At 42.3% G+C, this 117082-nt stretch overlaps 3 protein-coding genes across 5 annotated transcripts; 2 read left to right on the top strand and 1 right to left on the bottom strand.

Moving 5' to 3' along the window:
• The first annotated feature begins 40904 nt into the window (after nucleotides 1-40904).
• tcta (T cell leukemia translocation altered) lies at nucleotides 40905-61788 on the top strand. The gene is made up of 3 exons (XM_068052077.1): nucleotides 40905-41407; nucleotides 55749-55803; nucleotides 57193-61788. Exons 1-3 carry the CDS (start codon nucleotides 41197-41199, stop codon nucleotides 57233-57235), a joined length of 309 nt encoding a protein of 102 aa, XP_067908178.1. The 5' UTR covers nucleotides 40905-41196; the 3' UTR covers nucleotides 57236-61788.
• A 7280-nt stretch (nucleotides 61789-69068) lies between these two features.
• Nucleotides 69069-88621, bottom strand: glyctk (glycerate kinase). Of its 3 annotated transcripts, none has more exons than XM_068052065.1 (6): nucleotides 88504-88621; nucleotides 82918-82995; nucleotides 79103-79533; nucleotides 74720-74871; nucleotides 73231-73406; nucleotides 69069-70051 (listed from the first exon to the last, which is right to left on the bottom strand). In XM_068052065.1, the coding sequence occupies exons 3-6, from the start codon at nucleotides 79489-79491 to the stop codon at nucleotides 69137-69139; spliced, it is 1632 nt and encodes a 543-aa protein (XP_067908166.1). In that variant the 5' UTR covers nucleotides 79492-79533; nucleotides 82918-82995; nucleotides 88504-88621; the 3' UTR covers nucleotides 69069-69136. The 3 variants fall into 3 exon arrangements, with proteins under 3 accessions (XP_067908166.1, XP_067908164.1, XP_067908165.1); XM_068052063.1 differs by lacking the exon at nucleotides 88504-88621 and adding an exon at nucleotides 85034-85173; XM_068052064.1 differs by lacking the exon at nucleotides 88504-88621 and adding an exon at nucleotides 84766-85027.
• Nucleotides 87828-115463, top strand: wdr82 (WD repeat domain 82). The gene is made up of 9 exons (XM_068052071.1): nucleotides 87828-88182; nucleotides 90918-91015; nucleotides 99952-100018; nucleotides 101132-101231; nucleotides 102882-102998; nucleotides 103999-104154; nucleotides 105639-105708; nucleotides 110796-110938; nucleotides 111837-115463. The coding sequence occupies exons 1-9, from the start codon at nucleotides 88022-88024 to the stop codon at nucleotides 111864-111866; spliced, it is 942 nt and encodes a 313-aa protein (XP_067908172.1). The 5' UTR covers nucleotides 87828-88021; the 3' UTR covers nucleotides 111867-115463.
• The last annotated feature ends 1619 nt before the right edge of the window (nucleotides 115464-117082 follow it).

Raw genomic sequence — 117082 nt, 5'->3', positions numbered from 1 at the left:
AGCGTAAAACTGAGTCATACACACTTGGAAGGTTCCAGGTTCAATCCGCCAGTCTAGAGAATTTTATTCAGCTCAGTGAGTGCTCCAAGAACATTTTCAAATACTCCAATGGAGTGACACCGTGCCAACCCAATGCCAGCAAACTAAAATACAAGCTCGAAGTGCCCCCTCTCAAGCGGACAGTGAAACTAATATGAGTAGTCTATCTGAACTAAAATTGTATATGAATTAAAATTAGATCTTCCAGGTTAACGATACAACCATTATTCTGTAGTGCAGGTCGCAGGAAACTTTGGGCACTGTGTGATCTCTTTCCAGGGTCACCTGGGCATGGACAAGAGTAAGAGTGGCAAACTGTTGGAGTGACCCGTTCAGTGGTCCCTGGACCTGTGGATGGTGATTTTAGTCAGGCGCAGGGGCAGACCCATCAGGAGGTCCCTTCTTGCTCCACTTTGCCCCAGGTGATCGCAGATAAGGAGTGTGCGGCTGAAAATCGGCCAATTATTGAAGAGCACCCCCTCAATGGGAGAGGAGCTGTAAACTGTGTCACTGCATATATATGCGGAAGATAGCCTCATCCAAGCTGCAAAATGTACAGGTGGCCTGGGTATCTGCAAAATAGATCACATAGGGATAGGAGGCCAGCACCTTCGTCCACAGTGTTTCCAGGGAGGATCCTTCAACTGAGGATGCTCACCTCTGTTGCCTAGCAAGATATAAAGGCCAACATTCCATTTGCCTTCGTAATTACTTTCTGTACCTGTATGCTGACTTTTTGTGATTCATGTAAAAGGTCCCTCTGTACTGCAGCATTCTGCAGTCTGTCTCCATGAAAATAATATTCTGCTTTTCTACCTGCCAAAGTGGATAACCTCACATTTTCCCACATTATACTCCATCTCCCAAATTTTTGCCCGTTCATTCATCCTATCTATATCCCTTTGCAGACACTTTGTATCTTCCTCACAATTTGCTTTCCTACCTATCTTCAAATCATCAGCAAATTTGGCTACAATACAATCGGTCCCTTCACCCAACTCATTAATATAGATCGTAAATAGTTGAGGCCCCAGCACTGATCCCTGTGGCATTCCACTAGTTACAGTTTGCCATCCTGAAAATGACCCATTTATCCTGACTCTCTGTTTCCTGTTAGTTAGTCAATCCTCTATCCATGATAATATATCACCCTCAACATCATGAGCTCTTATCTTGTGTAGATAAAGAGTGCACAGCACAGAAGGACCTGGGGGTTCATGTACATAGATCTTTGAAGGTGGCAGGACATATTAGAGAGTAGTTAGAAAAGCTTATGGCATTTTGGGCTTCATAAATAGAGGTATTGACTACAAAAACCGGGAAGTTTTTCTGAATGTTTATAAAGCTCTGGTTTGGCTCAACTAGAGTTAAAGGCCAGCTACCCGACCCGAGCCTGACGGGACCCGACGACATGTGTCGGGTTCGGGTCGGGCCGGGTCGCACTTCTGGGTCCGGCATTCAGGCTCGGGCCGGATCGGACACACTCTATCACCACCTCAGGTAAGTGACTCTAATGTCAGTTTATTTTTGGACTTTAAAGGTGGTTTTGCTACAGTTATTTTAAGCTTGTGCAGGTAAGGAACAAAGTGAAAAACGGAAGTTAGGTTAACTGATGGTCAGGTTGGGTCGGATCGGGTGCCGGATAAAATGGAAGGACTCGTGCTGGGTGGGGCTTGGGCTCGGATGGAGTTCTGTTGGGCTTGGCTTGGGTCTCATTTGCAGACCCGAGCAGGCCTTTAACTAAAGCATTGCATCCAGTTCTGGTCACCACACTTTAGGAAGAATGTGAGGATCCTTGAGAGGGTGCAGAGGAGATTTACCAGAATAGTTCCCAGAGATAAGGGATTTTAGCTACAAGGTTAGGTTGGAGAAGCTGGAGTTGTTCTCCTTGGAGCAAAGGAGATTGAGGGGAGATTTGATTGAGCTGTACAAGATTATGACAGGTTTAGATAAGGTAGACAAAGAAAAGCTGTTCCGTTTAGCTGAGCGTACAAGGATTATGGGACACAGCTTTAAGGTTTTGGGCAAGAGATGCAGAGGGATGTGAGGAAGAACTTTTTTATGCAGCGAGTGGTAATGACCTGGAACTCACTGCCGACAAGGGTGGTAGGAGTGAAGATGATGAATGATTTTAAAAGGAAATTGGATGAGAATTGGAGGGAAATAAACTTGCAGGGCTATGGGAATAGAGTGGGGGAATGGGACTGATTGGATTGCTCTATAGAGAGCCAGCATGGACTCAATGGGCCAAAAGGCCTCCTTCTGTGCCATAATGACTCTATGACTTGACTATGCCAACATTCTCCTTGCCAGCCTCCCATGTTCGATCCTCTGTAAACTCAATGTCATCCAAACTCTGCTGCCTGTCTCCTAACCTGCACCAAATTTCATTCATCCATTCTCCCTGTCTTCGCTGACCTACTTTGGCTTTTCATTCGGCAACACCTCGATTTTAAATTCTCATCCTTGTTTTCAAATCACTTCATATTCTTGACTCACAGATATCTGCACTCCTTTAATTCTGGCCTCTTGAGCATCTCCAATTTTAATCACTTTCCCGTTGGTGGCTCTGCCTTCAGCTGCCAGGGCCCTAAACTCTAGAATTTCCTCCCTAAACCTCTCCGCCTCTCTACTTCTCTTTCCTCCCTTAAGATGCTCAATAAAACCAAGTTTTTGGTCATATGGCCCAATATCTCCTTAAGTGGCTCAGTGTCAAATTTTGTTTCATCACACTCCTGTGAACTCCTTGGTTAAAGGCGCTATATAAATACTTTGTTGTTGTCATTGAGAGAAAGCTCAAGTTGTGAGACACAGATTCCTGAGGGATGTTTCAGGGCCTGAGTGTCCCTAGGCTAGGGAGCAAAAGAAATTTAGCCAGAAACCCCTGTTCCCATTGCCAGTCCCTGACCCATGTTCAAAAATGATAGCATGTGGCCATCAGTTGATGACAAAGGTGAAGCAAACTGGTTTTACCATAGGCAACCAGTAATTTTAATAATTGAAAGCTGGACAGGAATGTCCAGTTTTAATTTATTTTATTTTAGAAAAATGTTGATCAGTTTTCCTTCTGAGTATGCATGGCAGTTGTAAAGTGCTGGCTCTTTTCTTTCTTTGCATGCTATGCATCCTTTCACCAATGGAGCAAGGTTGGGACATGTCATAGGACAGCTCTGCCTTAAGAAACACAGCAGAAATCACCTGCTCACAAGTATCTCAATGGATCTTTGTGAAGCTCAGCTCTCCAACTGATAAAAGTACGCACGTATTGATGGCTCCTGTTTATTTTTCACAAGGTGCTGTTTTCAATTGGACTAAGATTCTGTCCACTGTCCCAAGCCTTGCTGCTTCCAGCTTGGAACTCAGCAAAAGATAACAGCTCTGCTGATGATGTGATGCCCACAGACATGTGATACACACTTGAGTGAGAGGCCAGGGGACGGCAAGTTGAATGGAATTATGCCAAGGCTGAACCTTGCCTACAGGATAAACGAGGACAAAAATAAAAGGAACAGAAATTATGATGTTAGCAGATCCAGCAAACAATACATTTTGGAAGTAGATTTGGATTAATTTAAATATGTCACTTGTGTGCACCAATGGACTCAGTTCCCCTAACATGCCTGTTCAGCTCTACCTCACCACCACTTCTCTCGACTCCTCCACTGTTGCTAAATTATCAGACTGCTTATCGAATATCCAGTACTGGATGAGCAGAGATTTCCTCCAGTTAAATATCGGGAAGGCTGAAGCCATTGTTTTCGGTCCCCGCTCCAAACTCCATTCCCTAGCTACCGACCCCATCCCTCTCCCTGGCAACAGTCTGCGATTAAGCCAGTCTGTTCGCAACCCTGGTGTCACATTTGACCCTGAGACAAGCTTCCGACCTTATATTTGTGCCATCACTAAGACTGCCTATTTCCACCTCTGTAACATCACCCAACTTTGCCCCCGTCTCTGCTCATCTGCTGCTGAAATCCTCATTCGTTACCTCTAGACTTGACTATTCCAACACACTCCTGTCTGGTCTCCCACATTCTACTCTCCCTAAACTTGAGGTTATCCAAAACTCTGCTGCACGTGTCTTAACTCGCACCAAGTCCCGTTCCCCTATCACTCCTGTGCTTTCTGACCTATATTGGCTCCCAGTCAAGCAACATCTTAATTAAAAAATTCTCATCATTGTTTTCAAATCCCTCCATGCCCTCGCCCCACCCTATCTCTGTAATCTCCTCCAGCCCCACAATCCTCCAAGACTTTTTTTATTCGTTTCATGGGATGTGGGCGTCACAGACTAGGCCAGCATTTGTTGCCCATCCCTAATTGCTGTTGAGAAGGTGGTGGAGAGCTGCCTTCTTGAACCACTGCAGTCCTTGGGGTGTAGGTACACTCACAGTGCTGTTAGGAAGGGAGTTCCAGGATCTTGATCCAGTGGCAGTGAAGGAACGGCGATATAGTTCCAAGTCAGGCTGGTGTGTGGCTTGGAGGGGAACTTGCAGATGGTGGTGTTCCCATGCCTCTGCTGCACTTGTCCTTCTTGGAGGAGACATGGTGAGTTGCTGCAGTGCATCTTGTATATGGTACACACTGCTGCCACTATGTGACGGTGGTGGAGGGAGTGAATGTCTACGGTGGTGGGTGGAGTGCCGATCAAGCGGGTTGCTTTGTCCTGGGTGGTGTCGAGCTTCCCGAGTATTGTTACAGTTGCACTCATCCAGACAAGTAGAGAGTATTCCATCACACTCCTGACTTGTGCCTTGTAGATGGTGGACAGACTTTGGTGAGTCAGGAGGTGGGTTACTCGCAACAGAATTTCCAGCCTCTGACCTTGTAGTCACAGTATTTATGTGGCTGGTTCAGTTCAGTTTCTGGTCAATGGTAACCCCCAGGATGTTGATGGGGTGGGAAAGTGGAGTTGAGATAGAAGATCAGCCAGGATCATACTGAAAGGAGGAGGCTCAAGGGACTTTTTTCCCTATTCCTGCTCCCATTTCTTACGTTCTTATTCCTGGGTGATATAAATTGCATCTGAAGTTGCCAATCTGTACAAAAGGCACCAACACCTTCTCCACTTCCTGCCCCATCAACCTATTTGCCCAGCTATATAACACAATAAAGATGTTATATTGCCTGACTTGGGCATATACCACTGTACTTTCATTGTCGCTGCATGAAAATCATGGAACTCTCTACCTAACACTCCTTTGAGAACTCTATCATCAAAAGAGCTGCAGCGGTTCAAGGAGAAGGCCCACCACAACCTGCCGAGGGCAATTAGGGTTGAGCAATAAATGCTGTCTTGCCAGCATTTACAAGTTAGCCAATATACTAATTTGGGCACCACAATTATCTATATGTGCATATGAGTGGACACCAGGTTAGAACAGGTTTGGGTTACTGATGAAAGGTCACCAACCTGAAACAGAAACTTTGCTTCTCTCTTCACAGATGATGTCAGACCTGCTGAGTATTTCCAGCACTTTTTTGTTTTTATTTTAGGTTTAACTTTGATAGCTTCAACATTTGGATAGACAGTGAAGACACTCGAGTGACCAATAGCCAATTTGGTACCAGAGGGTTAACTGTAGGTCACAGAGCCCAGTAAAGAAGTCAACATCTTCAGGAGAGAGGTAAAAAGAGAAAATTGAAGGGAAGCATTGTTGAAATGAGGAAGACAGGAAAAGTGAACATTGTGACTGTGACAATGGACTTCTCATTCACTGGGATATTAATTGTATCTTTTTAAGTTGTTCTCTTAGTTCTTTTCAAATACACATGGTCTCCATAACAAATTTCATTTATATAACTGTTTCTCCCCGATGGCTCAGGTACTGAATACACTTCCCAACAATGCAAATGAGATCAAAACTGAGAATGGACTCATCCACTTTTTCCCCTTTATTCCTCTGTGAAACGTCTTGGGACATTTTTCTGTGTTAAAGGCAATACAGAAAAGTAAGTTTTGTTGTTTTCTACATGTTGCTCCTTCCTTGACATCATCAAAGGCATAATGTTAACTTTTGCATGTATGCTGATGATAACTAGCTCTCCCTCTGCTTCTTCCAGCTCAACAATTGGAAAACCAAAGCTGTTGTCTACACCTCCACAAAGTCCGCTGATTCCATCACCCCTCTCCAGCTACATTGTTAGGCTGAACAAAACTATTTGTAATTGTGTCATTTTATTTGACTCTCAATTGAAATTTAAACCCACATGCCATCCATCACCGCGTCTGTGTTCTTCTACCTCTGCCACATTGACCGCTTTTGCCCCAACCTCCACCTCTCTGCCACTCTCTTGTACATATCTATCTCACCTCCAGAATCAATTATTCAAATGCTCTCCTTGATTGCTTCACATCCTCCATGATCCATCACCCCCAACTTACCCAAAACACTGCAACACATACTATCCTGCACTAAGCACATTACCTCCCAGCCTCTCTGACTTACACTGACTCCTCATTCACCAATGAATTAAATTTAAGATCCTCATCCTCATCTAAACTTCCCTCATGGCCTTGCCTCATTTTGTCCCTGTAATTTCTACCAGCCCTAAATGCTCTCTTGAATGTTCCATTCCACTAATTCCCTCCTGATCCATAGACCCTCCCCTCCCCCCCCAACTTTTCCCACCATTGGTGAAGAGCCTTCAGTCTTCTCAGCCCCATTCTCCTTACTCCCTCCCTAAATTTCTCTGCCTCTGCACCTCTTGCTCCACTTTAAAAAATGTCACCAAAGCACATCTTTTTATCCAGCTTTCAGTTATCCCTCCCTTAATCTTGTGCTTCCTGTCTCAGTGTCTGTTTTATTATTTGTGAGTTGCCTTGGGATTTTTCTTTATGTGAAAGGTGTTCTACAAAAGCAAGTCGTTCTTGTTGATGTTATGCTGCAGAGATCTGCTAAGTGGAAGATCCCAGTGCTGAGCCCTACTGTTTCTGATCAATGTGGATTCAGAAACATAATAGAAGTTGGCCCTAGTTGTAAATTATATAAAGTGAGAAGGACAGAAGCAACCAAGGAGCTACAAAAGGACGAATTATACAGATGCAAATGTAAGGTGTTACCCATTATGGAAATATGGAGGATGTGCTTAATGAGAAAAGAAAAACTTGCTTTTATACAGCATGTTTCAAAATCTCAGGATGTCCCAAAGTAGCTTACAGCCAATTAAGGAGTTTTGAAGTGTAGTCACTGTTGTAATATAGAAAACACAGCAGCTAATCTGCGCACAGCAATCTCCCAAAAACAGCAATGTGATAATAACCAGATAGTTCATTTTTAATGATGTCGATTCAGGGGTAAATATGGGCCAGAACACCAGTGAGAACTCCCCTGCTTTTCTTCGAAACAATGACAAAGGATCTTTTACATCCACCTGAAAGGGCAGATGGGGCCTTGGTTTAACTTCTTATCCGAAATCATCTTCTTCTTTGGCCTCCTTGTCTCGAGAGACAATGGGTAAGCGCCTGGAGGTGGTCAGTGGTTTAAGCGCCTGGAGTGGCTATAAAGGCCAATTCTAGAGTGACAGACTCTTCCACAGGTGCTGCAGAAGAAATTGTTTGTCGGGGCTGTTACACAGTTGGCCCTCCCTTTGCGCTTCTGTCTTTTTTCCTACCAACTGCTAAGTCTCTTCAACTTGCCACACTTTAGCCCCGCCTTTATGGCTGCCCGCCAGCTCTGGCGATCGCTGGCAACTGACTCCCACGACTTGTGATCAATGTCACAGGACTTCATGTCGCGTTTGCAGACGTCTTTAAAGCGGAGACATGGACGACAGGTGGGTCTGATACCAGTGGCAAGCTCACTGTACAATGTGTCTTTGGGGATCCTGCCATCTTCCATGCGGCTCACATGGCCAAGCCATCTCAAGCGCCGCTGACTCAGTAGTGTGTATAAGCTGGGGATGTTGGCCGCCTCAAGGACTTCTGTGTTGGAGATATGGTCCTGCCACCTGATGCCAAGGATTCTCCAGAGGCAGCGAAGATGGAATGAAATGAGACGTCACTCTTGGCTGACATACGTTGTCCAGGCCTCGCTGCCATAGAGCAAGGTACTGAGGACACAGGCTTGATACACTCGAACTTTTGTGTTCCGTGTCAGTGCACCATTTTCCCACACTCTCTTGACCAGGCTGGACATAGCAGTGGAAGCCTTTCCCATGCGCTTGTTGATTTCTGCATCGAGAGACAGGTTACTGGTGATAGTTGAGCCTAGGTAGGTGAACTCTTGAACCACTTCCAAAGCGTGGTCGCCGATATTGATGGATGGAGCATTTCTGACGTCCTGTTCCATGATGTTTGTTTTCTTGAGGCTGATGGTTAGGCCAAATTCGTTGCAGGCAGCCGCAAACCTGTCGATGAGACTCTGCAGACACTCTTCAGTGTGAGATGTTAAAGCAGCATTGTCAGCAAAGAGGAGTTCCCTGATGAGGACTTTCCGTACTTTGGTCTTCGCTCTTAGACAGGCAAGGTTGAACAACCTGCCCCCTGATCTTGTGTGGAGGAAAATTCCTTCTTCTGAAGACTTGAACGCATGTGAGAGCGCAGGGAGAAGAAAATCCCAAACAGTGTGTGTGCGAGAACACAGCCCCGTTTCACGCCACTCAGGATAGGAAAGGGCTCTGATGAGGTGCCGCTATGCTGAATTGTGCCTTTCATATTGTCATGGAATGAGGTGATGATACTTAGTAGCTTTGGTGGACATCCGATCTTTTCTAGTAGTCTGAAGAGACCACGTCTGCTGACGAGGTCAAAGGCTTTGGTGAGATCAATGAAAGCAACGTAGAGGGGCATCTGTTCGCGGCATTTCTCCTGTATCGACGAAGGGAAAACAGCATGTCAATGGTCGATCTCTCTGCATGAAAGCCACACTGTGCCTCAGGGTAGACGCGCTCGGCCAGCTTCTGGAGCCTGTTTAAAGCGACTCGAGCAAAGACTTTCCCCACTATGCTGAGCAGGGAGATTCCACGGTAGTTGTTGCAGTCACCGTGGTCACCTTTGTTTTTATAGAGGGTGATGATATTGGCATCGCGCATGTCCTGAGGTACTGCTCCCTCGTCCCAGCACAGGCAAAGCAGTTCATGGAGTGCTGAGAGTATAGCAGGCTTGGCACTCTTGATTATTTCAGGCGTAATGCCGTCCTTCCCAGGGGCTTTTCCGCTGGCTAGAGAATCAATGGCATCACTGAGTTCCGATTTTGTTGGCCTAACGTCCAGCTCATCCATGACTGGTAGAGGCTGGGCTGCATTGAGGGCGGTCTCAGTGACAACATTCTCCCTGGAGTACAGTTCTAGGTAGTTCTCAACCCAGCGGTCCATTTGATTGCGTTGGTCAGTGATTGTGTCCCCTGATTTAGATTTGAAGGGGGCGATCTTCTTGATGGTTGGCCCAAAAGCTCTCTTAATGCCATCATACATTCCTCTGATGTTTCCGGTGTCTGAGGCCAGCTGAGCACCTCAAGCACCTCAAACTGGAGCTCAAGCCTCAGAAGTGGAACTTGAGCCAACAACCTCCTGGCTTAGAGTCTAGAGTGCTACCAGCTGAGCCATGGCTGACATATCAATGAATAATGTTTAACTGGCTATGGGAAAAACCTAAAAGAGATCTGAGAATGTTTGTGGTCTCAATATTCAACATGTCCAGCCATTGCAGAGCAATTTCAACAAATCAAACTGAATGCAGAGTTATATTGCCAAATAAATAGATTGCAAGTCTTGGATTGCCACGTTTAGAGCTCCGGTCAAGCCACAACTTGAGTATTGAGATCAGTTCTGGTCACTCAAGCCCTGGAAGTCATGAAAAGAATGATCACATAGCTTTAGGTCAAAGGAGCACAGGTACAAGTAAGTTCAGGACTAATGTCAGGAAGCACTATTTGCACTGAGAGTAATTAACACTTAGAATATATTTCTGGGTAAGAAAGTGGCAGCAAAATCTTTGGACTCAATCAAGAGACAATTGGATCCTGTGATCCAATTTGGATCTCTACAGCATAACATCAACAAGAGCACCTATAACACAAAGAACAATCCAAAGGCATCTCAGAAATAGGTGGTAGTAAAACAGATCACAGGACGTTACAGCAAATAAATAGGAAGGCAAGTGGTACGTTAACCTTTATTGCAAGGGGATTGGAGTATAACAGTAAGGAAATAGGGACTAAAATGGAGATCTGTTGGTTGAGGCAGAAGGCAGGGCTAAGATACTAAATGAATCCTTTGCATTAGTGTTTACCAAGGAAGAGGACTTTGCAACGCTATGGTAAACAAGAAAGTTACCAGAATACTGAATGAGATAAAAATAGAGGAGATACTAAAGAGACGGACAATACTCAAAATGGATAAATCACCCAGTCTGGATGGGATGCATCCTAGTTCACTGAAAGAAGTAAGGCTGCGTAGGTATTGGCCACAATCTTCCACTTCTCCTTAGGTACAGGGGTGGTACCAGAAGACTGGAGGATTGCAAAAAAGGAGAAGGGTAAATCTGGCAATTAAAGGCCAGTCAGTTTAATGTCAGTGGTGGGAAGCTTTTAGATACAATAATCCGAGAGAAAATTAATGGTGTTACGACCAGGTGAGCAAGGTGTCTAGGGATTCTCTTGCTGTCCTCACCTGGTCTTAGTTTTAGGTTTAATTTAAAAAACGTTGCGTTTGAAGCTCCCCTTTTTGTGAATCTGTGTTCACAGTTTCCAATTATCAGGAAATAACTGAGCACAAACAGGCTTTCTTTGGTTTAAAGCAGATAAAATTTATTAAACCTTAAACTTAACTTTAATACGGTTCACGCCTGTGGAAATTCGGCGCACTCAAGCTAGCATGCGCATACGACATAACATGCAAGATAGGGACAGAAAAGAGTAGAAGAAGAGATAAGTAGAACAGTTTGAGGCAATATATTATTACTGTTTCTTGAGCTTGTTGTAGTCCTTGATTGAAGTTATATTCTTATGTTTCGTTGGGGCCCAGTAATCTTCTTAAAACTTTGTTCACGTGGCAAATCTTTCTCTCTTTGAGTTTCATGGTTTCAGTTCCCTAAGAGATAACAGGCAGACAGACAGGCAGAGGAGATGTTCTTAGTTCCAGGAGAGCACACGGCGTTCCGCCTGCCAATTCCTTTGTTTGTGAGTTCAAATTCAAAAAGCTCCCAGGCTGCTCAGCAGGTTAGTCGTGTGACTAGTTCCTTATATGGAACAGTCTCTTCACATCCCTTGTTGGAGGCTCAAATTTCTCTGCCCCAGCCAGCTAGTCAGGTGACTAAAACTAGTTTGACCACTTCTGTGTATTGGAGAGCAACTGCAGAGTCTCCATTGTTTCAACATGGTCTGTTACCATGGAAATGTCTTTCCAGTCGGAGATTGCACGTTTTAAGGTTTTAATGTTCATGTGGCAAAATAATGTGTGCCTCAGTCTTGGCACGTGAGGGTTTGCCTGACAACGGCCACTTTATCCTCAATCTCCTTTGCTCCAGGGAGAACAATTCCAACATTTCCAACCTACCTTGTTCCTAAAATCCCCTTCCTTGAAGCATTCTGGTAAATCTCCTCTGCACCTTCTTCAGTACCACATATTAGGTGTGTTAGCAATATTGAAGCCCATGGGATAAAAGGGGCAGTAGCAGCATAGATACAAGATTGGCTAAGGGATAAAAAACAGAGTTGTGCTGAATATTTTTCAGACTGGAGGTGGGTATACAGTGGTGTTCCCCAAGGTTCAATACAAGAGTTCTATTCCAGATAGTCAGGTGGTGGAGGATAGAACTGGAGCCTAATCGTTACACACTTATAACCTGTAATTTACAGAGACACACATTACAAACATGCATCTCCAAACCCAACAACCACAGTTTCAGTCTGCTCCTATTTATAGCAGAAGGTTGTTAATAAAGAGGAATAAAGTACCCCTTTTGAAAGGCTTGCTTGGCCATTTCAGAGGGCTGTTTCAGAGTCAAGCAGATTGCTGTGGGCCTAGAGTCATATGTAGGCCAGACCAGGTAAGGATGGCAGATTTCCTTCCCTAAGGGACATTAGTGAACCAGATGGGTTTTTACGACAATTGACTAGCCCGTTTGAATGGGGCACCACTGATATACTGTAATAAAAATAGCCCAAAACCCTTAAAAGAAACTTAGCTAATCAAATTAACGTGACATTTCCAGGGGTGATGATGCACTTCAGTTCCCCCCACCCACCCCAATCCAGTGCCCACCAGTTGCAGAAGGCCTCAAGCGTACTGGCAGACACCATGTGCTACGTCTCCAGTGTTACCCAGGCATGAACATAGCCGTGGAAGAGAGTCTGGCAGTTGGGCCGAATGACCCCCTTGACCGTCCACTGCCTGGATCTGTTGATGGCCACCTTGGCCAGGCCCAAGAGCAGTTCCACGAGGAGGTCCTCCGAATTGCTTGCTCCCCTCTGCACCGGCTGGCCAAAGATCAGGGACAATGGTGTAGTGGTAATGTTGCTAGTAATCCAGAGGCCCAGGCTAATGCCCTATGGCATAGGTTCAAATCCCATCACAGTAGCTTGTGGAATTTAAATTCAATTAATTAATAAAAATTCAATTAATTAATAACAAATCTAGAATTGAAAGCTAGTCTCAGTAACCAGGCATCCTCGACAGGGCTAAGATAGACTCCCAGGTAGAGGAGTGGGTGGTGCTAGAAGCAAAAGGCCTGAGCTCCTCCGGCAGGGAGTCCATCTGCCACTGACCCATGAAGCATCCATGTTAGTGTCTAATAAGTTCTGTTAATGGATGTTAACAATCTAGTAGTTGAAGGTAATAGGGTGAACAGGTGTTGATTAGTTAATTGTAGTCAGGTGTACATATAAAGAAGAGCCAGCCAGCACTGGCTGGATGTTGTTAGGAGTGGGGAAGTAAGTTTTGTGGCAAGCAATAAACAGTCTCCACCAAAGCATCCTAGTCTCAGTTTTTTCTTCACAAACAGGCTTGGAAGTTTCTCTAACATTGGTAGCAGAGAATGGTTGCCTGAAAGTGAAGATTGGCCACTAATATTTGTTTTCAGACAGGAGATTAGAATTGGAGTTTTGTTTTTTGAGAAGGTTGTAATTGGAGTTTTTTTGAAGATGACGGAAACCAGGTGTAAGGTGTCAGGATATGAGTTTCCACTGCTGTTTTGTGAAGTTGAACCTTACGATCAATGGAAGAATGAAGTTATGTCTTTACCAAAAAGGAAGCAAGGAATAGCCCTTGCACTTCCTGCCAGAAACAAGATCCGGGGCAAAGTGTTCTCTGAACTAGAGGCTCATCATTTGGACAATGAGGAAGGTTTGGACAATCTCTTAATTTCTGGATAAAATTTATATGAAAGATGACTTATTGAGTGCCCATGAGGTGTGGCCAGACTTTGATAAATTTAGAAAAATGGATGGTTCTTCCACAGAAGAATATATTGTGGAGTTTAACCTACTATCTGCAAGGCTGCAGTGATTCTACTTGGAAATTCCTAAATCAGTACTTGCCTTCAAATTGTTGGATTGTGCTAGGATATCGAACATGGATAGGCTCTTGCTATTAACCGGAGTTAGATTCAAAGAAAGAGATGCTTTTGATCAGATGTCTGACGCCCTTAAACTTTTGGGAAAACATTCCTTTCCGGCCGCTTTCATAGTGCAAATAGGCTCTTCAGCCGTGACGCTGAAGGTGGAGGATACAACGCTAGCAACATTTCGAGGTCGTTCAAATATGGGGCCCAAATGTCGGTACAAAAGGAGAATCACAAAGCGAATGAGGAAAGCGACCCTTTTGGCAGCTATAACAGATGGCAGGAATTGGGCAATTATAGCAGAAGGATGAACCCCAGGAATAACTAAGGGGTGGTCAACAGGTGTTTTTAATGTGACTCAAAGTATCATTGTGTTGCATTGTCCAAAAAGGAATAGCAGGGTTTTTGAGATGACGCATGATGTGGAAGGTTCGGTAGGCAAGGATGACGCTACTGATCAATCAGAAGGAATTGTATTGGTCACGAAAAGCTTCATTTTATAAGTATGGATGTAGTATCCACTGAAATACCTTTGCTGTTAAGTAAACCATCTATAAAAAGGCTCAGATGAAATTGGATATGGAACATGATAAGGCGATTGTCTTTGTGAAATCTGTAGCTTTGCAGTTTACATGGTCAGGACGTTATTGTACTCCTATAGTGAGACCTAACATCTCCTAAGCAGGATGTTAGAGGTATTAATGGCATCCAGGGGTAGGGATTTAAAGGAGAAAGGGCAGATTATTTCAAAACTATATCAACAGTTTGCACATCCATCTTGTCATAGGTTGAAGATTCTGTTAAATGATGCAGGGGTAATAGATGATAACGACACTAAACTTATCGAGGATATCCGTGAAAAATGAGATCGGTTTAAAAAAAAAACCACAGGATGCCATTGCGATCTGTAGTGAGTCTCCCATTAGCAAGGAACTTTAATGAAAGTGTAGCGATGGACTTGAAGGTTTGGGATAAAGACAACAAACATTTTTCTTCTACGACTAGATTCAGTCTGTCAACGGTAATTTATAGTAAAGACAAATAAGTAATAGTGGACAAGATAATGGAAAGGTGGATAGGAACGGGACTGGGAGCACCGTCTAGATTTCTAACTGACAATGCAGCAGAATTTGCCAATGATGAGTTCAGGAGTATGTGTGAAAATATGAATATTGTAGCAATGCACACAGCAGCAGAAAGCCCTTTTAGTAATGGGATTTGAGAGAGAAATCCCGCTGTGATTGACAATGCTCCAAAAAATTTTTAGCTGACCAGCTAAATTGTAAATTGACGACTGCTCTGGCATGGGCAGTATGATGCAAAAAAACATGCTTCAAATGGTTAGGGGCTGTAGCCTCTTATCAATTAGTTTATGGCAGGAATCTGAAAATCCCTTCGGTGAAGTGGGATCGTCCCTTGGCTTTAGAGGGTCCTCTGCTTTTTGTGGTACATATTAACGATTTGGACGTAAATGTAGGGGGCACGATCAAGAAGTTTGCAGATGAGACAAAGATTGGCCGTGTGGTAGATAGTGAGGAGGATTGCTGCAGGATGATATTGATGGTCTGGACAGATGGGCAGAAGAGTGGCAAATGGAATTCAACTTGGAGAAGTGTGAGGTGATGCATTTGGGGAGGTCAAACAAGGCAAAGGAATACAGGATAAATGGTAAAATACTGAGGCGTAGAGGAAGTGAGGGACCTTGGAGTGAATGTCCACAGATCCCTGAAGGTAGCGGGACAGGTTGATAAGGTGGGAAAGAAGGCACGTAGAATCCTTTCCTTTATTAGCCGAGGTATAGAATACAAGAGTAGGGAGGTTATGCTGGAACTGTATAACTCATTGGTTAGGCCACAACTTGAGTACTGTGTGCAGTTCTGGTCACCTCCTTACAGAGAGGATGTAATTGCACTAGAGAGGGTACAGAGGAGATTTACGAGGATGTTGCCAGGACTGGAAAAATGTAGCTATGAGGAAATATTGGATAGGCTGGAGTTGTTCTCTTTGAAACAGAGAAGGCTGAGGGGAGATCGGATTGAAATGTCCAACATTTTGAAGGGCCTATTCACCTTAGCAGAGAGGTCAGTGACTCGGGGCCATAGATTTAAAGTGATTGGTAGAAAAAGTAGAGGGGAGATGTGGAAAGATTTTTCACCCAGAGGGCGGTGGGGGTCTGGAACTCACTGCCTGAAAGGATGGTTGAGGCAGAAACTTTCAACTCATTCAAAGGAGTCTGGATATCTGTAATCTGCAGGGCTACGAACCAAATGCTGGAAGTTGGGATTAGAATGGGTGGATCGTTTTCCAGCTGGCACAGACACAATGGGTCAAGTGGCCTCTGTCTGTGCCTTCAACTTTCTATGATTCGATACAATTAGTTCAATTTTTGCGGAACATTTGAATGCCTTGCATGCAGGGAGAGGTGCATTTATTAAGGCAGAGGTTACAGGAAAAAATCAAGAGAGCTTTGAGGTATCGAATCAGGCCATCGGAAAAGAATTTTAATACCGGGGTCATGGTGTATTACAAAACAGAAGGGCAGAAAGAATGGAGAGGCCCAGGAAAAATTATAGGCAGTGATGGCAAAACGGTAATTTTGCAACATGGCAACCAAGCCATTGGTGGACATTCCTCGTGGCATATTGGCACTGATTATACATTGACAGAATCTGAACAAATGATGGACACAGATGATGCACCATGAACTTTGCATGCACATATATCGGAGCTTTGCAAGCAACAGATTGTGGCAGATAACGGGCGAACTGAGAGTGGACCAAGTGATAGTGAAGATCAAGATAAGGCCATTTATCTCAAAGTTCAACTACTGAAAGTTGGGACTGGAGTGACATATATGCCAGAAGGGACTAGTGAATGGAGGGAAGCTACCATTATAGGAAGGGCAGGAAAGGCCAGAGGGAAATACAAACATTGGCTGAATGTGCAAGGCAAGGGACAGGATATCAGACTGATAGATTGGCAGAAGGAAGTGAAAATGTGGAAAGCCAGAAAACAGGATAAGTTCAGACAGTGGGCCTGAAGATGATCATAGTCCAAGGAAAAGGTCACGCACTTGTGAAAGGAAGTCTGGTTGTAGGAGGGACAGGTTGAGTAGTAGCAGCCCAAAAAGGGATAGGAAATCTAGTAGGGGACGTGGTTTCACAAAAGCAAGGACCAGAGAGCAGGCGAGGAGCGCCACAAGAAGTAGGAGCCCTTACGATAGAGAAGCTCTAGTGGCTACTAATAAGTTAGATGGTAAGTTGGTAAAGGATGTAAAACAAAGAACTTGAGAGTTTGGTGTATACACGGAGGTGCTAGATAGAGGACAACCAGCATTGTCCATAGATGGATCTGTACAGAGACAGTACTGATGGTACATATAAAGTGAAGGCCAGACTTGTAGCTCGGGGATTTGAGGAACGACTAGGTGACCGAGAAATTATTGGTCTCCCAACAGCAGGAAAAGCAAGTTTGAGGATTTTCCGAGCCCTTTTAGTGACACACTTGTGGGAATGTAAGTCCATTGACATCAAAGCAGCATTTTTGCAAGGGGAGAAATTTCAAAGGGAAGTATTTTTAAAGCCACCAAAAGAAGCTGGAGATATAGAGGGAAATTATGGAAGCGAAACAAGTGTGTTTATGGGCTAAACGATGCATCCTGGGTGTGGTATTTTCCAGTTAGGTCAGTCCTACTAAAAGCTGGTTGTATTCAGCTAAAAGCGGATCCGGCAATGTTTTATTGGTGCTATGAAGAAAAACTAGCAGGCATTTTCTTGATGCATGTGGATGATTGTCTGGGGAGGATCCATGGCATTCGAGAAATTTGTGGTAGATAAAGTTCTACAGGAATTTAAAATTGGAAGTTGAGCTTCTGGAGCTTTTAAATATATAGGGTTTAAATATATAGGCAGACGAAGTTTGGGGTTAACCCTAAATCAACAATCTTACCTAGGGAATGTTAATAGGATCCCAATAAATCGGGCCAGATCCTCACAAAAGAAAGCCTCTGCAACCAAGGAAGAAGCAGACCAGTTAAGGAGCTTAATCGGGCAATTAAACTGGTTGTGCACACAAACGAGGCCGGATGTTTGCTATGATGTATTAGAATTGAGCACCATGCTGAAACATGCTACTGTTGGGGAAGTGCTGAAGGCAAATAAGACCTTGAACAATTGAGTTTAGACAAATGTACACTCAAGTTTCCAGCATTAGGTGACCCAGAAGCAATGAAATTAGTTATTTTTAGTGTCACCTCACATGTTAATCTTCCTGATAGTTATTCGAGCGCAGCAGGATTCACTATATTTTTGGTGGGAAGAAATGATAAATGTTTTCCATTAGCCTGGGAATCGAAGAAAATAAAGAGGATAGTTAAAAGCACCTTAGCTACTGAGTCACTTGCACTGATAGAAGTGATAGATATGGGTATGTATTTATCGAGTATTTTAAAGGAACTCTTTTTTTTATATGTAAGAGGCAATCAGAAAAGTTTTGCTATAGAATGCTATACAGATAACCATTCTCTCTGGGACAATGTCCATTCGACAAAAAGTGTCACGAAAAAGAGGTTGAGGCTTGATCTTGCGAGTATAAAAGAAATGTTGGAAAGAAAAGAAATTTCCAAAATAAAATGGGTTGATGCAAGTCAGCAGTTGTCGTATTGTTTTACGAAGAGAGGCGCTTGTTCAAAGAAAGTGGATGCCCTCGAAGAGGGCCATCTTGTATTATGATGAGTTAGGAAAACGTGGAAATTTTTTAATGTTAAAATCACTTTGTAATTCTTTAAAGTTTTTTTGGTTTTTAAAAAAACAGTATGCTGATGCCTGGTGCTGTTGAAGGTATATTCTTCTTCTTCTTTGGCCTCCTTGTCTCGGGAGACAATGGGTAAGCGCCTGGAGGTGGTCAGTGGTTTGTGGAGCAGCGCCTGGAGTGGCTATAAAGGCCAATTCAAGAGTGACAGACTCTTCCACAGGTGCTGCAGAAAAAAATGGTTGTCGGGGCTGTTGCACAGTTGGCTCTCTCCTTGCGCCTCTGTCTTTTTTTCCTGCCAACTGCTAAGTCTCTTCGACTCGCCACACTTTAGCCCCGCCTTTATGGCTGCCCGCCAGCTCTGGCGACCGCTGGCAACTGACTCCCACGACTTGTGATCAATGTTACAGGACTTCATGTCGCATTTGCAGACGTCTTTAAAGCGGAGACAAAGAACAAAGAAAATTACAGCACAGGAACAGGCCCTTCGGCCCTCCAAGCCTGCGCCGATCCAGATCCTCTATCTAAACATGTCGCCTATTTTCTAAGGGTCTGTATCTCTTTGCTTCCTGCCCATTCATGTATCTGTCTAGATACATCTTAAAAGATACATCGTGCCCGCGTCTACCACCTCCGCTGGCAACGCGTTCCAGGCACCCACCACCCTCTGCGTAAAGAAATTTCCACGCATATCCCCCCTAAACTTTCCCCTCTCACTTTGAACTCGTGACCCCTAGTAATTGAATCCCCCACTCTGGGGGGGAAAAAGCTTCTTGCTATCCACTCTGTCTATACCCCTCATGATTTTGTACACCTCAATCAGGTCCCCCCTCAACCTCCACCTTTCTAATGAAAATAATCCTAATCTACTCAATCTCTCTTCATAGCTAGCGCCCTCCATACCAGGCAACATCCTGGTGAACCTCCTCTGCACCCTCTCCAAAGCATCCACATCCTTTTGGTAATGTGGCGACCAGAACTGCACGCAGTATTCCAAATGTGGCCGAACCAAAGTCCTATACAACTGTAACATGACCTACCAACTCTTGTACTCAATACCCCGTCCGATGAAGGAAAGTATGCCGTATGCCTTCTTGACCACTCTATTGACCTGCGTTGCCACCTTCAGGGAACAATGGACCTGAACACCCAAATCTCTCTGTACATCAATTTTCCCCAGGACTTTTCCATTTACTGTATAGTTCACTCTTGAATTGGATCTTCCAAAATGCATCACCTCGCATTTGCCCTGATTGAACTCCATCTGCCATTTCTCTGCCCAACTCTCCAGTCTATCTATATTCTGCTGTATTCTCTGACAGTCCCCTCCACTATCTGCTACTCCACCAATCTTAGTGTCGTCTGCAAACTTGCTAATCAGACCACCTATACTTTCCTCCAAATCATTTATGTATATCACAAACAACAGTGGTCCCAGCACGGATCCCTGTGGAACACCACTGGTCACACGTCTCCATTTTGAGAAACTCCCTTCCACTGCTACTGTCTCCTGTTGCCCAGCCAGTTCTTTATCCATCTAGCTAGTACACCCTGGATCCCATGCGACTTCACTTTCTCCATCAGCCTACCATGGGGAACCTTATCAAACGCCTTACTGAAGTCCATGTATATGACATCTACAGCCCTTCCCTCATCAATCAACTTTGTCACTTCCTCAAAGAATTCTATTAAGTTGGTAAGACATGACCTTCCCTGCACAAAACCATGTTGCCTATCACTGATAAGCCCATTTTCTTCCAAATGGGAATAGATCCTATCCCTCAGTATCTTCTCCAGCAGCTTCCCTACCACTGACGTCAGGCTCACCGGTCTATAATTACCTGGATTATCCCTGCTACCCTTCTTAAACAAGGGGACAACATTAGCAATTCTCCAGTCCTCCGGGACCTCACCCGTGTTTAAGGATGCTGCAAAGATATCTGTTAAGGCCCCAGCTATTTCCTCTCTCGCTTCCCTCAGTAACCTGGGATAGATCCCATCCGGACCTGGGGACTTGTCCACCTTAATGCCTTTTAGAATACCCAACACTTCCTCCCTCCTTATGCTGACTTGACCTAGAGTAATCAAACATCTGTTCCTAACCTCAACATCCGTCATGTCCCTCTCCTCGGTGAATACCGATGCAAAGTACTCGTTTAGAATCTCACCCATTTTCTCTGACTCCACGCATAACTTTCCTCCTTTGTCCTTGAGTGGGCCAATCCTTTCTCTAGTTACCCTCTTGCTCCTTTATATATGAATAAAAGGCTTTGGGATTTTCCTTAACCCTGTTTGCTAAAGATATTTCATGACCCCTTTTAGCCCTCTTAATTCCTCATTTCAGATTGGTCCTACATTCCCGATATTCTTTCAAAGCTTCGTCTTTCTTCAGCCTCCTAGACCTTATGTATGCTTCCTTTTTCCTCTTAGCTAGTCTCACAATTTCACCTGTCATCCATGGTTCCCTAATCTTGCCATTTCTATCCCTCATTTTCACAGGAACATGTCTCTCCTGCACGCTAATCAACCTCTCTTTAAAAGCCTCCCACATATCAAATGTGGATTTACCTTCAAACAGCTGCTCCCAATCTACATTCCCCAGCTCCTGCCGAATTTTGGTATAGTTGGCCTTCCCCCAATTTAGCACTCTTCCTTTAGGACCACTCTCGTCTTTGTCCATGAGTATTCTAAAACTTACGGAATTGTGATCACTATTCCCAAAGTAGTCCCCTACTGAAACTTCAACCACCTGGCCGGGCTCATTCCCCAACACCAGGTCCAGTATGGCCCCTTCCCGAGTTGGACTATTTACATACTGCTCTAGAAAACCCTCCTGGATGCTCCTTACAAATTCTGCTCCATCTAGACCTCTAACACTAAGTGAATCCCAGTCAATGTTGGGAAAATTAAAATCTCCTATCACCACCACCCTGTTGCTCCTACATCTTTGCATAATCTGTTTACATATTTGCACCTCTATCTCACGCTCGCTGTTGGGAGGCCTGTAGTACAGCCTCAACATTGTTACCGCACCCTTCCTATTTCTGAGTTCTGCCCATATTGCCTCACTGCTCGAGTCCTCCATAGTGCCCTCCTTCAGCACAGCTGTGATATCCTCTTTGACAGTAATGCAACTCCTCCACCCCTTTTACCTCCCTCTCTATCCCGCCTGAAGCACCGATATCCTGGGATATTTAGTTGCCAATCGTGCCCTTCCCTCAACCAAGTCTCAGCAATAGCAATAACATCATACTCCCAGGTACTAATCCAAGCCCTAAGTTCATCTGCCTTACCTACTACACCTTGCATTAAAAACAAATGCACCTCAGACCACCAGTCCCTTTGCTTTCATCATCTGCTCCCTGCCTACTCTTTCCCTTAGTCACGCTGACTTCATTATCTAGTTCCTTACAGGCTTTAGTTACTACCTCCTTACTGTCCACTGACCTCATTTGGTTCCCATCCCCCTGCCACATTAGTTTAAACCCTCCCCAACAGCGTTAGCAAAAGCACCCCCAAGGACATTGGTTCCAGTCCGGCCCAGGTGTAGACCGTCCAATTTGTAATAGTCCCACCTCCCCCAGAACCGGTCCCAATGTCCCAAAAATCTGAATCCCTCCCTCCTGCACCATCTCAAGCCATGCATTCATCCTGACTATTCTTTCATTTCTACTCTGACTATCACGTGGCACTGGTAGCAATCCTGAGATTACTACCTCCTGAGGTCCTACTTTTTAACTTGGCTCCTAACTCCCTACTTTCTGCTTGTAGGACCTCATCCCGTTTTTTACCTATATCATTGGTGCCTATGTGCACAACGACAACTGGCTGTTCACCCTCCCCCTTCAGAATGTTCTGCAGCCGATCTGAGACATCCCTGACCTGTGCACCTGGGAGGCAACATACCATTCGGGAGTCTCCTTTTCGACCACAGAACCGCCTATCTACTCACCTTCCAATCGAATCCCCTTTGACTATAGCCCTTCCACTCTTTTTCTCGCCCTTCTGAACAGCAGAGCCAGCCACGGTGCCATGAACCTGGCTACTGCTGCCTTCCCCTGGTAAGCCATCTCCCTCAACAGTATCCGACATGGACGGCCGGTTGGTCTGATACCAGTGGCGAGCTCGCTGTACAATGTGTCCTTGGGGATCCTGCCGTCTTCCATGCGGCTCACATGGCCAAGCCATCTCAAGCGCAGCTGACTCAGTAGTGTGTATAAGCTGGGGATGTTGGCCGCCTCGAGGACTACTGTGTTGGAGATGCGGTCCTGCCACCTGATGCCAAGGATTCTCTGGAGGCAGCGAAGATGGAATGAATTGAGACGTTGCTCTTGGCTGACATACATTGTCCAGGCCTCACTGCCGTAGAGCAAGGTACCGAGGACACGGGCTTGATACACTCGGACTTTTGTGTTCCGTGTCAGTGTGCCATTTTCCCACACTCTCTTGGCCAGTCTGGACATAGCAGTGGAAGCCTTTCCCATGCGCTTGTTGATTTCTGCATCGAGAGACAGATTACTGGTGATCGTTGAGCCTAGGTAGGTGAACTCTTGAACCACTTCCAGAGCATGGACGCCGATATTGATGGAGCATTTCTGACGTCCTGTCCCATGATGTTCGTTTTCTTGAGGCTGATGGTTAGGCCAAATTCGTTGCAGGCAGCCGCAAACCTGTCGATGAGACTCTGCAGACACTCTTCAGCGTGAGATGTTAATGCAGCATCATCAGCGAAGAGGAGTTCCCTGATGAGGACTTTCCGTACTTTTGGTCTTCGCTCTTAGGCGGGCAAGGTTGAACAATCTGCCACTTGATCTTATGTGGAGTAAAATTCCTTCTTCTGAAGACTTGACCGCGTGTGAGAGCAGCAGGGAGAAGCAAATCCCAAACAGTGTAGGTGCGTGAACACAGCCCTGTTTCACGCCACTCAGGATAGGAAAGGGGTCTGATGAGGCGCCGCTATGCTGAATTATGCCTTTCATATTGTCATGGAATGAGGTGAATGAAGGTATATTAACATAAGATAAAGAAAAATGTATCATTATTTTCACTTATTTTTCATTTCATATGTATTTAATTTTAAAGAAAAGAGGGAATCTGTTAGTGTCAATTAAATTCTGTTTATGGATGTTAACAACCTAGTAGTTGAAGGTACTAGGGTTCACAGGTGTTGGGTGTTTAGTTAATTGTACTCAGGTGCTTCTTCACAAACCACTGACCACCTCCAGGCGCTTACCCATTGTGTCTCGAGACAAGGAGGCCAAAGAACTCAGATGTGTATATAAAGAAGTGTCAGCCAGCACTAGCTGGGTGTTAGGAGTGGAGAGGTAAGCTCTGTGGCAAGCAAGAAACACTCCCCACCAAAGCATCCTAGTCTTACTGTCTTCTTCACAAACAGGCTTGGAAGTATCTCTAACAGTCCAGAACATTTCTCCCAGTTGATCCTGGCAGAGGACACTACAGAGAAGATCTGCTGGCACTCGCGCATCCTCTGCAGGTCAACAGGATCCATGACCAAGAGGAGCATGTCATTGGCAGAAGCCAAGAGGACCACCTTCACACCTGGCCTGCGCAGAACCAGTACTGTCAACTTCCTCTGCAAGAGGTGTAGGAAAGGCTGCATGCAGATGGCATGTAATGGGCTGGACAGGGGGCACCCCTGATGCACTCCTCTCCCAAAGTGAAAGGGTGTGGTCAAAGACCTGATAACCCTAAGCAGACACTCAGTGGCAGCGTACAGGAAGCTGGATCTGTGCGACAAAATGCATCCTGATCCCATGCCTGCAGACTCTTGGATCAAATGGATATTGTCGTGGACTGTCGGCCCAGGATCATGTAGGTCTGGTCAGAGTGGATCATGTCTGTGCTGAGGAGGGAGACTAGGCACCAGTCCTTAGGCAGGCTGACATTATCCTTCTTGGGCAGCAGGACAATGACAGCCCTGCGCCAAGAGAGGGTCATCTTCCCAGGCGCCAGACCTTTCTCTGCAGGACCTGCATGTAGTCATTGAGGACCCATGAGGTCCCATAACGTCCCATGGAACTCCACAGTCAGCCATCCAGGCTGGGGACTTGCCCCCTCCAAGCCAATTGAGGGCACTGGTCAGCTCTGCAGCTGAGCAGAACATCGGCACCACCTGCCCTTTCAGGTCCTCACACAAAATTCTGCAAGCATCCTCACTGGACAGATCAGGACAAAAACTCGGGCCTGGGCACTGATGCTTTCCAGTTTAGACACCAGGGATATGTCGTCAGCCAGCAGTCCCAAGAACTGCTTACGGACCCACTGCCTCTTTTCCAGTGAGTAGAAGAGGGGGGCCATGGTCTAGGTCCTGGAGGAACCAGATTCACGACCAAATGAACGCGCCAAGCTGCAGGTCCTTCAGTGCTCCCTTCTTCTCTTGGTACACCTTATGCAAAGTTGGGTCTTCAGCCTGACCAAGATGGGACTCCAGGTCAAGCACCTCCTGCTCCAACTGCTCAACCCTGGCATTCCGCCTCTGGGCGACCCCCTCATGTACACCTGACAAGATGCAGATGTGAGCCTTGCTCATGTCACACAATAGCTTCAAGGAGGGAAAGCCCACCCGCTTCCTTCTCCAGTCAGCCCAGAATGGATTGAATGAGTTCCAGAACTGCTCATCCGCCAGCAGCAGGTTGTTAAAATGCCAGTACACTGACCCCACCCACACAGAGCGGAGCCAACTCCACCCACACCAGGAGGTAGTCCAAGCATGGCACTGGCCACATGGAAATTGCCGGAACGCAGGAGACGTAGGCCCGAGAAATGTAAAGGTGGCCAATTCTGGACCCTTCCCCTCCAGAACTCTCAGAAGTGGAAGCACTGAAGTCGGGGTGGAGATTTTTGCCAGACATCCACCAAGTCAAAGGATCTGACCAGCTCCCTCAACTTCTCCATCGCTGTTCAGCCATGCCCGAGCGGACCCTCGCCTTGAGAGTACATTTGAAATTCCACCCCCTCCTGCCACTGAGAATGCTGCACCCGCCAGAGTCAATGGATCAAAAATGAGTGGACACTTTTTCAAAGAAGTGCGTTTGCTGTGCACCAGCCTGGGGAGTGTACACATTCACTAGGTGAACCAGCACATCCCCCAGGTGGACTGAGATGAAGCAAGCGGCCTGGGACGGGCTCCTTGAACCCCAAGATTTCTGCCTGAAAATGTGGGGGCACCAAGATAACTACCCCGCTAGAATTGGAGGTGAGGTGGTTCAGCTTTGTCTCCTGGAACAGTGTGAGTTTCCTGCAGGAAGCGCACTGCATGCCTTCCTTTACTTAAGGAGCGAGAGGTTGAGAAATCTACGGCATGCCTTTCTGCTGCTGTGAATGTTGAGGCTGGCAAGAGTCTCGTGCAACCACCACCTACACCCTACAGTGGAGAGGGAGTGGAGGGTGTAGGTGGTGAGAGTGGAGACACTTGTGATCCTCCAGTCCCTCAGTAGCCGAGTGAGGAATGCCTTGAGCCAACGCAGCCTGAGGTCGGACGGACCGGAGGAGCAGCGCCACCTCTGACCTTGGGTCAAGGGCCAGCTGGATCTTGTAACTGCGACCCAGGTTATTAGCCAGGAATTCCGCAAGGGGGATGAGGTGAGACTTGGTAGGGGGCACAAGGGCATCAACCACCTCACTGGCAATGGGCAGAAACCATCCCCAGTGCCCTCCATCAAGTCACTGTCCTCCTCCAGGTGATCACTGCTAGTAACCAATTTGCACAGGGTGCAGCAAGTGACCCAGCTGCACTAGCCGGCCCTATATCTGACACCATCCCACTCCCAGGATCGACAGCAGAGGGGTCCTCCCTGGGCTCCTTTGGGAAGGGGGCTCAGTGGCAGCAGTTCAGGGCCGCACTCCAGCTCAGGCACCAGGCTGCATGGCAACAGAGGGAAAAGCTCAACACCAGTACCCCCAACTTGTCGCCAGAAGACAACGTGCCAGAGGCTAGGCTCTCTGAAGCTGAGCAGGATTGGTATTATCCCAGACCTCACCTCCCCATTTGGCGTAGATGGGGGAGAAGGAGCTCACCTGGGATAAAGGGCGGGATTATTGAGATGACTAATCACTGAATGGTGGCCTCGAGGGTACACCAGCAGGAATGTCTGCCCAGCGTGAGCCCCCTCTCTAGGACCAGGTGCACCACCCGAACATGGCCTTCCTGTTCTTTTTGAGGCAAGCTATGATGGCTGAAGGACCGACAATCATAGCCATGGCTTTGACGCATGCCTTAGTCATCATATTGGGATGACGGTAGCTTTTCACCCCGTGATTTTTAGTAATTAGCGTAAATGGTGACAGGGCTGCAGGAGCAGCAGAGGCAGCCACTCCCATGTAGGTCCTTGCAGACTCCTCCACTGGTGAAGATGGAATTGCCATTGAAACTTTGAGCTACACCCACTCCCGAGTCTCAGGCCTGGTGACAGCCTTCATCTGCATGGAAGGACAGTGAAAAGGGAAAACCATCCCTCTCTTAGATTGGGATGGGAGAGTGGCTTTCTCCCTTCTGTGCAGCTCTAAAATATAACCATAATACTTTGTGAAGAGACCGAAGATCAGTTGCCTTTCAAAGAGAAAAAGGAGGGAAAGAGAAAGGTTACAGGGTAGGGTCACACTCAAAGTTGGGCACAGTGGGTGGGTGTTGTAATAATCCAGAGATTATTAAAGTCTCTGATAATGATCGTCCTGGTAGTGGGGGGAAGATATCTTCACCTGGGACAGCCAGAACTGCCCAGACACAGTCGTCCACCAGGTCCTATTGTCTCTCCCTCTCTCTCGCTTTCTCACTCTGTCACTCTCTCCAGCAGCAAGATTAGCAGCAATACCTCTCATCATCCAGCAATTACTGTTCTCTTCCAGAAAGCCAGCTGATGAACAGTAGAACTGTCACCAACATTCACACACTTTTTTATACGCATTTATTTACAGAGATACACATTACATGCATACACCTCCTAACCCTACAACCACAGTTTCAATCTACTCCTATATATAGAAGAACAAGAGAAGCCCCAGTTAATGCCCACCATCTGAAAACAATTAAACAGTCAATTAATATACAATTAGCAACTAGGACCACTGCTGTTTTGGATATACATTAATGATTTGGACTTTAGGGTACAGGGCACAATTTCTAAATTTGGAAGAGTAGTAAACAGTGAGGAAGATAGTAATAGACTTCAAGAGGACACAGACAGTCTGGCCAAGAACGGGCGGACACATGACATGAAATTCAATGCAGAGAGGTGTGAGGTGATACATTTTGGTAGGAAGAATGAGGAGAGACAATACATGCTAAATGGTACAATTTTAAAGAGGGTGCAAGATGAGAGAGACCTTAGTGGAGGTGTTTGTGTACAAATCTTTGAAGGCGGCAGGACAGGTTAATAAAGCAATTAATAAAGCATATGGGATCCTGGGCTTTATGAATAGAGGCATAGAGTACAAAAGCCAGGAAGTTATGCCAAACATATATAAAACACTAGTTCGGCCCCTGCTGGGGTATTGTCTAATACTGGGCACCAGACTTTAGGAAGGTCATGAAGGCTTTGTAGAGGATACAGAAGAGATAATGGTTCCAAGGATGAGGGGTTACCGCTACGTAGATGGGAAGATGAAGTTGTTCTCTTTCGGGGAGTGAAAGCTAAGAAGAGATTTAATAGAGGTGTTTAAAATCATGAAGAGTTTGGATAGACTAAATATGGAGAAACTATTTCCAATGGCTGAAGAGTCGATACCCAGAGGGCACAGATTTAAGGTGATTGGCAAAAGAACCAGAGACGACACGAAGAAAAACTTTTTTACGCAATGTGTGTTTGGGAATTGGAATTCACTGCCTGATAGGGTCATGGATACAGATTCAATAATAGACTTCAAAAGAGAAGTGGATAAATACTTGAAGGAAGAAAATTGCAGTGATATGAGGGAAGAATTGGGACTAACTGGATTTCTCTTCGAAAGAGCCGGTGCAGACTCGATGGACCGAATGGCCTTGTTATGACCATGTGAGCAATGTGTCTAGGGGGTGTCTGTTGCTGTCTCCACCTGGTCTTATTGTAACAGGGTTTAATTTTAGACACAATGTGTTTTGAACCCCCCCTTTTTTGTGAATCCGTGTTCAGTTTCCAATTATCAGGAAATAACTGAGCACAAACAGGCTTTCTTTGGTTTAAAGCAGAAAGATGAAATTTATTAAACCTTAATTCTAATACGGTTCATGCCTGCGGATATACAATGCGCTCATGCTAGCATGCACACATGATATAAACATGCAAGATAGAATAGTTTGAGGCAATATCTTGTTACTATATCTTGAGCTCACTGTAATCCTTGATTGTAGTTATATTCTTGCATTTCGTTGGGGCCCAGTAATCGTCTTAAAACTTTGTTCACATGGCAAACCTTTTTCTCTTTGAGTTTCACATGTCTTCAATGGTTTCAGTTCCCTGAGAGATGAGCAGGCAGACAAGCAGGAGAGATGTTCTTCCTTCAGTTTCCAGAGCACACTGCGTTCTGCCTGGCAATCCCTTTGTTTGGGAGTTCAAATTCAAAAAGCTCCCAGGGTGCTCAGCAGGTTAGTCATGTGACTAGTTCTGTATATGGAACAGTCTCTTCACATCCCTTGTTTGCGGCTCAAATTTCTCTGCCCCAGCCAGCTAACCATGTGACCAAAACTAGTCTGATCACCTCTGTGTATTGGAGATCCACTGTAGAGTCTCCATTGTTTCAACATGGTCTGTTACCATGGAAATGTCTCTCCAATCAGAGATTGCAATTCTTAAAGCTCCAATGTCCATGTGGCGAAATGATGTGTGCCTCAGTCTTGGCAGGTGGGGGTTTGCCTGACAGCCTCCTTCAGTGCTGTACTATTCTGAGTCACTGCAATTATACAGGAATTTGCTGAGACCAGAACTGTGCATAGTTTTGGTCTTCATACCTCAGGAAGGATATACTTGCCTTTGAATGAGCAGACATATGACAGATGACATTCAATGCAGAAACATGTGAGATGATATATTTTTGTAGGAAGAACCAGCAAAGAGAATACATGCTAAATAAATGGTACAATTTTAAAGGAGGTGCAAGAATAGAGACCAAGCCTTAAGTCATCCACGTGGGCTATACATCAATAGAACCACAGCTTGTTACTATAACAACAATAACTTGCATTTATATCGTGCCTTTAACATAGAAAAATATCCCAAGGCACTGCACAGAGGTATCTGGGGAAAAAACATAGACTGAGCCAAAGAAACAGAGAGAAAGAAAGGTTAACTCTGTTTCTCTCCCCATTTTTGCTGCCAAACCTGCTGAGTATTTCCAGCATTCTGTTTTTATTAACAAGAAATTAGGAGCAGGTTACTAGAGGTTTAGTTCAAAGTTGGTTTTCAGGAGGAGAGAGAGGTGGAAAGGCAGAGATATTTTGGGAGAGTTCCAAAGAATTGGGACCTAGCTGGCTTAATGCACAGCTGCCAATGTTGGGCGAAAGTGTGAGGAGTACAAGACACTGGAGTGGAATGGTGAATTTGGAAGACACTGAAGGACTGGACAAAATTATTGTGCTAGCAAGGGATGAGGCTATAGAGGCATTTAAACACAAGAATGAGAACTTTAAATCTGAGGAGCCAATGTTGGTCAGTGACGAAGTGGGGGATGGGCAAGTGAGACTTGGTGTGGGACAGTATATGGGCAACTAAGTTTTGGATAAATTTTATGGAGGGTGGGTGATGGGAGGTTAGCAGGAGAACATTGGAGTCTCGAGGTGAAAAAGGGCATGTATGGTTTCTGCAGTAGGGAAACGGAGGTGGAAGCAGAGATAGGCAATATCACGGAGCTGGCGCCCCCTTCCCACAAACCATGCACCAACAAGGAAGCTCAAAGAAGCAAAAACAAGAAATGCTGGAATCACTCAGCAGGTCTGGCAGCATCTGTGGAAAGAGAAGCAGAGTTAATGTTTCGTGTCAGTGACCCTTCTTCGGAACTCCGAAGAAGGGTCACTGACCCGAAACGTTAACTCTGCTTCTCTTTCCACAGCTGCTGCCAGACCTGCTGAGTGATTCCAGCATTTCTTGTTTTTGTTTCAGATTTCCAGCATCTGCAGTATTTTGCTTTTATTTTAGAGCTCAAAGAAGCAGTTTGGATGCCTTGAAGGTTGAGCCATCTTATTTTCCCATTGCACATAAGTGCTTTCCCACTGATATCAGAAATATAGTGGAGTGGGAGTAATTGACTACTCTGTGGTGCTTTATTGCACCATTGTGGTATCCTTCACAACAGCTCTGAACAAAGTCAATTGGGATATTTCACGCTTCTGTTTTCATTCCTATCACCAGGTCTTTACCATAATGTTCAGCGTTTTCAGGTGAAACGCTAAATATGTACGCAATTCCCAGCATGCCCATTTTTGGAAAGGTACTGATGAGAGAAAGCCTTTTATGAAGTATAAATTCAGTTTCCAAGGGGAAATAAATGTGGAAAGCTTTCTGATTCATTGGAGGATGACATTGTAAATGTACAGAGTCATCAGGCCGAAGGCACAGATGGACCTCCGATAGATTGTTTACTGCTCTATAATAGAAATACTGCTGTCTGTGGGAGAGCTACTTTTCTGCTTCAGACAAGCTGCTATTTAGAGTCACAGCATGGAATCTGGTCCCCTTTTAAAAATGAGCAGTGGATCATTTCTCAGTTCGGACCCTGCACTTGCTGGCAACGTGCGCATCAGTGTGATCTTCTGGGTGGCAGGAGGGAAACCCCTCTACAAGATGGCCAGCAACCACTGCTGTGGCTTACTGATCAATGCTGTTCTGGTGGGGGTGTAACAACAGGAGGGTTGTGAGGCACCTGGCCAGTCACTTGCCAGCGGCTTCCAGCCATCTGCCGGGCGTTGGCCTCAGTAGGGGGCCCATCCGCAACTGGGAATATCCTAGTGGCATCCCCAATCAGCCCACAAATGGGCATTCAATTATTCAAATTGGCTACCCACTGCTCCCCAACCATTGACACACAGATACGTGAATTTCCTCCTGGTGTTGCCTTCAAACCCACCTCCGCGGATCTGGAAAGATTGTGCCATAGAGTCATAACAGCACAGAAGGAGGCTATTTGGCCCATTAAGTCCATGCCAGCTCTCAGAGCAATACAGTCATTCCCATTCCCATACTCTATCCTGGTAGTCCTGCAAGTTTACTTCCCTCAAGTCCCTATCCAATGTCCTTTTTGAAATCATTGATCGTCTCCCCTTCCACCAGCTTTGAAAAAGGCAAATACTTTTAGCTCTCTGCCTGCTACTGCCTATTGATCTTGTCAGTGCAGACCTACAGATCTTGACAAAAGTGTTGGCCAGATGATTAGAAAGAATTATTCCCTTAACTGCCAATCTGGCTTAGTTTAAGCCTGTCTCATTGACCAAGCTTTCTGGTCTCCTGTCCTCATGTGGCTCATTGTCAAACTTTGATAACTATCTTGTGAAGTGCATTTGGACCGTGTTAAAGGTGCTATATAAATGCAAATTATTGTTGTTGGTCAGCGTTCCAAAGACAACATTCCTGTTTTGGTCATCTGTAAATTCTCATCAGCTATTTTGCTGGGGTTTTTAATCGGCTTCTAGATTTTAAGTCATTTACTTGACGGTTTACATATTATTTAGTCAGGTAAATGACATAAAACCTATAAGCTGATTAAAAGGCTAGGGGAGATAGCCTGTGCTAATTAGCGGATGATGAAAGTAGAAATGTGGTCTTTGATGAATGCACTGCAAACATACAGTCCTTGGCTCACCCAGGTGCCTTATGAGCTTAAGTCACTTTTGAGAAACCTAATAAGTAATTTTTCAGTTACTGAGTCAGTGTTTATGGACATATTTGTTCACATATGGTTTCCAGTGTGCTCAGTTATGAAAGAAAGGTATTGTTTCATGGAAGGAAATCATTTACGACATCCAGCTAAAGTCATATATCACTGGGCACCTGTGCAGGGTCATGCAATCAGAATCAATGCTGTAGTACACCCCTTCACCAATGAAATAGCTCAGCTTGAACTCAGGCTCTTGCTTAAACACTGGAGCTAACATGAGGAAATCAAGATGTTTAGTCAAGGAACAAATCAGCCAAAGTTCACTTGTGAAAGATACCCATTTAATCTGTCATTCAAGCTTTTATAAAAAGAAGTCTTTACTGTCACAGTCTGAACATTTACTGTTGGTGGACATTTCAATAATTTGTGCTTTGAAAGTAAATTAATTCTACTTTGTGCTGACTGAGCCCAGACTTAAGAAAGGGAGAAACTTAACTACATGTAAACCCAGAGTAACAGTTTAACTTGCCTCCGATCAGAGTTCATACTTTAATCCCCTGAAACTGTAAACAATAAATGAGGACCTCATTATAATGCCTATATAATGCACTTAATAATTACACTGTTATAACTATTTATTCTGTGCTATGGCTAGTGCTGCCTTTATTTCAGAAGCTTTTGCTAAACTTGAAATCCAAGAAATACAAACAGCACAAGTATCCACTGCTGATTTTGTTTGTGACTCACAACACAATCTTCGCACCCAATTCAGATTTCTCTCCTGGACTTCCGGTGCCATCTAAATAGTTCAAACAAATTAAAAGCATCCATTGCACTCTCAGCTCCCATCCCTCGTTCTCCATCTGCTCATCATTGGCCTACCTCTTTCACCAAGCTTTTGGTCTGCTCTAATATGTCCTTATGTGGTTTGTTGTCAAGTTTTTCTTGGAAGATCCTGTGAAGTGCCTTGGGATGTTTTACTATTCAAAGTCACTATATAAATGCAAGTATTTATTGTTGACTTCCTTACTCTCTCCTTTTTAAAAAAAAACAAACTCTGTTCTTCCTACCAAAATGGATAATTTTACACTTTTCCACATTATACTCCATCTGCTACCTCCTCATCCAATCACTTAGAGTCATAGAGAGATACAGCACTGAAACAGGCCCTTTGGCCCACCAAGTCTGTGCCGACCAACAGCCACCCATTTATACTAACACTACAGTAATCCCATATTCCGTACCACATCCCCATCTTCCCTCAATTATCCTACCACCTACCTACACTAGGGGCAATTTACAATGGCCAATTTACCTATCAACCTGCAAGTCTTTGGCTGTGGGAGGAAACTGGAGCACCCGGCGGAAACCCACGCGGTCACAGGGAGAACTTGCAAGCTCCGCACAGGCAGTAGCTAGAACCAAACCCGGGTTGCTGGAGCTGTGAGGCTGCGGTGCTAACCACTGTACCACCCCAGTCTATATCAGTCTATATTTCTTTACATCCTCCTCACAACTGACTTTCCCACCTGGATATATTATACTTGATCCCCTCATCTAAGTCATTGATACTGTTTACAACCTTAGCTTTCTAACTGACCCTGAGCTGAGTTTCTCGCGAAGACCACCCATTTCCAGCTCCCTAAAAATCAACTGTCTCCACCCCTGCCTCAGCCCATCTGCTTCTGAAGTTCTCTTCCATGTTTTTGTTACCACAAGACTCAATCCTCTCTTGGCCAGTCTCCACTCTTGTCCCTTTCATAAACTTGAGCTCATCCAAAACTCTGTTGCCCCTATCAGAACTTGTACCAAGTCCTGTTCACCCATCACCCTGTATTCACTGATCTACATTGGCTCTCGGTGCCTCAATTTAACCTTTCTTGTGTTCAAAGCTGTCCATGGCCTCGCCCCTCCATATCTCTAAACTTCTGTTCTACAACCCTCCCAAGAATTGTGAATTCCTTCAACTCTTGTCTGTCCTTTGCCCTTCCATTAGCAGCCACGCCTTTTGCTGTTTAGGCCTCTAAAGTTGTCTCCCTAAACCTTTGTATGTATCTCTCTTTCATCCTTTAAGATGTTCCTTAAAATTATGTCTAACCAAGCTTTTGGTCACTTGTCCTAAAATTATTTTTGGCTTGACGTCAGTTGTTCTTGTCAGATTACCCACTCCTGTGAAATGCTTTACTAGATTAAAAGTGTTGTACAAAGGCAAGGTTGTTGCACTGAATTATCAAAAACAAGGAAATGAAGGTTGTTGTCATCCTAATCTTCATCAAGCAGGATCTGCCAAACCACGAAGCTTCATGAGATCCAGGCAAAGCAGGAACTAACCTAGATCAGAAACAAGTATGGGTAGGTGGACCCCTCCTGTAACACTTCAGGGGACAGAATAAGAGACTCACTTAGCTAGATCCACATAAATCCTAACTTCACAAACACAAGGATAATTCTTTTCCAAATTGATGCAGTTAGATTAATTTTAGAAAATGGAAAGATCAGGTGGGTTCTATTAACAGCATACAATCTTTTCCATCTGATTTTCCTCTCTGCATTCCAACCAGTGATATTTATTTGTTCCCTATTCACCCACCAGTGGAAACAATCTTTCACTGTTTATCCACAGTATGTTCCCCAGGTTTCACTCACCCTCTACTGACGACTCCTCTTCAGATGCTGCTCCCATTCATCACCTTCCGTCTGCAACTGTATCCAGCACTGCAGAAAATGCTTCTCCCCTTGGTCCCCTTATTTAAGGAATAATGTAAATGTGTTAGAAGCAGTTCAGAGAAGGTTTACTAGACTAATACCTGGAATGAGCGGGGTTTTTTTTATTCATTCATGGATAGTGGGCGTCGCTGGCTAGGCCAGCATTTATTGCCCATCCTTAGTTGCCCTTGAGAAGGTGGTGGTGAGCTGCCTTCTTGAAGCGCTGCAGTCCATGTGAGGTAGGCACACCCACAGAGCTGTTAGGGAGTTCCAGGATTTTGACCCAGCGACAGTGAAGGAACGGCGATACAGTTCCAAGTCAGGATGGTGTGTGACTTGGAGGGGAACTTGCAGGTGGTGGTGTTCCCATGCATTTGCTGCCCTTGTCCTTCTAGTTGGTAGAGGTCATGGGTTTGGAAGGTGCTGTCTAAGGAGCTTTGGTGCATTGCTGCAGTGCATCTTGTAGATGGTACACACTGCTGCCACTGTGCGTCGGTGGTGGAGGGAGTGAATGTTTGTGGATGAGGTGTTGATCAAGCCGGCTGCTTTGTCCTGGATGGTGTCGAGCTTCTTGAGTGTTGTTGGAGCTGCACCCATCCAGGAAAGTAGAGACTTGTTCCTCGTAGATGGTGGACAGGCTTTGGGGAGTCAGGAGGTGAGTTACTTGCTGCAGGATTCCTAGCCTCTAATCTGCTCGTGTAGCCACGGTATTTATATGGCTACTCCAGTTCAGTTTCTGGTCAATGGTAACCCCCAGGATGTTGATAGTGGGGGATTCAGCAATGGTAATGCATTGAATGTCAAGGGGAGATGGTTAGATTCTCTCTCGTTGGAGATGGTCATTGCCTGGCACTTATGTGGCGCGAATGTTACTTGCCACTTATCAGCCCAAGCCTGGATATTGTCCAGGTCTTGTTGCATTTCTGCACGGACTGCTTCAGTATCTGAGTAGACGCAAATGGTGCTGAACATTGTGCAATCATCAGCGAACATCCTCACTTCTGACCTTATGATTGAAGGAAGGTCATTGATGAAGCAGCTGAAGATGGTTGGGCCTAGGACACTATCCTGAGGAACTCCTGCAGTGATGTCCTGGAGCTCAGATGATTGACCTCCAACAACCACAACCACCTTCCTTTGCACTAGGTATGACTCCAACCAGTGGAGAGTTTTCCCCACTGATTCCCATTGACTCCAGTTTTGCTCGGGCTCCTTGATGCCATACTCTCTCAAATGCTGCCTTGATGTCAAGCACAGTCACTCTCACCTCACCTTTTGAGTTCAGCTCTTTTGTCCATGTTTGAACCAAGGCTGTAATGAGGTCAGGAGCTGAGTGGCCCTGGCGGAACCCAAACTGAGCGTCACAGAGCAGGTTATTGCTGGATGGTCTGGTAGTAGCACACATGATGCATCTGGATATAATTTCTTCAATATCTTTTGATATACCATGCCACCATACTGAGTTGCATGCTCTTGCTCTACATTTGTTGATTCCCAAATGACCTTGGTGTAATTTCTCCAAGATATCCAATCTTAAAGCTCTTGGGATGACCAATCTTTCGTTGTAGACTAGCAAATCATCCACAGTACTTAGGTGACTCCTTTGCTCATGATATTTCCTCAAAACCGGGTTATGTGGTATATATTCTACCAGACAAGAGATGAGAGAGCCACTCATGTCACCTTTGTTTCCATCCAGACCATGGGAGCATCTAGGAATGGATCTTTTTGAGCATAAAGGGAAGATGTTCGTTATTGTTGTTGACTATTACTCGAGATGGGTTGAAGTTAAGCTACATAGCCAGAGTTCAGAGACTGTGGTCAAATCTTTGAGAGAAATTTTTGCTACGCATGGCATTCCAGATATTGTGATATCTGACAATGGGCTGTAATTTGCGAATGAAAGTTTCAAAGAGTTTATTGCAACATGGATTTGTTCATGTCACCACTTCACCGAGGTACCCCCAGGCCAATGGAGAAGCAGAGAGAGGTGTATGAACCATTTTAACAATATTTTGCATTTTTCCTCTTTCTGCAAATTTCTGATTTCACTCAATTTCTGAGCTGTTGCTGGTAAATTCTTGGTTATTGTTAAAGCAAAGACTTCTACTTCCTCCAGAAGTAAGACATTTCCTTCAGGTCTTCCAAATGTCTCTCTTGATAATGCATCTGCTGTTTCCCTGGAACATATTCGGTCGTTGTATTATATGTCATTAGACTTAGTTGAAATCTTTGTACCCTTGGAGGTAACTTTCGAATTCAACGTCACGAGTGGCTTGTGGTTGGTTTCGATCTTAAGCTTAAGGCCCAGTACGTAGTCTGAAAATTGTTTGCATATCCACGTTGCTGTCAACGCTTTCTTCTCAATGGCTGCATATTTCTGTTCGGTTTCAGTTAATAAACAAGAAGCAAAATATACAGGTCTGCATCTTCCATCCTTCTGGACTTGAAACAAGACTGCACCTAATCCTGTTGCTGATATATTGGCCGCAATTATGGTCGTTAGCTCTGGATCATAGTGCACTAACAGCTCTGACAAAGTTAACATCCCTTTGATTTTCTCAAAGGATTTTTTTCTGGCTTTCTCCCAACACCAGATATTACTGTTCTTTAGCAGTTGTTGCAAAGGCTTGCTTATAGTAGCTAAGTTTGGTAAGAATTACTCTACTTGATTCACCATTCCCATCAATCTTTGTAGTTCCGTTATGTTCTTTGATTCTGGGAAACCTTTTATTACCTTAGTCTTCTGTGGATCTGCCTTGATACATAACTCATCAATTCTGTGACCAAGGAACCTTGATCACAGGTTGCAAAAATACACACTTCTCATTCAATGTGAGACCTGCTTCTAATCTTTGTAATACTGCTCTTACCCTTGTTTCCTGTTCTTTCTGGTTTTCTCCATGAATTAGGACGTCGTCCATGTGACAGATTATCCCCACTAAACCTTCCAGGATCCTTGACATCGTTCTCTGAAAGAGCTCGGGTGCTGACATAATACCAAATAGTAACCTGTTGAAATAGAATCTTCCTAATGTTGTTATAAATGTTGTCAACAATTTAGACTCTTCGTCCAAAGGTAACTGCTAAAATCCACTGTTTGTGTCAAATTTCATAAATATGGAGCTTTTTCCCAGCCGTGACAAACTTTCATTCACTGATGCCATTGGGTGGATCTCTCTCTCCACTGCTTTAAGTTGAGTGAGGTCTACACAGATTCTTATGGATTCATTTGGTTTCTGTACTGGGACCATACCAGAGCACCATCTAGTAGGTTTAATTATTTCTGATATCACTCCTTGGTTCTGTCTAGCTTCTACTTTTTAACCTCCTCTAGGAGTGGGTGTAGAATCTTTTTCGGTGTGAATAAACACACTGGCTCTGCCTCTTTTCTCAGAGTGATGTGATATTCTGCTTCCAATTTTCCCAATCCTCTAAACAGCTTCAAGAATTCAGCACTAAAATCTCTTGGCTGCTTCTCTTGTTCCTTAATTTCTTCTACCCTACATAACAATTGAAGGTCAATGCAAGCCTTCCTGCTGAGTAATGAACAACTCTGATTCTTAATAATATACGGCTTTCCGGGTATCTCTTTATTCTTGTATCTTAAAGTCTTTCTCAGTTCCACGATAACTTTCAGCTCTATGCCTGCAGGCCCACATGGCTTCTTATTTTTTGTTCTAAAGCTTCCCATCTTCATGGTTCTTTATCTGATAGAACGGAAACCACTGCTCCTGTGTCTAACTTAAAGCTAGTTTTATTTTCTCCTACAATGTTATCTGCTGTCCAGCAATTTTCATTTGCTCCTTGTATTTCTCCTAAAGGAAGGAGTTTCAATCGTTTGCTCATCTTGTACCTCATTTGTTCTCTTGTTTAAACAATTTGTCCCTTTGCTAGTCTGCAGCATTTGCTTCTTGCTGCGACACATAGAATGAAAATGTCCCTTTTTTTAATGTACAAAGCATTCCGCCTCCCTGGCTGGGCAACTTTCCTGCCGATGCCTCTCTCAGCCACACCTACTGCAATTCACTGCGGCCACCTCTCGATGCCTTTCCCGCCTTTATGGCTTTTTGGCGCCATTCCTTTCCATTTTTTTTTCACAAACTCCACTGAATCTAATGCCTTCGAGATCGGAATCTCCCTGTCCCATCGAACCACGGGTCGGTTGAATTTTCTAGCCTCCACCTGTCTGCTCAACTGAATGGCTTTTTGTAAACTCAACTCTTCCCTTGACTGTAGCTGATCTGACAGCACACCGTCCATAACCCCGACTACGATTCTATCTTGAATCAACTCCTCATGCATGCTTCCATACTTGCAATCTTCTGCGATCTTGTATAGGTCATTAATAAACAAATCAATGCTTTCCCCTTTTTCTCTTTGTGCACTTATTAAACTTTGCCCGATCAATGATAACGTTTTTCCTGATCTTGAAATTTATAACTTCAGCATAAGTAGTCGGCTTCTCATCGATTCCTTGGGTTATGAGAATGTTGTCTGCACACTCCCCCATGACATATGACAATGTACTAACCTGCTTCTTGTCTGGGCTCTAAACCCGACACAGAATGGTACCTCTTGAACCTGCAGACCCATTTCGGTCAGGCCTCGGCTTGGTTCGGACCTGCTACCCGAATGACATTCTCTGGCAAGGGCAATGATTTTACTATCGTCTTCTGGTTTTCGATGTTTTCATTTCTTCTCTTCTACGATCGCTTTTCCTCTGCCACCATGTAATATTGGGTTAATATACTCTTTGTCTAGTATAATGTGATATAGGTTGTTGCTGGGTAGATTATGTAAAGAGACTGTAAGCATCATTACAGGATGTGACATCACAGATTGTGCAGAACCTCATGTAAGGGGTATAGTGGGAGACATAGATGCTAGACGTTTGTAAATAAACTCCAGTTACCTTAACCCACAGACTACTATTTTTATTCGGTACAAAGAGTATAGTAACCCAGATATTACATGATGGCAATCACCAACTGCTAAGCACTTCCTGCCCAACAGCCATCAATAATCCTGCAATCATCTCTGCAGCTTTGAGTGGGCAGGCAGCCAGATGACATGGCAGGAGAAGAGACCGCTACCGTGGCAGGAAATTTGAAGCATAAAAATCTAGGCTGCTAGCAGCTGCTCCCACAAGAGCCATGTCCCATTCTAGGAGGGTTGTAAACCCTACTTCTTCCCCCCCCCCGCCGTTCACTTGTGGGTAGGCCTCCTGGTTCTTGGAACCTCTCGCACACAGCTGCGGATGTGAAACCATAAGCAAAGATACTCTGGGGGTGGGGGTGGGGGAACCCAACTTTTAGAATGCACTAACTTTAGCAGACATGGTCAGAACATCATGTGATCAAATCTTCAGGAATGCCTCCAACCAGAGTTGGTAACTCAGATAAATTGGTCAGCTTTTGCTTGTTTTTAAAATTTATATATGAATGTGTCATTACTACAATATTTACAATTCAAAAACCAACAATATCTCAAGAGGCAATTCAACTGCTTCAGGTGCCAAGTATGCAAATGTGATTAGGTTAATTAAAAAAAAATTATAGAAATTTATTGAGACATTTTCCTTCTTTTGTATTCCTTTAATAAAATAACTTTCACATGCAATATTACAAATTTACAAGACGCTATGTTATATGGTAGAAAACATAACTTTTTTTAACTTCCTTCCAGAGACTTAGTAGCAATTTTGAAAAAAAACCCACTTGAGCATCCCCAATTTTAATTGCTCAACCATTGGCAGTCACATCTTCAGTTGCTTAGGCCAAGCTCTGGAATACCCTCCCTAAACCTTTCCACCTTGCTTTCGACCTTTAAGATGCTCTTTAAAACCTACCTCTTTGACCAAACTTTTGGTCATCTGACCTAATATCGCCTTCTGTGTCTCGTTGCCATATTTTGTTTTATTATGCTCCTGTGAAGCGCCTTGGGACGGTTTATTATGATAAAGGCGCTATACAAATATAAGTCGCTGTTGTTGTATCGTGGTCCCCGTTTCCAGGTAACTATGGTTTGTCCTTTCTCGGCTACCCTAGGTCGGAGCCCGGTCGCTTTTGATTTGCATTAGCAGATACGCTGCTAGTGACGACTGTTTATGTCTTGAAAGGAGGAAAACCCAAAGAGAAATGGAGACGTATTAAACAAGGGATTTCTTTACTTTCAAAACTGAGATAATCACCTGGGTTGGAGGATGGGACGGGCGTGGCGAAAGTGCGGTTGTTGGCGCGGCGCCAGCCGAGCGGCCTGTCCCAGGCGGGCTCCGAGCCGCCAGCCTGCTGTCAGTGGGGCGGATGCGCTGATAAACAGCGGCGGGCGAGGGAAATCGGACGGTGCTGAGGGAAAGTTCCGCTCCGTCCTGCTCGAGTGATGCAGCACCTGGAGCGGGGATGGAGGCGCCGTGGGATTTCGAGCTGTTCTCAATCCTCCTGCAGAGTGTCTTCTCCTTCTGCAGCGAGTTCGCCCAGGACTGGAGCAGCAACGACATGAGGGTGACCATCTTCAAAATCCTCATAGGCTGGCTGGTCTGCAGCCTGGTGGCTATTCACATGGCCTGGAAGTTTTATGGGGCCACAGTCAATGACATGTACTACAGGCAAGGTGTGTGAACGTTTTGTGGGGGGAGGGTCACTTTCTAATTTTACAATACTCTGACCGATTCAGTGTTCCTGGCATCAAGTTCAAGTTGCTGCGAATGAAAGCTTAGGGGTTCTTCACTTTGAGGAACAAGTGACCAGAAACATTAACAAAGCGCATTGCTTAAGTTTCTGTGTTGCTGCTCGCATGTAAAGAGGCTGCTCTGGATTGGATCATGTCCTGTTTTACTCATTTCACCAACAGTGGAATTTGTTGTGAGACTTGACCCTCTTTTTAAAAAGAGGATTTTCAATGGCTTGTAATCTCCATCTCCCCTCCCTTTTCTGAAGATGGTGACTTGTGTACAGGTCCAAGAACATTGCTGGACTTTGTACAAGTGGTCATTTCTCACAAGGACAGTCGGATAATAGTGGCAGGTTATTTAATGCAGCGAGAGTCATTTTGGACAGCAATCAGGAATGTCAACAGCGGTGAACTGTCCCAATATTTCTAACAAAGAGCTACGTCCTGCTTTGTGGCCTAATTGCCACTGGCTGAGATCAGCTAACTCAGCAAACATTGAGGTTCAAACATTATATCTCTTGTTTACGTGGCTTCATTGTTGTGCTGGTGTACTGTTTTATTTACGTCAGGTTGCTGACCAATTATCAGAATAGACTTTCCCTTTGTTTTAACTTCCTTATTTGGGGATCATCAAGCCATTTGTTGCTTGGAAGCATGTTTGAACAGTCCTAGAAATGTTAGTAGTTTTCCTTTTGGGGGAAAAATAGCAGTGTGTGAGCTGTTCTTAAAATGGTCTCTGATATGGTTGCTGACTCTCTTGTAAACATTGGAGCAGGAATAGGCCATACAGCTCCTCGAGCCTGCTTCGCCGTTTAATAAGATCATAGCTGATCTGATGTTGGCCTCAACTCCCCTTTCCTGCCTGTTCCTCATAACTCTTGAATCTCACAGTTCAAGAATTTCAGCCTTGAACATATTCAACGACTCAGCCTTCACAGCTCTTTGGAGCAGAGAATTCCAAAGATTCACAATCCTCTGAGAGAAGAAATTTCACCACATTCTTGTTTTAAGTGGGTGACCCATCATTCTAAAATTATGCCCCCCAGTTCTTGATTGCCCCACAAGGGGAAACATCCTCTCAGCATCTACCCTGTCAAAACCCCTCAGAATGTTATATGTTTCATAAGGTCACCTCTCATTTTTCTAAATTCCAATAAGTATAGGTTCAACCTTTCCTCCTAAGACAACCCCTTCATTCCAGGAATCAACCTAGTGAACCTTCCCTGAACTGCCTCCAATGCAAGTATATCCCTCCTTAAATCTTCTTCTTCTTTGGCCTCCTTGTCTCGAGAGACAATGGGTAAGCGCCTGGAGGTGGTCAGTGGTGTCAGTCGCTGCGAGGCAACTATGAAGTGACCTCTCCATGGCGCATGCCTGGGCGAATGTATGGAGGTTGAGAGTTGCCCAAGCGTCAAAACCCCTCTCTTGGCCTTTCTGGTGGGGTCCAAAGGAGTGCAGAGCACGACGTTTGGCACCAGTATGGCTGCAGGAACTGCCGGAAACATGCCAAAGGTGACACATGACCGCCTACGGGGTTCCGCTCCGGATTTTCTGTTAGGGTTTACTCCCTTAGCCTTGGTCTCTCCCGAGATGCCCACAAGGCAGTGGGGTTGTTAGGGCCCCTACACAGGTGTAGAATGAAGCCGGTGGGAGGAGGGGGTGCGAGGGGGAGGGGTGAAGGGGGTGCTGGGAAGGGGGCTGTAAGGGGTTGCGGGGGGTGCAGGGGAAGGGGTGCAGGGGGGAAGATGGAAAGGAGTTGTGAGGGGGGAGGGGGTGCGGCGGGGGGGTGAGCTGAGAGAGTGGAGCTGGGAAGGGAGAGGGAGGTGGAAGGGGGCAACGGGAGGGTGAGCTGATAGAGTGGAGCTGAGAAGGGGGAGGGGGAATGGAAGGGGGAGGAAGGGGAAGGGAGGGCAGGTAATAAGCCATTTCCTCAGCTCCCACCATCGATGCCTGGAAAACTCCTCGGCATCCTTCGGGAGGTGAGCAACATCCCCGTGCTACAGCCCATGTTATTAGTCCACTGACATAACAATAACGCTACTGCACCCTGGATTCTAGTCCAGTAACTTTACAATAGCACTACAGCACTCTGCATTAAAGGACCCTAACATAACTTTAAAAGTTACAGTACCCCAGATTATTAGTCCAGTAACTAAACAATAACACTACTGCATCCTTAATTATTAGTCCAATAATATTATAATAACACAACACCCTGGAATATTTGTCCACTAACATAACAATTACACTAAAGCATCCAGGATTATTAGTTCGTTGCCATAACAATAACTGTCCTGTCCCCCGGATTATCAGTCCACGAACATGTCAATAACACCGCTGTAGTGTTATTGTTATGTTACTGGACTAATAATCCAGGGTGCAGTCGTGTGATTGTTATGTTAGGGCCCTATAATACAGAGTGCTGTAGTGTTATTGTTATGTTACTGGACTAATAATCCAGGTTGTAGTGATGTTATTGTCATGTTCCTGGACTAATAAACCGGGGTGCAGTGGTGTTACTGTTGTTATCGATGGCTAATAATCCAGGGTGCATTAGTGTTATTGTTAAGTTACTGGACTAGTAATCCAGGGTGCATTAGTGTTATTGTTATGTTACTGGACTAATAATCCAGGTTGTAGTGATGTTATTGTCATGTTCCTGGACTAATAAACCGGGGTGCAGTGGTGTTACTGTTGTTATCGATGGCTAATAATCCAGGGTACAGTAGTGTTATTGTTATGTTAGGGCCCTATAATACAGAGTGCTGTAGTGTTATTGTTATGTTACTGGACTAATAATCCAGGGTGCATTAGTGTTATTGTTATGTTACTGGACTAATAATCCAGGGTGCATTAGTGTTATTGTTATGTTACTGGACTAATAATCCAGGGTGCATTAGTGTTATTGTTAAGTTAGTGGGCTTGTAATCAGGGTGCAGTAGTGTTATTGTTATGTTAGTGGACTAATAATCCAGGTTGTAGTGATGTTATTGTCATGTTCCTGGACTAATAAACCGGGGTGCAGTGGTGTTACTGTTGTTATCGATGGCTAATAATCCAGGGTGCAGTAGTGTTATTGTTATGTCAATGGACTAATAATCCAGGGTGCTTTAGTATAATTGTTATGTTAGTGGACTAATATTCCAGGGTGTCGTAGTGTTATGGTTATGTTTCTGGACTAATATTCCAGCATGCAGAGGTGCTATTGTTATGTTACTGGATTTATATTCCAGGGGGCAGTTGTGTTATTGTTATGTTAGTGGGCTTGTAATCAGGGTGCAGCAGTGTTATTGCCCTCCTTAAATAAGGAGACCAAAACTTTATGCAGGACTCTAGCTGTGACTTCACCAATGCCCTGTACAGTTGTAGCAACATCTCCCTACTTTCGTTCCCTTGCAATAAAGGCCAAGATTCCATTTTTCTTCCTAATTATTGCTGTACCTGCATGCTAGCCTCGTGTTTCGAGCACGAGGACTCCCAGATCCCTCTGTGCAAATTTATAGTCTGTAGAGTCACTCCATTTAAATAATATTTAGCTTTTTCTATCCTTCCTACCAAAGTGGATAACCTCACATTTTCCCACATCATACCCCATCTGCCAAATTTTGCCCACTCATTTAACCTATCTATATCCCTTTGCAGCTTTGTATCCTCACAACTTGCTTTCCTACCTATCTTTGTATCGCCAGAAAATCTGGCTGCAATACACTTGGTCCCTTCATCCAAGTCATTAACAGATTATAAATAGTTGAGGTCCCAGCACTGATCCCTGTGGCAAACCCACTGATACAGTTTGCAAACCTGAACATGACCCATTTCCCTCGAGTCTTTTTTCTGTTGGTTAGCTAATTGTCTATCTGTGCTAATATATTCCCTCCAACGCCATGAGCTCTTGTGCAGTAACCTTTTATGTGGCACCTTATCGAATGCCTTTTGGAAATCCAAATACACTACATCTTCTAGTTCCCCTTTATCCATGCTGCTTGTTACGTCCTTAAAGACCTCTATAAATTTGTCTGACGTGATTTTCCTTTCATACAATCAAGCAGAGCCAACATGGTTTTATTATGATTTTCTAAATGTCTTGCTACTATTTCCTTAATAATGGATTCCAGCATTTTCCCAATGACAGATGTTAGGCTAATTGGCCTATAGTTTCCTGCTTTCTGTCTCCCTCCTTTCTTGAATAGAAGTGTTACATTTGCAGTTTTCCAATCCATTGGGGCCTTCCCAGAATCAAGGGAATTTTGGAAGATTACAACCAATGCACCTGCTATCTCTGGAGCCACTTCTTTTAAGACCCTAGGATGCAGGCCATCAGGTCCAGGGGACCAGTTAGCCTTTAATCACCTTAGCTTGCTTTGTATTTTTCTCTAGTGATAACTATTATTTTAAGTTCCTCCCTCCCTTTGTTCTCCCCCTCCAGATTTTCTACTATTATTGAGATGATTTTAGTGTCTTCTACTGTGAAGAGAGATACAAAATACTTGTTCAAACTCTCTGCCATTTCCTTGTTTCCCATTGTTCATTCCCCATTCTCATCCTCTAAGGGACCAACGTCTACTTAAGCTACTCACTTCCTTTTTCTATACTTGTAGAAGCTCTTATTGCCTGTTTTTATATTTCTTGTTAGTTTATGCTTGATCTATTTTCTCCCTCTTTATTTTTTTATCATCCATTGCTAGTTTCTAAAATGTTTCCAATCTTCGAGCCTACCAGTAATCTTTGCAACATTGTAATGCCTTTTCTTTTAATTTGATACCATCCTTAACTTCCTAATTAGCCATGGATGGTTCATCCTTCCTAGAGTCTGTTTCTCAATGGAATCTATCTTTGTTGGGAATTATGAAATATCTCCTTAAATGTCTGCCACTGCTTATCTACTGCCTCACCTTTTAGCTTGTTTTCCCAGTCCACTTTACCCAACTCTGACTTCATATCTTTGTAATTGCTCTTATTTAAGAATAAGACACTAATTTCAGTCCCAAGTTTCTCACCCTCATTCATCATGTTATGATCACTCTTCCCTAGAGGATCCTTTACTATGAGATCATTAATTAATCCTCTCTCATTACACCTTACCAGATCGAAAATAGCCTGTTCCCTGGTTGGTTCCATAATGTATTGTTCTAAGAAACTGTCCCGAATATGCTCTATGAACTTGTCCTCAAGGCTACCTTTGCCAATTTAATTTGTCCAATCAAAATGAAGTTTAAAGTCTCTCACAATTATTGTAGTACCTTGCTTACAAGCCCCCATTACTTCTTGATTTATACTCAGTCCCACAGTGTAGCTACTGTTAGGGGGGGCCTATAGACTACTCCCACCAGTGACTTCTTTGCTATTTCTTATCTCCACCCAAATGATGCTACATCTTGATCTTCCAAGCCAAGATCATTTCTCACTACTATACCGATTTCATCCTTTATTAACAGAGCTACCCAGCCTCCTTTTCCTTTCTGCCTATCCTTCTGAAATGTCAAGTACCCCTGGATATTCAGTTCCAGCCTTGGATACTTTGCAACCATGTCTGTATTCTATTTGTGTCATTAATTCATCTATCTAGTTATGAATGCTGCGTGCATTCTGATAGAGCCTTTAATTTTGCCTTTTTTCCTTACTCTGACCGTATTTGCTGGTACACTTTTATGATTGTACTCTCTATCCCTTCCTGTCATTCTCTGGTTATCATGACCCATATTGTTACCTTGCACTATTGCCGTTTCCTTTCTCTTTAACTTTCTAAATTTCCCCTCACCTGAACCCTCAACCCCCACCCCCAGTATTTTGTTTAAAGCCTTACCTACAGCCCTATTTATTCAATTCGCCAGGAGACTGGTCCCAGCACAATTAAAGTGAAGCCCATCCCAATGACACAGCTCCCTCTTACCCCAGTACTGGTGCTTGCACCCTATGAATTGAAACCCATTTCTCCCACACTGATCTTTGAGCTCCACATTCACCTCTCTGATTTTATTTGACCCTTTGCCAAATTGCTCATGGCTTAGGTAGTAATCCATAGATTATGACCTTTGTGGTTCTACTTGTTATTTTAGCCCCTAGCTGCTCATACTCCCTCAGCGGAACCTCTTTCTTAGGTACCAATGACATAGGTAGGACTATTTGAATTATGACAATGGGATCTTTCCCCAAGGAGATGTCTTAACCCTGACATTGGGCAAGCAGCACAGCCTTTGGGATACATGCTCTCGGCTGGAGGGAACAATATCTATCCCCCTAACTATACTGTCCCCTACCACTACTATATTCCTTTTTACTCCCCCAACTTGAATGGCCTCCTGTACCATGGTGCTGTGCTCATCCTCCCTGAAGTCCCTCCTGTCATCCACACCGGTTGTAAGTATTTGTTTTTGTAATTATAATCTAATTGTAGATTATAATCCTTTCACCTTGAATGTAGTGTACTTGCGTTGAGCCGACCAATGAATTGTATTTTTTAAATTGCATTTATATTGTTGTGTGCTCAAGATGCTCCATAATGCGCAAAAACTATGAATTGCTTTTGTAGTGAAGTCATTTTATAGGCAAACACAGCAGCCATATTGGACAGAGCAGGGTCCCACAAACAAAGAGCAGAATGGCCAGATAATCTGTTTTGTTGTGTTAGTTGAGGTCATATGTTGATTGGGACTCGAGGAGAATTCCCTGCTCTTTGGAAAAAGTGCCATGGGATCTATCTACAACACCTGAACAGGCACGTTTTAATGTGTAATCCAAAAGACAAATAACTTGTATAACAATGCAATACTCTTTCAGTAGTGTACTGAGAGGCATACTGATTATATGCTCAGGTCCTGAAGTAGTACTTGGATCCACAATTTTCTGGCTAAGAAGTGACGCACTTGAGAGAAGTTATCACATTGTTTGGTTAGGTGCTTTGAGCTACGCTGTCACGTTATATGGTAGGGACACTATCAAATCATTCACTTTGAATGCAAACAGAAAAATATTTGCACGTTCGCCCATTTTCCCCTTGCAAAGATAAATGGGTGAAGGAAGAAAGTTTATGAAAAGCAAGAACAGTATTATTGGAAGAGAGAGAAAAAGCACCAGGAGGAGACCCTACTTCATCATTGTAACGCCTAGTGACAGATCTCTAGGTAGCACTAAGAAGTTGGGCCAGGCTGTCCAACTCTTTGGCTTGCAGAATAGCACAAAGAAAAACATTAATAAATTTAAATAAAATGTAAAAGAAAAATAATTCTCTCACCCTATTTATGTACATTTAAGAAAATGTTTAGAGTATCTCCAGCTCCCCTCGGACACAGTTAGCAGAGGTGCTATGTAACTGAACAATATAAACCAAGACTTAAGCTGTGCTGGTTTAGCTGATCTCGACCAGGGAAAGATAAGGGATCTTACTAATTAACTTGAGTTGAGAGAGTGGATAAAGTCGATCATGGTTTCCATCCATTATCGTTTTCCAATGACCCATTGCTGGAAAGTGGATATGTGTGGAGCACCAAATGGAGTTTGGCAGTTAAAAGATTTTGGCCTTTTCAATATGGACTTTTAATATGAGCTTTTAAGGAAAATTAAAAGAATAGACTTAACCTTGGATATGGACTTTTTTGATGTCTGCTCTTAAAGGCTAAATAAGGCCAATGGATACTGTCAAGGCAAGGCTCGCCCGGGAACCATGAGATGGATAAAGGAATAGATTTGGGAAGAGGGCACAATTTGGTTCAGCTTGCTTAAAATCAGAATGCATAATGGTTTTTGCCTAATGTTCATGATGTGTCTGTAGCCTTGGTAAAGCTACAAGGCCAGGGCAGCATTCAAAATTTTTTGTACTTTTGAAAGACAAGGAGAGAGAAAGAAACAAAACAAGGACAGTTGTCCTTGTGAACCATGAGAAGAGAGAGCAAGAGAGAAAGGAAAACAAACAAGGTATTTGAGGAGACTGAACCAGAAGCGGGTCAGTGAGGAATTAACCTCTCAGACACTCAGCAAAAAAATTGGAGTTTTAAGTTGTACTACTAGCTAAGGTTGATAGTATCTCTATCTGTAAAACTTGTGCCTTAATATCAATAAAACCAATTATTTAGAAAAGTTTTCAACCTAGATTGATCATTACCTCTTCTACTCTTAAAAGTTTTTAAAAAAAATCTAGTGACCCTTCCAGAACTGAGTAGCCCATTCTGTCGAGACTCATGAAAATTGTCCAGTTGAATAAGATACTGGCATATGGCTAGTGCTCGAGGAGCTGTACTCCAGTGTTAGCTTGCATCTTCAGGCAAGGAGGAACAGAGAAAATTGCCCAAAAGAACCCAGAAAAAGGTTGCAAGTTCATCCTCTTCTGAAGGTAACCAGCTGAGGTGCAGTTCTACAGGCATTAAAGCGCATGGGATTGGGGGTAGTGTATTACAATGGATAGAAAATTGGTTGGTGGACAGGAAACAAAGAGTAGGGATAAATGGGTCTTTTTCCGAATGGCAGGCATTGACTAGTGGGGTACCGCAGGGATTGGTGCTAGGACCCCAGCTATTCACAATATACATTAATGATTTAGATGAGGGAACTAATTGTAATATCTCCAAATTTGCAGATGACACAAAACTGGGTGGGAGGGTGAGTTGTAAGGAGGATGCAGAGAGGCTTCAGGGTGATTTGGGCAAGTTGAGTGAGTGGGTTAATGCGTGGCAGATGCAGTATAATGTGGATAATTGTGAGGTTATCCACTTTGGTAGCAAAAACAGGAAGGCAGATTATTATCTGAACGGCTATAAACTGAGGGAGGGGAATATGCAGTGAGACCCGGGTGTTAGAGTCATAGAGAGATACAGCACTGAAACAGGCCCTTCGGCCCACCGAGTCTGTGCTGACTAACAACCACCCATTTATACTAATCCTACATTAACCCCATATTCCCTACCACATCCGCACCACCTTCCTACACTAGGGGCTATTTACAATGGCCAATTTACCTATCAACCTGCAAGTCTTTGGCTGTGGGAGGAAACCCACGCGGTCACAGGGAGAACTTGCAAACTCCACACGGGCAGTACCCAGAACTGAACCCGGGTCGCTGGGTCCAGCTAGGATCAGCTAGGCTGTGGTGCTAACCACTGCGCCACTGTGCCGGCCGGTGTTCTTGTACACCAGTCGCTGAAGGTAAGCATGCAGGTGCAACAGGTCGTAAAAAAGGCAAATGGTATGTTGTCCTTCATAGCAAGAGCATTTGAGTACAGGAGCAGGGATGTCTTGCTGCAATTACACAGTGCCTTGGTGAGGCCATAACTGGAATATTGTGTGCAGTTTTGGTCTCCTTATCTGAGGAAGGATGTTCTTGCTATAGAGGGAGTGCAGCGAAGGTTTACCAGACTGATTCCTGGGATGGTGGGACTGACGTATGAGGAGAGATTGAGTCGGTTAGGATTATATTCGCTGGAGTGCAGAAGAGTGAGGGGGGATCTCATAGAAACCTATAAAATTCTAATAGGACTTGACAGGGTAGATGCAGGAAGGATGTTCCCGATGGTGGGGGAGTCTAGAACCAGGGGTCATAGTCTGAGGATACAGGGTAAACCTTTCAGGACTGAGATGAGGAGAAATTTCTTCACCCAGAGAGTGGTGAGCCTGTGGAATTCGCTACCACAGAAAGCAGTTGAGGCCAAAACATTGTATGTTTTCAAGAAGGTGTTAGATATAGCTCTTGGGTCTAAAGGGATCAAAGGGTATGGGGCGAAAGCCGGAACAGGCTACTGAGTTGAATGATCAGCCATGATCATAATGAATGGCGGAGCAGGCTTGAAGGGCTAAATGGCCTACTCCTCCTATTTTCTATGTTTCACTCTCAACCCTCCATTTACTTTTACTCAAATGGCCATTCTTCATGCGTTAGTGATTGTTGATGTGATACTGCTGAAAAAAATGGAGCTCAACTGAGCTTACTTGACTCCTCACCCAATGTTCATACAGATGTGTATTTTAAAGAAATGAGGAAATAGCTGTGATTTTCACAACACCGGGATATCCCAAGGTGTTTCACAGTCAATTAAGTACTTTTGAAGTGTTACCTCTAGACTTGAATATTCCTCCTGGCCTGGATTTCATTGTCCACCCTCCATAACCTTGCTCATCCAAACCTCAGCTGTCTGTATTCTAACTTGCACCAAGACCCATCGCCCCTGTGCTCGCTGACCTACATTGGCTCCTGATCCAGCAATGCCTCAATTTTAAAATTCTCATCCTTGTTTTCAAGTCCCTCCACAGCCATGTCTATCCCTATCTCTATAACCTCCTTCAACTCTCCGAGATCTCTGTGGTCCTCCAATTCTGGCCTCTAAGTATCCCTAATTTTTATCGCTCTGCCATTGGTGGTTATGCTTTCAATTGCCTAGGCCCTAAACTCTGGAATTTCCTCCCTCAACCTCTTTGCCTTTCTACCTCTCTCTCTCCTTTAAGATGCTCCCTATAACCTACCTCGGGCTTGGTGTCAAATTCAGTTTGATAACCAATCCTGGGAAGCGCCTCGGGACGTTTTACTATGTTAAAGGCACTACATAAATGCAAACTGTTGTGTAATTCTTGTTGTAATCTAAGGTCACTGAATAATGATAACACTGGAGCTCTGGTTGAATAAATTCCCTCTTGTTTGCCTCCCCAAAGCTTAGGCATACTATGCCAAGCATAATACCCCCAGTGCTATCTTGGCTGTCATTAGCTAACTCAACTCAATCCTCATTGAACTGATTACATTTAAATGAAGGAAGGGGAAAACATAGTCGCTTTGACTGCTTTGTGAATATTGAATTGATGTTGGTCGAAACATGAAACATCACTGAAGTTGGTATACAGTGGAAAGGATGACCTGAGGTTAGATTTGAAACCATTCTGCTACTGTATAGCTATGATTTAGGTTGTTGGCATTGATTATGTGGTAAATGTTTTCTATAATTTGCCTCTGGGATCTATAGCTATGAATATTGTATTGTGGGAGTAGACATATACTTTATACAGTTCTGCGATAGTGTGGGTACCATAGATTTGTGGTTTGCCCTCTGCCTTTTGTACCAAACACAGCTGAGCAGAAGTGGCTGAAGCAACAGTTAAAATTAGATAAAAGTGAAGAAATAATGCTTCAGTTGTACAGCGTCCTGATCAGACCCCTCTGTTTTGGGGACTGAACTGCAGGAAAGATATATGAGGGGATATAGCACAGGTTGACCTGAATGATATTAGAGCTTAAAGAATTAAATTATGAGGATAGGTTACATAAACTTGGTTTGTATTCCTTTTGAGTTTAGAATGTTGAGGGCTTTGGTAGGCTTGATACAAAAGAACTATTTCCTTTGGTGGGGGAATCCAGAACAAGGGGCCGTAATCTTAAAATGAGAGCTTGGGTCATTTAGGAATGAAATCAGGAAGCACTTTTTCCACACTGTATGTCATAGAGATCTAGAACACTTTCTTCCTCTCCACTTTCCGGAACTCTTCGCTCCCCTCCGCCCTGTCGTCTTGCTAAAGGAAAGCTTGGAGATGTTGGGATAATTGGGTAAGAGTATCAAGGGATATGGAGCAAAGGCAGGTAAATGGAGTTGTGGGTACAGATCGGCCATGATCTAATTGAATGCCGGAACAAATTTGAGGGACTGCCTACTTGTATTCTTGTGTGCATAATAGTGACTATGCTTCAAAAAGTAATTAATTCGCTGTAAGGAGTTTTGGCACTTCTGCGGACTTGAAAGGCAAGTTTGTACATTCATTTCTATGACAACAGTATTTCGGGTATCGACATCACACTCCCGTGTCTTCCTCCACACAAAAAAATGTTACTGGCTGAAACTCATTGCCAAACATTTGGAATGTATAATGTAAGGTTAAATTTTCACTTTTCTTATCAGTATGTCATCAAACTTGTTTGAGGTGTAATATAGATGACGTTTTTAGAATTGATTGTGACAGAGGTACTGAATAATAATGTAGTAAAGTAAGAAAGATTTCAAATATTTACAGACTACTAAAAGTGCACACCAACTATTAGGGATCCTATGTCAAATATGGTAGATTATTACGGTAAAGTATCCCATACCACTGTTTGGGTTTATAACCAAGGCTGATACACTAGAGCACTACAGGTGATGTCCCATTGTCCTGTTCTGCGATTCAGCTGGGTGATAAAGGATTCTGTGACATCATTTGAAGAAGAGCAGAAAGTTGTCGAAGCCAACGTTTTTTCCCTCAAACCCCACCCCCTGCCACACCAACATTAAAAAAAGATTAACTAACATTTCATTTCATTGGTATTTGTGTGACTGTTGCTCACAGAATGCCTTGTCTACCTAACGTCATGGTCACTGTACTTTGTAAGTAATTCATTGTTTGAAGCAATTGTGTATATTATGGTAAGTTGATGTATTTATATTAGGTTCAGATAATGCCATAAAAATATCATCTGAATCCTGATATGTTTTATATCTCTGAAATGCACTCCTGTTACTATGTGTGTCAAATGCTTTCATTTATATAATGCCTTTAATGTTGAAAATATCTCACTGTGCTTCAGAAGTTTTAATTAGAAAATCGAAGCCAAGCCAAAGAAGAAGCTACTAGGGGTGATGAAAAACTTGGTCAAAGGTGTGGGTTTGAAAGCGAGAGAATGAGATTTCCAGAGCACGGGCCTAGTTAGCTGAAGACATGGCAAACAATGGTGGGGAAAAGGGTTTGGGGTGGGCGGGGGAGTGGGGAAGTCATATAACTGGAGATGGTGGGGAGAGGAATGGAATCAGTGTCAAGTTTTTCATTCTTCCCAATGTTTAGCTGGAGCAAATTGTAGATTATCCAAGACTGGATGTCAGACAAGCAGCCTGACAGCACAGATAGTGAAGGGGTCAAGATTAGTGGTGGAGAGGTAGAGCTGGGTGCTGTCAGCATACACTTGGAAGCTGACTCCATGTCTGTGGATGATGTCATTAAGCATTGATTGGAGGTTAGGAGGGAGATGGTCAAGGATGGATCCTTGGGAGACTGTGGAGGTGATGATGCAAGCATGGAGATAAAGCTTGGTGAGGTATGGCTTTATTCCACTTTGACAATTTTGTTTACAACAGTGTGACTTTGGACTGCAGTCTTAGATAAACAAATCTGAACAGACTTGTTTACTGAGTTTTATGGTTGCTGCACGCACCATGGATCTTTAGTAAAATAAACAATAAAGATTATTACTGGATGTTGTTTGTGATGCATTTTTTTTTTGTGTACAAAAATTCATTTAGCTTGGTCCTATGTATTGAGAATGTTCTCCAAATATCTGAACAGGATAACTGCATTTTTGTTATCATCTTTTATGTTTTATTCCTCTTTTTTTCCACATGTTCTAGTTGTTAAACGTTAGACCACTGCTGAAACAATGTGAACAATGGGATTAGTTATTCCAACGTTCATTTGTTTAGTGTACTTCTGTTGTGGATACTGGTCACTTTTTTAAAGTTATAAATTTGATTGGCTTGTTTCATTGAAACATTAGAACCCTAATGATTATAATGGCAGCAATGTTGCCAATGGCCATTTTTGCCCTCAGCTTCACTTCAAAGTCATCTTTATTGATAAAAGTTTGCATTTTTTTTTAATGTACTGTAGCAATTTAAGAAAATGTTCCTGGGATTGCACAGCATCGTTGCTATTCTATCGTATTGATCGGTGGTGCAGCAGGTAGTTGCGATGTGGAACATTTCCCACTTTTCAATGTGTTATCAGGAAGTGCCACAAGAAAGGCCAGTATAGTGATTATGTCACTGGTCCAGTAATCCAGAGGCCTTGACTAATGATCTGGAGACATATGAGTTCAAATCCCATTACAGCAGCTGAGGAATTTAAAATTCAGTTCATTAAAATCTGGAATAAAAAGCTGGTCTCAATAATGGTGACCATGAAACTACTAGATTGTTGTAAAAACCCATCTGGTTCACTAGTATCCTTCAGAGAAGGAAATATTCCATCATTACCCAGTCTGGCTGATATGTCACTCCAGAACCACAGCAATGGGGCTAACTCTTAGCTGTCCCCTGAAATAGCCATCAAACTACTCATTTATCTTGAGATGGGCAATAAATGCTGGCCTTGCAGGTGACACCCACATCCTGTGAATGAATTTTAAAAAAATCTTCCTGTTGGGGGGGGAAAGAGGAAATTGTATGAGAGTTCCTGGGGCTGCTCTTGTGCACTTCCAACTGGATAAAAATGCAAGTTTGATTTTATTCATTCATTGATTTATTTTTGTGTGGTGGAACGCGTTGTTTTGAACTGATTTCTTTTACAGGTAGCGGGGGTCAGAATCGAGGCACTCCAGATGGCACCTCAAACTTTACTAGTTGGTATGTTTCCTTGTAATGAAATTTTTAGAAATACAATACATCATGTGTTATAAAACACTGATTAGATGGAAACTTTTTCAAAATTTTATTGTGCAATTTTTGCATCAGTCTAAAAACTTGTTAAAGATCCCAATATGTTCCTTCCAATTTCCATCCAGGTACACAATTAAAGTAGATCAGCTTGCAGGGTGCTAGTTCACTCTAGAACTTTATTGAAGAAATATTCTTCCTATGAGGTTCTAAATATTGTGAGCACTTGAGTTCCACAGGGGCACACTATAGGCTACTGGAAAACCAATCTCAAATTGATTTGATTTTCTTTTATCACCCCTCTCAACCCTGTGAGGTTAAGGCCAATTGTATGCCTCTACTACCTCCCTAGCTGAAATCGGGTAATTGAACATAGAGATTGAACCAGCAACATTCCTCAGCTATACTCACTGCCTTAACTAACAGCCATTAGAGGAGTCCTCCCCTAGAATTGTTACTTTGGTGGGTTACTATTCCACAAGTGCCAACTAGTTTTCCAGTACCTCGTCTAAATTGCCATTTTTTATTTATGGGTAAATATTAGCAGGCAATTGAACTATGGGCATCACTAAGACATGTTTTAATTGTGTTACTCCCACAGCGTGCTCTTTTGCGCTTTCCAGCAGGGTCCTGATAACATCAGGAGTGGCTTTGTTCCCCCACCGCCCCCCCCCCCCATCCCAAGGGTGGTGAGGCCAATTGTAGTTTCCTCTCCTGAGATCAGCCAAATCAGCAGAGACCAATGATCAAACTGGAGACCTTCATGCTCTTTATGGTGCAGTTTCAAACTACATTGTGAAGTTACCAAAGAACCATCAGTGGAGCAATGATTTCATGTTTTTAAAAAAGTTACGATTTGTTTTCGTCTCCAATTTTCCATCCTCTATCTTTCCTAAAGGTGTTCACTGCTTGCTGGGATATAACTGCAGGAGTCCCTTTTGTTCACCCAAGCGCCATCCTTATTGACTCACTTGATTATATACACGGGTAGTATTGAGTGACATAAATCAAGAAGCTCTGAGGTTTGATCCTTGATATGTGGTGAGGGAGCTGGTTCAGATGAAGCTGCAGTCGGGCTGCTACAAGTAGTTGTAGTGTCACTCAGCTAAGGGGAGAAAAATTGGGCAGGATTTTTGTTCCTGATCACCCTTTGAAATTGCCTGTGTGTGGAATTTGGATGGAAGAACTGGATGGTTCCCACTACTGCATCATGAGTTCTACTTCAGAAAAAGAGGGTTAAAAGTAGAAACTTGGAGGAGAGGCAAGTGAGTTGTTACACCTGTTGACACTTACATTATGAAACATGTAATAAAATGACACCAATTTTGACTCCTAAAATGTTTAAAATTATCTCTACAGGGAAAATGCAAGTGGTGAGTCATTTAAAAGTCACAGAGAGTGAGTGACGAAGATGTGTGAATTCTGCAGCTGAGACATGCGGTGGTTTGCTGTGTGGAATAAAGTTAGTTGTTGTGAACCTGGAATGTTCAAACTGCTGTTGGGTGCGAGACTCTTCAAAGTTCACGTGTTGCAGGCTGATGATTTGAAATGTGCCATTGTGGCTCAGTGCCATGAATTTGCTTTTATTTTCTAATAAATATTCCTAGGCTTCGCTGAGTGGACACTTGTATCCAGAGAAGTATATGTTGGCTTAAAAAGTAACGAAAATGTTAAAATGTTGATCCTTGAACAGAGATATGCTAGCTTAAACTCCCCAGGATTCTGATTAGAGAGGAAAATGATCCTATCTGAAGGAGAAAAAGAATCAACATGATTCTTTTAGACAAGAGTTAAATATCAATGTCATTATCAGCCCTGCAACGTTTATCAAAGAACATTTGGTAGAGCTTTCCTCATCACAATGTTGTCCTGCAGCAACTTGTCAAGGGTGTACTAATCTGGAGTGGGTAATATCGGGAAACTCCAATAGTATCCTTTAGGTAGATTGGCATATATTAGTCTTAAATGCCATCAAACTGCTTCTAAACTAATCCCAAAGTGCAACAGAATGGTTTGAGAGGGTATATCTGATAGAGGTATTGTCAAGAATTAACTTGTAAAACAGAGCAGTTTCAAATTTTGATACCCCATTTTCTGTTGATTTTATTTTGTCCTTTGTGTATATGCAAATATTGGCAGAACCCAAACTTGTTTGTGTATAGACATGGTCAGTAAAGTTGAACTACAGCATTATGAACGGGAAGTTGGACTGACCTCAGTTTAAAAAAGTAAAATATATTATCTTGAGAGTGTTGTCTCCGTCTCCCTGTAACAATATAACATGATTAATTCTCCACACTGGGAGCATCTTTTAGCTTCCCTATGATGTCTTGAGTAAAACTAGTGGCCTATAATTTGATGGGGAATCTACAGCTTGAATTTCATTTCAAATCATTCAATTAATCAAAAGTTCAGGAGCTTATTTTACTGGATATTCATAACGGCACAACATTGGTATGCCAATATGCTGTGCCATGATAGGATGGTGGTTTCATGCCAGTGATTTCCCCCATGAATCAAATTCCTAATCTTGATCTTGCCATCAGGAAAAATTTTGGGGGAAGTTTTGCAACTGTTAGCTGCCTGTTTCTTGCCTGAGAAACAGCAGACCAGCTGTTGACAATCTGGTGGGGCCTAGTGCACCCATTTTCCCACCTGAGTCAACTTTCAGGCAGGCCATTAAATGAGTGCCCAGCACTCCTGCCCAAAACCTGTGGGAGGCTGTTCACATATTCAAAACTGGGTCCTATGCTAGTTGTATAGCCCAGGTTGCAACTTTCAAAGAGAAATGAGTAGCATTTACACTAATCCCTTTTGTCTATGCTTTGAGGCCTAATTGGTTATCCTTAAAGGGAATGCTGGAACCCTCTCCAAAAAGGTACATTTAAAAAATAATTTGTCGGGCCAAAAGAAGCAGGGGTGCTCCATTGGATCCTACAAAAGTGATCTAGCCCACTGCTGGCCTGTTTCATCCCCTGCACTCGCTTCCTGACAGCAGGAATTACTTGACAGACAGACAATTTTCTGTCACAGAAAACCAGTGAGCTGAAGCAGGTCCTCTGTTTGTTACCCACAACTCACTGATAGAATGTTGGAGGCCCAAACCAGGGAGCTGCGGGAGCATCACCAATATTGTGCCTGTTTGGAGTCCAAATTGAAACTCTTTCTGCCAACCGGGTGAAAGTCACATTGTTTTCCCAGAGAGAAATAAAGCATTACCTTGGGTTGGTCAAACACTTTGACAGCCAGCTTAGGAGTTGCATTGGATAAGGCCAGCTCACGTTCTTCCCCAAGGCTTGATGTGAACACTATTAAATCAGCTGACTAGATTTTCATGCACTTACTACCAGGTTTAGCATTTTATGGGTGACATGGTGCCATGAAAGTAACCTTTCTTGAATACAGAGAGCCTGAACTGCTGGAAGTCAATAAAGTTCCTCAGAAATGCTTAACTCTGGGTGGATAATCTGTCCTGTGCAGAAGTGAGAACCCACACCTAAGGTTAACGTTTCATTATTTTAAAAAAAAAAGTTAGGGGTGATATTCAACATTGTCATAGCCTAAATAGACACCTGACGGTGGGCTGTCAGTCACCGTGAATCTTGGTCTCTGTGGCTTCATGTAAGTCACAGTTAAATTATATGGTCAGGTTGCTGTTTACTCTTTTTTTCCTATTTTTTTACAATCTGTGTCCAGTTGCCAGTTTTTTTTCTTCTGCCCGTCATCAAACAACTATTATGGAAATTGTGATACAAAATGCTTTTATTGTATTAGTATAGCAGAGCAATATGGTTACCTTACACCAGGTTGGATATGCATATCTATCCAATCTGAGAACTGGGAGATTGCAATACTCTATTTTTGATGCATATGTTTCTTTGCAGTCATGGTATATTGTGTACTTCCAAAACAAAAATTCTTGAAGGAAAATGTAAACTTCTGTCAACACAAAAGGTTATCCAGGTTGAGAGTGGCTAATGAAAAAATATGCCAAGAGATTTAACTTTGGTTTGGCATACTGGCAAGAAAACAAAGATTGAAGTTTGAGATATAAACAGGCAATTTCTGTTTGCATATTGCTGGAAAAAATTGTTAGAAAAATTCCCAGGAGTAAATCCAAGGTACCATAACTTTAATTTTCTAATTCTATGGTGCTCCATATGAGCTTGACATGTGACATGGCAGTACCATTTATATTGTGCTACCTTCTTTCCAGGTAAATTCAGGAAAAGGAAGCATCATGGCTTGATTCCTAGTTTATGGGATAGCCCAGCATTCACAAAAATTGATCATTAGCTATTTAATTCCTTATTCAGGTGGGGGTGATCATTCCAACAGTGGTATTGAGGTAGTTTGAGAGTCTGAGATATGTGAATATGGAAGGGGGTCTTGCCAAGAATACTTAGTTATGTATGTTACAATTTGACTTATCCCCTCTTTCCCATATCTAAAGCTGAATACCTGACAGTTTCACCAATCAATTAAGTACATGCACACTATGATAGTCTAACTGTCTGGGAGCTGTCGATTCCCTTCTCTCTGTTTGCCGTCTATATTTGTGAAACACTGAGGTATGTATCCAGGCCTTTTTTCAGGTTATGTAATGAAGCATATACGTGCATGTACAAAAAACTTTTGCTTGAGCCAAATACCATTAATATCCTCGAATAGCTGTGTTTAGCAACAGCATAGCTTTCAGTAAAGTTTAGATGCTGCATTTCTGAGTTTAAAAGATAATTTAAGAAAGTGTAATAAGATATCCCTACTTCTTCTGAACCCTTTGGGGGAGGGGGGGAACCTACATTAATGGCAGGTGATATATAATGGTTTAACTATTATTTATAACAGGAGTGATTAGAATTAGAAATATGGTGGAATTGAATATAACTTTTTATCCTATTTACTTACAATTACATATGGTGTGGTGTTCATTTATGGGACAATCTCCCCTCTGCCCCCACCCGTTTTAGAAAAGTATGTTTGGTTTAATTGGAACTTTATTAATCTGATCATTCAACTTGGAGTACAGAAAATTACTACTGGCCTGACTTTCTCTGTTGTGCCTTCATTTAAAATGTAAGTGTAGGTGAGAAGATACCATGGGTTGGTGTTATGTGTTGGCTGTACTACAGAGTGTTACAATCTAGAGTCTGTCCTTCCGCACCCATAAAGACATGCTCCTGATCTTGTGGTTTTAGATTGATACTGTGCTGTTGCAGCATGTATAAGGCATCCCTGCCATTGCTTGCACTTGTCAGTATTAAAGGACCTAGACTTTATACCTCCATCGACATCCAAGAACTGATTGTTTATGGTAAAAATAGTACCAGCAGAAGACACACCTTTTGTCATTCAATGTCCTAGAAATGAGATGTGGAAGAAGAAAAATATTTTTCTTGCATAGTAATATGAAGCTACTTTGTAACCTTCTCCAATCACTTAAAAAAAAATCTAATTTCTTTCATGCTTTTTCTACCCTGAAGCTGATGCTTACTGCTGGGTTTGGCCATCAGCAGCGTCTGGTAGTTTGCCTAGGTGAACTGAATGAGTGTTAGCCCTTACGCAAATGGAAGTTGGGGAGCAGGGGAGAGGGTTTCACACCCATGCCTCATTCTGTCCTTGCCGAATGTCCTCTCAATTACATTTTCTTCTGGGTGGCGATCAAGAGTACTGTGTGTTTTCCTACTACTCTCTCCCCACTTTGCCTACTCTCCCCCTTCACCTGGAGAGCACTGAGGCCACTTGTAATGCTCCCACCAGCTGAGCAGACTTGGGTTATTCCTTGTCTGTAAGGCTCAATATAATAAAATGTTGTTTATTTATATTCTAGTCCCACAGGAAAGTGCCACCACCAGCACATAGACCCTATGTTGTTTTGTTTTCTCCCCCTTCCTTTTTAGGTTCCTTTTTCAGCATAACCTGCCCAAGAAGGCAACATATTTCAGACTTTTACCAAAGCCTCTCTTAAACTGGATACCAGTACCTGTGCAAAAGCAGTCCAGAGAGACTGGTTCTTTTTTTTTCTCATTCTCTCTATACCCTCTCCACTCTGGAAGGAAGTGCTTGCCCTCTGCTTGTCAATCTGTTACACAGCAGAGGCACAATTGGGTTATTCAATGCCTGTGTGTGTTATTGTGTGATGTGCCACCATGTTGCATAGGTTTTTTGGGTGTTTTCTTTCCCCCGCTGCCAAGACTTGTTAACAGATGCTCCTTAGTAACCATTACTCACACAAGTGACTGAACAAAAAAAGTGTACCTTTACTTTTGGGATTGAGACACGAGAAGCCATATTTTGTCAAGAGTCTTGTGCATAACATTTTACATGAATGCAAGGATGATTTATTTGTTTCATGTCCATTTTGTACTGTAGCATTGTTACCCCCTCACTATATTACAGTAAAAATGATGGATCTTTTGGATTTGGACTGCCATATGCCAAAAGTTGGTTTCAAGTCTTGACAGATCCTGGATTGATTGTACTGAAGTGATGTATATTCTACTGAAATACCTTTTCTAATATAAATGTTTTGTACATAAACAGTACATTTTGTAAATCACTGTGATCCATAAATTGGACAACCTTTGTAAACTTGTGCCCTAAAATTGATTTAATTTATATATTTATGTTTGGAAATGTAAAGGTTTTCCTGACTGCTGTACATTAGGAAAAACTGCTGTATGTGTGTATATATGTATATTTAACCTTAATTTTGTTTTTGGGGGAGGAACTGTACTTGATTAAGGTTTTAACTGTATAAAACAAGAAACAAAAATTGACAGTTTGTACTGGCTGCTTTTGTTGCTGAAGATTGTTGAAGGTCACTTCCTGCATAGTTTACTAAACTACCAAATCACTCTCCGCTTACAAAATACAATAACTGTAACCACCACACAGAGACAAGCTGGTGTAAATGAACGAGGAGATCAAGTTCCTCGCTCCTTCCATGGCTTTTAACATTTGTTTCTGATGGGTTTGCCCCACGGGATGCTAGGCGTGTAGTAAATCTGACTGGATCAGCGAGCTGTAGTAGGGTGTGTCACTACTTGTTATTGAATACAACTGATTTTAAAAACATGAGAAGTTAGTCCCTGAGGGAGGAGCCAAGAATCTTTTGAGAGCGTTGCAAAATAAGTGCACTAGTAATAGGCTGTTTTTGTAAGTCATTCTCTTTTAAGCTAGCTTGAATTTTCTTGCTTGAATGTAAAATGTTTAAAATCATCAATGTGCTTTCTAGTTACAAAATTGTAGGAGCCTTATGATTAGTATTTGATCTGAGAATTCCACAATTCCAAAAGTCTTATCTAGCTGAGTAGAAGGGCAAAGAAAAATTAGTCGACTATTAATTTTACATCTTATAATTTCCTTGGTTGGACCATGGGGTGGAGAGCTGTTCATGTGAAAGTGTGGACGCTTCTTTTGAGTTCTTGTTCTAATTTCCTCTGGGTGATTTTTCTTTTCTACGCAGATTTTCCCACCCTCTCCTGAAGGTGTTCGATCCTTCTGAAAGTATACTTGCAAGGGCACTGGGAACTTACCAGCCTCTCACCCAAGTGATCAATCTTCATGTGTGAGCCTTGGAATAATGCCTGAAACTATTCTGAAGCCCTGCATCTCTGACAGGGTGTGCGGGTGACTTATTGGTATGTCGTGGGAACTTTTCTGTTGTGTGCTAGGGGTGATGATTGATGGCATGGGTCTCAAAGTTCCAATCAGCAGGCTATTCACCTTTTGACACCTGATGTTCACACACTCACTTTCCAGCATGCATCACTGTATAACAGTTGGGAATGGGGATCCTGGTTTTTTTTTCATTCCCCTGCCCCACCCCAAGATCATGGAGGCCAATTCTAACACAAAACTGCTGCCTTGTTCCTGGAGGGATTGAACCTGGGATCTTCTGGTTAGTATGGCCTAGTGTTGTATCAGTTTATGTGCCAAATTTTTAATTGATGACCGTCTACCTCTACCATCCTTTTTTCAAGTACAGCAGGTAAAAACCAGCTCTTTGGTCTCAGCTCATGACATACTTAATCCATTCATAGAAAGTGAACAAGAAAAGCTTGGGTGATTCAGTCATTGATTTGTATTTCACATGCTCCTCCTCACCTGTAGAGAAGTTCCTGATTTCTAGTCAAAGTTTCGCAATAGTGATTTGGCTAAGATTGGACAGTGGAGAGTGAATTCCCCCCCCCCCACAACAAAGCACTTTCCTAACGTTCTGTGACCTAGCTTAATATTTGGATCTTTTTGTTACTGATAGGATTACAAACTTCGGCCTAAATTCAACACCTGACCTATGGGATTAAATTGGACAGCTCTTTCAAAGTGTTGACAAAGGACAATGGGTCTAATGGCTTCCTTCTGTGCTGCAGATTTCTATGATTCTATTATTAAAGCCTATTTACACAAAATCCATTCCTTAGGCTTCAAGCCATCTGATTTAAGGTGGTCTTGGGAGCTTTTCATCTATAAGGGAAAAAATAACTGATTTTAAGTGGGCTTAAAATTGCTCTTGCTTTTCAAAATTTCCCTCCTAGATTATTGCTCTGGATCCCTAGAAGTATATTTTCCACCTGGGAATTGGGATAAATTTAAGACTGATTCCAGGCATGTATCCTTTCTTTTAGATTTTAAGAACATCATTTCAATGTCTCGAAATAACATTTCCAAAATTACAGATGACATACATTGGAAAATTCAATTTCCAAGGTACAATGGATGATCGTGAATTACTCAAGCGATGTTGACTATTTACTGTACAATGAAATTTACAAGTCATAATTTATGCAGGTATTTGTGGCATGTTATATCCTCTGCCCTCTTATTTGCCCTGATGTCTGTTTGGCAAGTGCATGCATTTTGTACCACTATAGTTTTTAGTGTAGTATTCAACGATGGATCCATGTCATTGTTTAAACTTAGTGGGCTTTGCTTATGTTTCCAGTGCTGAATTTAGTCACAGCTTTGTAGTCCTTTCAGAACAGAAATATCTATGTGCAAAGTTAGGTCACAGAATGTGTCCTTGTTAAAAATCTTTGCAGTTAATGGGTTTTTGGTACTAGTGGGGGTGATGCATTATCATAGGAATTGTGTGATGTCAATCCTACACAGGATATTAAACATTGGTTTGACAACTTGTACACAGTACTTTCTGGGTAACTTTTATAAATTTGATGATGATGTCACCTTTTGCAATAGGGTAAATGTCTCATCATTGTCCCTGGGCTGTGTATTTAATAAATGCATTTAAAGATCGGACAGGAAACCTACTATAAACCCTAGCAAATGGTGCTTTGAATTATCCACAACCAGTTGTGTGTGAGTGACACAGGAATGATGCTCCATCAGAAATTTTTGTTTTAAGCATTCTGGTAGGACTACATCCCACATGTATAGTACTTCCCCATTGCTTCGTGGCAAAGGCTAGGAATCTAGTAGTTTGGGCTATTAAACATGCTTCCAGATAATATGGCTATTAATTTTAATTTTAACCAGGTGTCATCACATACTGACACAGCACTCTTGGCGTGTGCACTAAATGCTGCCTTTGCCAAAAGGAAGACTTAAAACTGATCACAGCATAATAGCATAAGGTATTTTAAGACTATAATCTTGTCTCAGGGTTTGGGTGACAATAATAAACTGACAGCTGCTCTATAGTTTTCTATTTTGTTTTTGGCTCCACTCCCAAACTAAAAAGAACAAAACTTGTGTTATGTCTGCTGAGAATAAACATCACTGGCTAACAATTGAATAAAATGAAAATCATTTGTAGGTTGATCCCTGAATTCAGAAGAAATATTTGTACAAATTTGGTTAGGTGATATAAAAATGAGCAACTTTTCAAAAGAATTGGGGTAAATAGTCAGCCCCCTTAATAAATTTTAAAAAGACACAATTGGGAGGGAAATGTTCCATTACTTAGAAGTCTGCCTTTCTATCATAAATTTGTTATGTGAACAAACCATATTGGAAAAGAATTTAAGTGGATTCTTAAAATTTTCCATTTTCAATAATACTTTTGCTGACCAACAGAGTCAAACTCATGAGACTTTGCTCCTCGTCGCCGACTATATCAAAAGGGAATTACAAATTTGTACAACTGGGTCATCATCATTAACCTAATATATTGTAGAGCAATTTACTGGACTGAAAGCTTCCTATAGTTTTGCTATTTTGAGTAACCATTGATTTACATTAAGTAATGCCTTTGATAATTTTTTAATGTAAAATATCTATAATTCTCACTTTTATAAACATTAACTGCACCAATTTCACCACATTTTTGTGACATCTCTATTTCTAATTAGTTTATAGTATCTAAATTACTAATGTGTACCTGCACATCCTTTTATATGGAAGCTAAGTTCTCTCCATATTTGTTTGTGAACTCCATCTTCTCATCGATTTCATTTAACATTTGAAAGAATTGGGCCATTTATTAAAACTTAGAAGTGTCATTTGCACTACTGTGCACACCTGTCTGTTTACAATTACTTTGAAGTTGGGTTGGAATTCCAGTCATCAGATGCATTGGTTTTGATAATTGCTGAACTGTGAAACCTGCTCAATAAAGACTGTTACTAGCACTAACTTTTAGATAATCTGTTACTGTTGGATTACATTGGTCAGCCTTTTATGATAACTGGCCTTGCAAGATTAAATTTTGTAAATAAAGTGCACAATGATGTGATTATTTTGGTGCTGCAAATTTATTTTAAAAATTAATGAAAATCGCATTGTATATGTGTGCATTAACAGGCTAATATGTAAACTTATTATGGCAGCAACAGGTTTTCAATGCTGGTTTTTCTAGGAACCCATGTTGCCTAATAGTTCTTTTTAAATTGATCATTTTGCGATCATTTACATTTCCTAACACCATCATATGCTGAAGATTAATGAAAAGCAATTCAAACAGATTCTTTAAAATTTTCCTTTTTTGTTAATACTTCTGCACTTTAGACGGCCAACAGTCAACCTCATGAGACTTTGGTCTTTGTCCTGTCACCTACTATGTCACATGCGAATAACATATCTATAGAAGTGGGTCAGCATTATTAACCTAATACATTGTACAACAATTATTGGACTGCTATTAAATAATACCTGTGATTTTGTAATGCTATAAAATTCTCAATTTAATAAACTATACAAAAGTTTCACCCTGCAATATAGTATTTTTCTTGTATGACAGCTATGTGGAATTCTTAAACACATGGACAAGTCCATGTGCTGTAACAGCACTGCTGCTGTGATGGAGATTCTGTCTTTTGCACTGTTAAGTTATTAACATTGCCACTTCAAGATCCCATATGCTGTTGTTATTGGACACAGAATGAACCAATCTGACCAGTAAAAAGTTGCCATACCTATCATGGATACTACATCTGTTTACAGAACAAGAACTGTCCTTTTGCAAGATTGCATTATTCCTTTAAATCATATATAGGTGGTTTCCTGTATTTTGCAGTTGTGTAAATAAATGTACATTATAACTATGATGGCAATGTTTACTGGTTGCATTATGAATATTGTCTTTACCAAAAGTTTAAAATTGATTTAGTTTACTGGGTTGTGCTGTTTAAAGTTTTGCCTAATAAAGTTTTTAAACTTAAATTAACTTTTTATTGTTTAGCCTTTACATTTTGTCTTGGGTTATTTTATTTGCATATTTTTTCATTTCTACCCTATTTTTTTTCTAATTTCTTGCCCTTCACCATTCTCTTCTGAGGTTGCTGACTTAGTGAAGTTGTGCTGAGATATGGTTCCACCTGCACCAGCAGCCCGTCTTTACATGTGACGTGGATAATGAGGACTAGTGAGCTCTTCTTTCATTCAGGTCCACTTGTGTCCTGTTTACATGTATACACTTTCAGCAGGGGTCACTGATGGTAGTTAAAGTTGGGAAACCAATTGAAGGATGCTAATCCCAATTGTAGACCCGCAGCCAAGAATGGTTAATAAGTTAAGACCAGAGATTGAGGCCGGAATTTTACGCCCTTCTGCCCCCACAAAGAGTGGGTTGGTGGCATAAAATGGAGCGGGAGGCTCAGGGGCGTGCCCTTCCTGACCTGCTCCTGCCATGAAATGGCCTGCCCGTCCTAGGCCCTTAAGTGGCCAATTAACTGCCACTTTGAGGATTTTATGGTTGGCAGGCAGGCGGCTGGCTGAGGCCTCGGAAAAGCAGCCTGACAAAGGTAGGTGGCCTTCTGACAGCCTGGGGGGGGGGGCACTCTTGATCGGGCCCAACTGCCCCCCAATGCCCAACATGCCCCTCGGCCCCCTATTGAACCCCCTTGCCTCTCTGGGGCCCAACTGATTGCCCCCGGTGGGACCCCCAAAAAGTATCCATTCTCCAGGGCTCCCCAACATCTTCAGTCTTCAGCTGGCTTGCAGTCCCAGCAGTGGCCACCACTCCCAGTGGCGCTGCTGCGACTATGAGCTGCCAGCCCGCTGATTGGCCAGCAGCTCCATTAGGCAGGACTTCCTGCATCAATGAGGTGGAGATCCTGCCTAAGACCAATTCAGGGCCTGTGGACCTTAAAATTTGGTCTGGATCCCCAGGCCCGGCAGAGGCGGGATCGCCACCGACGTTTCAGTCGGTGGATGGCTCCTGTCCAGCCACTGTAAAATTCCAGCCTGAATCTGGGTCCTTCCTGGTCTATCCGAATATCATATGACAGAGTGTATTCATCCCTGTTTTGCAAGGAACTATGCTGCTTGCAAAGGTGTTCCCGAATGCCATGTACCAAGAATGATTGGCAAATAGTCTGCTTTTGGGCTACCATTGTTCACTTTGTTGATTGTAAATATAAATTCCAGGGATCAAACCCCTGAAATTCCAAAAAGAATTGCAGTCATGGCTTGCATTGCAAAATGCAGGCAATGGCACAAATTTCATTTGAGATCGCCTAACCCATTGAGAGGAATCCTTGACTATTTAATTTAAACAGATTTGTTTGATGAATATGCATAATTGCCCCCAAAATGCCTTGGATGTGCTGTTAACCTGTGGCATATCTGATTCAAAGATTGTGCATGAACTTGTAATGCCAATGTTCAACATGTCAAAGCCATATAGACGTCCCCGTTTCCTTTCCAATACTACTAATGACTGAGGGAGAATAGAAGTGTTTCTTCTACACTCTTTCACACAATGTAGCACTAATAGGATTGACAAAACAAAAAAATACAGGACAAAAGTATGTCTCTTGTATATGGAACCCGAGTATTAGAGAAATGAAAAACTTTATTTTCTGCATTTGTCTCCTCCTCCTAGCTAAAGGCTAATGTTTACTTAAATTTCCTTGGGGTGAATAATAATTGCCTGCACATCCATGACATTAGTGCTTGTCAGGCCTGTTACAATTAGATCAGTTCCATTATTGAAGTTGCTAAAGAAGGTGAAGGAGTCATTGTTGTTTAGAAAGTCCTCTATGTTGAGACCTTCACTGAAGGCCTTATCAACCAGTTCAGTGTAAGCGAATGCACCAGCTGCTTCAGTAGGCCCATCTTGTCCGTCAGTCCCGCCACTAAGAAAAACAACTTCATGCTTTGTAAGGGGATCCTGTGGATTCTTGGATTTTGCACAGTGTAGTTCCAAGGCGACATGCAAGGCCAGCTCCTGATTTCGACCCCCTTTACCTTTGCCTTGGAGCCGAACTGTAGTTTCACCCCCTGCCAGAAGGCATATTGGTTTCCTGGAACTCTGCGCGTCCTCCAACAGCTCCAAACAGCTGTCTAGTTGGAAGTCAGGAAGCCCCATGTTTGCAACCATCTGCAGGATCTCATCTTTCAGTTTGCTTGCATGTACACATTTTGAACTGGCAGCTGCCTGAACTGAACACACATATCTAATCAAAAGACTGTACAAGCTGGCCACAGTCCTGACATCTCCACTCACCACTGTAGACAGGACAGAAGTGTTATAACCCAAGCTTTCTGATTTGTGTTTTGCTTCCTCTAAGGCAATTGCATTTGACCCCACAATAAAATTACAAACGTGAGCAAAATCTCCGATTTCCTCTTGGTTCATTCTCATGCTGGGCTGAGACAGAACTTCTTTTACAGATTCTGGCATGGAAAATACCAGGTTATACTTTGCCAGAACCTTGTGACAGTCCTCTTTACTTTGTGAGTTAGGTACAGTGGGGCCACTGGCTACAAACTCCAAATGGTCTCCAATAACATCAGACATGATGAGACTCACCACCTGTCAAATAAAGGAACATGTTTTCAATTCAATTTTCTCCATTTCAATTTTTTGTACAGTCGAACTGATTACAACACTAATACAAGCCTTCTGTTTAAATAAGCTTGTATTTAGAGTCATAGGAACATGGCAGCAGGAGTAGGCCATTCATTTCATCAAGCCTGCACTGCCATTCAATTAGATCTTGGCTGATCATCTACCTTAACGCCACTTTCCTGTGCTATCCCCATATCCCTTTATGTCATTAGTATCCAGATATCCATCGATTTCTGTCTTGAACATGCTGAATGATTGAGCTTCCACAGCCCTCTGGGGTAGAGAATTTCACAGATTCACCGCCCTCTGAGGAAATAAATTCCTCCTCATCTCAGTCTTAAATGGCCTACCGTTTATTCTGAGACTATTGTCCCTGGTTCTAGACTCACCAGCCAGGGAAAACATCCTATCTACAACCACCCTGCCATGCCCTGTAAGAATTTTGTAAGTTTCAGTGAGATCATCTCTCATTCTTCTAAACTCTAGAGAATACAGACTCAGTTTCCTCAATCTCTCATAAGACAATCCCACCATCCCAGGGTGGTTGCACTCCCTCTAATGCAAGTACACCCTTCCCTAGATGAGACGACCAAAACTGTACACTATTCGCCAGGTGCAGTCTTGCCAAGGCTCTATACAATTGCAGCAAGACTTCTTTACTCCTGCACTCAAAACCCTTTGCGATGCAAGTCAACATACCATTGACCTTCCTAATGCTTGCAGCACCTGCATGCTAGCTTTTAGTAACTCATGAACAAGGACACCCAGGTCCCTTTGGACATGAACACTTCCCAAACTCTCACCATTTAGGAAATGTCTTTCTGTTTTTTTACTGCCAAAGTGGATAACTTCACACTTATTCACATTATATTCCATCTGCCATATTCTTGCCCATTCACTTAGCCTGTCCAAGTCCCCTTGAAGCTTCCTTGCATCCTCCTCACAACTTACATTCCCACCTAGTTTTATCTCCTAACTCCAAAGATGATCACAGTGGCGCAGTGGTTAGCACCGCAGCCTCACAGCTCCAGGGACCCGGGTTTGATTCTGGGTACTGCCTGTGCGGAGTTTGCAAGTTCTCCCTGTGTCTGCGTGGGTTTTCGCCGGGTGCTCCGGTTTCCTCCCACCTCCAAAGACTTGCAGGTTGATAGGTAAATTGGCCATTGTAAATTGCCCCTAGTGTAAGTAGGTGGTAGGAGAATGGTGGGGATGTGGTAGAGAATATGGGGTTAATGTAGGATTAGTATAAATGGGTAGTTGTTGGTCGGCACAGACTCGGTGGGCCGAAGGGCCTGTTTCAGTGCTGTATCTCTAAATATAAATAAATATAAATATCAATTATTAGTACAACTACCTGTCGTATCATTAGCTTTCTGTTGACAACATTTTACTGAATATAATTAAAGAGATTAGATGCAGCCTGCTTGATTGTCACCCCATCTACCACTTTCAACATTCACTCCTTCCACCACCGACAGTGGCAGCAGTGTGTACCATCCAGAAGATGCACTGCAGCAGCTCAACAAGGCTCCTTAGAACAGCCCCTTCCAAACCTGCAATCTCTATCACCTAGAAGGCTAAGGGCAGCAGATGCATAGGAACACCACCACCTGCAAGTTCCCCTCCAAGCCACGCACTCTCCTGACCTGGAACTATATCACCATTCCTTCACTGTCGCTGGGTCAAAATCCTGAAACTCCCTTCCTAACAGCTCTGTGGGTGTACCTACACCACATGGACTGCAGCAGTTCAAGAAGGCAGCTCACCACCACCTTCTGAAGGGAAATTAGGGATGGGCAATAAATGCTTTTTGAGTTAACATATTTACTGAGTATATATAAATATAAAAAATATTTTGTTGCTTACTAGATTTGCTGTAATTAAATCAGTCATAATCCATCAACACAGACATCATTAAGCTAAGTGGGTGAACACACGACATGGTATGGAACTGCGTCATACATTCCAGAATGCCTCAATTATGATTCCTGAGGTATGTGGTGTTAGTAAAGAGGCAGAAGGGCTACAAGTCAGCTCAGCATGGTTTAAATTATGAAGGAGTAAACAAGTCTGTGCCGCTGTTCTTGACTGCCACCTAGGTGACCCTTGCAGGAAGTATACCCAATGATTGCTACAAAGTGCAAGACTGTGCTCAGCTACATTGATTTACCTGATCAAATACCCTGTTCAAATGTATTGCCCAGGTTCACCCATAGTGAATGACCATTAGAAGGTAGTCAGCACTCAGGACTGTACCAGAGTATGACTTGGTGTCTTTAGGGGAGGAGGGAGAAAATAGGCTAACAATGTCAGTTCCTATTCTTCATAATTTCAAAACAGTGGGAGGTGACTACAGGTGTATAGTTAGTACTATTGAGTTTAAGACACTATATAATAGACTGTATAAGACATTGTTATGTCTATACTTGATATACCATGTACAGAGGTCAAAACTGAACATGAAGAAAATTGTGCTTCTGGATTAGGGTGCCGAAATGGTAACTAACCTAAAGGCTCTTTTTCCATGAGTTTGGGTTATCTCTGACAGAAACAAAGACATAGAAGGTACTTGGTAAAGTTTTTAAAATGATGAGTCAAGCTGGATAGCTTACTTGAACTGGTGGGACTAGGGGATGTGCGTATCCAAATGATGGTAAAGAATCTAGGACGTTTTATTTTTGCAAGGAATTACTGCTCTGAAACAGACTATCTGAACATGTAGTCCTTTAAATGGAGAACTTGACTACTTCCTGAGTGAGGAGATATTCAGTAAGAGAGGGTACATTGCTAGTAATTGAGATTGTAATGAGCAGAAGAGACAGGGATCTATTACGTCAACTTCTCATTCGAAAGACGGGACCTCTGACAATGCGGCACTGCCTCAGTTCTGCACTGGGGTGTAATAGAGTCATAGAGTTATACAGCACAGAAACAGGCCCTTCGGCCCATCGTGTCAGCCTGAATTATATGCTCAAGTCTCTGAAGCGGGACTTGAACCGATAATCTTCTGGCTCAGAGGCTAAGTGCTATAACTAAGTCATGGTTGACACTAACATGGATTAATGCTAGCACTTGAGTGTAATCTCATTCAAAGTTTCATAATCAACAAAGTTTCAGTCAAGAAACAGAAAAAGGATACAGACCTGCGCAGGATAGGCAGCTTGAGCCAAACCACCACCCTTCAACAGAGAGAGAGTCTTGCGGACTGTGTTGAGTTCCTGAATCGTTGCCCCCTTAGCAGCAAGTTGTTTAGTCAAGCATTGTTTTTCCTCCAAAGTGACAGGGGGGATTGGAGCTGGCAATAAAGCTGACCCCCCTCCTAAAGAAACATTAAAAAAAAATTATGATCAACATGAGCATACCAAGTCTGCAGCACAATACCACTGCATGATATAATGCAAGTTTAAACATATAGTTCACACAAGCTAGGATAGCGACTGGAAAAAAAAATCCCCTCAAAAACAAGTGGGCATGTGAACTCACACTGAAGTTACCTTGTGGTTGATTGGCACCTTTTAGAAGGGTTGAAACCTGTTGAGAATTGTAATTATGGTTTTAAAAGATATTTAACAAGAATGCTTGGTTTTCTTTTTCCAGAAAAGGTAGAGGATGGAAATCAATGTTCCCCATTGTAGAGGGAGGATTATCAGGTAGTTTGGGAAGAAAGTCCATGTTAGATTAATTAAATGCAGATTCTAGATGGAGTGGTTTGGTGGACTGACTGGCTTTTTTTGCTCTCGATCTTCTTATGTAAGTTTGTGTCTGTGATTTTGCAAATGTGTAGTGCATCAAGAGTACGCTGATTGGAAAACAACCATATCCGCACGGAAAGGAAATTATATTCAGTGTTTCAGTTACTTCAGATACTCTTCCACAGCTGTCTACAGCCAAACATTGGCAAAGCAATGCCACAACCAGCGGAGAGGGCGGGACCTGAGGCATTATGGATGAGTATTTGGTGGTTAGTGTGAAGTTAGTTTAGTTAATTGGTGAGTGTTTTAGTGTTGGCTAAGCAGTTAAATAACCTTGAAACTAAACAAACAATTTTAACTAACTGGAAGTTATCATGGTAGGACAACTGGGATGGTTGCATACACATCCTATACCTTGTAGGAACTCCACAACTTTTCATGTGTCCTGGAAAACCATATATACAGGAAGTGCCACCAACTGCAGCACTCAGTCGTAGTTCTGTTACATAAACCCAGAGGCCATAAGTTCGAATCCTGCCATGGCAGTTTGAGAATTGGAAGTCAAGAGCTGCTGCTGCTCAGCTCGAGCTCGATGGTCCACCTGTGCCGGGGCAAGGTGGGAAGCGAGCGGCAAGCAGACGTTGCAGTATGTGATGACATTTTCATGCACATGCGTGAATTAGTCCTGGCAAACCAAGTGCTAAATAGGCTGCGCATGCGCAGCACCATACTGATAGTAAGAGTTCGTTCTGTCCATGTGCGAAGCTGGAGCTCTCTGATGACATCAGCGCTGGGCTGCATTGTCAGGAGTCACTTTGCATTTTAAAACTTTTACAACATTAGGGCCTTGAGCCCCCAATAGGATTAGTGGGTATTGATCTATGCTAAACACAATCTTTATGGCAGATTCGCTATAAGGATGAGACAAGTAATTTCGTACCTGAGATAAGCACGAAGAGTAGGTCATCTGCGGTAAGTCCTTCTGCTAAGAGACGGATGCTGTTTGCTGCCTTTAAAGCATTCTCATCGGGGAGGTTATGTCTGGCTCCTTCCATTGCTTGTATTTTTGTCTGAGGTCTTAAAAGCATGTCCCTGTGGAGTTATCAGGAATGAAGCAGTTAAGCAGTGGAGACAATACAGAATACATTGACCAACTGCACCACTTCTTTTCATACATTTGCAATGCAAATCCATTTTTGAATTGTTTCTTTCATCAACAGATTTCCTCCCCTTTCATGAAGGCTTCAATTTCTTCTTGCATACAATTTGTTGTCCACAAGTACATTGCCCAGGTAGCCATCTTTAAGATTTGATCCTTGCTGGTGCTTATTGAACCATGGAGGGCATCACAACTATGATTAATTTTGCCCTAATCTGATGTCCAGACGTATGTGCTTCAAGTTGGGCAACGCAACATCATGACTGGCGACCCTCATTGATTTCCGACTAGCCCAGTCGCACTCTTACTACTGGCATGGTTGAGATCATCAAATTCAGCACAGAGTGGGGATCAAACCCAAATGACAAATTCTGTGTAAGTTGACAAATTCACAGAACCATTGGGGAAGCCTTGCTCTGTTATTCTTCATCTTGTTGTACAAATCCAATACAGTAGAGCACTAGTTGGTATAGGTTTTGCTCTTGTGTAGTTATAAGGCTTTAACAACAACTTATATTTATAAGGCATCTTTAATGCAATAAAATATCTATAGACACTTCACGGAGCATTATAAAACAAAATATGACACCGAGCCACATAAGGAGATATTAGGGCAGATGACCAAAAGCTTGGTCAAAGTGGTAAGTTTTAAAGGAGGAAAGTGAGGTGGAGAGGTGTAGGGAGGGAATTCCAGAGTTTAGGGCCTAGGAGTTGAAGGCACGGCCACCGATGGTGGAGTAATTAAAATCGGGGATGCTCAAGGGGAAAGAATTAGAGGAACGCAGAATATCAGAGGGTTGTGGGGCTGGAGGACATTACAGAGATAAGAACAGGTGAGGCCATGGAGGGATTTGAAAACAGGGATGAGAATTTTAAAATCAAGACATTGCTTGACTGACCAATGTAGGTCAGCAAGCACAGAGGTGATAGGTGAGTGGGAATTGGTACGAGTTAAGACACGAGCAGCAGAGTTTTGGATGACCTCAAGTTTATATAGGGTAGAATGTGGGAGATCAGTCAGGAGCGCATTGGAATAGTCAAGTCTAGAGGTAACGAAGGTATGAATGAGGGTTTTAGTAAGAAATGAGCTGAGATAGGGGCAAATTCGGGCAATGTTAGGAAGGTGGAAATAGGCGGTCTTAGTAATGACGCGAATATGAGGTTGGAAGCTCATCTCAGGGTCAAATAAGACACCAAGGTTGCGAACAGGCTGGTTTAATCTCAGACTGTTGCCTGCAACAGTGATGGAGACAGAAGCTAGGGAACGGTGTTTGCAGCAAGGACCGAAAACAATGGCTTCAACCTTCCCAATATTTAATTGAAGGAAATTTCTGCTCATCCAGTACTGGATGTTGGATAAGCTGTCTGATAATTTAGCAACAGTGGAGGAGTCGAGAGAAGTGGTGCTGAGGTAGGGCTGGTGTTGCCAGCATACATGTGAAAACTAACGCTGTGCTTTCAGGCGATGTCGCTGAGGGGCAGCATTTAGATGAGAAGTAGGAGGGGGCCAAGGATAGATCCTTGGGGGACACCAGAGGTAACAGTGATGGAGCAGCAAGAGAAGCCATTGCAGTGATTCTCTGGATACGATTAGATAGATAAGAATGGAACCAGGTGAAATCAGTCCCACTCAGCTGGATGACTGTGGAGAGGCTTTGGAGGAGGATGGTGTGGTCAACCTTGTCAAAGGCTGCAGACACGTCAAGAAGGACGATGAAGTGGGACCAGAGACAAAGTTTACCTTTGTCACAGTCACATAGGATGTCATATGTGGCACGGGCGGAAACCTGATTTGAGGGATTCAAACATGGAGCTCTGAGAACGTAGGGCACAGACTTGAGAAGCGATATTATGTTCAAGGACTTTGGAGAGAAAAGGGAGGTTGGAGATGGGATGATAATTTCCAAGGAAGGTGGGGTCAGGTTAGTTTTTTTGAGGACAGGGGTGATGACGGCAGATTTAAAGGCGAGAGGGAACACCTGGAGAGAACTGTTAACAATATTGGCTAACATTGAGACCAGGAGGGAAAGTTGGATGGTCAGCAGTTTAGTGGGAATAGGGTCAAGGGAGCAGGAGGTGAGTCTCATGTACAAGATGAGCTTGGAGAGGGCATGAGTGGAGATAGGAGAGAAACTAGAGAAGGATGCAAGTTCACAGATAGGGCAGCGGGAAGCTTTAGAGGAAGTTTGGCCAGATGGACTAGTGGAAGGGAGGGAAGTGGCAAAAGCAGCTGATTGGATGGTATCGATCTTAGTGAAGTCCATGAGCTCCTCTCACTTATTGTTGGAGATGAGGATAGAGGGGACAGTGGAGAGGGGTTTAAGAAGACAGCATGCAGTAGAGAAAAGAAGTCAGGGGTTATCGTTGCATTCCAGGATGATCATGGAACAGCAAGCAGTGCAGTTTTAGCAGACGAGAGCAGGACCCGATAGTTTAACTTAGATGTTGCTGGAAAGGCCAGCATTTATTGCCCCATCTCTAACTGCCCTCGAGAAGGGGGTGATAAGCAACGTTCCTGGCACAGGTCTTGGTCCATGCTAACTAGCTGCATGCTATGCCATACAAAAAAAGTAAAGGAACCGCACATTGAAAAAAACTGGCTGGGCACAACAACTACATTCTAAAGGGAACACTGGCAGCGAGCCACCTTCTGGAATACAACCGAATAGCTTGCTAGGCCATTTCAGAGAGCAGTTACAAGTCAACAACACTGCTGTGGGTTTGCAGTCACAAATCTGCAGACCAGGTACGGAAGGTAGATCTCTTCCCCTAAAGGACACCAATGAACCAGATGGATTTTTACAACAATCTGGTAGTTTCATGGTCACCATTACTGGTACTGGCTTTTTATTCAAGACTTTATTTTAATTAATTGAATTTTGAATTCCCTAGCTGCTGTGATGGGATTTGAAATCATGGCTCCAGATCAATAGTCCAGGCCTCTGGATTACTAATCCAATAACATAATGGCTACTGTAGCATAATATGCTACCATACCGTACATAGACAGTGTAACGCCTGTATTTTCCAACATCTTATCATACGTTTAAACTACAACAGTAGTGTCGCTGCGAAGAGGTTTCAATTTGCACCAGTACTGCGGTTTTAGTGTAAGTGGAGCCTAAATCAGGAGTCAAGCCTGACCACAATGAAAATCCCTCCAGAGCCTTAACACCTAACTCATACTAATTTAGCATTGCTGCAAATCTAAAGCAGCTTTGCACTGTTGTAAACTTGTAGTGTAAATGGACCCTTATTTGTGTATGTAATACACAAGTCAGATTGAGGATAAGACATACAGGTAAGCTGGATTTAGTCCTTTGGAGCTTGATACCATGACTGTTAATAGTAAGCAGGTGGGTCCATTGGTTGAAATGTGCTTTGATCAGCTACATATTTATCTGGAATCAACTAGAAATTTGAAAAGATATTGGGCAAGATTTCAACTCACTTAAAACCCATTCACTTACACAGTTAAACTGGGCCCATTATGTCTCTTCAGTTATGGTCCATTATTTTCTTACAATTTTGAAATAATATTAATACCAGGTACTAGGGTCTTCCTCAAGATGGTGTTTTAAGTTTCTGTTTATGATAAGGTCATTGTAGGGATCAGATTTAAAACCTTCTTGACAAGGTGACCTTGCATCTCCAGTGGAGTTTGAACAAGGAGGGCTTCCTCTTCTGAAGGTGGTGACTCATGTTGTGGTAAGGATCAGTATTAGGCACCCTCAGTACCATGCCAAAGTCTCAATTTGTCATGTGAGTGTAGGCAAATTATTCACTCACTATCCCCACACATTGGTATTTTCTAGCTTGAGCCACTGGATAAGAATCAGCAGCATGAACAACAGCTCAGTTTTCATCTCCTTAACCCAGGAGCACCAAGACCAACTGTAGCTCCCATTTTCCTCCCCCAGCTCAGCTTAGTTAAGTCAGCTAGACCAGAAACGGAATCTGTGAAAAACCTAGTCAGTATAATCCCATTTCACATTGGAGCACAAATTTACCAACTAAGCTGTTCAAGCAATCCCAAAACTGTTTGATATTCATGCTTTGTCTTCCTCCCTGGTTGGGTTTGTTGGGGAGGGTCAAAAGAAAACTCATTAGAACTACTAGTTTGTCGAAAAGAAAAATCCACATGCTAATTTTTTTGTTACTTACTCTTTTCCAGCCAACCGAAGAATCCTCTGAATTCCAAGAGGAACGCTGATCACTCCTTGGAGCAGGTGATCTCCCAGGATCTCTTCCACAGCAGCCGCCATTCCCAACACAGCCTTTCCAAATCCAACAAGGTAGACATTCTTATGGACAGGGAAGCACTGATTTTGTATCATCAACCTCTCTCCTTCTATCCTAACATTGTTCTTGATCATGTTTTGAGGCAAAACAGCATTGATTGCTGTCTGAAATATCTCCAGACCATGCTGTTGAAGGAACATTTCTTTGCTGATTACAGAGGCAGAGCGACAAAGCCTCCTTGGCTGCCAGTTCTTATAAATGAGTTGATGGTTGGAATGAAGCCACAAGTATCTTCCAAATACCGTGACCATCTTAATTACTCAGGTTCATTGATTTCTCTGAATGATTTCATCCTGCCAGAGAATGAATGTGGATTAGTAAGAAGTCAATACAATTCTGGAATGCATCAAGCACAGACTAAGCTCTACTATGAAACCATATCAGAGAGATACTGGAAGCAAAGGTGTAATCCATATCAGTATGTCTGTACTAATGCTTTGTCTTTCAACACACCATTAATATATTGTTTGCCTTTGCTCCGTGACCTTTTGGTCAGCTATGTGGCCTGGTCCAATCTCGACCTCCTTTGTTATCTCACCCCACCTCACCTACGTATAACCTGTGACTTTTCTAATATTTGTCAGTTCCGAAGAAGGGTCACTGACCCGAAACGTTAACTCTGCTTCTCTTTTCACAGATGCTGCCAGACCTGCTGAGTGGTTCCAGCATTTCTTGTTTTTATTTCAGATTTCCAGCATCCGCAGTATTTTGCTTTTATTTTAGTGTTTAATTCACTGCCACTTCTCTTCCAGGAATGCCTACCTTGAAGAAGTTCTGCTCTTCTCTCCGACGGGATTTTCGTTTGTCTCTTTTACCTTGTTCACCTTCATTGCTTTCTATTTCCCTCCCTGTACTAATGCTTTGTCTTTCAACACACCATTAACATATTGTTTGCCTTTGCTCCGTGACCTTTTGGTCAGCTATGTGGCCTGGTCCAATCTCGACCTCCTTTGTTATCTCTTGCCCCACCCCCACCTCACTTACTTATAACCTGTGACTTTTCTAATATTTGTCAGTTCCGAAGAAGGGTCACTGACCCGAAACGTTAACTCTGCTTCTCTTTTCACAGATGCTGCCAGACCTGCTGAGTGGTTCCAGCATTTCTTGTTTTTATTTCAGTATGTCATACATGGTTACATCTGCGATTCCTCACTGGTTGAGTTTCCTTATCTTCTACTTTCCATATTTTCATCACAGTATTTTTTCCAAAATTTATGTTTCCAAATGTCATAATTATCAATTTTTTCACAAAACCACAAGAAATGTTGATATATTATAAACTGGACAGCTCCGATGAAGGGTCACTGACCTGAAACGTTAACTCTGCTTCTTTCTCCACAGATGCTGCCAGACCTGCTGAGTATTTCCAGCATTTCTTGTTTTTATTTCAGATTTCCAGCATCTGCAGTATTTTGCTTTTATAAACTGGATAGTGATTGACAACTAAGTCTTCATTTGTATTTTAAACTTTCACAATTTTAAAGTTGTGGATTACTGCTGTTGACCCTTTTTCTCTGTAGAGTATCAACTGACGTGACAGACAAAGATACACTAAAACCAAAGTCTCATATAACTTCACTTTATTAGTACTAGAATCACTTAAAACATACAAATGCTAACAACAGTTTTATTTAGACACCAAATAAGTACAAGTCTCACTTCTTGTACAAGATACTACCCATCAACACAGAGGTGATCAGTCTCGTCACAGGTGATCACTGAGCCTCCAGACTCAGGGTGCTGCCTTCGAGAGTTGTTCCCAGGTTCTCGCCGAGGATACCCTCCAGTGTTAACCCTTATATATTCTTTGAAGGCTCCTTGCTTAACCCAATACTCACATGATCTTATTTTGCACAAATCTTGAAGCATTATCTGATCTTTGGCAAACATTAGACATTTAGCCACTTGGACAGAAGTCCAGACTTGTTTACAATAACCATTTGTTCCCCTATATCTGTTCCTCTTTTAATTATTCGTGTTCAACACTCTAGTCTAATGGTCACATATCCCCAACCACAAGCTTCGACAGGTCTGTTAGCTTACTTCAGCAAGTTCTGCGCTTATCTTTAGCTGCCTTAGAGCATGCTGGGTATAAAGCGTTACTTGACCAACTTTTCAGGGCCTACACTGCCTAGTGATTTGTAGAAATAGCTTGTTGAAATCTCAACTCTTCATCTGGAATATTATTTTAGCTTTAGTCTTCATAAGAGACTAATTTTAGTCAATGACTATGGCCTGCTCAGTTTAGTTGCACTTGTACCAAACGTTTACATTAATGGAGACCTTTCAACCAAACCCAATCCAACAGCACGCTGGATAGCCCACATTCAAGCAGCTTTTACTCTGCACAGGAGCCATACAAATGCTGCTGGTTCATAGGACTGTGGGCCTTATATTTGTTAAACGTAATGGAAACTACCTCCCTGTGATTTTTTTTAAATCTTCAGTTATCCAGCCAGCCTCAATAATAGTCATATTTTAATAACACTGGATAGAAATTCCTCCTTTTCTTTAGAGTCCCTCATGGTATTGCTCTATGAGAGGTCTCAATAGTTCCCAGTATTGGGTTAGCATTCACTTTTATGTCCTTGGGACATTAAAGATGCTAAATAGCTACAAGTTGTTGTTAAGAACATGGGTAGACCAGCTGCTGCTTGGCCTTTGCCATTGCTAAGGAAGTAAGAACTTGCATTTATATTGCACTTTTCTCGTCCTCAGAAGTTTCCAGCGTGTTGCACAACCACTGAAGTACTTTTCAAGTGTAGTCACTGTTGTAACATAGGCAAACATGCAACCAGCATGCATGTAGATAGCAATGAAATATTAAAAAGTAGATCACCTGTTTTGGTGGTGTTGAAGAAATGACTAAACTTCATTGCTCCCTTAATTTTCACTGCTTGTATTTCACAGTTGCTGAACCAGCAGAATTTATTCAATTTAAGGTGACAAAGAAATGACAATTAAGCAACTACCTCTGTAGTTAGTACTGCAAAGTTAAAAATTTCTCTTTTTACCCCTTTCTAATGATGAGGTTGCTCTGGCTGGCAATGACAGCCAAGGTATTTCAGAGAATTACACAGAACATATGGCACAGAAACAGGCCACTCAGCCCAAAATGGTCCACGGCGGTGTTTATGCTCCATTCAAGCCTCCTCCCATCCTTCTTAATCTAACCCTATCAGCGTATCCTTCTATTCTTTTCTCCCTTATGTGTTTATCCAGTTTCTCCTGAAATACATCTATTTACTGTGGTACTCTCAGTTAAAGGGAATCTCCAGATTGTTGCATTAGAAGGGAAAAGTTGACATGATTTATCACAAAAAATTAAGAATTCAGAAGAGGAATATATACACATTTAAAAGAAGCAGGGGATGGCTTTGAGAATTAGCCCACAAAGGGAGCTTAAATAAAAGGGCTGAAGAGAAAGAGAATGAGGCAAGCCACTGACTCCCAGTCCGAGCATGCAGTTCATCTCTGGTTCAAGGTGAAGTGAGCAGCAGTTGCATATGAATTAAGTGGAAGCTTTTTTTTTTAATTGTAACAAAATGTTTTATGATAACATTCCTACTTAATTTGCAAAGTTGTTGAAGTTATTCAATTTTCTAAAACAAACACCTCATTACAATGAACATTCAACAAATTGCTATAACAATTTAATACATTAAAGAAATACTTACATTTATATAGAGCCTTTCACGATTTCAGGATGTCCCAAAGCACCTTGCAGCCAATGAAGTACTTTTGAAGTGTAGTCACTGTGATGTAGGAAAAAGGCACCACATAAAAGCAAGTTGTTGTTAACATGCTACCTTATATGATGCTGCAGGAATATACAAAGATGAGAGGTTGTAACCGATTTATCCTTTGGCATTTTTAACCTTTATTCGGCTAAATTAATTTATTGCTAATGAAACAGGTGTACAGTAAGACAACAATCGGTCCAAGGTGATCTAATTTGCTGGCAAAGTACAGCAGTAGTTGTATAACACACATACTACAAGCTTACTGCTCATTATTCACCTAGCATAATATTACAAGGACTACATTTATATAGAGCTCCTCACACAAAACATCATAGGACATTTTATAAATGGAAATGCAAGACTGAAAGCATGAACAAATTTTTTTTTTTTTTAAAGAGGTCCAACACTGGAATATGTTGGTGTGAATCCATGAGTGAAATATCATGGATGAGGATAATGGAATGGCCAAAGGCAGCAGAGAAGTCAAGCAACAGCAGTGCACGAGTAAGCTCTTGATTTTACTATTGCCTTTTCAGTGGGAAAAAAATTAGTTCCACTTCTACATTAGCAGGCCATAATAATCTGACCAATGCTGTTGTTTCAAGGTTCGGGCTCTGTTCTTAAATGCAGCTGGCAGTTCCTTTAGTAAGCAAAAGCACTATGTGGTGTGATACTGAGGCACACAGACCATGAAGGTCCCTGGATCAATTCCCAAGCTGGGCTATGCTAATTGATCTCAACTAGAAAGGTCAGCTGTGGACATGGGTCCTGCTCCTGATCGCTAACCAGCAATCCTTACTGGAATGTGCATGTGTGTGTGGGAATTTAGATTCACACTTCGTTGTGTTATCCTGCTCTGTTGAATTGTTTGCCAATATTTATTGTCTATGCTTATATACCAAGACAGTACGTAAGAGGGGGAGGCGGTGGCGTAGTGGTATCAATACTAGCAATCTAGAGCCCAGGCTAATGCTCTGGTGACATGGGTTTGAACCAAGGCGATGGTGAAATTTGAATTCAATTAATAAAACCCATCTGGTTCACTAATGTCCTTTTGGAAATCTGCTGTCCTTACCTGTTCTGGCCTACATGTGACTCCAGACCCACAGCAAGGTGGTTGACTCTTAAATGCCCTCTGAAGTGGCCTAGCAAGCCACTCAGTTCAAGGGCAAATTAGGAATGGGCAACAAATGCTGGCCTTGCCAGTGATGCCCACATCCCATAAAATTAATAAGCAGGAAAAGGAGGAGGCCATTCAGCCCATTGAGCATGTTCTATCATTCATTTTCTGCATCTTAACTTCATCTACCTGCTTTTTAAAAACTTTAATACCCTCACCTAACAAAAATCTATCATTCTAGCCTCAACAGTTTTTGGGGATAACTAAGACAAGGTATTCCTGTCAACACCTGATACCCCAGCACAAGGCAACACCTTTAGGTGGGATGGGATGGCAGGAGGGAAATTACAGAACTTTCCTTTCAAATTTTTAATCCCATTGGCCATCTTCCTTTACCTCTGCAACTTATTTTTAAGAAGACCACAATTAAAATTGGTGAAAAATAATTAAATCAAATTCCCCTTGACAAGAAAATCAGAGATGTTTCCAAAAAATCTATTTATTTATTAATTAACACTGGTGCAAGGTCGCAGGAGATTAAGGGACACAGATCTCCAACTGAGATCAGTGAAAACCTCTTTCTACATCAACTGTTAATCATTAATAGAATATTGGTCACCACTGGAATGTTACATTAAAAAAAAACGTTGATCCAAACTTACTCTACATAGTTAGAACTGCGAACTAGATACGAAAACACCATCAGGATCCCCCAAAATAACTGTAAATCCTTTATAGTTAAGGGGCATTGAACAGTTTTGCACATGGGTGTCAGTCAGGGGCTGAATTCGCGATCTTCTTTCACTCCTGTCTGGAAACACTTCGCCTTTCCTGTTTCTGCTGCTGCACATGTGGGTCGGACGTTGGGTTAAATCGCTCATTGAAACGCAAAACAATCTGCAAGCGCCGAAGCCCAGTTCATTTTCTTACCTTTCATCGGCTATCAGCGAAACTAAACCACAATATCCAGTGCGCAGGATACTCAGTCTGACTGATGTGTGGAATTGTGGGTGTTAGACAGTCCCACATCGTCCCAGCCTCCACTTCCTGCTTCTTCCCCACCTCCTCCTCAATCCCTCCATCTCCTCCTCCTCCTCCCCACTTCCTTACAACTACCTCCTCCTCGTCCCCACCTCTTTACAACTACTTCCTCCTCAATCCCACCTTCTCCTCCTTACAACTACCTCCTCCTTCTCGTCCCCACCTCCTAACAACTGCCTCCTCCTCAATCCCACCTTCTCCTCCTCTACTTCCCCGTGGGTGACAGGTGTTTTCAAAATTACATTATTTAATTAAATGTTTTAGAGAAGATGTATCCACTCATGGGGGTGGGGGGAAAGAGACCATAAATATAAGGTAGTATCTCATAAATCCAAAAGGGAATTCAGGGAAAAACCCCTTCACCCAGACAGGGAACTCACGACCACAAGAAGTAAGTTGAGGCAAATAGCATAGATGCATTTATAGGGAAGCTAGATAAACATATGTGGGCGAAAGGAATAGAAAGTTATTCTGATAGGGGCAGATGAATTAGGATGGGAGGAGACTTTTGTGAAGCATAAGTGCTGGCATGGATCAGTTAAGCATAATGACATGTTTCTCCACTTCGTTTGGCCAATCAGGACAACGCTGGGTTGTCCAGTCCTTCTGGTGCCCACCCCCTCCAGTCGTGGAAGATGATCGGTTTCCGTGCTGTAAATTCTATGTAAAAATAAGTATCATAGGTAACCCAAAAGGTTTAAGGCGATGAGAGATTTTGAAAGAGATAAACTATTCCCTCTAGCAAGTGAATCAATAACCAGAGGTCATAGATTCACAAAGCTCTAGAGGAGAGATGAAAAGAAAGTTTTTCACTCAGTTGTTGGGATGTGGAATGCTCTACCTCAAAAGGTGGTAGAAGCTGATTCCATAAATAACTTTCCAAAGGAGTTGGACAGATATTTGAGGATGAGGAGCTTGCAGGGTGGACAAAAAGCAGGAGCAGGGGGGAAGCTAAGCACAACTGCTCTTTTGAAGAGTCAGCACAGGCGTGATGGGTTGAATGGCCTCCTTCTGTGCTGTCGGTTTCTATGATTCTAGGTGAAGTAAAACAGAAAATTCTGGAAATGCTCAGCATGATGGGCAGCATTCTGTGGAACGAGAAACAGAGTTAACACTTGAGGTCGATGACCTTTCGTCAGAACTTGGAAAAAGTTGGAGATGGAACAGGTTTTAACCAATATGATGGCAGGGAAAGTGGGGAGGGGAGGAAAAGAACAAAAGCAAAGTTGTTGGATAAGGTGGAAGGCAGGAGAGTTTAAACGACAAAAGAGATGATGACGAAGCAAGGACAAAGGGGGATGGTAATGAGGCAAGTAAAGAAACAAAAGATCTGTCTAGAGGAACTGTAAATGGGAAAATGCAAAATCATCACCAATGGCTACCATCCAAAAACAATAAGAGGGCAGGGATTATAATCTAAAATTGTGAATCTCAATGTTGAGTCCTGAAGGCTGTAAAGTGCCTAAGGGAAGATGAGGTGCTGTTTCTCGAGCTTATGTTGAGCTTCATTCATAGAATATAGATAGATAGAAAGAATCATAGAAGGAGCACAGAAGGAGGCCATTCAGCCCATAGTATCTGTGCTGACTCTCTACAAGAGCAACTCACCTAGTCACACTCCCCTGCCTTTTCCCTGTAGCCCTGCATTTTTTTTTCTGTTCAGATAATTATCCAGTTCTCTTTTGAAGGCCTTGATTGAATCTGCCTCCATCACACCCTCAGGCAGTACATTCCAAATACTAACCACTTTCTGCCTAAAAACGTTTTTCCTCACGTTGCTGTTGCCTCTTTTGCCAATCACCTTAAATTGGTCTTCTCTGGTTCTGGATCCTTCTGCCAATGGGAACAGTTTCTCCCTATCTACACTGTCCAAATCCCTCATGATTTTGATCTCCCCCATCCCCATCCCAGTAACTGGCGTTCTTGCATTTATATAGTCTCTTTTATGACCAGGATGACCCAAAACACTTTCCAGCCAATGAAATACTTTTGAAGTAAAAACAGAAAGTGCTGGAAATACTCAACAGGTCTGGCAGTATCTGTGGAGAGAGAGGCAGTGTTAACATTTCAGGTTGATGACCTTTCATCAGAACTGGCAGAAGTTAGAAATGTAATAGTTTAGAGCAAGTGAAGGGGGGGGCGGGGGGCGGTGGAGATAGGCTTGTGATAGGACAGGGGTGATTAAATGGCAAAGATGTCATGGAATAAAAGGCAAAGGGAGTGGTAATAGTTGTAGTAAAAGACAAAGCATTTTTCCAGAGAGAGTGTTAATGGCAGAATATTGAACAACTCAGTCCGAAAACAAAAACATGAACGAACAAGTTTAAGACTGGCACATGGTCAGTCTTGACCTGTTATGTAGGAAATGGAACAGCGTAGGTGGCCAAGGTCAGAGTGGGAGCAGAGAATTAAAATGATAACAGGGAGGTGGCAATGCGGCAAGTAAAGGGGACACAAGCTGGGTGTGGAGGAGGGGTAAATGGCAAATGCAGAATCATCACCCACAGAGGAGTTGCCCCTAAGCAAGATGGCGATACAGTCGGCTTCAACGGGATGTGTACGCATGCGCAGATTGGGGTAAGCTCCTCCTCTTTTGTCCCCATGACAACCACAGGGCTGGTATTATGGGTAATCGCGGGTTCCCGCCAACCGCGGCCCTGGTTCCATAATGCCTTGCGCTGAGGGGGTGCGGGGAGGGGAAGCGGCGCCGCCGCCATTTTACCCTGCCGCTGCCACCAGGCGCATTGCCTGCTTTTAAATATCTAGTAGTGGTGGTGGCGGGGGGGCGGTGTCGGAAACAACAAAAACAAAAGGCTCCACTCGTGTCGTTTTACTGACCGATTCCTTCTTTCGTTCTCCACCGCCGGGTAAGGAGAGATGAAGCTGACGGATAACGTGCTGCGCAGCTTCCGAGTGGCCAAGGTGTTCCGGGAGAACACCGACAAGATCAACTGTTTCGACTTCTCGCCCAACGGGGAGACGCTTATTTCCAGCAGCGACGACGATTCCATCGTCCTGTACGACTGCCAGGAGGGGAAGTGAGTGGAATTAACGGCCTTTTCCAACCCTGTTTAAAAATAGCACCGAGCACATTGCCAGCTCTGGGGCGGCAGTGAGGCCTGCAAGCCTCGGCTTCCATTTTCACAAAAGGCCTGATCGGTTCCCCCGGGGCGGGGGGAATAGCAGATCCAGGCAGTATCGAGAAGAGAGTGAAAGTGTGGAAAATGATCAGTTCCCTTATTGTTTTATTTTAAATGGTGGACAGCCTCCCGTTAGAGTCAGGGGAAGGAAATAATTGCAAGATGGTATTTGGGGCCGGAAATTAAATATCAAATTTTTGCCCTTTATTGTGTTCTTACATGAAATACTCCAGGTTTATCAGCGGTCCTGTAAAGCTGTGTTGCTGCGTGGCTGCAGGATTCCTTTCCTCAGTGATGCAACCCACAAGCAAGTGGCAGACGAGCAGTTGAATATGCCAATATTTTATCTGTGTTGGAGCACATGTGCTAAACATCTTGTAGTTGCGGAAAACACCTTGCATGTATACAACGTCGAAAAACGTCCCAGGGTGCTTCACTAAACTGTAAACCGATTTTTAAAAATCTACACAGCTAAAGGAGGGGCAATTGAAAGGGTGACCAAAATCTTGGACAAAGAGCTGGGGTTGAAAGGTGGTGGGAGAGGTTTTGGGAGCAAATTCCACAGCTTAGGCTAAGATGACTGAAGGCACAGCCCCCAATGATGGGATGAAGAGAGTGGGAGGTGCACAAGTGGTCAGAGTGGGGGAATGTAGATCCTGGAGGATTGTAGGGTTGGAGAAAGTTAGAATGGATAGGCCATGATGGGTTTTAAGTGTATCTAGGTCTGTATGATGTGCCCATCCGTTAACTTTATTTTGGTGTCTTTAAAGAGTTAACTTCTTTTCCCCTTGCCAGTATTCTGTCCAAAACATTGAGTTCTTGCTGTGGCACAGTTCTCTGGTCATTAATCATTATTCATGTGTAAATCCTGGTAGTGAGTGCTGGCAGGTTATTCCACTATTGGGGGGGGAAGGGGCAACACTGAGCCTTTTCTTGTTGCCCATTGTCCCTGCATGCTGTTTTCCAGTCTCGGTTGTTGGGATATGTACAATTCACTCATTCTGCAGAACAGATATGCAGCTCTATATTGGGCATATTCACAGAATAAATGTCACTGATAGAGGGGGCATAGAGAATTGAATGTTATCAGGATATCTGAGCTTGATTTAAAATAGTAAATTGTTTGATATTCCCAACGAAGGCAGTGGGCTTCAGACCTGCTTCAGCACCTCTTGACATGCTGGGTAATTGGTCAAATGCACTGCGCGTGGTACAGTGGTAATGCATATGGTTTGCAATTTTCATTTGGTGTCTCCATCACTGCAACTAAGATTGGCCAATTAAGTAAGTCAGTAAGTCATCTGATGTCACCAGCAGCTATAGGTAGTGCCCCTTAGTTGACCTTGTTTTTTCTTGTGTCGTTTAGAAAATATTTGACCTCTTTAATAAAGAACAGCACAATATGGCAGTAATTAAATTGATACGCTCATTTATACTTGGAACTTGTGAACATGCAATAATTAGTTAAATAGCATGTAGGGAATGATTTTGTTGTCTTTTTGGATATTTGGGCTCTATAAGGGAGGTCTTAGAATTAGATTACAGCAATAGACCATTGATGGTTGTGTGTGTGATACTTGTCCTCTGGATCACTGCACACACTGCTCCTGCTGTCACATGCTGAAGTTAAATTGAGTATCTGTTGTGATAAAACTTCTTGTAAGTTGTGTGTTTGCATTAATACTAACCAGTCTGTCAATTTTCTTCATTAATTGTGTCCTTGTTTCCTCCCTCTTTCTAGTTATTATATGCTTTTGTTATTTTCCAGTTTCCATATCTTCACATTCTTGTGTGAAATAGCAAAAGGGAACACAGGTTGATGAATATTCTAACAAACCGCAACATGCGCTCTCCTTCCCTGGCCGTAATCATCGTCGTGCCAGCTGACAGGGTAGTTAGTCCTATGGTGTGAGGGTTTTATGGACTCCCAAACACTTCCCCACTGGATGTCAGTCCAATATTGAGCTGCAGTCTCCACACTCAGTAACAGCCAAGAGTGGGTTGCGAACTCTGCATCTTTTGACTAAGAGGAGGCTCTCTCCCATTTTCCAGTGCTGTACAAAGTCTTTTCCCCTAATTTAAATTTAAAGGGAGTGATGCACAGATGCTCTTGTTTGGGGAGGTAAGAGAGACGGATGGAAGAAACGTAACTGGAAAGAGACTCGCTTGGGTAGTTGATTGGGGGATGGGGGAAGAGGAGACAAAAAGGAAAAAAAACCTTACTTGGAATGAATAGAGTCCCTTGTCTTGAGTAAGAAAGATATTTTTGTGTGATTTGGCAATGGAGAAGGAAAACCTTGTTTAGTAGAAGAGAAACCTTGTATGGACCGGAGGAGCGTCTGGCTTGCTGGGAGCAGGCGAGGCAGTTTCGGTTTCATCTTATTGGGTCCATATTATAAAACACTGTATCTTCTGATTCATTGTGATCGATGCCTTGGAAGATCTGTCAGTGTTGGTTTTTATTCTGTAGGCAGCCCAGTGACTTGTCAAACTTATTTGCTCAGGACTCAAAATTGAACAATTGAGCAGTGGTTTAGAGAAAATTCTCTGAATCTAGTTAGTGGCCCTTTTTTGCAATTTGTTTTTCAGCTTGCACTGAACATCACTTAATGTAAATTTTTCTTATCTGTTAGACCAAAGAGGACACTGTACAGTAAGAAGTATGGGGTAGACTTGATCAGATACACACATGCCGCAAACACAGTGGTTTACAGCTCTAATAAAATCGATGGTAAGTTAACTGCTGTCATACAAATCTCTGGCTATTTGCTTTCTCTTGCTGTGAACTTCTTGAGGACTGGGCATCCTTTGCATTTTGTAAAATCAATTGTCATGCTATAAAGTTTTATAGCAGATAAATCTAAACATTAAATCTGGTTGAACAGAATTAATATGTATTGCATGTCAGTGCAGTTCAATCATTAAGATAAATTTAGTCTTGTGATTTTTTTATTATTGTTTGGAAGTCTCATCAGCCCTAAACATGTTAAATAGTTTTGTTCTCATTTTTCCATAATTTTGACTACACTCAGTAAGTTTTATAATGAAACTTGTGTTTTAATCATAATTTTCTAATTTATGTAAGAAAACCATGCATTTGAAACCTGGTTTTGTTTGGTCTATCGTACGTCTTATTTTTGAACTAAAAAAAATCAAATGTGCTAAATTGAGTTTAATATGAAATAAGATGGGAATTTAAAATGTGGATTAGTAGATATTTTAAATTAATCAATTTTGTTGGGGGGGGGGGGAGGTGGAGAAAAGTAAGAATTAAGGAGAGGGGAGCTAATGAATTTTGGGGCAAAGCATTTGTTTCCTCTCCTATGGAAAGTGTTGATTCCTGACTGGATACGGTTTAAAGCAGTCAGTTCTTTGATACTTCAACCAAGCGTGCATTATTCACGCAAACCTTGACAGAATGTTACCGAGCTATTTGACATGGTGGAGAGGGATGGTAATTACAGCTGAGCCAGATCGTGTCCTGGTTAGCTTTAGCTGTTTTCCTTCTTGCTTGTTTTTCTACCCCTCAACATCTACACATGGACACTTCCAACAAGAGTAACTGTGACTGGATGGTGCTTGAGCGTGGAAATGCTGGCTGATTTTATTCTTCCTTTTTGCCCCCTTATCCCACTTCAAGGGTATGGCAGCCAAATGTGCTTCCTCGATGTCTCATTGGCTGGGATTAGCTTCCTCAGCACAGACTGGGAATAGAATTGTGCACTTTCTTGCAAAAGCTTTTGTTCAAAAATTTGTTATAAGCTTTGAAATTCAAGTTCTGAGAATAGTCAGAAAAATCATCAGGAGCCTAAACAATTTAGAAATGGTATATAGATACCCTAGAGGTGAATATGTGCAGTTCTGAGTCAATGTTTTGGAGGTTGTAACCCACCTGCTCTTGCACCTTTTGTGCAAGTTTCAAGTGTTATCAATACCCATTTTAAAGAGAAAAATTCTGATAAATTTCAACATTTTTGTCTTTCTTGGTATCTTGCATAGTTTTGTGTAACTGAGTTCTAATGAAACACTAGGTACTGCTTTGGATGAGTTACTGAGCCCAATCATGAGAAATGGGAAGTTGCTAAATAAAGCTGAAGCACCTTGGGTGATTGACTGTTGAATGATGATTCCTTTTCCCCATTCTATTTTGTACTGTAACTCTTGGGAAAATGTGATCTATAGGGAGGTACCTGCAGTGGAAAATACTTCCGTAAATCAGTCACGTTTGTTATTAAAGTAAATAAAAATTATCACTATGTATCAATTTATAGGACTACAGCACCATAGTGCCTGGAATTGGATGGAAGTCCTCACATGCATGTAGCTGTTCTTAACAACATACTGCATTGATCATTGAAATTGGTATCTTTGTTTTGAAACATTAGATCAAATATACTTTCTGAATAATGGTTTTATGTAATTTTGTTTTAATTACTTGCATGCCTACCTTTCTTGCTCAAGTTTTTCCAATAATAAAATGCATGAGCAATGTACTAATAGAGATCTAATAAAGGAGGCTGCAGTACAGTCTTGCCTTGTAGCAGCTCATGAATGATGAAGCCATGCTGCACCATACCATGCATTTGTTCAATGCTTGAAAATGTTAAATAATATACTGAGCAAAAGAATTCAAGGACCACTGAACAGCCATGCAATATAACTGTTTTTTTTCTAATTTTTGCCTAATCCAATACCAGTTTATCCAAGATAAAGGTACCTGCTCCAAGCGTAATTGCCATGTAAATGTTACGATTGCTCCATTTTCTTTTGGTAAATTTTGAAGATTTGTTTCAAAACTGAAAAGATTCCATAGATGCTCGAACTTTTGTTTTTTTTTAAGGGAGGTCACCAGAAGGTTTCTGGACTGAACTTGAAAACAATTACTGGCAGGCACCTGTCTTCAAATAATTACCCAGCAGTGGTTGTTTTTAGCTTGGGGAGATGTTTACAAAGGAGTGACAGGTCAAGATTTATAGAGCTCAGGAGGCTTGACTTCTGGAATGTATTTTGTTTCGCTTTGAATTGTTACGAAAGGCAGTTGGGGATGAACAGTGGTTTGAAAAGAAGTTGGAGAAAACTTGGCAAGAAGAACAAACCACCCCAACTCAGTCTGTTCTAGCAGTTTGGAAAAAGCCTGCCAGTTTTCCATCTCTCGAGCTGAAAAACAAGTGTAAGAAGCAGACTGAAACTGGCTGCATTTCTCCTGTAAGGCCTGTGTCTGAAACCTCTGCTGCATTTCCTGGAAGCCTACCCAAACTGATCTTCAACATCGCCTGAAAAGAACTGTTCTAAGAAGATCCTAGATACGCATTTGGGACGCCAAACAAAAACAAAGGATATCTTTCCATATCATCATTCTCTCTTCAGGGATTAGCAAGTATTAACCCTTAGTTTTTTTGTAATAGAGCTCTAAAACGCAAATCCTTTTTTCCCCCGGTTAACTCTTGTATGCATACGAGAGTGAGGAAATAAGGTACAAAGGGAACTTCAGTATTCCAATCTGTGTGCTTAAGCTTTGCATCATTACTGGTTAAGACATGTTTTGTAATAAACTGCTAATTTTGTTATTTATTAAAGAAACCTGGTTGGTGTATTATTCTGGGAAATAAATGATTGACTGTATCGGTAAGTGGAAAAAAAATTATGTTGTGACCCATGGAGAAGAATAAAGAGTGTGCCGCTCCTCCTGCCTCGGTCACAATAATGTACAATATTTTATTAGGCAGACAATTGAATAGAAGTTTATGCATCTGTGATTGCAATAATCTGAAGATACATATAAAATTCAGTGAAACCTATAACTTACTGACGCAACTACAGCACTGACAGCTATTCAACAAAGTGGAAAATTGTTTAGGTATGCCCTGTGCTTATAAAGCAGGATTCATCTAATTCAACTAATTACCATCCCAACAGCCTACTCAATCATCAGCAAAGTGATGAATGGTGTCATTGTCAGTGCTAGCGAGCAGCACTTACTCACGTGTGTCGATGCTTAATTTGGGTTTTGCCACTCAGCTCCCGACCTCATTACAGCCTTGGTCCAAACATGGATAGAAGAGCTGAATTTGAGGTGAGAGTGACTGTTCTTGACATCAAGGCAGCATCTGACTGTGGCATCAAGGAATCCCAGTAAAATTGAAGTTAATGGGAATCTGGAGGAAAACTTCAGTGGCCGGAGTCATACCTAGCAGAAAGGGAGATGGTTGTGGTTATTGGAGGCCAGTCATCTCAGCCCTAGGGCACTGCCACAGGAGTTCCTCAGGGTGGCGCAGTGGTTAGCACCGCAGCCTCACAGCTCCAGCGACCTGGGTTCGATACTGGGTACTGCCTGTGCGGAGTTTGCAAGTTCTCCCTGTGACCACGTGGGCTTTCGCCAGGTGCTCCGGTTTCCTCCCACAGCCAAAGACTTGCAAGTTGTTAGGTAAATTGGCCATTATAAATTGACCCTAGTATAGGTAGTTGGTAGGGGAATTGAGGGAAGGTGGGGATGTGAGAGGGTAATGGGATTAATGTAGGATTAGTATAAATGGGTGGTTGATGGTCGGCGCAGATTCGGTGGGCCAAAGGGCCTGTTTCAGTGCTGTATCTGTAAGTAAATAAAGAAAAATAAAATCATGTCCCAGGGCCAATTATCTTCAGTTGCTTCATAAATGGTCTTCCCTCCATCATAAAGTCAGAAGTGGGGATGTTCTCTGATAATTGCACAGTAGTCAGTTCCATTCGTAACTCATAATGAAGCAGTGTGTGCTCGCATGAGCAAGACCTGGACAATATTCAGGCCTGGGTGGATAATTGGCAAGTAATAGCCAGTGAAAATCAAGAGAGTAACTACCTCCCCCTTGACATTCAATATTCTGGAATTTGCCATTAACCAGAAACTGAACTGTGGACCAGCCACACACACCCTATGACTACAAGAGCAGGTCAGAGGCTGGGTATTCAGTGGCAAGTGTCTCACCACCTGACTGCACAAAGCCTTTTCAACATCTACAAGGCACAATTCAAGGTTGTGATGGAATGCTCCCCACTTGCAGCTTCAACAACAGTCAGGAAGCTTGACATCATCCAAAGCCAAACAGCCCACTTATTGAAACTCCATCCACCGCCTTAAGAACTTACTGACTCCACCTCCGGCGCACTGTGGCTATAGTGTGTACCATCTACACAATGCACACTCCAAACCTGACTTCTACCACCTAGAAGAACCAGTGCAGCAGGCAGACGAAAACATCACCACGTGCAAGTTCCCCTCCAAGTCATACGCCATCCTGACTGAAAAATTTATTGTCATTACTGGGACAAAATCCTGGAACTCCCTCCCTAACAGCACCGTGTGAGCACCTTCACCACACAGTCTGCAGCGGTTCAAGATGGTGGGTCACCAACGCCGTCTCAAAGGTAATTGGGAATGGGCAATAACTGCTGGCTTTGCTAGCGGTGTCCACATTCCATGAATGAATAAAAAAAAACCTGAGGGGCTGGCATCAGCTGTCTATTTTGGGAGTGTCCGTTTATACATGTATCACTATGTGTCAAAATAAACAAAGTTCGGCCTAATAGATCTTAACTTTGCTTGTTTTAAAAATTCTAAATAAATGTTAGACCTATACACACACCTTTGTAGCTTAACACAAATTGATCTCTGCTTAGAGATGCAATGATAGCTGGTCTGTGCGTGTGGATGCAAATGGTAGCCTAGCGTCATATTTTTCAGAGATTCTGACCAGTGTGTGTTCAGTAGAGGAGCTGCGGTTTGCATTTTGCCCAGTATATAACGACGATTGTTACAAGTCTATTTGCGTTGAATGTAGCGTTGAGCAAAATCATTACATTAAAATAAAATCTGTTCCATGGTTTGTTTTAAAGCACAATGTTTTGATGTACTAGTTATTTCACGCCTCACATCGTGAATTCTGGACTTTGCGTTTGGAACTTATCCCATGTCCGAATCTTGCTGTAGAAACTATAGCACAAACCTGAAACTACCCACTCTGGCACACTATTTTGGAAAGCTACTAAACTGTGTTATGAAATTTGGATTGTTAGAAGTGGTTGGAAGATTGCTGTTAATCTCAAGTTTATTTTTGTTTTAATTCTTTAATTTTAGTTCTTAACACTGATTAAATCCTAGCTCTTTTCAGTGTCTGTCCTTCCTGTCGACATTGCTAATTCATACAACAGCAAAATGCTTGAATTAAAAGATTTCTATGTAATATAAGCTGGAAACAAGCAGTGTGAAATCATGATCTGACAAGGGTGCTAAACTGTCTTTCTGCAGCAAACAAAAGCTACTGTCTGCCAATCTTCGTGTTTCCTAGGTAATATTTTAAAAAATCAACTAGATGTTCAGAACTCTGTGTTCATTTTGTATTATGCATTGAAAGTTATTTGTTTGGAGCCTGGATCACTTATCCAGAATGAGGATGATGCAAATTAAGTTGTTGGATCGATATCAAAAACGTTGTCAAAACTTTGCTCTGCCTTTGAAGTTGAGAAGCTTTGTTAATAGACCCAGTTAAAACAACTTTGTTTACCCATAAACGTTGTTGGCTTTAGTTTTTGAAAACCAGCTAAGAAACCAGTCACAGCTGTTTTGTATTTGCAGTACAGTGGTGGCATTCATGTCCTTGTCCCTGTGCAGTCAGCCAGTGCAGCAGATGTCCATACACTATTCTGCCTGTGCCCGTGCAGAGGTAGTTGTTTGTACAGTTTGAGGGTTTGTGACACCACCCGGTTGATGGAGATAACTGTACAAGCCACTGCCTTGCCTGGGCCAGAGACCAACATCACCCAGAAGGGACCAGGAGCTACTGCTTGGATGAGAGCCCACTATCTTCAGAAGATTAAAGAAACCACTCTGGACAAAGTTGTACAAAGTATTTGTTTGGCTAAGAGCTTGTTTAATTCAAGTTATAAGTAAAATGTTGTTACAAAAGGATTAGTATTTTAACACTTGTTGAATCATGCAGAACTGGTAATCCTTTTATAAAGTTGCAAATTCATTTCATAGCTTCTAATTTGTGATGGGGCTCGACTTCCTGCAGATCCTCGTTGCAATAGGAAGTTCAATTAACCACGGGATTGATGATTAGTCTACTTACAAATATTGGAGGCCAAACAAACTTGGGTCCTCAAAACATAGTATCTCAATTTGGAAGGTTCATGATTCTTAAGACGTGTTTGACTACAACTCAAAATTCTTCACAAGAAAGGGAGATCAATTTCTGAAAGCTGAGACCTCCGCCCGGATGGCCCTGTTCTTTGGAACTGATCTTCTATGAGTCATCCTTGCAAAATCTTTCTTATAGTTCTCATCCCAAGTATAAACAAAAGAGCCTACGCTTTATAGGCCCCTGGAAAAGGCTATGGAGTTCAGAAATTCTCTGAAGTAGGAACTTTGTATCTTTGGCGCACAGTGTGCATTTTCATTTGCCTAACTAACCAATCATTGCACTTCAAAAAGTATTTGGATGTTTTTGACATTGCTGCTATATAAATGCAATAATGAACCCCAACCAGGCTGAAGAATGCCCAGTAACTAATTGCTTCAAGTGGTTTCAGTGATTGACATGTAAAGGTCAGACTGTGATGGAATATAGGTATAATAGGCTTAATTAAGTAGAATTTGGAAATAGTGTATTATGCCTTTTAGAGTTAAAGATTGAATAAGTGGTCAGTTTTTAGAACTCACTGACATTCCCCTTTAAGAAGGTAGAAAATTTCAAGGTCCCTACTATGAACTAGAAACAGTTGGGAAATCCATTTGTCTCTGTTATCAGGGGCTTGGAAGATAAACACATACAGTGAAATACCCTGTCAGTAAGAGGTAGCAATAAACTTGATTGGTTTGTGCAGACAGGTCGGCTCCAGAGGTTGCTTTGGGGTGTCATAGGGCAATTATAGATAATGAAACAATAAATGGAATGGACTAACAGGAACAAGAGAGGTTGGGTAAACACAATTTATAAACGTTTTGACCAGACAAATGCTCACAACTTCAACAGCAAAGGAATTTCAGTAAAACATTAAGTGAAAATGGTAATTAAAGATATGGATTTTAAAAAGAAGCAAAACACACAGGAAGGTCACATCGAAATGCTATAAGTCAGATGGCACTTCAGAAATAGTATAAACATGAGAGGTTTTGAAGCAATGATTAGAAGTGTTGAATCCTCAAACAGTTCTTCTCAACTAAGGGGGATTTAAGGAAAAAATTTACTTTACATTTTTATGGATATTCTGGATATTTTAAGATTTTTGCTGTAACATTAGCAAGGTTAAACTTTTGGATTCTGTTTGAAATAAGATTCTGTTACATCTTTTAGTAATATTTGATATTGTGGCATACCTATCCACTTGGAAGTGTATTGCATGTTAAATTCTTTAATAAATCTATAAAAGATAATCGTCTCATGTAGCAATCTGTATACAATTACAGTGAACCCCCTCTCTGTGTCTCTTTAAGCTGCGATACGTATTGAAGAGAGTTCCCAGACCCTTTATAATATCTGGGATATTTATGACTTAGACATAATTAAAATTGGCTATCCAAAAGATGGTAATATTCTCTGTTGGTTTTCTTTCTTTCTGCACAGTGGCGCAGTGGTTAGCACCACAGCCTCACAGCTCCAGCGACCCGGGTTCGATTCTGGGTACTGCCTGTGTGGAGTTTGCAAGTTCTCCCTGTGTCTGCGTGGGTTTCCTCCGGGTGCTCCGGTTTCCTCCCACCTCCAAAAGACTTGCAGGTTGATAGGTAAATTGGCCATTGTAAATTGCCCCTAGTGTAGGTAGGTGGTAGGAGAATAGTGGGGATGTGGTAGAGAATATGGGGTTAGTGTAGGGTTAGTATAAATGGGTGGTTGTTGGTCGGCACAGACTCGGTGGGCCGAAGGGCCTGTTTCAGTGCTGTATCTCTAAATAAAATAAAATAAATAGTACAATTTTTTTGACCCAAGTAAGTGTCTGAGAATTTGTGTGCTTTGAGCTTGATAAAAGGAGATTAATAGGGATGTACTCTTGATTTAGTTTAGTCCCTATAAGGGGTTAAAGTCCTAAATCACTTCAAGACTAGGCCACCTGTTTCACAAAGACCAAATTGCATCTTGCAAATAACCTCCCAATATAACCTGCATCATCACTTCTAAGTTAAATGTTACCTCCTGGATCAAACAACGTCGTAAACCCTGAGACAGCCAATCATGATGGTAAAGCCATACCTGCGCTCTGTGCCAGACCCTGCAAACACAGCCTCCACCCCTTAGTATTCTGTTCCAATATTATAACCAAAGACAAATCAAAGCTATAAGATACTCTGGAAATGAGACTTGGGATGCTGGATAATGGAGGAAGAATGGCAAGCAGCTCAGAGTCACAGTTCCATAACAAGTCAGTAAAATGTGTGAATGCCAACTTAGTTCAAATACAACACCACTCCATATAATCCCCACCACTGCTGAATGTCTCATGTACCAGATAAACTTGGGGGTAACCTACATTTTACCATTCCATGATGCAGTGCATCAAACAAATACTGTGCTCCCTTTTAAATTTAAAAGTTTGTAACCTTCCTACTGAAACATAAAGGTGATCAAAATTTGTGAACTAGAATATAAAGCAAATGTTATTCCTTTTCAATTATATACATCCTATCTTGTTTCATTTTAGATACTATCCGCTACTTGTCACTTCATGACAACAAGTACATTAGATACTTCCATGGTCACAGCAAGAGGTAAGTGAAGTATTTGTATTGGTCAGCTCTGTTTAAATTAAAGGCTTTTCTATGGGCTGCACTTCGGTAGTGATCTATTCATGTGTTTTGGGCTGAATCTGTGTGCATAAAGTAATAAAATACCCATTTGGAGCTCTGATTATCCTTCACAAACCATGATAAATGAACAAGCCTTAAAACAGGCAACTATTGTTATCTCTCCTACGCATAGGTCAGTGTACTATAATGGTGGTAATGTTTCATGTTAAATATATAGAATGTCCTTTTTTCTGTATCCCTTAAAGGTAACTAGTTATCTTGAGTGTTTTCAAAAGTCTGACCGCCTTTAAATACTTTGCCAGTTCTTTATTCATGAATCTGGGTGCTCCTTTTTTCAGCAGACTATTTGATTATAGAGCCATTGCCGGCAGGCTGGATCCTATCATCGCTTAACGGCCATGCATATGTACTTTCCATCAGTGGTTACTTGAAACCCGACAATGCTGGGCAGTTGCTGGGATGGCTCCCCTTCTGTTCCATATAATAGCTTGCATTTTATGTAAAATCTTTTAATGTACAGAATATGCCATGGTGCTTTCCAGTTGGGCATTAAACCCAAGTTTGAGGAGGCAACTGAAAGTGCAGTCAAAGATGGGCTGATGTGTATTATGGTTGAGTAACTTGGGAGCTAGTAACTGTCCAGTGGTGCATATAGGGAGAGCTTAAAAGAGGTCTGGCACCAAGACCTATTGAACTATGTTATAGCGCAAATCTCATCTTCAGAACAGGAGAAAAAAAAGTAGACCCCAAACAAACTCTGATCATTTTCAGGCAGTTTTTCTGTGTTATGAGGAAATGTTATAAGTTGCTCCTTTTTAGTTAAATGGATACTATAGCAGTTAGTTTTATTAGCTTACAGCAAATAATGCTGTCTTTTTCTCCAAGTGTCAACTGTTGCAGAATCCTTTTGGAAAACGCTGCACATTTCAGCATTGCCCATAGAAAGCCAATACTTGAAGATGTATTTTGCAATTAAGCAGACTCTGTTACATTGCCCAGTCTTGAGGTGTGGAAAATTGTTCTGCAGCTCCTAATGTTGTGCTTGTGCTCTTTTTTTTTTTTGCATGCTTTAAGAGTTGTAGCATTATGTATGTCACCTGTGGATGACACCTTCATGTCCAGTTCCTTGGATAAAACCATCAGACTGTGGGACCTCAGATCGCCCAATTGCCAAGTATGTACTGTTTGTCTCCCATCTAAATGATTTGTGCAGCATTTGTTAGTTTTAGGGAAAAATAGTAAATATGAATTTATGGTGTCAGTTTGAATTAGTGGTATACTCTTGTCTCTGAGCTAGGAGGTAATTGGTTTAAACTGTACTCCAGGATTTAAACACACAATCTAGATTGACATTTCAACGTGGTACTGCCTTTGATGCGTTAAAACTGTGCCCCATCTGTCTGTTCAGGTAAATGTAAAAGATGCCATGGCACTATATGAAGAAGAGCATGGAGTTCTCATTATAAAAGCAAAATACTGCGGATGCTGGAAATCTGAAACAAAAACAAGAAATGCTGGAATCACTCAGCAGGTCTGGCAGCATCTGTGGAAAGAGAAGCAGAGTTAACGTTTCGGGTCAGTGACCCTTCTTCGGAAACTTGTTCCGAAGAAGGGTCACTGACCCGAAACATTAACTCTGCTTCTCTTTCCACAGATGCTGCCAGACCTGCTGAGTGATTCCAGCATTTCTTGTTTTTGTTGTGATGGAGTTCTCATTGTTTTGGCCATTATCATCAAAACAAGTTACTTGGTTACCTATCTCATTAGCTCTTGTGGGACTGAATCGCCAGCTGCTGCATTTGCGTATTAAACAATAGTGCACTTGAAAAGTAATTAATTTGCTGTGAAACCTTTGGGATTTACTAAGGATGTGAAAGACGCTTTATAAAGTTTGTTCTTTCTAACGTTCGTGATTTTCAAAATTGTGATTAACGCTAGTTTAAAAGTTTAAATATGTAAAGTTTTTAAACAACATGCAAAGTCCAATTTTTTTTTTAAAACCTCTTGCATTGCAAGTGTATAAAGTTTACTGGTTTTCAAATTTGGTGCATTTAAAAACTCAATTATAACAGTTATTCATCACTGAAACACCACTTCTATAAAATTATACTAGCTTTTGGAAAGTTGCCCAGCTCAGATGTCTTTATTTTGGGCTTGTTGCATTGATGAGTCAGTGCTATTTAGTGTTTCTGCAGTATTAATTTAAAAATCCTGGAGAGTTACTATGATATTTTAAGGACCAGATTGTCTGGTTTCAGAAGCTGAATGTGACTCCCAGTTAGGACACTGCTTCCCTAAGAGTGTTTTATTTATTGAAATAAACAAAAAGTGCTGGAAATACTCGGCAGGTCTGGCAGCATCTGTGGAGAGAGAAGCAAATTTAACTTTTCAGGTCTGTGACCTTTCATCATTCCATCAAGTGTTTTGCTAGAAAAGAACATTAATTTATTTAAAGGTGAATATTGTGGTTGAGTGTATGCTCTGCAGTTCTGCCACACAGTTAGCATGCTTAGCTGTACTGCAGTGGAAGAGGTAGCAAGCAGAGGACAGATGCTTTTCCAACCATAGGAAGAATTGCCTGAATCTTTGGCCTCCCCCGCTCAGTGGCTGGTTCTCGAGCAGAGGCCTGGCAGTAGATCAGCTGATCTCTTGACACAGATGTGCAATACAGATTGTTTTATTTTAAAAAATGACAAAATAGTACTCTTAAAGATAGTTTCACCTTTTAATGGGAGGGGAGAAAAGCGCAGCAATTGGTCATGGTTTTTTATTTTTAATCTTGTTACCTGCTGGTACTTATTTGCTGCTTTTATCATTTGCCCAGGGCTTAATGCATCTTCAGGGGAGGCCAACGTGTTCTTTTGATCCTGAGGGACTTATATTTGCAGCTGGTGTGAATTCTGAAATAATTAAACTTTATGATCTACGGTCGTTTGACAAGGTAAAATCTCAACTATATCAGTTAACTTGGTTTTGAGTTCCAGCAATTCCTATGGTGCAGCACTTTCCAAGAGTGTTATGTTCAAATGTATGTGACCAGTTTTGCTCCACTGGTAGGTAAGGCATTGTATGTTACTTCTCAAGTTAGGAAATGCATACTTGTACTGTCTCTTCTGATGTACTTGGCAGCAGTGTGACTGCAAGTCGCTAATGTATAATTTGGCTGGAAAATGGTTTGTGAACTCTGAGGCGGGAGAAGATAATGGGCAGGATCACTGTTGCATAACTCCTATCAAGGTTGTACTGATATCTTTGAGATGTATAGCAGAAGACTGTTTTGAAGGAACAAAATGTTTTTATGCCTTTGGTTGAGTGTACAACTGATCTACATTCAGGCTCTTGTTGGCAGTAGACATACACCCTAATTTTATGTTCTTGAGAATTCCAGATAGCTTCTACCCAACTTCTCCCAGATAGCCATGCAAAAAGTCGTCATGCTAGTACTTGTGTGATTTTTAAAAATTCAGATGGTACTTTGTACTCCATGTGTCATTGCTGTAGAAGCTATCCTCTGGCACTTCCCACGAAAGGTGACATCCTTTCAAATTCTATGTTGTCGTTGTACCCGAGAAACAAAATTAGCAGCAGACTCTTGGTGCACTAGGTTGGTATACCAGCAGTTGTGGGACATGGGCTTGCCCCAATTATTTACTTGTGCCGTTCAAGTTGTTTGGTGTGAGCAGTGGTGACGAGCTGATGCAACATGCTGCTCTATAGGTAGAAGAAAATTGAACTTCTGTTGAGTCACTGATACAAATTTGTCAGTGGCAGAAAAGCTTAGGCAGAGCCTGGGAGTAAATAGCCTTTACTCGAGCTGACTGGGAGAGGGAAGTGGTGAACCTAGGAGTTGTAAGTAAGACTGAATATGTTGTGAATTTTTTAAAAATTCAGTATTAAGATTAAACTAGAAAGTGAAAAGATTTTCCAACTTGTTTTGTTAGGGTCCTTTCGCCACATTTAAGATGCAGTATGAGCGGACTTGTGAGTGGACAGGATTGAAATTCAGCAATGATGGAAAACTTATGCTGGTGTCTACCAATGGTGGCATGGTCAGACTTATCGATGCATTTAAAGGAGCAGTACTGCAGACGTTTGGGGTAGGTGGAATTCTTATGAGCACATGATGAAGCTCACTCTTGTTTTTTTTTAAAAAAGGCATTTAGCACACTATGAAATGGGCAACAGCAGCAGGCCTTCAGAATCAAATAAATTTACAGCATAGAAGAAAGCCCTTTGTGTCTGTGCCACCACTTTGCTATAGCATTCTCACTTATATGGTCTGTTCCCATAGCCCTATATCTTCCTTTGCTTTAAATATTTATCCATGTTCCCTTATAGGATGCAGTGCTACCTACCTCAACCCTGTGGTGAAGCATTCTTTGCTCAAGGAGTCCGGCAGTAAGAAATTTCTCCTACTGGTGACCACTTGCCACTGACTGTCCCAACAGAGGAAATAGTCTTTCCTTTTTCACTGTTTTTAAAAAAAAAAACCTCTTCAAAATTTTTTAAAACTTCTATTAAATTTCCTCTGAGCCTCAATTCCAATAAACATAATTCTAGTATCAAATCCTTGCTACCCCTGGCATCACCTGACAAATGTACATTGCATTCTTACATTGGGTTTTGTAAAATAGGTATAGTGTATTATTGGCTTTTATTTTTTAACAGCTCTACTCATGCATTCAGGGACTTGAACTCCTATATTTCTGGTCATCCACCCCATCAGCACTCTTTCCCCCCTGCCCCCCACCCCCCCAAAGTGTTCTGTTCCATCCTGTTCATTTTTCCCAAAATGTATTGCCTCACATTTGTCCACATTAAATGACGTGCCACTTAGACCCATTCCACTACTTTTCTGTCGTCCTCCAAACGGTTTACGTTCCTCCTTGCTCCACCTTTTATGTCATCAGTGAATTTCAAAATTGTGCTCTTTGTGCCAAAGTCCAAATCATCTGTATGTATGAAGAGCCATAGTGGACCCCGCACTGACCCCTCTGGTGCACTGTACCCCAACTCAAGGAAAGCCCATTAAACCTAAACCTCTGTTCTCTACCTGTTGATGCTGCTACATTTCTTTTATATTATAAACATCACTTTTGTAATCCTCCCATACAGCAGTTTATCAAACATTCCCTCTATCCAATTGGCACTTAAAAAAAAACTCTTAATTTTGTGTCAAATACCATACGTATAACAAATCTTTGGCTGTTCTTGTTTATCCATGCATTTCTAAATGCTCTCCAATTTTATATTGAATTATGCATTTTAATAGTTTTCCCACAACTAGTGTTAGCCTAATTGATCTGTAGTTATTCAGGTTACTGTTCTTTTTGCCTCTTGGAGCGCAAGAGTTCAAATAAGTTGATATGGATGTTCACTTTGCTGCCTCTATGTGGCACGACTGTAGTTGCAAAAGGTGGGAAGTAAGTATCTTCTGTTAAGTGGCACAGCAAAGTGTAGCCTAACACACACTGCTGCTCTGAAGAGGATTGTACTATTTAAAAACTAAATAGTCTGTGCTTTAATTTCTCAGTTAGCAGAATGATGACTTTCTATTGAGCTATGCTGTTTGATGTTTTAGGGATACAACAACAACAAAGGTATTAGTTTGGAAGCATCATTCACACCAGATTCTCAGTTTGTGATGATAGGTAAGTCTTAGAATACCAATTCAAACAGCTTGGTTATGTATTTACTTTGGTAAAATACTCCCAATATTTGTTTGTTAGGGGTGTTAACATTTTGTTAAATTAGAGATGCCTTTTTTCAAAAGGTTTTTAATCCTTCCTGCAGAAGCGCTGAAAATTATGTTCTGTGTGTTCATTGAATATTACTAGAGTAGATTTAACCAATTTTAGTCTGAAGAAACTGGATCTCCTCATGGATCCCTTCAACAACTCTTGCTGATTTTATAGACAACTGGCTGAGGGGTAGGAGACAAAGTTGAGAAAAACAGTTGTGTTCAAATTGGGATATGACGAATACTGTACATAATATAGATTGTTGTACATGCAAGTTTGCAGACGGCACTATGTTAGGAGGCACAGTAAGTTGATGTAGATAGGAGCAGAAAGTTACAAAGGTTGCATAAACTTGATTTGTATTCCCTTGAATTTAGACGATTGAAGGGTGATCTAATCGAGGAATTTAAAATGATAAGTGGATTTGATAGGGTAAATACAGGTAAGCTATTTTCTTTGGTGTGGAAATCCAAAACAAGGAGACAGTCTTAAAATTAGTGAGGCCATTCAGGAATTAAATCAGAAAGAATAGGGGAATGCAGTCAAGGAGTTGAATGGCTTACTATTCCTATGTTCCTAAAGTTCTGCTCAAATGCAGCCCATGTGGTATGTTTGTGCTATAGCTGCCTCCTGCATCTGATTGCTATTTAGTAACCACTGCTGCAGATGTTCTTATGTTGTGAACAACAATCTGTTGGACAGCAGTGGTCCACTCCCCTTACCCAATCGCACATGTAAAATCACCACTTAGGCAAAGTACAAGAGGCTAGGAAGTTTATAGAACATTGAGGATGAAGAAAATCATACTGGATTGCTTCCAAATGGCAGGAATCTCACACTTCAACATATAATTGCATTAATAGACTTGGGATGTGTTTGTGATTATCTATTTCAAATGACTAAGTTCTGGACCTTGGACCAGTGACATTTTGACCCCCTAGTTTAGATAAATTGTTTTTGTCTGTTTAAACTCTTAAGACCTTTATATCGTCTATAACTGATCGCATTTAGCTTATCACTTCCTCATGACGGCACCACTCGAGTTGGCTGTCTATTTGGTAAATAGCGTGGATGTCAGCACGCATCCCATCTGCTAGCAAGGCAGTGCTTTGATGCAATGCCGTTGGTCTTACTTTCTTGAAATGAAAATCATTTTCTTCAAAATTGCAGAAATTAAGTTCCCTCTCTAGGAGATTCCATAAAATGGAGTTAAATTGCTTTTCCTCTGTCATTCAGGTGAGGGATGAAAGGGGCAAATCAAAACCAATGCTCTTTTTCACGATGGTGAAATTGCTCTCATCCTTGGGTCTCTGTGTACTGCTTTATGGTTTATTGGAGGTTTTTGAGGGTAATTAGCTTTATCAATTTGCTTTCTTTCTGGAGAAGCACCTGGGTCCTCTATGCAGACCTGTTGTATAATGCAACAGTTAAGATGATGAATGGCACACGGCAATCAAATTATCTCACTGTATTGAGTATTTAACAAAACTCTGTTTTCCTAATTTCTTAAGATTTAGGCTGCGTTTGCTGATTGCTGACAACACTGCCACAAGGTGGCGCAGTAGCGACGCATGCGCAAATGCAGCCTCATCGACTGAAACTTCACTGTCTGCGAAGTCTCGGGTGGCTGCCCATTATTAAAAATGGCGCTGCTTAATTTGTGACAAGCGAATTAAACCCAGACCCCCTTCAAGGCTGCGATCGCCACCTCCATCCCACCCCAACAGTACCCAACTCCCTCCTGCCATTGCTGCTTCACGTCGCTGTGTCCGTCTGCTCGCTGCTCGCTCCCTGCTTCACTGCATACCCCGCCCGCCACCCCGGCTGCTTCTCTTCCCCTATCGGCCACTCGCTCCCCTTGGCCGCTTACTCTCGGCTTTGCAGCTTTCTCCCTTTCAGCTGCTTGCTCCCCATCACCCTGCCACCCCTCGGCGGCTCGTTTCCCACTGCTGCTCCGAGCGGCATGGCAGGGAACAATCGGCTGAGGGGTGGTGGGGGCGGGGAAGGGGTGAGTGAGCGGCTAAAGTGGCGTGGTCGGGAGCAAGCAGCTGGGGGGACACAACGGCGAGGCAGGAAGCGAGCGGCCGGGTTTTTTGGGGGGTGGGGGAAGCTCCGAGGAGGGAAATCATGGCCAAAGTAGGGTACTGTTTTGGTGGGGGGTGGGGTGGTGGAATAGAGGCGGCAATTGTAGCCATTGAGTAGAGAGGCAACGCTCGGACTGGCATCGTTACCTGGTGATGTCAGTGCGTGCATGCACAGATTCATGCTGGCAAATGTTCGCACGCACTGATGACATTGGCAATCGCTCTGCGCAGGTTGTGCGTTGTCGGGAGACACTCCGTAAGATTTAAGAATTTCTTAAGGGAAAATCATGTTTAACTAACTTGCTGGAGTTTTTTGAGGAGGTAACAGGGTTAATGAGGACAATGAGGTTGATGTGGTGTACATGGACTTTCAAAAGGCATTTGATACAGTGCCATACAACAGACTTGTGAGCAAAGTTGTAGCTCTTGGAATAAAAGGGATGGTAGCAACATGGATACGGAATTAAAAGCAAAATACTGCAGATGCTGGAAATCTGAAACAAAAACAAGAAATGCTGGATTCACTCAGCAGGTCTGGCAGCACCTGTGGAAAGAGCAGAGTTAACGTTTCGGGTCAGTGACCCTTCTTCGGAACTGACAAATATTAGAAAAGTCACAGATTATAAACAAGTGAGGTGGGGGTTGGGCAAGAGATAACAAAGGAGAAGGTGCAGATTGGACCAGGCCACATAGCTGACCAAAAGGTCACGGAGCAAAGGCAAACAATATGTTAATGGTGTGTTGAAAGACAAAGCATTAGTACAGATTAGGTGTGAATATACTGAATATTGAACATCAGCAAGTGCAAACCTGAAGAAAAACAACCTGAAAAAAACAGTGGGTAAGCAAACTGAACAAACTAAGATGAAATGAAATAAATGCAAAAAAAGATTGTAAAAAATGTAAAAAGGAATGCAAAAAAAAAAGGAAGAAAAAATAACTAAAAATGAAAATAAAGTGGGGGGCTGTCATGCTCTGAAATTATTGAACTCAACGTTCAGTCCGGCAGGCTGTAGTGTGCCTAATCGGTAGATGAGATGCTGTTCCTCGAGCTTGCGTTGATGTTTACTGGAACACTGCAGCAATCCCAGGACAGAGATGTGAGCATGAGAGCAGGGGGGAGTGTTGAAATGGCAAGCAACCGGAAGCTCAGGGTCCTGCTTGCGGACTGAGCGGAGATGTTCCGCAAAGCGGTCACCCAGTCTGCGCTTGGTCTCCCCAATGTAGAGGAGACCACACTCTGAGCAGCGAATACAGTATACTGCATTGAAAGAAGTACAAGTAAATCGCTGCTTCACCTGAAAGGAGTGTTTGGGGCCTGGGATAGTGAGGAGAGAGGAGGTAAATGGGCAGGTATTACACTTCCTGCGATTGCAAGGGAAGGTGCCCTGGGACGGGGATGAGGTGGTGGGGGTAATGGAGGAGTGGACCAGGGTGTCGCGGAGGGAACGATCCCTTCGGAATGCTGACAGGGGAAGGGAGGGGAAGATGCGACTGGTAGTGGCATCACGCTGGAGGTGGCGAAAATGGCGGAGGATGATCCTTTGGATATGGAGGCTGGTGGGATGAAAAGTGAGGACAAGGGGAACCCTGTCACGGTTCTGGGAGGGAGGGGAAGGGGTGAGGGTAGAGGTGCGGGGAATGGGTCGGACACGGTTGAGGGCCCTGTCAACCACAGTGGGGGGAAATCCTCGGTTGAGGAAAAAGGTCATATCAGAAGCACCGTCATGGAAGGTAGCGGAATTGGCTGAGTGACAGGAAACAGAGTAGTGGTTAATGTTTTTCAGGCTGAAGGAAGGTTTGTAGTGGAGTTCCCCAGTGATCAGTGCTGGGGCCCATGCTTTTCCTGATACATATTAATGGCTTAGACCTTTGGTGTACAGGGCACAATTTCAAAGTTTATGGATGATTCGAAACTTGGAAACATTGTTATCTGTGAGGAGGATAGTGTAGAACTGCAAAAGGACATAGACAAGTTGGTGGAATGGGCGGACAGGTGGCAGATTAAGTTCAATGCAGAGAAATGTGAAGTAATTCATTTTGGTAGTAAGAACATGGAGGGACAGTATAAAATAAAGAGTACAATTGTAAAGAGGGTGTAGGAGCAGAGGGACCCAGATGTATATGTGCATAATTCATTGTAGGTGGCAGGACAGGTTGAGAAAGCAGTTAATAAAGCATACAGTATCCTGGGCTTTATTAATAGGGGCATAGAGTACAAGAACAAGGAAGTTATGTTGAACTTATATTAGACACTAGTTCTGCCTCAGCTGGAGTATTGTGTCCAGTTCTGATCGTCGCACTTCAGGAAACATGTGAGGGCATTGGAGAGAGTACAGAAAAGATTCACAAGAATGGTTCCAGGAATGAGGAACTTCAGTTACGAGAATAAATTGGAGAAGTTAGGACTGTTTTCCTTGAAGAGAAGGCTGAGAGCAGATTTGATAGAGGTATTCAAAATCATGAGGGGTCTGGACAGGGTGGATTGGGAGTAACTCTTCCCACTCGTGGGAAGTAATGGGTAAGAGATGCAAAAGTACCATGAACATTTTTTCCCCACAGCAAGTGGTTAAGGTCTGGAATGCGCTGCCTGAGTGTGGTGGAGGCAGGTTCAATTTAAACATTTAAAAGGGAATTAGACTGTTATTTGAAAAGAGAGAATGTGCAGGGTTACGGGGAGCAGACGGGGGAATGGAACTGAGTGAATTGCTCTTTTGGAGAGCTGGTGCAGACATGATGGGCTGAATGGCGGCCTCCTGCGCTGTAACAATTTTATAATTCAGTTATTTTCCAGACATAAAATTTGGGAGCTTTTTTTCGTGTTGAATTTGGATAAAAATTTTGGTTAACTTTTCTCTGCTGTTGGTATGAAATAGATTGTGCAAGAATGCAATTTAATGTGTTTTTTTGCAGGATCGGAGGATGGTAAAGTTCATGTGTGGAATGCAGAGAGTGGGTTAAAAGTAGCTGTTTTGGATGGGAAACATACAGGTCCTGTCTCTTGCCTTCAGTTTAATCCCAAGTTTATGACATTTGCCAGTGCGTGCTCTAACATGGTAAGTATGCACAACCATTTCTTAGAATAAATTAGGTTGCCACAATTTTTTAATGTGCATTTTCATGATTAGGATTATCCCTGCTCCTTTTATAGTACCTTGGTTGCTGACCCACCAACGATCAGCCAACTCAGCAAATACCTGGAATCTTCCTGATATGTATGAATTAATTCCACGCTGAGGAGTGCATTTGCTGAATGGGCCAATTGGCCAGGTGACAATGCAGCACAAGAAAAGTGCTGTTCCCCTGTGTCTTCCCTATTCTTTTCTGTGGTTGACAATACTTTTAGAGTTGTACTGAATGGGCTGCCCTGCAACCATCAGTAAATTTGTATTTTATGTTGTATGCATACTTGATTGTCTTACTGTTGTTTACCAGAAGTCAAGTCAGTTTGCAAACAGAGGGATTGATCATCCTATTTAAATTAGCCACTTTTGTGTAGTAAACTCTTGCACTGTTTTGTAGTCGAGCTAATGAGTCAAATGAGGATTGATTTGGGAAAATTAGTTTTCAGTCTTGGGGCTCCTACCATGGGAACTCCATAAGGAGATTAAGATCCTTTTATATTTCTGTTTTCAACCTTCTGTTTTGTTAGTTGTTCACTGGCTTACTGGTACTTTATTTCTTTTGCAAAATGATGAACACATTTTCTGCATTGTTAGCATGGTTTCCATTTCGATAAAAGACAGTCTTTTAGAAATTTAATAGGGAGTCTCTGGGTGTGTCGATTATTTGCTGGGGACCCACAGACAAAGTTTGGAAACCCCTGATATAGATGTTGCCAATAGCATTATTTGGCATACAATTAGACTGTAGACCAGTGCTTTGTTAACCCTGGTGCATTATAGTGTTTTAGTCACTTGGAAGTCTCTAGTAACTGTTATAATTTCTTCACAGGCATTTTGGTTACCTACAATTGACGACTGAAGAAAAAGAATTGGTATCATTTTTAATGTACTGAGAAGTCGGTAACAGACTGTATGCACAAAGATGGACGCCCAGGATTTTGTGGGTCTCTTACCACAGAGATTGATTTGAACTTGATTACAAATTGATGAGTCAGATCTTTGTGCTTGAGCATCATCAGTCATGGTGATGGTTACAGATACTTGCTGTGGAAATTCTCATAGAGGAAGTAGAAGTAAAGACACTTTTTTGCCAACCCTTCTCATCATCACATGGTCTTTAGATTTTGAACTCATCCCTACAACACAATTTTTTTTCTCTTAGGCATGTGCCAACTCCATTTAAAATTGTTATTGAAACTGTTAATTGAATATGCTGGGATTTCTTTTCAATGGAACCTTGCAAGTTGTCCAAGAACATGAACACTGTGCGAACCAGGAGATATTGGGGGCGAGTGCCAGTGTGGCTGTGATTTCATTTCATATCTCAGCCAAAACTTATGCTAGTAACTTGGTTTATAAAAACTAAGGATGCATTTCAGTGTTTCATCATAATGGATGTCAACAGCCTTCTGAAGAACAGAATCACCTTGATTGGATCAGATGGATGGCTTTACAAAAGAACTGAGCCAAAAACTGAAAATGCTGGAAAATATTCAGCTTGACCATGCAGCACCTTTCGAGAGCAAAAAAAAGGAGTTAACATTTCAGGCCAGTGACTTTTCATCAGAACTGTATCAACCTAAAATGTTAACTGTTGCTCTAGAATTTTTCCAGCAATTTACAGCATCTGCAGTATCTTGCTTTTGAGAATTGAGCTGATTGATTTGATTTACTGTGGTAATCAAAACCAATTTCTTCTTGCTTGAGTCTTGACCAGAAATATATCCCTGTTACTATATTGTATATTTGTACAGTTCAAAACCTGGCTTCAATTCAGAACATAGTTTACTTCAAGATGTTCTTGGGATATATTAATGTAAATACTGTGGATTGATTCTGGTTTTTGCTTTTTCTTTCACGATTCTGAAGGTATCTGAACTTGCCAAGTTCTGAAATCACACTAAATGCACTCACTTGTAGATTTTAAAATGATTTTTGTTTTCTCCACCATTCCCATCAGCATTTTGAGAATAGAATTGTTCTACAGTTTTTTTTTAAATCTAGAAAATGGATTGTAGTGAGATGTGTTCTGCAGCTTAGATTGAGTCCGTTTCTATAATTTGGGTGTTTTGATGTGCCAAAGATAGATTTCTGCAGTAACCAGGAAAGTATTGTTTACTATGCAAAAGTTGAGAATCTCCTGATTCATAGTGTTAGGTAGTCTAAGCAACTGTGATGTCCAGGAAGACAGAATTTTTCTTTTGGTGGAGGTTAAAACAGAATAAATTTCAAATTTATCTTTACAAAATGCCCCTCCCTTCTAGGCTTTTACTCTTCCAGGAAAATTTTGAATGACCTGATAGCTGTTGCTTTGCAGTTCTGAAGTTGCAGTCAAGGTCAGAATCTCAAATATAAAATACCACTCGTATTCAATTCTTCCAGGAGTAAGGTGGGGAGGGGAGAGAGGGAAGAAAAAAGGCTCCTCTTCAGTTCAACTTGGCTAGTTGACCAAGAAATGATGTTGGCCTGTTCCATGGAAATGTTAATAGCCTGGAGAATCACAACTTCTTGATTGATCATAGATTTAAACTTGTGTGGGGATTGGAAAGTTATCAATTTATTAAGAATTGTTAGAGGAGTTATTTACAAAATATAATTTTAACCTCTAGTAATTGTAAAAAGAAGCAACATTTCCTGTTACCCTTAAAGTATAGAAACTGCACCTAAACTAGTACTGACATTTTCAAATTACATAATCAGCTTTGCAGTTCCTCAGTTTCAAGTGAGTGCCTCAACTTTGACCTTTGGTCCTGATGGAAACTTATAGTGAAGAATTAGATTTTTAAGTACAAAATGACCACCTGCTGTTTGTGAAGTAAGCTTTTATTTTGAGTTATGGACTGTAAACATAATCTTGCAGCTAACATCAGATTGTGTGACAAACCTCTTGTTGTTTCCTGAGCTTTTTAACGTAGTCTTGTAAATACAGAATTTCTGTCCAGTCAGAGAATAAATACTGTGGACAAGATATATAATTAAAAGGAACCAATAATTTGTGTAGTCTGGAGATTTTTTCATTTAAAGTAATTCATAGATGGGATCAGACACCTGAAATACTAACCTGCTTTTTATCTATCAACCTGCTGTGCTTTTCTAGTGTTCTGCTTTCGAATGTTTGCATGTTTCTTTTTAACTTCCGTCTTTTTGTGGATGGATATTCTATCATTGTGATGTAGTGAAATTAACTGTTGTGTTGGTATGTTGTATTTACTTGATTTTTTAATGCAAAATTTTTAAGCTATGCTTTGTTCAGTAGTTTATAGACTACGACTTACGCTTAAAGAAATAACAGCCTTTCTTCTCTTCCCTATCTCCCCAAGACACAGTAATGTACAAATGGCTTAAGGAGAATAATAATTCTTTAGCTGATCCACAGCCTTGACCAACAAGCAACTGAGTACTATGCAATTACTCTAGGTAAAAGAATAATGTACCAATAGTATTGGAATTCATGTTGGTCTGGTCAGCTGATGCAGATATAGAATCTACAAGGATATTTAGAAAATACTTTCCTGATGACTCCTGAGAACATTAACTCATATTCTGCAGGCAAATTGCCGCACCCACAATTGAGCTTTTGAATCACACGATAGCTGGAGTGGGAGCTAATCATGTACAACATCATGACCATAACCCCTGTAATGGATTAGGAATCTCGTATAGGATACTCTTTATATCATTGATACTAAAGAATTATGAGGCATATCGTGTAAGTTCTAACGTGCAGTAGTACCCATTTAATTTGGGTCTTGAAAAGCAGGAAATTATTTTTGGCACATTAAATGTGATGTTTCACATGTTGCAATAAATTAATGTATAAAATATCTGTAGTAATTAAATGACGGTCAGTGTTAATGTGATATTTACTCTGGTTATTTCAGAGTTAAATGTATCTCCATAAATACTGTGCCTAGCAAGTTTCATTCCCTGTAATAATTGGTTATTTTGTACGCTTGCAGTATATTTAATATTTTATGCAGTTCCATATGAACAACCTAGTGTATGCTCTTTAAAAAGGACCAGGCAGCAAGCAGTGCATTGTGCCATTGAAGATGTGAGGGTGTAGTTTTGTGTTGTCAAAATCTCGTGCTTCCCCACATGCAGCAAAGAAATGTTGGTAGGCATGTCTTCCTCGGATGTTCCTGTCAAGTTCTTGGCATTAGGTCACTTTCCACTCTCTTGGCTCCGAGAATATCTATCAGGGGAGATTCAAGAAGAGGCAAAGCCTTTTTATTTTTTTTTAAAAAAGGAAATGGAGCACAGGGAAGTTTTTTAAACTTATTATTGTAACTTGTTCTTGAAAATGGTGAAGTTGTCCCTTTTACCTATAAAGCTGTTGTATTGCAAAACTTTGTATAACGCTGTTGCATATTGCTAGTGTATAGAAAACCTGTTGGAAATGTTTCTCTGTAAACTGTGGTAAAATTAAATTGTTGACCTATTAATTTCATCAATACAGATGCTATCTGTCCAGATTTTTTAATACTAATTAATTGTAATGTAAACAATTATTTAAAATGAAAAGCTGAAATTGTTCATTGTATATAAAAACAGCTACTCCCACATGCCATGACAGAAGGGGAGGTGGATGTGCACAGCAATAGGTGTGAAATAGAGCTTTTAAAAAAAAATTCTTGCACCAGTTTTCTCTGCTTGGTGTATGCGTGGTGTGGTGCTACTGTCCTGTAGAACCTGTCTCGAGTGCTCATTATTCAAGTCTGCATTAGCAGTATCTCGCAAACTACTGAGGCATGAGGGTTTTCACAGTTTCTGCTTGATCCTGTCCTCCTGCAGTGTCTATTGCAGCTGGATTGTGATCAGGAGTGGGAGCTCAAACAAACGTTTACTGCCTGAACTTGCTGCTATGCTATAACTACCTGCATTACCTCAACAGTCTAGCTGAGGCATCATGTATAACCTTCTGAGAGGTAAGGTGAGGAAGTGTAATTCTGATAAAAAAAATTTAGTATTTCTGCTTTTGATTACTAACCAGCACCAGGTGTGAATGCAGACCCTCAGTAAGATGTGGGGTTGACTTAATGGTGGTAGGCTTTGTGTTAGATAATTCACTGGCCAATGTTGCACTTCAATATCTGCTTGGGTGAGAAACCAGAATCCTAGGTGTAAGAAGATATTGTATCCTTTCATGACTTGCTGCCCATACGAAAATGGATTACGGGAAATTTTAAAAAGCCTAGAATTTTAATGTGCATTTCTAATGTGTCTTGCTTTCCATGAACAGAAAGTAAAGGCATGTAATATAAAGTCCTTTAAATACTTGGGAGGTAGATATGGGTTGTTGTATATAGTGTGCTTAAGCTTTGTCTATATTCAGTAGTTCCTTTAGATTTAAGACTAACCTCACTTTGTGGCTGTCTTTTGCTGTCTTTGTTTCCCTCCCGAGGGACTTGTTTGGCTTATGTTTGATGGACAGACTGAAGTCAGAAACTGAATCTATGCCTTTATGCTGATAACAGTGTGGTGCACCATGAAACCATTTGGCCTTCACGAGTTGGAAGATGCACCAGAAATATTGGCATAAGGGAAGAACACAAAAGGCACTTAATTCATATGGCTTTATCTCGAGGTTTAGTGTTCTGTAAAGTCTGTATCTCTTGTATTGAAAAAATCTAATGAACACACCAAATAAATTGAACATGTTTTTGAAGTGCAATGAATAACCAAAGTTCATGTTCAACGTCAGAGCTTCTGGCAGCTAGTTGAAAGAATGCACAGGAGTGGAGGAGTGTAAATACTTGCAATGCTCAACCAGGCCATGGCAAATCTTAAAATCCACTATCACCTGCCTCAGCCCAATTTATTTATTCACTCATGGGATGTGGGTGTTGCTGGCAAGGTCAGCATTTATTTACCATCCATACTTTAAAGCATAGCTATCAAATTTGGGGGCGGGTCTCTTCTGGGTCCGGTGCTGGGGTTGGGCTGGACGTGGACAGTGCTGCCTTGCTTAGGGAGGGATGTAATTTTCAAAATTTGAACATTCAGCCAGGAGGTCAAGGCGGGAAACATGCTGCCGGAACGGAGGATCGCAACATGTGGACAAGGTTGAATGTA

The sequence above is a fragment of the Heterodontus francisci genome, chromosome 19 (genome assembly GCF_036365525.1).
Source record: "Heterodontus francisci isolate sHetFra1 chromosome 19, sHetFra1.hap1, whole genome shotgun sequence".
Classification (NCBI taxonomy): Eukaryota; Metazoa; Chordata; class Chondrichthyes; order Heterodontiformes; family Heterodontidae; genus Heterodontus; species Heterodontus francisci.
Note: the sequence above shows the minus strand (reverse complement) of the source record. Positions and strands in the feature narration are given on the sequence as shown.

What these genes read in the sequence shown, in the direction of transcription:
- tcta (XM_068052077.1), top strand. Translation starts at nt 41,197, where the DNA reads ATGGAGGCGCCGTGGGATTTCGAGCTGTTCTCAATCCTCCTGCAGAGT. An exon ending in TGACATGTACTACAGGCAAG is followed by an intron (nt 41,408 to 55,748) that starts GTGTGTGAACGT and finishes TTTCTTTTACAG; the next exon opens with GTAGCGGGGGTCAGAATCGA. An exon ending in ACCTCAAACTTTACTAGTTG is followed by an intron (nt 55,804 to 57,192) that starts GTATGTTTCCTT and finishes TTATCTCTACAG; the next exon opens with GGAAAATGCAAGTGGTGAGT.
- glyctk (XM_068052065.1), bottom strand. Translation starts at nt 79,491, where the DNA reads ATGGTCACGGTATTTGGAAGATACTTGTGGCTTCATTCCAACCATCAA. An exon ending in ACTCTTCGTGCTTATCTCAG is followed by an intron (nt 73,407 to 74,719) that starts GTACGAAATTAC and finishes ATGTTTCTTTAG; the next exon opens with GAGGGGGGTCAGCTTTATTG. An exon ending in AAGCTGCCTATCCTGCGCAG is followed by an intron (nt 70,052 to 73,230) that starts GTCTGTATCCTT and finishes TTTATTTGACAG; the next exon opens with GTGGTGAGTCTCATCATGTC.
- wdr82 (XM_068052071.1), top strand. Translation starts at nt 88,022, where the DNA reads ATGAAGCTGACGGATAACGTGCTGCGCAGCTTCCGAGTGGCCAAGGTG. An exon ending in ATCTACGGTCGTTTGACAAG is followed by an intron (nt 102,999 to 103,998) that starts GTAAAATCTCAA and finishes TTGTTTTGTTAG; the next exon opens with GGTCCTTTCGCCACATTTAA. An exon ending in CCAGTGCGTGCTCTAACATG is followed by an intron (nt 110,939 to 111,836) that starts GTAAGTATGCAC and finishes ATTTCTTCACAG; the next exon opens with GCATTTTGGTTACCTACAAT.